This window comes from Canis lupus, chromosome 15 (assembly GCF_048164855.1).
Source record: "Canis lupus baileyi chromosome 15, mCanLup2.hap1, whole genome shotgun sequence".
In the NCBI taxonomy this organism is placed as follows: Eukaryota; Metazoa; Chordata; class Mammalia; order Carnivora; family Canidae; genus Canis; species Canis lupus.
The window spans coordinates 37,453,535-37,597,713 of NC_132852.1; the positions used below are offsets into that span (position 1 = coordinate 37,453,535).

The 144,179-nt window shown below is 44.5% G+C and overlaps 1 protein-coding gene and 1 long non-coding RNA gene across 2 annotated transcripts; one reads left to right on the plus strand and one right to left on the minus strand.

Moving 5' to 3' along the window:
* Positions 1-28,128: 28,128 nt before the first annotated feature.
* On the minus strand, positions 28,129-72,267 carry SFRP1 (secreted frizzled related protein 1). The gene is made up of 3 exons (XM_072776597.1): positions 71,382-72,267; positions 65,838-65,915; positions 28,129-31,714 (listed from the first exon to the last, which is right to left on the minus strand). Exons 1-3 carry the CDS (start codon positions 71,923-71,925, stop codon positions 31,392-31,394), a joined length of 945 nt encoding a protein of 314 aa, XP_072632698.1. The 5' UTR covers positions 71,926-72,267; the 3' UTR covers positions 28,129-31,391.
* A 484-nt stretch (positions 72,268-72,751) lies between these two features.
* LOC140604903 (uncharacterized) lies at positions 72,752-81,358 on the plus strand. The gene is made up of 3 exons (XR_012007725.1): positions 72,752-72,985; positions 79,791-79,937; positions 81,288-81,358. It is a non-coding gene; the product is annotated as an uncharacterized lncRNA (long non-coding RNA).
* Positions 81,359-144,179: the final 62,821 nt, after the last annotated feature.

Sequence of the window (144,179 nt, forward strand, 5' to 3'; positions counted from 1 at the left end):
TCGGGGGACTTTCCCAAGGCTCCCACTACAAAATACCACAAACCAGGAGGCTTAAAACAACAGAAGTATATTGTCTCATAGTTCTGGAGGCCAGAAGTCCAAAATCAAGGTGTCAGCAGGGCCACTCTCCCTCTGTAGGCCCCAAGGAAGAATCCCGCCCTGCCTCTTCCAGCTTCTGGGCACTGCTGGCAGTCTGGTGTTCCTCAGCCCATAGCTGCACCACTGCTCCACTCTCTGCCTCCAGTGGCACGTGGCCTTCTCCCCATGTCTAGGTCTCTGTGTTGCTATACCTGAATCTCCTTTCCTTTCTCATATAAAGACATCAGCCATTGGGGGCACCTGGGTGGCTCAGTGGTTGAGTGCCTGCCTTTGGCTCAGGTTGTGATCCCAAGGTCCTGGAATCGAGTCCAGCATCGGGCTTCCCACAGGGAGTCAGCTTCTCCCTCTGCCTACATCTCTGCCTCTCTCTCTGCATCTCTCATGAATAAATAAATATGTTTTTTTAAAAAAGACATCAGCCATTGGACCTAGGTCACACCCTAATCCTGTATGACATCATCGTAATTTGATTGCATCTACAAAGACCCGATTTCCAAATAAGGTCAAATTCAGGGATAGGATGTGCACCTATCTTTTTGGGGACACAATGCAACCTGCTCTTAGGGGATAATAATGTATGCCTCCCTGAATGGTTTGGAGGAAAAAGCAAAATCACAGATTGTGCAATGATTGGCTGGTATGTGCACAATAATGGAGGATGCATTGAGTCATGGTAAACTTGGCTTTTCCAAGGATGGGTCCTAACAAACCCAGGAAAGTGGGATGAGGATGAGCCCCCCAGCTGGAGTCCCAGGAAGAGGTATGCAAGGAGGCACATGAGTAGCCTCCTGGTGAAAAGGTACCCACCAGCAACTAGAATTATAGACCAACAGGGCCTGCCTCCCAGGGCTGAGGTTGACAGGGTATTTAGGTTCTCAGCATATGAGCTAGACTGAACACTGGAGAATTAAAGCAACAATCTAGTCATACTCACCAACCAAGTATAGTGGCATGGGAGGGAAGAAACCTGCAGAGCACAGAAGTACCTCTAATTTAAGGACAGAAAGACCGCTGCTGGGAGGGACAAAGCATGAGTCATGAGACATGCCTGCCACAGTCAAGACTTGCCCTGGAGTGATGTGGGCCTATTGTTTGGGGAAAATCCAGAAATGAGAGGGGACTCCACAGACACAGCTACCACAGATCTGTTTTCATTTCTCTCTTTGAAGTGGTGAGCTACTGTTGATGCCAGTCAGCTCAGGGATCCTGCTTCACCCTCATAGTCTCCCTCAATGTTCCTCTTGCTACCTGCTGTTCAAGGGCCTGCTTTAGCATCCCACTCCCCTAGAAAACTGCTGCCCCCTCCTACATCCTTGGTCAACCTTACACTTTGCCCACACCATCTACTCCTACCAAACCATTTACTTCCATAGGTTAATCCCTCCTCAAATGGACCATGAGTTCCTTGAGAGCATAGATCATGCCTTATTCTGAGCTGTCCCATGAGGTCAAGCGAGATACTCAGGATGTCATAAGTACACAATAAACACTGGCTTGTTAATTTCTTATTTTTTACCCTTCCTTCTTTACAGAATTTTATAGATTTCAAATGAGGATTAAAAATGCATTTATGGAGGAGGGAAAAGTGGTCAAGACACACGTATTAGCCTCTGCTATTTTTCAGAAATGGATTCTTTAAATATTATAGTAGGTTCCAATAACTAAGAGTAACATGTAATTCTGTGATTAGATTAGAGGCCTCCTATCTGATTAAGGTAAAGTTCTTCTTCATCACCTCCAACTACAAATATTTACTGAGCATTTACTATGTGCTAGAAACTGTATTGATTATAGGAGATATCAATGGGAAGAGCTCCTTGCCTTTAGAAAACCAGAGTGCATATTGGATTTGTTATAAAATGACATTATCCAGCTGAAAACATTCTGCACACTGCTGATCTATTTGGCAGGGGTCAGCCATGAAAGAGCTGAGTCCATCTTCTTGAAAACGAATTAACTAATTTTTCAATTTCACTGAATTCAGAGCATACAGTGATTACATATGTAAACACTACCGTTCTCCTCCAAGATCTGGAATTTGGAGGCCATTTTATTTTAGTGTCTGATTTGGGAGATTAATTTAGTTGCTGGAAATGGAAAAGAATGGGGTAGATAAAGGTAATAGCAGAGGAGGAAGAAGTCCAAAAAACTTGGCCACTTCCCCTTTCCCTTCCTGCACACCTGCAGTACAAGTACATCATCAGTATTTCCATTATAGAAAATGACTATTTCATGGAACAGAGCCAAGACATTCCTTGAGGAGAAACCACTATACCAAGATCAACAAGGCAGGATTTTTCCAGGTCATCTGATTGAATATAGACACAGTTTTGCTGTACAGAGCCCAGAAGGACCTATAAATTATAAGCACCTAGATATACCATCTCCTAAATTAATGTCAACATAAGATTTAAGTCTATTTTTTGAAGTCTTCAACTAATATTTGTGTATCATTATAACTGCATAAGCCCATTCAGCTGGCAAAAGTTATTATTATTAGAATAATTATCTCCAGGCATTATGCTGAGTGTCAAGAATAGAATAATAGCTCATAACTGGAGGAGTGCATATCAAAAACCCACAAAGTACTCTACACCTTCCCACTCTAAATATGTATCTGAAAATATGATAACCTCCCCTTCTAAATATACACATTTTCAAAGATTTCCTTGGATGACCTAACCACTCAAGAGGCTCCTGTGTATCTGTCAAAGCATGATTAATTTCCAAGTAGCTGAAGTGATGAGTAATTAACATGATTGGTTCCCAGTTCTGCACATTTCTATCCACATTGCCAAGATCATTAAAAACAGCATAATGGCTCTTAGCCCTTAAAAAGAAGATTCTCTGACAGTAAAAATGATCCTGAATCCTTGATTCAGGACTCTTGTGCCACCTTGCTTCTTTTGGAGATGACTTAGACAAGCCAAACTTCTCTTGGCTTCAGTTTCTTTCTTTCTTTCTTTCTTTCTTTCTTTCTTTCTTTCTTTCTTTCTTTCTTTCTTTTCTTTGGCTTCAGTTTCTATGAGAATATAATGAGGAAATATTTATGTGCAAAAGAACTTTTCAAAGTTGAAACAAATATCATGGATTTTTGTGTAGGCATCCAGAATCCAAGACAAAGTCCTACAAATACCTTGAGATGGGAAGACATAAAGGAGAGCAGGCCAGTGACCATCCTTAGATCCTGAACCCAAAACTCCCACTCAGATCAGGGGAGGGTCCTACTGTTCAGTATCCAGATGACCACATCAACTCAGGGCAGAGTAATGTGTTTTCATTCTCAGAGACTCCTTCCTTTTCTCTCAACGTGTCTACACATAAAAGAACAGTGGAGTCTCAGGATGAGCATTTCTGAAGCTTTGCAACTACGGGGGATTTGTGTGGTTTCAACTTTGCAAAATTGGAAGGAATGCAGAAGCCACATTCCTATGACACATTAGTCAGGGCAGCATACCAGCTGCTGCCTGTCACAGTGTATGCACCTCATCACTTGCCCACAGCTCACCTCATTGTCATGGGGCAGCAGCCATGCTCTCAGCAACTCCAGATCCTCCCAAATTGCCCTCTTCAACAACTTCAACTCATGGGCTTGGTGTGTTCTAACTGTGTGACAAAGGGTACTAGTTTCTCCTGCAGAACACCCATTGTCAACATTACAGTCATAGATGGTGAGAGACCAATGTGGGTTCTAATCCATCTTCATGGGTTCTAGATCATTTATGCAGGTTCCAGTTTGTCCTTGCTTCCCCCACTTCATGACCATCTTACCGGACTGACTGCCTCAGGATCTAGTACCAGCTTCAGAAGCAACAGATTCTAGTGGAGCATCCACAATAGCCTAAGGTCAATTCTCATGATAAATCCTTATTGTGCAGAGCCTCTTGTGGTTCTCCTTCTCCAATTGAATGTTGTCTGATACAGAATTTAATCCTAGGAGGTTCCAGAGGAACAGACCTTAAGAATGGGTTCTCTGAATTGGGTCTGGCTTTTCTGAAATTAGCTTTCTGATCCAGCTATATTTAAAGGCATTAATGACCCTGTTTCCAGTTGTAAAAGGGGCACAGATATTCTATGGTATCCGGTGTCAAAATAATTACCTAAATTATCACCTTCAGACACTTATCAAGTGCCTATAAGAGACAAGACTTTTGGTAACCAAATATTTGCTGTCACTGAAAACTTCTTTAGTGAAGATAAAAAAACATAGTGGAACTGGTTAACTGTTTCTACACGGACTGGAGAAGTTGGGGGAAGGAAACTATAAGATCAGGGCTTTAAATTTCTCAGCATGTAAGGGACTCAACATTTTCTATTATGACCCTAAATCAACCTCTCTCCTGTAGCCACCAGGTTGAGATTCCTAAAAAAATAAAACTAAACCTGAAGCCTAGTTCTGCAGGGTAGCTAAATTGTAACACAAATTGAATTGTCAATCCCATGAGTTTCTTATGTTACAGCATTAATTTTGAAGGAGTGGGGCTCTAAAAATTGGGACAGAGACATATGGGTAGACTCCAGCCCCTCAATTCTGCCAAACCTCTTTTCCAGCACTTCCACCCATAAATAAGGAGGTTAGTCACCTTGGCCAAAGAAACTACAGTGACTCCCCCTGAGGTAGGTGCCTTGTAAAGGATTGGAGTCCTTGGGATAAGATAGGAATCTGAGGGATGGAAATAACTCCCGGCCCTGCTTTTCCCATTTCCCCATGCTTTTAAATTTTTAGCCAGACTCAAGTCCACAGGCCCCAGAGGGTAAGGTACAGTGTATGATCCATAAGGAAGTATGATGTACACCAAAAGAATTGCATGATTTTGCCAAATTATGTTGATGAGAACCTGGGAAACATGTGGAATGGTTCCTAATGGTATGGGGTCAGACTGGAAGGAAAATAATGTTGGATCAAGCTAAATTTATTGATATGGGCCACTCAGCAGATTTCAGATTCAAGTGTTAGCATAAGGGGCTGGTAGTGGCTTCTCACATTTCACTTGGCTGGTTGACAGAAGTCTGGACCAAAAGGTGACTCACACTAAAAATGGCTGAAATGTCAAAATATCCCTGACATATTATAAAGGAAGGTAACTGGCACAGTTATTGTCATGGACAGCAAAGATCTTTGATCTCTCTAGAACTGATATAGATGGGCAGCTGACTGAAGTCTTCTTTGACCCATTTAAGCGAAAAAAAAACCCTCTGGGTATCACTTTCTCACAAAAGAGAGTCATGGCCACTAGATTCATTCCCCTATGAAAGCAAATTCATATCCTGCAGACCCCTGAATGAAGGGGAGACCAGATCTTCTTAAGGAAGAACCCAATGCAACCAAAATGTTGCACTGTAACTTTTCCTCCTAGTCTCTTCCAAAAGCTCTGCAGACATTTGTCAGGATGACTGTGCTTTGGGGAAAAGGAGATAATCTAATTTGGGGAGAATATGAGACAGTGACTCTGAACTGCCATCAATTCCTACACACCCAAACACCACAGTAGTACAGTAGTCAGTGTAGAGGATTATGATGATCAGAAAATCAAAGGAGTCTTAGTTCAGTTTCACCTCACAGTGTATCCAGTGGGTCGGGTCCCCAAACACCAAGCCCATTCTGCACCTATTTCCTGAGTCTGGGAACACACAACTGGAATATACACACTGAACCACATGCTGACCCATGAAGTGAGGGCTATTATGCTATGGCAGGGTAAGTCAGGTAGAAGTCACCACAACTGCCTCTACTAAAATGTTAAACCAAAAGCAAGACCAATTCCTAGAAGGACTGAAGAGATTAAAAACACAGCCAAGACCTTAGGTGATAATTAGGTGAAAAGGTGATAATTTCCACCACATCCTCTTTCAGCTCACTTATTTAAGCTGTGCATAAGAAAGATGGACCTCGAGAAATGACAGCAGATTACCATAAACTTAATCAGATGGTGGTTCTAATTACAATGAATGTTCTCGGTGTTTTTTAGTTGGTGGGGAAAATCAATATGTCCCACAGAATCTGTATGTAGCTATCGACCCAGTAAATGCTTTTTTCTATACCCTTATATTAGTTTACTAGGACTGCCATAACAGAATACTACAAACTGAGTGGCTTAAAACAGCAGAAATTGGTTCTCCATACTTGTTATTGGAGGCTAGCTGACCAAAATCAGGATGCTCCCTCTGAAGCCCTCAGGGAGGATCTTTCTTTTCCTCTTCCAGCTTCTGGTCTTCCCAGGCACTCCTTGGCTTACGGTAGCATAACTCCAATCTCTACCTCCGTCATCACATTGCTATCTTCCTTCTGTGTCTGTGTCTTTGTGTGTGTCTGAGTCCAGATTTCCCTTTCCTTGTAAAGACATCAGTCATGTTGGTTCAGGGCCCATCCTAATGACCTCATCATAACTTAATGACATCTGGAAAGACCCTATGTCCAAATTGAATCTCATTCACAGGAACTAGTGGTTATTCATGATATCTCTCTTAGGGGACACAATTCAATCTATAACAGCGTGCATTTAGTAGTCCCATACCTTATGTTTATTTTTTTAAAGATTTTATTTATCTATTCATGAGAGGCACAGAGAGAGAGAGAGGCAGACACAGGCAGAGGGAGAAGCAGGCTCCGTGCAGGGAGCCTGACATGAGACTCGATCCTGGGTCTCCAGGATCACACCCTAGGCTGAAGGCGGCGCTAAACCACTGAGCTACCCAGGCTGCCCCATGCCTTATGTTTAAATTTGCTGTAATTAATGTTAATGGAATTATATGAGTATAAATTAATGGAAAACTACAGACAGTCTTGCAAATGGCCCAGATTTTTCAAGAATGAAAGTTTGGGTCACCCCATGAGTAGGGAACTATGACCAGCTAACATGCTTGCTAAGAACAAAAGGAATAAATATGCACCAAGAAAAGCAAGAAGATACTTATAAATCATAGCTGCGACCATGTACACAAGTGCAGAGTAAGAATTATAATAGTTATGAATATTATTTATTTTGATAAGAATATACTTGTGTACATACTGGTAATTCTTTTCCTTCTCCTCTTCCAATTCCCTAGCATCTCGGTAGCATCTAAGTTGTATTAATAGTAGTTAACTTCATATTTCAATAATTAAGTTAGAGGATGTTAATGGGGAAATGTGACTCAGCTCGAAACGGAATAAAACTCATCCACAGGTCGATAAAGGGACTTTATCCTATAGGGAAAGTGTTAGCCTGCTTTCCATTGCATAAAGGTTAGTTGCATTATATTAGGTGAAAGCATAATTTTGAGACTGTCTTTGTTAGGAAATTTAACATGTTAAAAGTGATACATGTGGATAAGAAGTTTGCAAGGGTGGATTGTGATAAACTTGTATCAGGTCAATTCACTAGAAACTGGATCTATGTTTCCCAGAAGTTCTAGATTGGCACTGGCCACAAGACACATTTTATGTGAGATCTGAAAGGCAAAAGCGAAGCTGGAGGCAACATTCTTTTTATGCTCAGAAAGCTGGTGCAGGAGACCAGGCACTCTTGCAGCTCACACACACTGTCACTCATCTGCTGGCTCACCTTCAGAATGCAGGTCTCTCCCTTTAGCTTGTCAATTCCTGGGCCAGATGTGTTTTGTTTTGACGGCATGTGCCAGCTTCCCCTGCCTATTACTACCCATTATCAAAGTTGGAGGCTTAGAGGTGCAGAAGGTGGTCAATGAGGGTTCTTGTCCACACACATGGCTTCTGGATGCTCTGCGTCAGTTACAGGTTTTTGCTTCTCCCGTTTCATGCACATCTTTTCTTCTCAGTCGCCTGCCTGCTGACTACACTCTCCAACAATACCAGACAAAGAAGAAATAATTGCTCGTAAGTCTCTTAGCCACCTCCCACAATCTGCTGCCATAGACCTTAGAAGGCACTGAAATGCTGTGTTAGCCATTGGTCCAGCTAGAAGCTGCCAACTGTGTCAGACCCGCAAAACGTAATAGGCTGCTGAGTGCCTCGTGTTGTGGTGATTATGGTTCACAACTATCTAGGATCCACTTATTAATGTTTTCCCCTGTGGATATCTCCTTTTAATCAGAAAAGTTAAGTAATCTCCCCTGGATTACATATTTTTGTCTGGATTACATATTTTACATAATCCCCCCACCTCCGACCCCCAGCAAGCTAAATCAGTGGGAAAGGAAGGGAGGAGAAAAGAAGGGAGGATGTGATTAGTATCAAGCCAGTTATCGCTAAATACAACTGACTGCTTGGGACCCCATCAGACTGTCCCACCAGAAGCTTCATATGGTGTGATTCATGACTGTCCATCTAGGGGGAGGAGGACGCAATATGCATGACTGTTGAGTAGAGTCCAGGGAGGCCCCACAGCTAAAGGCAAGGGGAACCCAATGTGAGCCTAAGGCCAGGCACTGTCAAGTTGACTGAATGAGGTCAATGGAGTCTGTACATCGTAGAAGCTGGACAAAGATATGGGTGAGTTCAGGAAAACCTGAAGTGGTCCATAATTGGCTATATTACAGATCTAGGAAATGGTGCAGCTCATTGGAGTCCATTCCTCATTCACCATGGGGTAGGGTGGGAGGGGTGTGCATTGCAAATTAATTATTTTCCCAGTGGAATAGGTTTACACAGGTTCATATGCATGTTCTCTTCCAATCCATTATTACATCCTATGTTTAAGGATTGGCTGGCCCAAGTCAGAGACACAGGTGTTGGCCATACACAGGGAAGCACAGACTTCTGCTCAGGACAACCAGCATGCGGAACTTCCACATACAGTGTCTGTGGGATGTTTCCCTGAGGAACCATACCTGGCTTGATAACTGGAGATATCAATGCATCCAAGTGTGCCTAACCATGCCCACCATGGAATAATAAGACTGTTGCCCCCAACTGGCCCATGACCCTAGAGGAGATTCAGGCCATGCTTGTATCTCCAAATCTGGAAAAAATAAGTTTTGTTCTTTGATTATAAAAGTAAAAGCAACACTTCTCCATTAAAAATAAATAAGTAAAAGAGTAACTTATGCTTATTGTAAAAAATTAAGAGGTTAAAGTCTTTTTTACTTCCCCAAGATAACCACTGCTAATATCTTGGTGTATTCCTTTTTAGGTTTTTTTCTGTGGATATATAATATAAACCGTATTTTTAAATAAAATTGAATCATATAAGTGTTTTATTACTTTGCTTTGCTCACTTAACATTTTGTGATAAATATTTTGTTGCCATGGAACACTCTTTAAAAGCACCATAATTACAGCTGAATAACATTTTTAGACAGAGTGTTTATAATTTTTAACTATTATATATAGAAGTATGATGAACATCCTTATATATATATGTAAGTCTTTGATCACATTTTTGATTATTTTCTTTAGGAGATACTTAAAAGTGGGATTATTGTGACAAAGGACATAAACATATTTATGCAAAGTCTTACTGCCAAATTGTTTCCAGAAATGTTGTACCAATTTATAGTCCTATCAACAACATGTTACTGCAAAAGCATTGCAAAAACAAGTCTGTATTTTTAATGGGTTTTTCCAGATTAGTAGGAGGAAATGGTATCTCGTTATTTTGATTCATATTTCTTTGATTAATGGCCATTAATTCTTTGATTATTGACCAATTCTTAGGTTTGTTGACCATTTGGATTTCTTCCACAAAGTGTTTGTTCATTTTCTTTGGTCATTTTTCAATTGGAGTATTAGTATCTTTTTACCGACTTGATAAAGCTGCTCATTCTTTGTCATATTCATTGCAAATACTTTTGCCATTTTTGCATTTCATTTTAAATTTTTATTATGGAGGGATTTTTAAAAATACAGATAGTTATGGGGTTTTGTTTGTCTTATGTAGTTAAATCTAACAACCTTTTTCTTTGTGATTTATCCAATAGTTTCATGCTTATATAGCTCCCCTTATCCCAACATTAGTTAAATGTTTTCCTATATTTTCTTTTAGATAATTAAGAAGATGCATAAGATGTATAAAATCACAACATATAAGAATTGGAGAGGTGCCTGGGTGGCTCAGCAGATTAAGTGTCTGCCTTCTGTTCATGTCATGATCTCAGGATCTCAGGATCTCAGGGATGCAGCCCCGCATTGCATTGCATTGGGCTCCCTGCTCAGTGGGAGTCTGCTTCCTCTCTCCTTCAGTCGCTCCCCCTGTTTGTGCTCTCTCTTGCTCTCTTTTTCTCTCCCAAATAAATGAAAATTAGAATTAGAAAAGCTGTCATAGCCTTCATTTTATAAATAAGATAATTCAAGCTTTGGAGGTAAGGCAACTCAAATACTAGATCATGCAGTCAGTAAGGGGCAAAGCCAAGATTTTATTTTTGAGTAAGTATAATTAGCACACAATTAAATCCATGAATCTAAAGTTTTCAATTTGATAGGTTTTGACAATTGTATGTATTCTTGTAACCACCACCCAAATCAAGACACAGAATATTTCCACCACCATCAGCAACCACTATCTGATATCTTTTACTACAGACTATATTTGCCTATATTTGGATTTTATTAAAATGGAATCATAGAGTAAGTACTTTTTAGTAGCTCCCTTTGTTCACTCAGCATAAATTATTTGAGATTCAAATATAGTGTTGCGTCTATAAGTGGTTTATTCTTTTTTATTGCTGAGTATGAATTGTCTGAATATAATACAGTATGTTAATCCATTCTCCTGTTTATAGGCATTTGGTCTGTTTCCAGTTTGGGGCTATTATGAAAAAGGCTGATATGAATATTCCTGTAGAAGTATTTGTTTAGACATATGATTTCATTTCGCTGGGAAATGGAATTGCTGGGTCATCGGATAGGTGCATGTTTTAAAGCTAAGGTTTGCAATCTGCCTCTGAAAACCATGCCCCAAGCCATTGGACCATATTGTCTCTCACAGATCCAAACATTAGGGGGTCAAGTTCAAATTCTAACTCTTCCATTTCCTTGCTTGGTCAAGTTGCTTCACCTCCCAGCACTTTGTTTCCTCATCTGCACCAACCCCTCAGGGTGCTGTGAAGAGTAAATGAGGTAAAACAAATGAAGCACTTAGGATGGAGCCTGGCACATGGTTTATGTTTAGTATTATTATTATTATGTTAGGGAATGTGTCTACATTTAGTCTGTCAGATACTGGGTTAGAAAAGGATTCTCTTAAAATCAGCCAGGAAAGTCCTCCCTGTGAAGGTGGGGCCACATTGTAAAGATTATTTATGGAAAAAGACTGTCCCTTCCCACAAATTGAGCTGGACCTGCCACCAAAATGCCCCTGTCCAGACAAGGCAGCTTTGAGCCTCGCTGCTGGCTCATCCTCCAGCTCTTGCTCTTACCCTTGTGGGGTTTACCACCCAGAATTTTCTTGCTCAGTGTCCAGCCCCAGCCAGTCCCTGAGGACTCACAGCTTTAAAACACTCTTAAACGGGACACCTGGGTAGCTCGGCGGTTGAGTGTCCGCCTTTGGCCCAGGGCGTGATCCTGGAGACCAGGGATCAAGCCCCACATGGGCTCCCTGCATGGAGCCTGCTTCTCCCTCTGCCTTTGTGTCTCTGCCTCTCTGTGTCTCTCATGAATAAATAAATAAAATATTTAAAAATAAAATAAAATAAAACCCTCTTAAACATCTGAGCAGAATTCCACACCCAGCTCCACCTCTCCTTTTGGGCTTCAACCAGATTACCCAAGACTCCGTTGGCTTTGGCTCATTACTGATGTCCCAGCCTATAGTCAGTATAATGGTAAATGTTCAGGAGGAACACATTAGTGGCCTAGGGTAGTGTTGTTAGGGCTCAACTGAAGAACACCTTTCCAACCTTGAGTACTTCCTAATTCCCTCTAGAAGATCATCTCATTCTGCCTTTCTTCCATGCCACTACCTCTCACTGGATGGTAAGCTCCTAAGGGTGAGAACTAGATTATTTACCACACAATGGCATACTAAGTGCCCAGCAGAGATCCTGGCACATAGTTAGAAAGGCACCCAAGAAGTATTGTTGCTGTATAAGAGAAAAACATTGACATACAGTATGTCTCTCCTCTCATCTTACCTGCTGAGGAGATTTCTACCTTCCTTCATAGTTCAGCTTCTGGACTTTTATCATAAAGATCAGAAAAGAGTTAGCTGAGAAGGAAAGCAGAACCCGGAAAAGTTTCTTAGAATTTTTCAAAAAATAGAAGCAAATTATTCATCCATCAACAAGAATATTTATTTATTTATTTATTTATTTATTTATTTATTTATTTATTTATTATGATAGTCACAGAGAGAGAGAGAGAGAGAGAGAGGCAGAGACACAGGCAGAGGGAGAAGCAGGCTCCATGCACTGGGAGCCCGATGTGGGATTCGATCCCGGGTCTCCAGGATCGCGCCCCGGGCCAAAGGCAGGCGCCAAACCGCTGCGCCACCCAGGGATCCCAACGAGAATATTTATTAATAAGTAATGGCCATGCATGGAATCAAGTATATAGTTTAAATGCACTATCTAATATGCACTAATCCACAGGCTTTATTCATGCACTTATTGACATGGATAATAATCACACAAAGTTCAGTTTCTAAAATTTGGAGAGTGATATATACATATGTGTATTCAAGGTCATTGAAAAAAAACTTGAAAAATGAAAAATTATGCTATTATTGTTATGACACATGGTTACGGATCCATACTGTGTAGAAATAGCCCACAAGCATACATAATAGAATAGTATTAGAGTGGTATACACCCAACTAGTTTAGGACCAAATTTGGGACCAAATTATAAAGTTACATGCACTTTATTCATGAAGAATAACTGAAAATTTTGTTGCTGCAAGTGGCTTGATTAGAGCTGCAGTGTAAGATGTGAATCTTTCGAGGGAAGGAGAGAAAGATCTAGGCATTCACCATTCATGGAGGCACTGTCACAGGCATTTGAGATATATCTTTTTTTAAAGATTTTATTTATCTATTTATGAGAGACACAGAGAGAGAGGCAGAGACATAGGCAGAAGGAGAAGCAGGCTTCCTGAGAGGAGCCTGATGCAGGACTCGATCCCAGGATCCCAGGATCATGACCTGAGCCGAAGGCAGACACTCAACCACTAAGCCACCCAGGTGCCCCAGGCCACTTGGGATATATTAGTGAAATCCCTACTGTCACTTTTATCCATGTTGCTTTCCAGGCCTGAGGCAGAAAAGTCTGTTTCAGGGCCTTCCAGGTGACAGCTGAGGAAGGCCTGGAGGTGCAGGGGAGTGGGTAAAAGATAGGGGTGGGAAGTCAAAGGTCACTGGGGAGAATGCATAGGCAGGTTCAGTGTGCAAGGTCCTGGGAGAAGGTGGGGAGAGGGACTATGCCTAGCTTGAAAAGACAACCCAAACAAGGGGGTGTCCCTGGCAGAAGAAGGGGACGCAGGACAAGAAAGAATGGGCCCCTGCTCTAGGCCTACCCCTGCAGCAGAGCTGGGTTCTGCAGAAATGGATGGCATGTTGCCTGCCCCTGAGGAGCTCACAGATTAGTTGTGACAAACATTTATTCAGCAAATACTCTCTGAGTGAGTGTGCTGAAATCTACACTAGGTAACTTGTCATCCTAGCAACCTAGGGAGAACTTGATCTGCAGCCCCCGAAGGCTACAGTTTGGGGGGCTTCATGCAGAGATATGAGACACCCGGCTCTGAACAGGAATGAACAGGAGAGAGTTACGACATGCACTTGCCCCTCACCCAACTCAAGTACCTGCGCCGCCTCTCCTTTAAACACTGCTAATTCCCAAGGTCCTGGTCTTTGGCTGGCTCAGCCCCCAAAAGCCATGGGCCATGACCATAGACTTTCCAAACTCAAAACATCCACTCAGAGAAGATAAATTTCCGGTTCTGGGAAGACTGTCTGGAAAGGGCTGTTAGAAAGATGCACCCGCGGAGCTGAGGGCTCCAGTGGGCCAAGTGTCAGTCTGGTGAACAGAAGACACCTGGGCTTCAGTGTCAGCTCTGCTGCTCACTTACTAGGAGAACTTGTGCAAAGACTTATGTTTGACCTTCAGTTTCTACACTTCTACACTGTCATGAAGACATGGCTTAGATGTCCTGGAGCCACTCCAGCTAACACCATCAGATTCATTTCCCAGAACGGCAGTAACAAGGTACGACCAACAGGGTGGCTTAAAACAACAGATGCTCATGGTCTCCTGTTCCGGAGGCTGAAGGTCCGAGATCAAGGTGTCACGAGGTTGGTTCCCTCTGAAGGCTTTAAGGGAGAAGCTGCTCCGGGCCTCTCTCCTGGCTTCTGGAAGTTGGCTGGCAATCCAGCTTCCTTGACCTGTAGCCACATCACCCCAATCTCTGCCTCCTTGTTCCATGGTGTTCTCCTTGCATGCATGCCTGTCTTTTCACATGGTTCTTTTTATAGGAAATCAGTCATATTGGATTAGGGGTTCACCCTACTCTAGTATGACCTCAAACTGATCCCATTTCTAAATAAGGTCATATTCCGAGGTACTAGAAGTTAGGAGTTCAACAGGAGTTTTTCAGGGACACCATTCAACCCTTAGCAAAAATCCTGGATGTCTGATTCTTCCTCCTTCCTCACTCTGTGATCACGATGAAAATCATATCTTCTCTCAAAATGGGAAATGGATACAACAGGAGAGAAAGAAAAGGAATGAAGCAGTGCCTGGGAAGTGCAGAGTTCTGGGAGACACTGGTGCTAGCGACGTTGGTACATGGGGAGGATTACAAAACAGCCATCCCAGTTTCAAACAGCAGTTCTTTCCTAAGATTCAAATATGGGCTCAAGCCCAGGTAAGAACTGTAGGGTGTATATGGAACCACATGATGTGTGGAACACGTACCCTCATTGAGTTTTCAATCCATCCGTCCTGGATGACACTGATTCCCATGAATAGTTAAAGGGCATCTCAGTGCTGTGTGAGCCAGGGTTCAGAAAAGGAGGCATCACAGTCCTCTAAAGCAACTGGGAGATTTAGAGGATGGGAAAGGTCGCTGGAGACCAACAGAGCAAAGGCCAAATTATATAAGGGACCGTGACTAGAACTGCCTGAGTAAAAATGGCCTCAAAAAATGACTTGGGAATTGTTCCTCTTCCTCTATTTTCTGAATGTGTGCAAGATTCACTTAATTTTTTCCCTGAAGTTTGATAGAATGTTCTAGCAAAGCCACTTGAGCCTAGAGCAGACTTTGTGGGAATGTTTTAAATTATGAATTCAATTTCTTTCACTGATATGAGTCTATTCAGACTTTTATCTCTTCTGAGTCTGTTTTGGCTATTGGTGATTTTTATTGCACTGTCTCTTCCATCTAGGATGTCAAAGATTGTTGGCATAAAGCTCTAAAAATAATATCCTCTTAGTGATCCTTTCAATGCCTGTGGCATCTCTAGTGATGTCTTCTCTTCCATTCTAAACATTGGTAATTTCTGTCTTTTCTCTTCTTTTCCTCACCAGCAAAGGTTTATCCATTTTATTCCATAGAGAGAAACAGATTGGTGTTCATTCATATTTCACTTTTTTCTTCTTTTTCATCAGTTTATGCTCTTTGCTTGGTTATTTCCTTCCTTGTATTTATTTGGGGGGTAGTTAGCTTCTTTTTTTTTTTTTTTTTTATTCTTAAAACTTAGATCAGGATTTTAGACTGTTCTATCTTCATCTAGCATTTAAAGCTACACCTTTTCCTCTTAAGGACTTCTTTTGTTACATCCACAAATTTTGAAATTTTGTGGTTTTATTTAAAGCCTGCTCAAAAACTTTTCTATTTTCCCTTGTGACCATGTAAAAGTGCGTCTCTTATAGATAGTATATAGCTGAGTTCTTGCTTTTTTTGTCAATTTGAGTGGAGCCCAAACTATTTACATTTGAAATAATTATGGTTAGGTTTAAATCTACCACCTAGGGCAGCCCGGATGGCTCAGCAGTTTAGCGCTGCCTTCAGCCCAGGGCGTGATCCTGGAGACCCAGGATCGAGTCCTGCGTCGGGCTCCCTGCATGGAGCCTCGGCTTCTCCCTCTTCCTGTGTCTCTGCCTCTCTGTGTCTCTCATGAATAAATAAATAAAATCTCTTAAAAAAAATAAATAAATCTACCACCTAGGTTTATTTTCTATCTGTCTGATCTGTTATTTGTACCATTTTTTAGCCTATTTTCATGTCACCTATCCTTTCTCTGCTGTGGGTTGCAGTGACGTGGAGAGAGTGAGGAAGAAGAATTTAACTTGAATAAGAACTTAAAATTTTGTAAATGAGTCTGGACTATCTGGCATGTGAAAATGAGACTGATCCTTAGTACCTCCAAAGAACCAGAAAACTATGGTATCTACATGAGTTTTCAGGTTAGGGATCCAACTGAGCAGGTAGGAAAAGCAATAGTTAGAACATAGAGCAATATTTCATTATTTCAGGCCAAGCCCAGTTCATTCAATAAACCAGTTACAAATCCTACACATGTGAAAATAGTTTATAGGGAAAAAGCTGGGACTCTAGAGGTCAGAGACAAAGAGCAGGCTGCTGCCAGGCCTCTCCTAAGTCCACATTGGTGGTCTTGCAGTGGTGGGCCCAGGTTCAAATCCTCCTCCCTACCTGTGAGTGTGTCCCCACAGAGGTAGGGCCCGAAATACTAGTCCCTGCTCTCACAGACACCTTACACTCATGTCCCTGCCCCACATATGGGACTCTAACACCACAGTGCAGACACAACATGCTTTCTGTGGTCCACCAGGAGGGAGGAAACAGATTAGGCTTCAGACATCAGGCCTCAGCAAACAGTATGAGGTGGGAACACACATTGCCAAGAGAAAGTGGAGCCTTGGGGCACCTGGGTGGCTCAGTGGTTGAGTTTTTGCCCTCAGCTCAGGCTGTGATCTCTGGGTCCTGGAATCGAGTCCTACATCGGGCTCCTTGCATGGAGCCTGCTTCTCTCTCTGCCTGTGTCTCTGCCTCTCTCCCTGCGTCTCTCATGAATAAATAAATAAAAATCAAAAAAAGAAAAAAGAAAAGAAAAGAAAATGAAGCCTTTTTCAGGAAGAATGGCAGGGAGAAGCTAAGGTAGTTGCTACTCAAAGTATGTGATGAAAGACTAGTTTCTTTTTCCAGTCAGTCATGGAACTCTATTTTGTAAAACACAATAAAAACAAATTACCAGGAGAAAAACTGAATAAAAACAGAGCATGCAAAATGCAAGCTCAACATTTGCATTAGATTTGACAGACACAAAACTATTCCATTAAATTGCAATTTCTGCACTCACTTCATTGTGCATCAGTTCGAGCCAGGCCATGTATCATGCTGTGAGTGGCACTCACTGGGGCTCAGTTAGATGGCAGCCATTGCCTTTCCATGTGGCCGTCATGAACAGGTGCAGGATTTTGACAGACCTGGGCTGAGAGATGTTAGTCTCCAGCCTCCTGGAGGCAACTTCTGATCGGGTGAATCTCCAAGCGTCAACCTTCTGGGTCCTGCAGCATTCACTCCATGCCCTAATTCTCTCTCTCCAAGTTCATGCTACCTCTTGTGCCCAGCATACCCCCTTCCTGACTTGGCATATCCTGCCCCGACTGTTCTGTGGGGCCCAGCTTTATCGATCCTCCTGGACAGCACTGCCCCGAGGCCTTTCAAGGGGAGCTGAGCCCCATGTCTCAAGCATACTTCATGTCCTGCCGGCACTGTGGCGATTATGTCCATGTCTCACCTTTCCTGTGAGACTATAAGATACTTGGCGGCAGGACTCATTTCTCCTTTATCTTTGCAAACTTCCTAATAGCTGGCAGCATGGCTACCTTTTAATAAAGTTGGGCTTTTATCAATGATTGAAAACAACCGAACCCTCTCCCTCAGTCCGGATAGAGCCGGCAGGGCAGGGAGAAATAGCTGTTTGTCTGTTCTTCTACTTCGCCCGCCAGGAAGTTCCAGGCCCTGATGGACCCCAGCCAGAGAAATCCCAACAGCGCTGAGGAAAATGGCCGGTTGCTAAGTGGACCCTGTGGAAGGGCTGCGCGCCTCTCTAAGCTCTAAGAAAACGAGGACACCAGCTGTCTTCTGTCTTGGTCAAGCAGGCGCTGCTTTTCATCTCTCCCAGGCCTCTTACCGCCCAGCAGGGTGTCCGAGCCCAGTGCCAGTTGTCCCAAGATGGGGAAGCAGACTTGACAGATGGAAGACAGGTTAGCGTTGTGCGAAGGGAAACCACTTTTGCTTAGAGCCCCGTGTGCATGGCGGGCACAAGGCTTGGTTACCGAGTGAGGAGCTATGGAGGACAGCCGTGGGCACCTTTTGTTCCCCTGCCCCGTGGTGCACCAGGACAGACGGCAGCATGCAGGCTCAAGGCGCCACAGCACCTACCTGCGAGAACCGAAGCCAGGTCCCTCCGACCCTGTGAGAGGCCCAGGCCGGCCATTCCTCCAGAGCGCCCCTGCCATGACGCCCCGCCATAAATCAGGCGCGGCCACCCCCAAGTCACAGGCTGAGCCAGGCGACTGGGAAATGGGGGGGTGGGGGGGACAGGCTTCTGTCTGGCTTTGCCTGCGTGAAGGAGGCCACCTGGACTTTATGGCAGGGACAGGTTCCCTGAGAGCGTCCCTGGGCTAGGCCCTGCCCTGTCACATCTCAAAACAAGACTCCCTGTGCCGAGGGACTGGGATTGTCCGCACCTGGCTGTGAAAGAGAGCCCGGGGGGAAGAGAGACAGGAGGGAGCTAGGAAAACAGACAGGAGGATGGGGGTGTGCGGCTGGAGGAGCCAGAGGGAAAGACGAAGAAAGATGGTTCTTAAAAAAAAAAAAAAAAAGGCAGAGGAAAGACAGAAAAAAAGTGAGCAGGGGAAAAAAAGAAAATAAATCTTAAAAGCTAGGAAGAAGAGATGGCAAATAAGTAACGTAAGTGGTAACAGTTTTGGAGAGCCTTGCTGACTGATAGAAAAGTGTCTTGAATCCACTTCCCCTCCTCGGTGGGGCTCTGGAGCCACGTTTCTCCCAGGGGGCCGGGGAGGAGCAGGGCCACCCAGGTAAACTGCCAGTCTCTCAGGGAAGCCCAGAGGCGCCCCTTCCTCTCTCTCCTCCACAGACAGCCCCAGTCTTGGGAGGCCCTGGAAGGTGAGTTCAGGGCCCCAGGGCAGCACGGAGCCTGGGAAATGGTGTCATCTCACAGAGGTCGTCTGCTGAGCTGGGCTGGCTGGAAAAGCTCGGGTGTACGGGTCTGTTTGCGCCTGCATGCAGGGCGCCTGAGGGAAAGAGAGAGAGACACAGAGAGTTGCCTGCCAGGGGTGGAAAATCTTGCCACCGCGAGAATTCTGATCACTTTTGATTTGGGTGTAGCTGTTTTCTTCTCGTAATCCCCAGTGTGGTGAGCAGAAGGAGGTGGGAAAAAACACTCCATGAAGTCTTTTTCCATTAGGAGGCCACTAAACTGCATAAGTAATTCAGAAATAAGGGTCTGCTGCACGCATAGCTTCCAACTCAGATATTACTGGACTTTGGAGAGCTTTTGTCCCAAAATGCCCAAGAAAGAAGGGACAATATTTTTTTAAATTATTTTTGTGATAAATACACATAACAAAGTTTACCATACTTACCACTTTTAAGTGTACAGTTCATTTGCGTTATGTTCACATTGTTGTGCAACCAGTCTCCAGAACTTTTTTCATTTTGCAGGCTTGAAACTCTATACCTATTAAACAACTCCCCATGCCCCCTCCCCCGGCCCCTGACAACCACCATTCTACTCTCTGTCCCTATGAATCTAACTACTGAAGGCCCTTCATATAAGTGGAATCATATAGTATTAGTTTTTGTGGGACTGGCTTATTTCACTTCACATCATGTCCTCCAGGTTCACACATGTTGTAGCATATGTCAGAATTCCTTTCCTTTTTAAGACTGAATAATACTCCATTGTGTGTATATACTGCATTTTACTTACCCACTCATCTACCTTTTGGCTATTATGAATAATGCTGCTATGAACATGACTGTACAAATATCTCCTCAAGACCCTGACTTTAGTTCTTTTGAGTACATACCCAGACGTGGAATTTCCAGATCATATTGGGAACTCTTTTTAATTTCTGAGGAACTGCCATATTATTTCCCATAGTGGCCATACTGTTTTTCCATTCCCACTAACAGTGCATAAGGGTTGCAATTTCTCCACATCCTGGCCGACACTTGTTCTTTTTCTGGTTGTTTGATAGAAGTCATCCTAATGGGTGTGAGATGGTATCTCTTTGTGGTTTTGATTTGCATTTCCCTGATGATGAGTGATGTTGAGCATCTTTTCCTGAGCTTATTAGCCATTTGCGTATCTCCTTTGGGGAAATGTCTGTTCAAGTCCTTTGCCCATTTATTAATCACGTTGTTTTTTTGTTTTGTTTTTGACTTGTGGGGATTCTTTATGTATTCTGAATAATCTTCCATTGTGCAGGTTGCCTTTCACCACTGATCCTGTCCTGTGATGCACAAAAGTTTTTAATATTGAACTTGTCCAATTTAATCTATTTTTTTTCTTTTCTTGCCTGTAAGAACCAGTATTTTAAGCCACCTTTTATACTATGGCTCTTCTCAGGCTGCCATTAAGAGAAAGAACAGGATAAGACCCTATCCTGATGAATGTGATACACATGCCCCGATAGCTTGGAACTGCCCCAAGGGAGCAAGCATGGACCAGGTTAAGAACTAATCTTACTTTCTGTGTCAGAGTTTTATGTGAGGCTATCAGAAATTCTTTCTCTGCAGATCCATGCTAAATTTGGGATTTTGATTTGGGGTTTTGTTGTTTTGTTGCTGCTGGTTGGGTCCTACGGCAAGGAATTTTAAAGAATTCACTAAGTGTAAAAGATCCAAGAAGAACTGCTTATTTAGGAGAAAATGTCCCAGGTCTTCTGGCCAGCTCAGATCTGCACTATTTGCAGCAGAAGGGAATCATCCTATAAAGTCAATAAATGGTCCCAAAGGAAGTGAGCCAATTGCAGGCATTCTAACTGTTCAGAAAGATAAGGAGTTGAAAGCATCTTATGAAAAGATGCTCAACATTCAGGGTCCTGCCTCTATGCTTTATGAGCCCTAATTTGGATCCAGTGTCAGCTGTTGGGTCCTCTGCCAAAGAAATACTGGAAAATCAGCTTTTCCCTAATTTCATTGATTATGTCAGCAGCTGATGGACACCATCTGTGAACCCAGACCAACCTTAACACATTCAAATCTACTGGCATAAATTCATCATTTTCCTCTCATTATGGAAAAAAAACAAAGCTAGTTCATTGAAGACACTTTCCACCCAGTAGTGCCAATAGGGGACAAGAAAGGGCCTTGCATACAGGGATGGCAGAGCTGTTGGAATGCTGCCAACCTCTTCACCCTCTGGAGTAATGTTCCTTTCTCTTGGAAGGCCCACGTAGGCCATAACCTGCAATGCCATGATGTCCAGTTGTTTCCGGCCATCCCTCTTCTTTCTTAACCAGCCAGTACAAGTTACTTGAGCACAAACCTCTCACAATGCTGAGGGCAATGGCAGTGGTGAAAGGGCAACAGAGACAGGAATTACATATGTATAATACTAGTACAATGTGTTGTAATATATAATGTGTATTCCACTAGTATTAGACTTCATGGTGCCTACGGACAGGTGGAAGTGATTAAAAGACATAGCTGGAACAAGAGTGATCAATATGAGACAGACTTGGCATCACACAGTTAAACATTCCATAGTATATCAAGTCATACAATGAGTGTCGCAGAAGAGGGGTCTGTGAGGAGGGGAAATCCCAGTGGCCTGATACTGAAGCCATATCACCTACAGACACCAACATACTCAAGCACACATAATCCCCAAACCATCACCTGCACGTTCTAACAGTGATGTACACCCACACCCACACATATACGTATACACATACACACCCCAGAAAGAGGTGTGCTCTTCAAACAAAAGTCCAAGGATAAATTATTTTTCAGTTCTTCATGAAAGGAATGAGAAATGGACAAAAGCCCAGGACTCCCCAGAGAGGTTTGGTGACCCCAGAAGGCACTCACAGCTGAATTTATGAATTTATGTCAACCTCTGTTGCCCCATTACAAACAGGCTTCATGTGCAGCCCATAAAAAAATGTACCCCAAGTTCCTGGAAGGGTTGGGTCTGTTGAAAGAGTAAATTAGTGTTCACGGGAGGTGGCTGCTGGAATTTCAGGTAAAGAGAAGAGGCAAGCATGGGTGTTCATTCCAGAATTCCATGTGTTCTCCATAGACATGCATTTATTTATGTAAACAGATGATGGTCCTTTAATGTACTCTGGCTCACTTTCAGCACAAGTCAAGTTCAAGTGTTTTGTACTGCCTGGGCAGTGAGTAGGCCTTGAGGAAGTCCAGGTGGTTCTGACTGAGACTAGAAGCATATGACTTGTCCAGTAGAGAGCCCAGTCAGTTCTAAAGGTCTGTGTTCCTGGACTTCTGACCCAGTTTCATTCCCAGTGGAATGCAGCTTCCTGGTTCAAAGACAAAAATCTTTGATTCTTTCCTCCCACCTACCCTATTCACAAGAAGTCATAAGAAAAAAAAGGCAGCTTGGAATAGAAGCCCTAAAGTTTTGTTTGGCTATCACTGGCCCTTTGTAAATCAACATCTGAGTGAGTTAAGTGTGCATGAATCAGAAACACAAGGGTCACATTCCCTCTGAAATACTTGGGGTGCAAAATGCACTCTGAATTTAGCCTAATCTCAAATTAGGAGGCAGGCCAGGCCCTTGTCGAGTCTCCCTTGCCCTGATGTTTGGTCCAGCAACCAGGACCCCAGCTGCTCAGGACAGAGCTGCAGCTCCCAGCCCTGAATTCCTGTGGCTGGCTCGTGATAGCCACCTGACAGCCTGCTGGAGGGGTCCTGCACCCGGGCTCCATAATCCATACCAACGATACCAAAGCCGCTGTGATGGGTCTTCCCCAGCAGGCAGAATGTGAGGCAAGCGATAATGAGAACAATGAAAGGGTCTGACATGGAAATTTCAGTAGGAAACAAGCAATTACATGAGAACAAACATTCCCAACGCCACTCACAATCATCAGAACACATAACAGTGATTATAAAAACGATAGCAACAAATTTAGACCCAGAGCAGTTTGTGCTTTGGAAAAAAGAGTCCTCCTGGGGCGGAGCTGTGACCTTCCCTGGCACATGTGGACGTGTGTGTGTGTGTGTACGCATGCGCACACGCGCGTGTCGGCCTTTTGGAACACATGAATTTCATTTGACTTGATTTAAAGCTGGATCTCTTTCCCTTGCAGTTGAAACCACTTCTCTTGAACAAACACATTTCCATCCATCAGGCAGGGAGGAAATTGTGAGTCAGAAAAGAGGACAGGATTTTCTCTGGACCTGCTGTATGTTCAGTCTGAGGATTGCTGAAAAATGTTCTGACCTGGAGAAAAGAACAGTCCCGTACTGTAGAGCTGTGCCCTCCAGCCCAGGACTAGAAGGGAGGATCGCAGTGAGGAAGGTCTAGGATGGAAATATCTTGCAAGGAACCAAACTGACTGGGTCACACCAGCTGTCCTTTTTTCATCAAGATTCATGGCGCCATCAATCTAGTGTCTAAGATTTTTAAAGGTGGGTTCTTTCCTTCCATTGAGTGGAAATAAATGCAAGTGTCTGGGTGCTGGTGCACCTCTAAACTATCCCTGCTAATCTCCATCGTGGGATGCCTTTATCACCTAACTCTAGCCCCCATACATAAATAGCCATTGGTCCTGACCCTGCAAAGAGGAGGCCTCCAAACATAACGAGATAGCCTGAGAGAATTATGAGTTTACACATGGTAGCAGGTTGGCAAGTCGGGGGCAGAGCCAGGAAGGCTTCATGCTGACATTAATCGCAGTTTATAGCTGGTGTTTATTTTTTCCTCTAGCCAATTACAAGCTGCCTCCTCCTCCTCCCCTTTCTCACCTGCAGGGCCCTTGGGGCTTTCCCCAGGCCCTGAATTCCCATGCTGGAGGGGCCTTTACAGCTAGAAGTCACTGAGTCACCTGCCAAGGCTAGCAGCCAAATTTGGATTCCTCGTGGCCTCAGCCACCAGCCTTGGGAGGGAGTGCTGACCCCAGAGGAATTCAGTTAATTCGGTGGAACCCACCCTGGCTGTCCATGGGTCACATTGTGAAATAGGCACTTGGGTTTTGGCATGTATCACCTTTATTCTTTCAGATTATAGGCTTAATTTTCTAGGCAAAGAGGCAAAATTACTCAGATCTGCATAAACTCTAGAGAACTGGATAGCCAAACTGGAAACTGAGGTCCTTACCCCGCCCCCACTCATTCCCAGTACAAACAGTGACAGTGGATGCTGGTGAGGATTCTGAAAACGTGCAACAGAGATGAGATCGTGTACAAAGCACTTCAACAGGGTCTCTTCTTCAGAAATCTCTTTTTTGGGATTTTGAGGAAATCTAAGAGGCAGTTCTGGATTTTGATTGCTTTATTTATCTTTAAGCCCTGACATCTAAGGAATCTCTGAGAAGCCCTGGCCTGGGGTCCCACCTGGCCAGCCAATGAAGAAGCTTCCTAAGCACATGTGGTTCTAGGGCCCAGGACTCAGGCATTCCAGGGAAGGAGTTGATGGAAAACTGAATCTCTTTCCCTGGCAGTTGAAATTTTGCTAGGATCCAAACTAACTGGGACTCACCAGCCATCCTTTTTTTCATCACGATTCATAGCACCATCAATCCAGTTTCCAAGATAAGAATTTTTCCTTGGAGCTTACGCTGCCCACGGCATAGCTTAGCTGAAATCCCAAGGACTGGACCATGAGAATTCCAAAGCCTTCACCCCCACCCTCATCCACCAACTCTGGTGCTCAGGTGATGAGAAGGTCATCCTAATTAAAACCACGTGGCAGGGTTTCAGCTGTGGAAAATTGCTGGATCCTTTCTCCTTCCTCCCACCTCCTCTTCCCTCTCCTTAAACACACACATGCCACTTTCCCTCCCTTTATTTAAGCAAACAATTCTCTCCATGATTAAATACAGCTCCTTCTTATCTAAATAGTCCACAGATGTATAAAGACACAGGAGCTTTCTGCTCCTATTTGGAGCTTGTTCTGGTACCCATCTTCTCCAAACCTACAAAAAGGCCCTCGCTGACAGAAATTCCTAACGCCTGTTCCTCAGTAAATCAGCCCGGCTCGGCAGGCTGTCCTCAATTTATCAAAGAGGTGGGATTTCCCCTCCAAATACTTCAGTTTTCCCCTTTTCTTGGCCTCTCCCATAACCTTAGCTTGAAACTGCCCAGATGTGAACAAATGGAACATGAAAAGTCCAAATTCTGTTGTCAGATTCAGATAGGACGGCAGAGTCGAGGTAAATACCACCAGTTGGTCAACTTCAACAATGCCTGGTGGTCCAGGCCTAGGAACTAAGGGAATTCGGTAGAGGGCAGAGGCTGGGAGTGCTCAGTTTGCTGAGGAAGAAAAAAAAAAAAAAAAAAAGAAGGGACCTGTGAGTTTCCAGAATAAGTGAGGTCTGCTGAAGAAGAATCAATTATCAAGACGTGGGATGAAAGTGAAATCAAATGAGTGGAGGGTTGAGAGGATTAGCCACCAGGGTTGGGTTTCTAACTGGGGGTCTCTCACATAGTGATTTTCTTTCCAATCCAAAGCACAGTTAATACTGAGTCCAGAGGAGGTAGGATCTACGTAGGGTGCCCAGATGAGGCATTATTACAGCAGGAAGCAAAGATACCGTTTAGCCCCACAGCCCTTCTCACTTTCCCTTCCAGCCTCACCCTCAAAGTGTGCTCAGCAGACCAAGAGTGCGGCCTCTCCCCACAACCAGGAGCCCATCAGAAATGCAGGACTCCAGCCCCACTGCCTTACCCCCAAACAACCTGCATTTTCCCCCAGTCACCAGTGGCTCTGTGGCTCCTGTGCTTATTAAAGTCTGAGAAGCACTACTTGGGAAGCCAGATGTACCTAGCTAAAGGAAAGAGGCTTCCTGCCCTCGTGTCTCCACACTACCTCTTTTATTAACTAACACCTAGTAAGAATAACTCAGAACTTTAGAAAGGGCTAAAGTAATACGGAGAACATGGGTAGGGATAAGGGAGATACCAAAATAATAGCTCCCAAGCAACTTATGTCCTGCAAAAATGCTTTGCAATGTAAGATCCAACAGACTGCTGGCATCTGAGAAACCCAGAGCACTAGTTCAAAGTTCAAATTCTAGAGACCCATGGCAAACCTTTTGAATCCGAATTACCAGGTATGGAAGTCAGAAAACCACTTGTTAGCAGGCTCTCCTCAATGATCTATGTTAAAAAAATAATTTTCTTTCAATGAAATTTTGAGGTTTATCTGACACTGAAAGTGTGTTATCTTAATTTCCCCCTTACACTGGGAAAGAAGTTGGAAACTTCCTTCTGACTCTTTTCTCTCTGAAGGGAATAGATAATTGTCTGGGGCTTGGAATGGACTAAGATTCTGGGGGAAATAATAAAATGAATCCATACTCATATTTCTTAGAAAGCTCTGGGGATCCATGCTAAAACTTAAGAGTGATTCTATTTCCTTTGATTACTGTTGGGTGATTGGTACAGACTTTTCTTCCTCTGGAGCAAAGGTGAATTGCAGAAATCTCTGTACCAATTGTGGGGAGATAACCTTAGAAGTAAGACCAGCCAAACAGATAACATTGTGACCCTTCATCTCTTTCTGCCCCTGAGTAGGAGAGCACCTGTATAATCCCCTAAAGAAGTGTGGGTGCTATAGAGCTTGAGAGCAAGGCTCCTAACCTTGGTGCTACCAGCAACTCTAAGGCACAATGCTTAAGCAGTCCTGACCCTTGGGGAGCCCAAACTCCAGGAAGACTCCAGCAGCAGAAGCCAAGATGCCTTTGTACATCACTATCCTTTTGTTGATTTGTTAAAAAAAAAAATCAAAACAGCAATGGGAAATTATGGGTCACAGTGATGGGGCTTCAGCAAGGTGACAAAGATATCCACACCCAACCTAAAAGAGATTTTCCTTTTCATTAAACATAGTGGGGAATAAAAAGGAAAAAAATGCCAATATTTGCCTTGACTTGGCTAGCATATCACTAGGAGAGCTAATGTATATCAGCATGGGAAAATCTTTAGATACTAGGGCACAGCTTTCATGGACTGTTCCCAAGTCCTCACACCATGCCTGAGAATGGTCTCTCTGTGCTCCTGTATTTTTCGGTGACCAGAGAGTATTTACTCACTTCTAGGTAAAACTGCCAGTTGTCTGAGGTTTGGAGGTGCCTTGTTAATCAGAGAATGGTGTTCAATGAAGTTGTCCCTGTGAGTGCTCACAGAATTAAAAGTCACACTGAGGAATTCCTTGGGCAAAACATATATCATCTAATATGAAAAGGCTTGGGCTCAGCAAGTGCCACCCTTGGGATCCAAAGAGAAGCTCGGGAGTCACTCAGATGTTGTTCCCATGTGTCTAGCCCCTAGCAGCCCTGGGTTCTGGTTCCAGTGACACCATTGACCTGGGAACCCCAAACTCCTTGTGAAACCCCAGCCATCCCCCATCTCAGCTTCTCCATCTGTAAATTAAAATTTAAATTAAACAGTTGGATGTTGTGTCCTATAAGACCTCATGCGGGTCTAAGACTCTGGGTCCCAGAGAGTTTTCAAATTTTAGTTGGTAATTTTAACATGGAACTGGCTGAAGAGGAGAGAGCATTTGAAACCAAAAACATGGAAAAGAAAGGCAGGGTTGAAAAATACATTCTTAAAAAAAAAAAAAAAAGAAAAAAAAAAAAAAGAAAAATACATTCTTTGCAGAGCAAGTATGTAACCTTTGCTGTGGTCTGAAAGCACACACAGCCAGGAGAAATGCTTCTGGAAGTTATTCACGGGAGCAGATGGTCAATGTGGGATGGAGGTGAAGGGAGCCGATGGTGCCTCCCGGGTGCTCCTCCAGCCCACCCACACCTACTTATCATTTCAAAGCTGTAAAGCTAAGAAGACCAGAAAACATCCCTGAAGAAACTCAAGCAAGGGGGATGCAGAGGGGAAGTAGTCTATCACTCGGGGGGCGGGGAGGGGGGTAGAAAAAGGCACAACTCACATTATCATTGATTAATTGAGTGATTTTAGTCAAGTGAATATTGATACATGGCAGGAAAAGCATGAAAGTAAAATGAACACATACGGGAATTACTATTAATATAAGTGATAACATCAAAACATCTGGTAAAATGCAGTTAAAACAACACAAATGAAATGGAATGTAAAACATTTTCACAGTATTCAAAGCTTTTGTAAAAGATTTAGACTCTAGAAGAGGAGTGCTACGTGAGGGGACTAGAGGAAACAGGAATTTCACCCATGCCCTATGTATCTGCTGGTGACAGATCAGAGTGGCTGCGAAGCTATTGCCTGGGAGTCCCCAAGGTGCGCTTCGGAAACGGATGGCCTGAGCCCGCATCTGCGGACTTATGAGAGAGCAACCAGTTGCTTGGGAGTCTGATGAGAAACACACATTCTAGCTTTGGGCACTGGGCTTTCTGTAATTTACAGATCCAGATGAAAACTGGAACTCTGACCGCATGTTGCCTTCGGGAGCCCTCGGTGCTAACGTACGGACACCCAGAGCCACGCATTCCATGGGACGGTCTAAAAGGAAAGTGTTCTTGGGATTCTCAACTCACTTCTTAAGAGAACTAGTAATCTTCAAAGACTGAGCTGAGTTCTGCCAATGACTTCGCAGGATTCTACCCAGAGTGATTTTCAACCATCACAAATATGACCTTTGAACTGGCAACAACTACTGAATCACATACAGACCTCCTCTTTTGCAAACCGATGACCATGCAGATAGTCTACACATTAGTTTTGCTGTACCCTTGGTTGAGAAAACCAAAGGATTGTGAGAAAAATACAGCTTTGGGCCTGTCACCTCCCTTCATGCCCTAAAATTGCTGATGTGTTATAGACAAAGATAGTGTGTATCTCAGATCCGCAGTGAAACTCACCAGTCCCAGGACTGTCTGATCGGAATAAAACCTGCGGCTGCAATTCCTACTTCCAATATATTTTGAACTCGTGCTGAAAATGTCACTTCCTACCTGAGAATCCCCATTTAGAGAGTCGCACAGCACGGCCACCCATTCTTCCACAGTCTTTAAGCGGTAACTGCGAATACCCCACACAAACCCCTTCCCAAGGCCCTGCTTTGGACAGGGCCTGCTGCGTGTTGCCCTCTGTCAAAATGAGCAGATACATATGAGCACTGAACTCTTGAGTTAACCAACCCAAACAAGGCCCAGATCCATGCATTCATGAAATCGTTCTGAATTTCAGTTAACAATAGGAAAGTAGAATATTTCTAATTAACTAATATATATACACATTTTAAAAAGATCATCCAAAATTATAGGCAAATCACTTAAGATCCCCAACACTTTATGATTAAAGTTCAGAGAGAACCACAAAAAAAAAAAAGTGTTAAAATAACAGGATCACTAATTGTGAGAGGTTAATTATATCAGGATAACCCTCAGGTAGGTAATGAAGTTGGCATGCTGATTTTCAGACTGGAGTCTTCAAAAATTAACAGAATCTTCCGCTGTTTCTGTGTCAGTCCAGGGGCCACGGGGGTGACACCTCCCAGCATCACTGCAGCTTCAGGATTGGGTATAAACATTCACCCAGAGGGACAACCACTAGTTCACCACTTTCAGGTTTTACAGAGGATTAAAAATTGGGCTTGAGGAGCAAATTAGTATTAATTGCTTAGAGTGACTTCCTATACACTGAACAAAAGGAGTAAAGTTGCTTATGTGAGTGAGTTTATGTACATCACTTATTAAACACAAGGGTTTTTAAGAAGTATCTTAGGGCACTCAGGAAAACTTGCAGAGATGTGTTGCCTTTGAAATTCTCTCCTTAGATGGGACACTTTGGGCTTAACTTTCCCTCTGCAGAATTAAAAAAAAATTTTTTTTTTAAGTGCAGAAGGACAGGCAGGCTGGTTGTTCTGAATTTCTTTGATCCACAATCAGGTCAAAAGTAATCCACTTCTTTACAGGAAAGAATAAGCATAGAAAGTACTGTGAGTTTTGCCTGGTACTGTGTGGAGGCCAGGACAATCCAGAACTCCTCAGAAAATAGGGCCACACAGTTATGCTATCAGGTAAACCCAGCTCCCACCCCAAATGTCCAGTGAGAAAGCTGCCCTGCTGGAAAGTAGCTTCAAAGGCACTAAAAGACCCTCAGTCCAGTACCCCTTTCAAGTGTCAATGTAGACTTTTTTTTTAAACGTTGAGAAGTTCATAGGGTTTTGCTGTTCTTCTCCCTCCTCCCCCCAAAAAGAGAAAAAAAGAAAGTGAAATGAATGGACAGCTGAAATTAGAGCACAAAGCTCTTCACCCAATTACAATTCATACTGACTAGCAATTTGTGGGGCTGTTCCTAATATTTTTTCCTTTGTTTTTTTCTCTAGCGATGCTTTCTAGAAACCATTAACCATTGCCTTCTCAGTCTGAAAATCGTCATCTCTCTCCGGCCCAGGGTTTGGCGGCCACAGTGTTTCCTTTTCCTCACACAAAGGCAGGCATGTGCCGCCCTCCACATGTCTGGAGGTCCTATCATGCACGGAGGCTGCTGTTAACTGCCATCCACATGGCATCTGAGGCTAGCTGATTCACATCACAGGACGATCACGTGGAAAGGCAGGGCAGGCCTGACCTCCCTGTGTTGTCGATTACATACTGTCCTTGTGCTTTTTCTCCCTTACACTGACCTTCTGGAACTGATCCTAAGTGGTAGGAGTGGTATGTGTTTCTGTCCAACGCAGGCACAAAGAGAAGCTACTCTGGAATGAAGAGCACATCTTACCAATAGTTGGAATGTTCTAGTCCCAAAGGCATAGATTGGCAGATAGGATCCATAAGCAACTTGTAACAACACAAAGAAAGTTGCAGAACTTTTATTTGTTGCTGTCGCTCACTTTTAGCCCAATCTCGGTTTTGCTTTTGTTTTTGTTTACTGGCCAAATTTTCTTTTTTAGTGGCTGTCTCTGGTTGAAATGGTTTGCACCTGCTTTACTCAGTGATGTGCTGTTCCACAGTCGATCCTAGAAGACTTCCTAATCTACATGGTTTTCCTTACCTGGGCATGCGGCTTTAAATACTGGCTGTCCCGGGTCTGGAGCATGGCTACAGGGGGGAAGGGGTGGGGATGGATGCTGCCAGAGCAAAGCCAACTGGAATTACAAGGTCCTCTACCAACCGAAGGAGCACTGAGCGTGAACGTCCAGGTTCTAGGGTGGCCTGCTCAGCCCCACCCCTCACCCCAGCCCACGGCTCCCTCCCCAACCTGCCCCCCTGGGGGAGAATCACTTAAAGACTGACTGGAAAGTGGGACATTCGTGGTTTTTCATCTTCTTCATGAAGTTTTTGAATTCCTTGTTTTTCTTGTCCCACTTGTGGATTGCCGTCAACAAGTACTGGCTCTTCACCTTCCGGCCCATGATGAGGAAATGGTGGCTGAGGTTGTCCAGTTGGTGGCATGGGCAGTCAGCCCCATTCTTCAGGTACAGGACCAGCTTCTTCAGTTCCTTCTTCTTGATGGGTCCCAACTTCAGGGGCTTCTTCTTCTTGGGGACAATCTTTTTGTCACCGTTTTCTTTTTTCACTTCTTTGATTTTCATCCTCAATGCTAGAGATGGTGCAGGCAAGGAGGGGAAGAGGAGAGAAGGAGGAAGAAAGCATGTTAGAATGAAAGTTTTGCATCTAAAGCAATAACCTAAACTGAAGGCTCCAGGTGAGGCCGAAAGGAAAGGCCACTGGCAAGTCAAAGAAAGAGGCCGTTTTATAGATGAGCACCAAGGTCTCGGTTCTTCTCTATATTCGGATTCTGCCCCCTACTTTCATGGTGTTTAATGGTAACTCGATAATTGCCTTGGGACACTATGAGATTCTCGAATACAGTTTCAGAACCCAATCATATTTCTCTTTTTTAAAAAAAATTCAGTGACTCAAAACATCACACAAGGCTTTAAGAGAAGGGGATCACATAACTGAATATTATCTATATAATCTAATGCTACAGACCTCAGGATTCAAAGAAAAAACTCACCCCGAGTTTTGTTTTGTTTTTAAAGAGAAAGCCATTGGTTTGGATTTTCAACATCCAAAGGACCTAAAAGTCCTTGAAAGTTGGGTCTGGCAAACCAGACTGGCAATCTATGTGTGCAAGGCGCAGCAATGGGGAAATGTAAATGGTGCATCCAATGGTGATGCTTGACCGCATCAATAATCAGTGCCCAACTTCTGCACCAGAGAAATCATGATCCCTACCACTGTGCCTCTAGGGAGTTCTGACAGCAGGTACTGCTAATGTTCTGTCAACCACAAGGCAACCACTAACGGGTGCCACAAATGTTCTTTCCACTGGGTAGATCCACACAGAACCAAACTCTGCTTTGAGCTTTTGACAGATCAGAGCAACTCTTGGTGAAGTCCTCACAGAGAAATCCAAGTGATGACCCCTGGAGTCTAACAGAAGATGTGGGCACAAGCTTCTGCACCCATCTACCAAGTCCATCTATCTCTTCTTTGTCTCTACAGAGCCTGAGTTCACATTATTTTAATGTGCATGTATGGACAGGAAATTTAGTGATGGCTCTGCAAGGTCTGGTTGGTGAAGATAATTAAATTCATGTGGAGGCCTTCTATAAGAGGTAAATGTACTTAAAATACAGCATCGTCGCTGTGACAGTCAACTCCCCTCTCAAGCTGGCCAGCCCAGATAGCTCCAAAGGAGAGGAAAATCATTCTCCAGATGCCAGCCACCAGATAATTTGTGCATCCTCTGAATTCTTCTAAATTCAAAATTAGCAAGCTCCTTCTTTTTAATAACTCAAAGCTCCTACCCACACTCCACAAGAACAGGCTTGAATCTGAACAGAATAGCACTAGCTAACAATTAGGAGAGCATATCACATGCCAGGAAGTGTGCTAAGTATTTTCCATGAATTTCCTCAATTAAACCTAACAACTTCACGAGGAAGGTATAATTATTTTTCCCATTTAATAGATGAGAAAGCTGTGGTACAGGGGGTTAAATTTACTTGGCCAAAGTCACTAATCCCCAACTTCAACCCATGTCTTAAATGTTCACTTTGAATCATTGTATAGCCCATGCTGACTCTATGGCTGCAAAATTCTTCATAATGAACCTGATATTTATATGACTGGCTATATGGATCAAGGAAATAAGGGGGAGAAGCTCAGACTCATTTCCTGGTTTCATCCACATTTCAAAATGATTTCATTTATAAAATGATAGAAGGCATTCTCCTGCTTGAAAAAAAAAAACTGCTCTGGCAAAGGAAACACTATATTTATTGTTTAGTGTTTAGTTTATTAGAAAAAACACCCTTGGCTAACCAGAGAATAAGGAGGGGAGATCATCCTAGGAACGAACCTTTAATGAATGTGTCAAAGTCAGTAAATTAAATGCTCCCACTGCTTTCTTTTTCTTACAAAAAGAGTTCCGGATTTTGCAGTCTACTTAATCTCATATAATACCCTGGGCCTGGTATCCCTTAAGAAATGCCTCACTCCCAAGGGCAGCAGAAGGTTCAGGAACTGGGCACTGAGCAGCAAAAGGCTCTCTCTGAGGATTAATCTTGACCTTAAAGGCTGGCCCAGGCTTCCCAGCATACACAGGAGTGAGCTGAACATAGCCTCCCAACAAGTTCCTTTCTTTAAGCTCTTCCGGACCCAAACCAGCCACTGCCCAGTGCTTCTGATTATATCTGATTCCTAACCCCACTCTGGACAGAGTGTAGTGGGGATCAGCAGGCAGGAGTGTGGCAAACAGAAAGCAACAGAAACCACCCATCCAGGGCTTCACCCCAGACATGCCTACACAGGCTGACACCCAGCTTAGCTTCCCTTATTGGCTGATGAACTTTGTGCCTGGTGGTTCACTTGGGAAAAGACTTCAACTGTTCTGGTCTGTGGCTCACTGAATGAGGAAAGTTCTCAATGGGGTTGAATAAGAGACCAGCAAGAGAGGAGACTCACTGCCTCAGCCCAGGCAAAGTCAAGTCTCCATCTCTGCCTCCTCTCTGCAAAACAGAGAAAACAGGACTGGGAGAAAAGAAAGGGAGAAAAGAAAGAAGGAAAAGAAAGAAAAGAGAAAGAAAAGAAAGAAAGAAAGAAAAGAAAGAAAGAAAGAAAGAAAGAAAGAGAAAGAAGAAAGAAAGAAAGAAAGAAAGAAAGAAAGAAAGAAAGAAAGAAAGAAAGAAAAGAGAAAGAAAAGAAAGAAAGAAAGAAAAGAAAGAAAGAAAGAAAGAAAGAAAGAAAGAAAGAAAGAGAAAGAAAGAAAGAAAGAAAGAAAGAAAGAAAGAAAGAAAGGGCAGCAAGGAATACTGCAGGAAGGTAAGAGATAAGAACAATTCTGCTCCTTTCATAAGACCCTCTAAATAAAGTGGCCCCATAGTGTTAGATGAACTCTAAGCTACTTCCCAAAGTCTAAGGCTGAGAACCATTCTCTTATAGAAGCAATCATTTATATCACCAGGCGAGATGAGTGCATGCCCCAACTGGCAATGTGGGCACCCTCTTTTATTTTTCTTATTTTTATCTATTTATTTATTTGAAAGAGAGAGAGTAAGAGAGCACATGGGGGAGGGGCAGAGTCATGAGCAGACTCCACATGGAGCACAGAGCACGAACCCGACACGGGGCTCAATCTCACGACCCTGAGATGGAGACCCGAGCCAAAATCAAAAACCAGATAACTTAACCGACTGTGCCATGCAGGCACCCTGCAGGCACCCTCTTTTCTGCAGAGAAATGAGTCATCGGTTTTTGGGTGCTGGACTCTACAGATGAGCATAGGCTAGGCTGTGCTGTGCACGGCTCCATACTTTGTGCTCGCAGCAATCATGTTAAGAGGGAGCCGTTATTATTTATTACAATCAAGGAGAAGGACTCAGGTTAAGTAATGACAACCCAAAGCCACAGTATGTAAGAGATAGAATCAGAATTAAAACCCACACTTAACCCCAAAGACCACACTCTTTCCTACTACACCATGACTGGGTTTAAAATGATATTGCTTCAGTGGAAACTATTTCACTCTTTTGATTGTGTTGCTTTTAATCACAACTCAAATCAAAAATTAATGTTCCTTTGCCATGACCGTGTAAAGGAATTCAGTTTACATAGGTGGGGGGACAGCGAGGGGAGAGGGGAATCAAATGATGGAAATGTGTTATGCATTAGGCTCTTTATTTCTTGCCATTTGGCTCAGTTTCTTTTTTGAGGTGGGGAGAGTAAGGAAGGAGGAGGCACATATGGCCAGAAATTACTAACATCTTTCCATCTTTTAAGGGTTTATTTTAGGGATGCAGATTACCAACAATGTTTGGATAGGCGATTAGCAGTCCAAGGTTGATTTCTCTGGGCCTTGTGGATATGTGCACAGCCCCCCACCATACCACATCCAGGGGCTTCTGGGACAGGGATGGGTGCTGGCCCAGGAGCAGCCTGGAACCGATCACCACTTCCTCCCATCCCAGCCGGCCTCCACCCTGCAGACAGTGCCTGGACCCCCAGAGATCTATCCATAGACTGGGTTCACCGTTTACAATGCAAATGATGGTGTGAGGCAGGCAAAAGGCAACAGCTGGTGCACTGCACAGAGTACCGGGTCCCAGGTTCTAACTGTGTGACCACAAGATCTGGTTCTGAGCTCCCTGTGTCTCCGTTTTCCACCTGTGAAGTGCAGAGCGTAGCCTGCCTGCTGGCCTGGCAGCACTGCCATCAAGAAGGCCCATGTGGGGCAATCCTGGGGAGCCTGGAGATCTCCTCTCTGGCACCACCCCACCCCAGGCTTGGTCTTCTCTTTCTTACGGTGCCCTTCTCACCCTGGAGGGAAATGCTTCTACAACCTCAGGCCCGTGATCTCAGCTACTTAGACCACACCTGGACCCTGAACTAAAACAAAAGAAACAAACAAAACACTTAACAGGTGTTTGTTTGTTTGTTTTTAGCAACAACTTAACATCTTCTGAGTCTAGAATATTACTCCCACCTCTCACCTTACTGGTCACTGCCAGCAAGAATTCAGAGACCCAGAAACTTTGAAAGCCCAAGTTAAGGTTGAGGTTAGGGGCTTTCTAGGTCTTTCTCATTAATCTTAAAACAAATAACCTCTTATATTCAGGTAGACTCTTAAAATTTCATTTCATTTTTAGTCACCTAAAACCACTTCTTTGCTCAGAAATGATACTTCCTTGGTAGCCTCCCCATGAGGCAAACCACTTTTTTGCTCAGAAATGATACTTCCTTGGTAGCCTCCCCATGAGGCTTGGGTATCTTTCTGAGGCTGAAATGAGAACAGGAAACTCATTATACCCAATTCAAACCCAGACTCTCTTCAAAACCATCTTTTCTTCTTGACCCTCCCCTTGACCCTAACAGTGCCACCATTTGTCCAAGTACCTAGACAGGGTGCTTGAATGTATGGCAACCCTTGGCCAAGAACCAGCCATTCATACTACCAATAATGTGGAATTGCTGCCGGAGTGCAAGAAGGATCCAATGCAAAAGGTGGGAAAGGAGCTAAGTCAGTGATCAGATTTGTGACTTGGCTGATTACAAGTGAAAGTGAAGTACAAGTGAAAAGTCAAGTACAGGGAAAAGAGAGAATGCGGGCCCTTGGGGAGCACCATCACTGGGGAGAGAGGGAGTTTTATTGTAAAAAGTCATCAGAGGCACAGATGGAAAACCAGGCAGCCAAGTGTCTCAGAAAGCACAGGGGGAGGGTATTTCAAATAGAGGAAATGCTCCTCCATCCCAAATGCTGCTAAGCTCAAGCATGAGTATGAGACAAGATCATTCAACTTGGTGATTTGGGGGCACTGATGGCCTGTGGGAGGGGTGGGGGTGAATCCTGGGGAGCTAAAAACCTCTGGGAAGAAAAAATAAAAGGTATACTATACCACTAAGCTTCTGGAATGTCTGTGAGGAGTTACCATTGGCTACTTCTAGTCAAACACATTAGATTGAGCACACACAATCATTTGCACTCCATTCTGCAGTCAGTTTAAAATCACAGTAAAAAAAAAAAGTTATAAACACATGTGAGAAAACAAGAACATATCAGCAGGCAGGATAATAGAAAGCAAATGGATGGTGAACCCTGGCTTGACAAGAAGAAAAGCTGAAACCTAGCAGCTTATGGATAGAGATGTCTGTAAGAAACAAGCCAATCCACACTGCAGGACCCAGAAATGTTCATGATTCGGGGCCACTGGGGACTTCTGAGCTCTATTACAGAGGTTGTACTAAATCTAAGAAGTGGCTAAAAATCTCTAGAAAGATACTCAGAACCACTAGCCTTGGGCCATAAATCTGGTAACAGCCTCTCACCAACCTCAGCAACAACCAAGAGGTTTATCCTATACAGAAGGTTTGAACCAGATTCTGGGCTTAGGCACCCTAGACGCAAAGGAGAGCAGGGTGGTAATGGGCTGTATTCACTCCATAGGATTAAGTGACAGTCTGCACAATAAGCAGTGACTCCCTCAGGTCTTGGAACACTGCATTTACAGCCCCCAAAGAGAAGTGATGAGTTTCTATCTAAAGAAATTAGTAGTCCTAAAGAAAAGACCTGCAGCTCCTCCACCAGCAAAACTCTAAAACAAGGCCCTAACAAGTTACAGGCCACGCATTCACACACAGAGCTTTCAATGTACTGCCTCACTCTTCAATTCCAATGGCCAGCTAGGGATCAGCAAGCGTTTACACAAAGCCTCAAAGTGTGAACCACAGAGACCAAAACATACAAAACAAACAAAAAGAGAATCCAGAGATAAGAGAAACCATGCAGGGAACACAAGGAAACTTTTTACAAAGATAATATTAGATAAAGCATTGTGTTCGTGTTCCTAAAACCAGAATGGAAAGCTATTAGAAGAGATGCTCAGAGAACAAAAAGAGTATTTGGATATTTAAAATGTGAGAATGCTAGACAAGTACTTTAAGATAAGGTTGAACAGTTTCCTGGGAAGCTGAAAAAAAAAATGACAAAGAAAGGGGAAATAGGCGACAGAAGAAGACACAACAGGCTCAGCCAGGAGCTTCTGCATCTGAACAAGAGAGAACCAGGGAAGTGAGCAGGAGAAATACCAAAGAAATCATACAAGAAAATTCCCAGAAATAAACATGAATTCTCAGATTAAACGGACCCAGCTCAACAAATCATGACATTGGAAACACCAACATAAAGAGAACTTTTAAAATCGTCTAGAGGGATCCCTGGGTGGCGCAGCGGTTTGGCGCCTGCCTTTGGCCCAGGGCGCGATCCTGGAGACCCGGGATCGAATCCCACATCGGGCTCCCGGTGCATGGAGCCTGCTTCTCCCTCTGCCTGTGTCTCTGCCTCTCTCTCTCTCTCTGTGACTATCATAAATAAATAAAAAAAAAATAAAAAATAAAAAATAAAATCGTCTAGAGAAAAAGAGATTATACCTCTAGTGCAGAGGATCAGGCAAGCAGAATAACATTGGATTTATCAATAGCAACACTAGACGCTGGAGGGTAATGGATCAATGCCTTTAAAATTCCCAAGTTCAACCTGAACCAAGCTATCAATCAGTGTCTGAGTGTAGAATAAAGACATCTTCAGAAGTTCAATGGTTAGAAGAAAGCTGTCTTCCATTCATTTTTTTTTTCTTAGGAAACTACTCCATGAGGTGCTCTACAAAAGCACAAAATTAAGACAGACACAGGATTGAGGACATCAAAGATCTAACATGTGACAAAAGTAATGGAAGTCCTAAAAAAAAAAAAAAAGAAAAGTAATGGAAGTCTTAAAATGAATTTTCCAGAACAACCACGTGGCAGGCCTGAAGTTCAATCAGTCCACACCGAAACCAGAGGAAGAGGGCTCAGGCAGATGACCTGCTGTATACCTGCAGAAAAGTTTAGGGCTGAATTCTTATTGTAAACATAAGGAACAGGGAACAGAAAATGAGACAACTGCTATCTCAAAGGAAAACAAAAAGGCACACAGGAAAGGGAATGTAGATGCATTAGACTACATGCCTCAGCTGCAAGTCACATTTATTTATTGTGGTACCTTAAATATTGAGTAGTCATTTAACCCAAAGTGTGGTATAATTTTATTGTAAATGGAGAGGAGTGGACATGTAAGATGTATCAATCTTCATCTTCAGCAATGCAAAATCAATAAGTAATAACTAAAGATTAAAATTAAAAATCGATGTTATTTGGGGCACCTGGGTGGCTCAGTTGGCTAAGCATCTGCCTTCAGCTCAGGTCATGATCTCGGGGTCCTGGGATCGAGCCCTCTGTCAGGCTCCCTGCTCAGGGAGGAGTCTGCTTCTCCCTCTCCCTCTGCAGGCCCCCCTGCTCATGCTCTCTATCTCAAATAAATAAAATCTTTAAAAAAATTAGTGTTATTTTAGTTAGTCTATAAATAGACTCCATTTGGCTAAATATCAAAAGAAATAATTAGTTAGAAATATTTAGTTAGAAATAAATAGTTGGAAAATATTACCTATGGGTTGTGGGAATTAGTGGCAGGAAAGCATCACACAGGGGACTGCAGTTTTTTGTTCAAACTGCAGTTTTTAACTACAATTAGAAAAATTTTAACACTATGACTTTTTATACTGCATTTACTTTGACTCAAAAACCTTACATTTTAAGAAAGTTTATAGCCTAGTAAAGAACTTAAATGTATATAAACTACAAATAAATCACAAAATGTGAGATCTTAAAAGAAGCACAAAGATTACATTTCCAGGTCCTCTACTCTTCATTCAAGTGAAGTTTAGTGTTAGGGCTTCCTAAGGGCTTTCAGTAAGAATTCTCCTCCCTGCCCCTCCATCCAGAGCTCTCTGCTTTGTTCCATAGCTCCTCCAAGCAGGGAGCAAGAAAGCAAGGGGATGAATGGGGTCTTGGTAGATTCTGGGGACAATCGGGCAATGAAAAATCATCCTAGAGCAGAAAACAGATCACACCCTGATTGCTAGTAACTTGCCTTTTGTCCTTTCTCCTGCAGAGAGGACTGGAGATCTCAAACAGATGATTTGAGGAACAGGAGGATAAGACTGGAAAACTCGTTACAAAGTGACCTGTTCCCAGTCCCTTGGATCAGGAAGGCCCACAGATGGGCACACCAGGCATCAGCCCCGTGAGCTTGGCTGACACCCCTCCTCCAGGTGAAATAGCCTTGCTATTCAAAAATAGCAAAACCTCACTCAGCACTAATAACAGAGAGGACCTGATTTCTACATCCTGGCCCCATTTCCACAACTTCCTTGGGTGGGCAACCCTGAGGCAGCAAGTGCCATCCCCAAATCCAACAGTGCAAATGAGCTTTGGTAACAGTTCAGGTCAGGGTTTGGCTGTGAGAAACCACAGCCTCCTTCCAACATGCAGCAGAGGGTCTGGGCACCAGGGCAAGCTGGCTTTGAGGCATCAGAGCCCAGATGAATCCTACTGACAAAGGCCCTGCAGAGGCAGCTTAACAGACCTTTCTGCTCCCAGCAGGAGCCAGTGTTTGGCATCATTAATTCGTTTACCAAAGAAAGAAGCCTGCATTTGGTCACAACAAGTCAGACTCTATCCCCTGACCACAAACCACATGCTGAATACTTACATGCGTTTACTAACTACAGGACATACGTTACAAAAAAACAAAGAACAAAAAACGATTGAAAGCAGCTTGCTTTTTCTCTCACTTACAAAATACAGCAGATGTAGAATATGCTCCTGAGTGACTTATTTGGGGCAAATTATTTCATTGAAGTCATCCTGTTTATCGGACCCCAGACATCTTGGGGAGGTTGGGGTAGAGATGTCAGGGAGCAGAGGGGAATCTCCAACTTTACAGATACTCCCCAACACCCCCACAGAAATTCACACACACACAGCACAGCAGCATCCGTGTCAGCCATCCGGAATCCTGCTGCCTAATTGCTTGATTTCATGGATTGCGTTAAATCCCCACTGATTTAAGCTAATGGTGCAAAATGAAAACCCCACTTTGAGAGCAAAGAGCTGCCTGGTGTGGTTTTATTTGGGAAGACGTGTGCACTGGCAGCCCTGGCAGCAGGGCCGAGGTCCTCAGAGTGGGACAAAGAAAAGAGTTGGCCCTCTCCTTCCCAGTAAGCACCGTATTCCTGCTCCCCCCGCCCCCCAGCAGGAGGTAGAGGAGAATAGGAGAATTGCTTAAATGCAGTCAATCATTAGGATTGATTGAATCTTGGCTCCAAATCCAGGCAAACCCGCCAAGGCAAACAGTGTTTCCTGCCTCAGGGTCACTAGGTTTCCTCCATTCCTCTCCATTCCACCCCCACAGTGTTCGCCCAAATGGCAAGCTGGGATATGTAGTGGTCTCTTGGAAGGAAAAAGATGGGGAGTAGGTCTGAAATGCCATGAGCTCTCCATGTCTCTGAGAGAAGTCCTCAAACTTTGTGTCATCTGAATCATCTGGAGGACTTGTTAAAAATGCAGATCGCTGAGCCAGTCTCTGATTGAGTAGCAATAGGAAGGGGCCCAAGAATTTGTATTCACGAAAAGTTTCCAAGTGAGGGACGCTTGGGTGGTTCATTTGGTTAGGTGGCCGACTCTTGATTTCAGCTCAACTCATGATCTCAGAGTCATGAGATCAATCCCTAAGTTGGGCTCCACACTCAGCGGGGAGTCTGCTTGAGATTCTCTCTCCTTCTCCCTCTGTCCCTCCCCCAGCTCATGTGAAAGAAAGAAAGAAAGAAGGAAAGAAAGAAAGAAAGAAAGAAAGAAAGAAAGAAAGAAAGAAAGCAAGCTAGCTAGCTAGCTGTTGGGCTGGTCTGGAGACCACATTAAGAACCAACAGTTCAAAGGATTTGAGGGCAAGTAAGGATAGGGTGGGCTTTTTGATTTGTCATCTTGGTTATTCACGGTGGTGAATTCTGAGAACTCTTCCTCAGATGGTATTTAAACATCTGGGAGACCCAACACACTGTGCACCCTCCAAACTCACTGAAGTTCCAGCTGAAGTCAGCAAGTTCAACATGGACATGTCCCAGACCCAGCTGACCTTGAGCAAGCACGTCTAGCACCATTTTCAGAATCACCAAGGTCTAGGGGACCCCCATCTTCAGAGGCAGATCTTGCAACAACAGGAAAAGAAAAAATGTGTTGCCTTTGGTAGCAAAAGGCAATACATTTCAGTGCAGAGGACTCCAGCTTCCGGTTCAGACTCCAACACTTTCTTTTTTTTTTTTCCAACACTAACTTTTTGTATAAATTTGGATAAATCACTTTACTTCTCTGGGTCACCATGAGGCCCACTTGGACACGTTAATCTCAATTCCATTTCATTTGTGTCATCCGAATCACCTGGAGGACTTGTTAAAAATGCAGGACAAGTTCATCTCAATTTCCATTTCAATCTTTCTAAATCATCATACTTCCTTTCTCTGTTTTGGAATCCAGTATAGAAACACTAATCATCCAAGGGCTTTCCCTGAGATCGCCCATCTCAGATGGCAACTGCTACCCTCACCTGCTTACATTGCCTGGGGACCTTGCTTAAATCAACCGTAGCCGAAGCCCACAGTGAACACAGCAGCACAAGAGTCCAGTCCTGGTAGTGAAGTCATCTAAACTCAGAAAGATAGCCCCAAAACACAACATAGAGAATATAATCGATGAGAGTGTAGTAGTGTTGGATGGTGACAGATGGTAGCTACACTTGTTGTGAGGATATCATAACATACAGAGAGGCTGCATCGCTATGTTGTAAGCCTGAAACTGACATAACAGTATGTGTCAACTCTACTCAAAGGAATTTTTTAAAAAGATACCCCCGAAAATGTGACACCCTCCAAGCCCAGTGGCCAGCAGGTCTTCATGCTATCCCATTTGGCAGATGGGAGGGGAGCCCTCGGGTGTACGGTGATCCTCAGCTGGCCCTGGGCCCATCGCCGAGATATCCCTGAAGAGCTGTGAGCCCAAAGCCTCTGGGAACTGGTGGCAGGCACACCTTAGCTCTTATCTCTTTATTCTTTTCTTAGCTGATCTCTCTAAAGGCAGCTGATCTCACTTCAGGCAAAATTGATGCTTTTTCTACCCATCCTTCTGGCCAAGCTATAGCCCATCTTCTCCCTGAAGCACCCCAGCCCAGTCTGGCTTTGACCTTCATAAGCCTCCCTCCCTGTCTGAACCATGGCTGAGCAGAGCATGATAATAATCCATGAGTGTGCCCCACCTCCCCACTCCCCACTGTGAGCCCGTGCAGAGCACAGATCACGTTCATCTCTGCTCACTGACTAGTGTGGCACCTAACACATCACAGAGCTCAATCTAACACTTAGCAGATACACAAACGAATAAAGAGACATAAGCAGCAAACTCACTGCCTTGAACTCCACAGCCTCATGAGTGAGACGAATTAGTTGCATGCACCTCCGCTTTTGCACTGACAACAACAACCAGCACAAGAGTCACGGAAGGCTTGCCTGGGCCCTGAGCTCCAAGCCAGGCACTGGTCTCCATGCTTTTACACGCACGAACTCCACAAATCTTCCAACAACTCTATGAAGGAAATACTCTAATTATAACTAGTTTGCTGATCAGGAAGCAGAACAGTTCAAGTAATGCACCAACAAACGGGTCAACGGCAGAGCTGGAATTTGGTCCCAGGGAGTCTAGCTCACAAGATGTGAATAGTATCAGAGGGGAAACTAACTCAGCCAGAGGGAATCCAGGCAAGGTCATCATCGTCGACGCCTCCAGCACAGATGGTGCTCCCAAAAGGTCCGGGTGAAAGAGCAAACCCTGTGTGAGGCCTGAGCAGGCAACTGCTGCTCTCTGGGTCTCACTGTTTCTTCTCTTTAGTGTGCAGAGAATGTTCTCCAAGTTCACCCCAAACACTGTCTCTGAGAAGTACTACCATAGAAGTGCCATTGAAACTCTTGAATGGTACCAATAAGGAAGATGATACTAATTTCATGTGGTGAAACAGTAAGTAAAAATCTCTGCTCTTAAAAGGCTCAGGATGAAGAAAACTGCAAAACAATCTCAGGGATAGAAAGTGCCTACAATACAATGTTAACTGGGAAGAAATCATTCTGCAAAATTGTGCCTCTCGATGATACAGAAAGAGAGAAATCTACCAAAATGTTAGCAGCAGCTGTCTCCAGGTGCTGAAGGATGGGCGACAGAAGTCTACCCTCTGCACCTGCTTTACACAATTTCCCAAGTTTCATGCAATAAATACGCACTTTACAATGGGGGGGGGGTCTCCACAAAATAAGTAAGTCATTTCAGGAAAAGATTTGGTTAAATGACATGTTTAAAACCTACCGATCACGACTCGTTGGCTCATTGACAGTATTCTGAGGTTATTCTATGTTCCTTGTAAGGGGTCCTGCTGTCTCAGGAGGGGAAGCAGGCTTTCTTCTTTTTTTTTTTTCTTTTTTCTTTTATTTAAATTCAATTAGCCAACACATAGTTCTTTATTCGTTTCTGAGGTAGAGACCAGTGACTCATCAGTTATGCATAACAGCCAGTGCTCATTACATCAAGTGGCCCCCCTTAATGCCCATCACCTAGTTACCCCATCCTCCCACCCACCTCCCCTCTAGTGACCCTCTGTTTTTCCCATGGTTTATCACCTTCTCTGATTTGGGAAGCAGATTTTCACAGAAACCCAGGAGACACAAAAATAAGTATCTACTAACCCTGCATTGTATGCATTTGGCCAGGATTTCCCATCCAAAAAAAAATTTAATTGCTTGCTACCCCATAAAGTTTCCAGGGGTGGTCACCACAGAGACACCCTGGTCATGGAGTCGGGGGCCAACTGTGTAACTGAGCTTCCAAACTAGGACACTTTTGAGACGGAAAGAATATCACTGATTATTATGCCAGGACAATAGGAATAAACCAGGACGGTCCCAGGCCAACTAAAATATTCAGTCATCCTAATAAGAAACTGTCCCATAATGTAAAGAGTACATGCCTGTTTTAAAGATGTGATTGGTGTAGAGCTGGTGGTGAGGAGCCAGGCAACAGAGCCCTACCTGCTCCCTCTCCAGGCCCCCAAAGCTGCCTGGCAGGTACACAGATCAGAGAACAAGGCACACTTGGTCTAACTCAGGAGGTCCCACCCTTCAGAAGCAGTGAAACAGACGGCCCTGGCTGGGGGCAAGCAGAGTCCAGGAGTCACAAACACAGCCCAAAGTTCTAAGCTGTCCCCTCAGCTAAGTGAAGAAACCGATGCCCAGTCAGTGATCTGAGGCACAAGCTATCTGGGGTATGATAAGCAGAACAGAAGACTGTCGTGGGGTGTCCTCTTTCCACTGTGGCAAGCTGCTTCTCAGGTCTGAGGTGAGGGAATGCTCTCACTCAGGACTCACTGTCCTCTTTCCCTGCCAAAGGCATTCTAGGTGTAAAAGGACTCAGCAGAGGGAAGCACCTCTCTGACTCATCATAAACTTCTCCAAAGTATCAAGCTAAGAAAGGTCCAAAAAAACCCAAAAAGTCCAAATGCTCAAATACTTCCTTCTGGGATTTGCTCTGAGATAAAAACAGAAGCCTCATCTCAAGACCTGATCCCATCCCTCCTCTCATCATAGGTGCTTCTTAGTCACTCATATTTCTGATCCTATGTATCTACCCAACTTCCTGCACTTAAATTTTTTCTGTTGCTTCCCCTCAACCCCCTGCCATTGTAGGCTTTGTGTCAACAGCAGGGAGGCTCAGAAGACCCAGTTGCCCTGGGGACCTGACCACCTGTGGCCCTTTGCAGGCTCCAAGGTCCAGCCTGAGCCCGGGCACGTGGTGCATACCTTCTCCACCCATCAGCTCTGCAAGCCTCAGGGGAGCACGTGGTACAGGGGAAATGAAGGCAGTGGGAACACATATGGTGCCCGCCCCCCAACCATGCTCCTTTCTGTTTCTTCAGAAATGCCACTTACTAAAAAGAGATAAGAACAAAAATAAACAAACTTCTCCATGACTATGGAGGCGGTGGCCCCCTAGGGCCCCAGAGAAGGGACAAATGGTCCCAGGCCAAAGGAGACCCACCAGAAGTCTGACGGAAGGGCAAAGAGTTGGGGTACTGCAGGGACAGAATACAGCAAGAAACGGGTGTCTGGACCACATTCTCGGGCCATGCCCCCAACTCCCAAACATACTCCTACCATTCGGGTAGCAAATGCGTGCTGGGTATTTGTCAAGTCCTGGGCAGGTTTCCTTTCCATGTGCCCCAATACTCTCCACACAGAGGCATCCCTGCCTACTGAAGACAGCCAAAGCCCCAGGGGTCAGGAGCAATGGCTCTGGCTCAGAGCCCCACAGGACAGTCCTGTGAGTACGCAGCTCCCCCAACAGGTATGCCCATTACAGAGGGTCAGTAGAGCTGACCCGACACATTCACTGTGCCTAGTGCCTTTCCCCAGCTCTGATGCACCACCCAAGGAGCCAGGAGGGAGGCCTCTCCTACAGCTCCCCCAGACCCCCTCGGGGACTGTGTGGGAGGGCACTCATCACACCACCACCACCACCACCACCACACAGGCCTCACCAGCAAGCAGCAAGCCTTGCCCTGGTACAAAGCTGGAAAAATCCAGGAAGACGGGCCCATCTTTCCTGGGTTTGTTGGAGAAAGGAGGTCACGGCAGAGGGGGATAGATGTGGCAGCACAGACAGGAAAAGATGGAAGACAAAATGTCACTTTGCACACAGGCACAGCCAGAGCACTTGCACAGTCACCTCGGAATACAAAATGTTTAAGTTGATGGCTCCCATCCAAAGATTTCAGATAAGTCGGTAAGTGGGACTGCATCTTGTCAACTGTCGGGTGCTGTAAAAACACCAGTAGCAGTTTACATATTTTGTGGACGGATGTGCACGGAGAGACACCATATAAATTGCACCCACAGTGCCAATCTGTAAAAAGCTGAGCGTGTGCTCTGAAACCATCCTTAATATGGTGCACACGCCATAGCTAGTTCTGATCGGCAGCCTGAGGAGCTGTGGGCAGTGGTCACAGGAACCCACACAGTGATGCAGTCTTGAGATCTAGGATCCCTGTGCAAAGCTGCTGACTGTTCTTTTGTGTTCAAGTCTAGCCTGATCATGAGTCCTCCACAAAAAAGCAGAGATTGTGCCTAATGTTCAACAAATACAGTTCAAGGGTCTCTATTTTTCTGAAGAGCTTAAACTGAGCTGCTGGAGCGATTCATGAGAGAGCTCAGTGCCAGGGGCATGGCTTCCCAAGCACCTTCTGGAGAGCTGACTGCCCTCCGTGTCTGCATGTGCCTCTCCCAGATTTGGCTGCATAGCAAATATCATCCCACCTCAGGTGCTCCATGTAGTATAGCTCGTGGCTCTCAGTTTTCTGTGGCTCCATTGACAAACATATCCATGATGTTAGAGAATAGATCTTACGACACCCCGTCTCCAGCAGCTACGCATCAGAGCCACTGGCTATATTCCAAATCGCTCCCTGCCCCCCAGTGGCTACCAGGAACCAGGCCCTGCCGCATGGGATACAGCATCTCTTGGGTTCCCATCTCATGCCTAGAATTTCCTTGCCAAGACAGGCACTCCAGACTGACGGTGCTTTCTTCAGTGTAAACCCCTCCCAAGATTCACACATCGGTACCCACTGCATGAAGCGCTTTGCTTCATGGAGTTGTGAGTCCGTAATGCCTCTGATGACCACCCCCTGCTGTCACCGAGTCTTCCTTAAGGATCCCTGGTACTGATTGTCAAGTGCCAAGCGCTGGATCTGAGGGGCAGGGGGAACCGTGGCTCTAGGTATAAAGCAGGGGCTCTTGTGTGGATCAGGCACGCGGTGGGGAAAATGTGCTATGTAAATATATCTAAGAGCTGCTCCACAAGAGGCTGTGACACATTAGGGCCCAAGCACCCTGGCTGTAGGGCTTTCGCCAGAGAACCCCCTTGGGCTGAGGGGAACACACCTTGGCTCTACAAGATCTGGGAGCCTTAGCCTGACATGGAGCTGCAGCTCAGCAGAGGCTGGACGGGCAAAGGCCTGGGATCTCCAGATCTCTAGCTCGGACAGTGGCAGCAGGGACAAGTGGCTTCTGCCTGCAGCCTGGCGGGCTAACATAGTTTGGATGGAATTGCCATCGTTTGTACCCAGAGGCTGCCAGGCCAGAGGACATTTGGTAAAGTCCCTGATGGTCTATCTAGGAGGAAAGAAGAGCACGAGTGCCCCTTTGGATAATCTCAGCCCTTCTTCCCTGAGGTCAGACATCCTGCCCCAGGGCCTGGTATCTCCATAACAGAGTGCATGTCAGATGTGCCCCAGGACCTTATAGTGGTCATACCAGTCCCCTCCAGGTCTTCTCCTCTTCTAGCCCAGCAGTCTGTGTTGACCCATTTTTTGTAATGGAGTTCAGAGTGAGGCTTTCTTTGCAGGAAAGGTTCTGCTTCATGGCCTGCGTGCGTTCAAAAAATACTAACTTGAGACACAGAAGCACAGATTCTTAGAGTGGAAGGGGACTAAAGAGGCCATCCAGCCAGAGTCTCATTGTAGAGGCTGGGAGCGATGAGAGCCACAGTCCCCGCTGTCAGCAGCTGGTCGGGTACTGAAACCCGGATGTGGTGTCCCCTGGAACATGGACAACGCGTCTCCCCTCATTTCCCAGGCACCTGCCCTCGTCTCTGTCCTTTCATATACCCTGTCTCAGAAAGACAACCTCCAGCCCTCCAGTTCCAGCCCACGGGATCATGCAGCCTCCCTTCCTGCCTCCAAATGCAAGCAACCCTCCTCTCAAGATTTGAATGCCAGTACTGAGTGCCAAAAACCTGAAAGCTGAGCTCCCTCCAGGCTGAAGAAGTACACCCCCAGCTCACTATCAGATAAGTCATTTCCTGCAAGAGAAGTGGCTGTGGTGAAGGAGGGAAGCGGGGACCAGAGAGCCCTCTGCCAGTGCCCCACGGCCTTCAGGGAGATTCAAGGAAGCACTGCCTGGTCCTCATTCTGGCCCAGGGCTGCCAATCGGGTCAAACAGCAGGCTGCAGCTCAGCAAGTCATCCCCTCAATTCGGGAAACTTACTGAGCAATCGGGGGCAGGGCCTGCCCAGGTGAGCCCCTGACCCGCCTGCCTCCGATAGGAGGCACTCTGCACTCGGACTGGAGGCCGGCACTAAGACAGATGGACATGAGCGCACACGTTAGCAAGCATGCCCCCAGGTCCCACCCCTGGACACTTCCGAGGCAGCTGTCCGGTGCCACAGTTTCTCAGGACGAGGCCCCACAGGACCATCCATGCAGAGGGCCCCACGGGAAGATGAGACAGCTTCTCAGTGCCATCCTGGGCTTCTCATTCTAAGAAACCTGGAGGGTGAGAAGGAGCACGGAGACTTTTCAGCTGGTCTGAATGAGATTCTGCTCACCGACGGACTCCTGAAGAACATCAGGCAAGGGGGATGGGGTGGGGATGATGCGCAAAATGAAAAGTGCCGACTTCTTTGCGAGGCTTGCCTGCTCTCTACTTGGAGTAATCATTCAAAACAAGGAAATCTGCCAGAAGACACATTAAGTCTGTAAGAAAAGAAGGCTTGAGGCAAAGAGCTGTCAGTCACAGAGAAAAATCAACACAATCTATTGATTCTCCTTCCAGTGAAGGGGCAGCTTCATGCTCAACCTTCTCACTGCCCTCCCCCATCACACGCAGTTACACAACTGTGAAGGCAGAAAAGGATTTTTTTCAAAAGTCACCAGGAAAACTGATACCCAGGAGTGGGGGTGGACCAGATGGCTCTGCTCCTATGAAGGAAAGGGCAGGAGAGGGAGGCAGGAGAAGGGGGAGGCCCAGTCCAGGGCCTGCACTCCATTCCAGCTCCGTTGGGCCTCTCTTCTGGCAACTGGAGGACTGTTCCCTAAGAGTCATGGCCACCCAACTGCTCCAGCCCTCTGGGCCTCCCTGCAGACACACAAGTCAGAATGACTTCAAGGTTGAGCTCACACACCTAGAAGCTATTCCTTTCCTTGCTGAAAAGGGGGTCTACTGAATGGAAACACGTTTCCAGATGAGCATTCCATGTTGCTGGGTGATCTCGTGAGGGGGGCCCAGGTCATTCCTCCACCTTGTGCAGGAAAATCATCCAACATCCTCATGAGAAAGGAAGTCCATTCACTACAGCAAAAGGCCATTCAGCCTCTGAACAGCTCCTGTGGCTGAGACCTCACTACCTTGTTGATCAGCAAGCTACCTTCTACCAGACCCATGAGGAACACGTCTTTCCTTTGCTGGGCCACACAATCTCAGCTCTCTCACCTTCTGTCCTCCTGACACTTGTAGTCCTAAGAGGCAGACATCTTTAAACACGTAGACTTGTCCATGTGAAGGAGGCTATGGGAAGAGAACTGCCAGGCCCCTTGCAGAGTGGGAAACATCCAACCTGACCCCACATCACCTAGGTGCAGTGGCCCAGCTGCTCATTTTCCCCCACTTCACAGCTCCTGCCTACACGAAATAGCTGCCATTGGCCATTCTGGGCCAAAGGGATGCTGAACATGCAGTCTCTGTGCTGGCATCGGTGCAGAGGAATGGCAGAGAGAAGGCCAATAAAAGTCATTCTCAACAGAGGGTCAGAGGCTCCCAGATGTGCTACATCTGACCCACAGCCTGCTGTGGCCACTGTCCCCTCTTTGGGGACAAGGCTGGCATAAATTCTCAGGCCTAGATTTTCCAAGGATCCTCTCCCATCCAATGCCTTGGACTTCAGCCTTCTGTTAACATATGCCCCCCGTCGTGAGCCTAGAGATTATTAGGGGTTACATCAGCCTATATTTTAAAAACCTCCAAAAATCCTTTCTACAATTCTCTGAGAAAAATATTACCATTACTGTCTTGGTTCAGATTCGATATGCCTGTAAACTGGATTCACCCTTTATTTTTTTTTCTTTTATAAGGAACGCCAAATGTGTGGCTTTGTGTTATGAGCGCTTTCAGGAAAATTCAGCCATGCTGAGCATGCTGACAGCCCCCACTTGAGCAGAAAGCCTTTCCTAGGGCTGCCACACTGAACCATAAGATGGCACCAGGGACCAGCTGCCACAGGGTGAGTAACTCATTAGATGTGAATTTGCACTTGTCATCTCCAGGACTTTTCAATACAATCTCTGAGGTCTATACACTTTCTGACAAGTATGCACAATTATCTCTGTTCAGCAGGTAAGAAAATAGCAGGATTTGGCTGAAGTCTCATAGCTGATAAATCGCAGAAATGGCATTACAATGTGATGCCAAGGTCTAGAAATCACATGCTCCATGCTTCCAAGTGGCTTTCTCATCATGCTCGCCTTCCCCATGCGGGCAAAGAGTTTCCTGTGCCCTCTCCACCCCATTCCTGGGTTTCTGGGTCTGCACAGGGAAGGAGAGCCCTGAGAACATGGTCAGGAGAGGGATCCCAAAATAAGACTGGTCCAAGGCTGAGGTCCGGATGCTGATCTACGGGGCATCAATGCCCTTTGCAGTAGGCCTGCAACCCCAGCTCAACTCTTCAGCTGGAACATCCAACGCACTTTTTGCCTGCTGCATGCTCTTAGGCACAGGCTTCTCTTCTGCACGTGCCCAAGCTGAAGGTCTAGTGTTCCCAGTGAATACGCATGGGGAATGAAGAGGTGCCAATAGAGATATTCAATCAAGAAACCCAAGTCACAGTTTTTGAGGAATAAAATAGTACAATTTCAGAGCTGGAAGAAGCGTTAGAGATCTCCTCAGGCAATCCCTTCAATTTGCTTCTGGAAATAGGCTCAGAGACTTTAAGGAACTGGTGACTCACAAAGCTATTGTTAGTGTCGGGATTAGATCCTGGGGCTCCAGAAATTGTGTTATTTTCTATCACATCATATATTGTCTCCCTGCACAGAGTTTTTAGTTTAGTTTTTTTTTTTAAGATTTTTTTTTATTTACTTATTCATAGACACAGAGAGAGAGGCAGAGACACAGGCAGAGGGAGAAGCAGGCTCCATGCAGGGAGCCCGATGTGGGACTCGATCCCGGGTCCCCAGGATCACACCCCAGGCAGCAGGCGGCGCCAAACCGCTGCGCCACCAGGGCTTCCCTATTTTTGTTTTTTGACGGATAAGTAGACAGTCTCAGGTTAAGTGGCTTCCTTGGGCTGACACTGTAGGTGGTAAAATCAAGCCTGGAACTCAGGTCTGCATGACTCCTAAGGGTATGTGTCCTTTCCAATATGCTTTACAATCCTTGAGATTACACCCTGTCCTTTATGACAATCCCGGCTAACCACTTGAATCTGCTAAGGACGTCACTTCTGCCCAAAGAACCAGCGGTTCTAAAGGGACTTGTGGCAAACACTAAAACCTGAACAAAACAGGCCTAATTGGCATTTGAGGTAATAAACAAAACACCAAGACTATATATAGGAGCGTTCCCCAAACTTACAAAGATGGCCCTGGGTTTGCACAAGGACATGCTGTGGAGAAAGCTCTTAGAGATGTCCCTAGAGCCTTCCTGAGGCGGGGGAAGTCAGTGGCATGTTCTTAAGGCCTGTCTCTGAGGTGCTGGCAGGGAGGGGAAGCCTCTGACCTCACCCATGGAGGCTAAGCACCTGGAGACGCCAGAGCAGCTGCACGAGCCAGGCTCCTCCTAGCTGTGCAAGCAGCTGACCGGCACGGCCGTGCTCGCTGGGGCGATCCGCTGTGCACACGCACACCCGCATCTGCACCCACGCCTCAGACCTAGCCAGACACACAGAGACGTGAACATGCGGGCGCACCACACACGCACCCCATCTGTGGCCTCTCCGCGTGTCCCTTGTAGCTATGGTCCCTCTCACCTCCCTCCTCTAGAAAGGCCCAGATGCCTGAGCTGACCCAACCCCTCGGGCTCCGGCTAACGCCATTACCAGGCCAGCGATTACGGGGCTGGCTCCAGCAGCACTGCATTTGCTGCCGGCCTGGGCCACTAACAAGGTCTGGAGAGAACAGTCAGGGCAGTTTATGACAGCTCCTAATGATGACGGCTCTCGGTAATGACCAGCTCCACCGCGACCCGAGTCCGAGCTGATTACAGGCTCTGGCTCCCGCTCCGCGCGCCCAGAACAAAGTTCTCCCCGGGGGCCCTGACCGCAGCAGATGGCCCCCTCCCTGGCCGCCCGGGCCGCCGGCTGACCTCATCAGGCCGGCCTTCAGGGGCCCCTTCAAGTGGGTGGCCCGGAGCTGGCCGCGGTCCGGCCGCGCTGCCCGGAGCCCCTCCTCTGGGACGGGGCCTGAGGCCTCCTCTCGCCCTCCTCACCCTCACCCACACACTGCCCCATCCAAAAAGTCCTCCCTGAAATTCTGCCCTCGGCCCTTCATGGCTTCGGATTAGTGAGCACCTTTGCCTTCCGGTCTCCTTCCCCACCCCTGCTCTTCTCTTAAGATACAAGTAAAAGTAACATTTCAAAAGAGGCCCCTGGGGCCCCTCCATCGCCAACAAGACAAATGTTCTCTTCCTTCGCAGCCTTCAAGGCCCTTCGTGACCTGGCTTTGCCTACTTTGTGGATCTCATTTCTAAACGTTTGCCCCCATATACCTTATAAACTAACCGAAACGGCTCACTGCTCCCCAGCATGCAGATAACGTCATACTTCCACGTCTAGATGTCTGCCTGGCCCTCCACATAAGACTGCTCTTCCCACGTCCGTCTTTCCAGCCTGACAAACTCCTCCAATCCCTTGTAGAACAACACAAGGCATCTCCTCTCCTCTGGGGAGCTTTAGCCAACCCCGCCCCAGGACGAACGGCCCCACCCGGTGCTCCCAGCCTCCACTTCCCAGCTATTCCACCACACACCATGACGCGGTGGTTACGTGTATCTGCTCTCCCCTCCGTATCCCTCCGAAGGAAGCCCTCTGAGGGCACCAACCGAATCCCGGCCATCCCGCCCCGTCATTCTTATGTGCACCAACCCGTGCTGAGGCCGGATGGTGCCTGATGCGTCCTCACTCCGGGCATTTATTAAACCTCTAACGCTAACGTGCGTTTAGTTCATGGAGCCCCTTCCACCACAAAGGCAGGAAACCGAAGGCGGAGTAGCACAAAAGTGCTGGGTATTAGGCTTCTGGGAGGCAGAACAGAAACCCCTCTGGGAAGCCCAGGACAAACCCGAAGCTTTGGCCTCCAGATGGCCCCAGGAATGGGGGGTGCCCCAGTCCTTCATGAGCTCCCCTCCAGATACACCCCCACCTCCACTTCCACACCTCACCAGCTCCTATTCAACAGATAGAAGTGTGATAAGGTGGGTGGCTCTCACCTCATGCGGTGGCCCTGAGAACCGTGTAAAAGGCACTACAGGATAGAACCTACAGAAACCTCCCCTTGTCTGTACTTATCTGCCCAGGTATGAGCGATCTTCTGGCCAACTAACATTTTAGTACAGAAGGGCTCAGGGCTCACCTGGCCAAGGGCTCACCTCCGAGTACAGAAGACCTGTGAGGAGGAAGGGATTGTCTCTTTGGCTTTGACTATGGGCCTCCCCTCTTCCCAGGTCCTGTGTGTGCACAATTGGAATCTCCTTGGGTGTGGATCCCAAAGTCAGCATATATAGAGCTAAGTATTAGCAAGGCTGTTATACTCTGTCTAAGTTCAACCACAGTCTGTTGAATTGTATCTGTGCAAGAGCGCATACGTCCTACAGATAGTCGGATTTGCAAAAGAAAGTACACACACGTACATGCGTCATACACCTGTTTCTAAATGAATATGGTTAAGAATAAAGACGCTATAGTCTGAGAGGCTGACACAGACCTGCACGTGGCACCTTACAGGCATCTGAGCCCCGGCACCTCTACATCTCAGCACAAAGACAGTAACTCTTCCCAGTTAGCCTTGCTCCCTCTTGGGGGAAGCAGTCATGGCTTTTGTGTGGGTGCCAGGCTGCCCTCATCTGCTGCCTCGCCCTTCTACTTTCACCACCTTGCCCAGAGCAGACGGCAATACTTAGTGACTGACCCCCCCTTCTTCCTGGAGCCAGGCCCCGCCTGGGAGGCATCTTAGGTCTATGGCCATGCTGAATGGGTAACCACTGTAACACACCTGCTCATTCCAACTGCTGCTTCAAGGAACAGATCCAGAGCTGGGGAGCCCCCCCTCCACCCTCCCAGCAAGGTCCACAGACATCACAAAAGCCAACCCCTTCCATCACACCTTGGATCAGCCTTTGTGGCCCCAAGTCTTAGCCGAGGCAAAGCCCTAACACGGGATGCTGACTCAGTTGCTAGAGGTGACCAATGATATTCTCTACCCACATTCGTTTGCTTGAATTGGCTTTGTCATTTAAGAATTACCATTCTTAATGGTTGGGGATCTTAATTCCTTTCCCAGCCCTTGTCTCCTGATTCCAGGAACGCCCATCTTGACTTTCTCCATTAATCTGAAGTCTAAAGTTAGAATCCTCAACCCCTCTGGTCAGCGACCCTGAATTTCTCCATCTCCCACAGAAGACCCTCCTTCCTCAAGCCTGAGAGCATCTGAAGTTGCCAGAGGACAGAGACAAACAAGCATGGCTGAGGCCTGCCTCATCCACCAGACTCTGAAATTTATTGAGGATGAGAAACAGGTCCTTGGCTCAAAGCTGAGACCAAAGGAAGCCTAGAAGGAGCACAGGCAAGTCCCTGATGTCCAGGAGGTATGCATGGCAGGCTGGCGCCACCGCAACCCCCCACCCCAGGCAGCGCTGCAGGAGGGCACTCGTCTCTTCTGGTCCAAGTGTTAATTCCAGGCCCCTATTTCTAGCTCTGCTGCCACAGACACAGAGATAGGGATTTCCTTCAACTCTCAAGCCATTTCCAGAAGCTGAATGGATCTGTTGTGGAAGACACAACAGCATTAACTAATAATTTTCAATGGGCTCACAAAGAGAACAGAAGACATCTGAGGTTCTTCCAGAAGCATATGTCCCGGAGAACACTCTGAAGAAGGGCGAGAGAACCAGAGAAAGCTACTCTGGTAATCCTGCCTGAGTGAGCGAGAACACAGTGTAGGAAAGCTGGTTCCTCATTTTTCTCCACTGCCAAAGCACTATTTTGGCATCTCTTTACAACTCACAGACATCCTTTCAGAATTTGTAAATGATTTCCCTTAATTCCTACCCTAAAGAAATACTCCTTTATTCCCTAAATATCTTCAAGCCAGTAAGCATCTGCTATCTGCACGCCAATCCCTAAAGAGCCATCAGAAGAGCCTGGCTCCACACACTCGCAGCCCCTCCCACTTGGGAAGACCGGCACCAATTACTCTCAAGACTTAACAGGAACACAGATGCTCTCTGCACTTAAGCTCAGACCTCCATACCAGAAGCCCTCACAAAGACACAAATGTCACCTCTTCTGGGCCCTTGCTTCCTCTCCGTGACCTGCTAAAGAAGTCAGGATGAGAGGGACCCAGGGTGGGGCCTAAGTTACAGGAAGTCCCTAGGAACACCTTTGAACTCAGTCCTGCATTAAAGACCCCACCCAAGGCCAGGGTGATCTAGAAACTCCAGACTACGGGACCGAGGCTGTCAGAGAACATGCTGTTTATAAATCAGCAGTGCCTCCCAAAAAGCCACCATGCATGATGACCACAGTATCTTCCTTTGAAAGTCCTAGAAGGCTTTATTTCATCTCTTTTCCCTTCTACCACCATTCACTTGTTCATTCGGTCCTTCACTCAAACCTGTGGTGCGGGTTATAGTGCTGCAGCACTTATAGCATCAGGTCTGCCCTCTCCGTTCCAGATGGATCTCTCACCAGTGAGCCAAGCCAAGGGCCCCGGGGACGCGTCTGCAGCACTTTTTGCTACTACGATCCGAGCTCAGCAGAATTCACAAGGTGATTCTGCCCCCTCCCACCATGGCCCGGCCCCAGGGCCCCATCATTCAACAGGCACCAGCCCCCCTGCCAATTTGGTCCAACAAATGTCTATTTTCTAAGAAACCTAAGCTGGCTGCTTCGGGTTCACTTCCCTCCTGACACATCACAGGCTGTTTGTGTGATGCTGATGGAAGCCGTCCTGAGGCCTGGCCCCTCTGAACCAGGAAGGCCCCAGTGCCAGCACTAAGTGGCATTCGAGCCCAGGGAGGGAGGCCTACGCAGCACAGGGGGCTCCTCACACCCAGGGCCCGCCAGTTTTTGCTCCAGGCCAGGCTGCGGGGCCAGGTCCCCAGGGGCTCAGGAGGAGTGACAGTGCTAGTGACAGGCTAGGCCACTTACACAGCAAAGCTATCGCTCAAATATTTATCGTATGTGTCTGGCTTTCACACGGAATTTGCAACCTGCCAGTTACCAGTGTTTACCTTGGTAGAAATTCACGGGAAATTTTAGTCTGAACAAGCCCAGAGTTTATTTTACTGCCAGATAAACAACTTTCTTTGATAAATCATCCGTGTGACAGTGTTCCTGAAAGACTAAACAAAGATTTCAAACGTAATCTATAGGCCTTTGAGAAGTCTTCCAAAGCTAATGCATGTTTAATTGGCTGCTCTGAGCAGGCTAGGGCAGGGCAAGGGCCTGACATTTCTTTGGCCATTTGTTCTCCTTAAAAAAAAAAAGAAAAAAAAAATTAGAGCTTCTGGCTCATTTCTGCAAAACTGGATGGAATTTACCAATATATAAATGCTCACTACTCTGAAAACAGTCTGTTTTTTGGACAAAGGGAGTGCATCTCACAAATATCACAAGGTGATTGTTGGAAAAGAGGCAAAAACTGCCCTGGATAAAGAGGGCGGAGGTCAGTCTAACACAGAAGTGCTTTAAAACCTTTCCTAAATGGAACCCAATTAACTAGGAGTAGAACAATGCATATCAGGAGCAAGATTTCTGAAATTAGAAATACACAAACAGAACAAATACCTTGAGGAGGCATGTTCTAGAGCTGTACATGGTCAGTCCAAGCTCCTTGCACCGCCATCAGGATGGTCTGCTGACTCCCACTTTGATGGCGCCTCAAGGGTGCCAGCAAACTAAACCCTGATCGTGTTTTCTGTTTGGTTTGGGTTGCGTTGCGTTTATTTTGGTTTTGTTAACTAGAACACCTTGAAGCTGCGTAAAGCTTTGCAAGTTTTTCCAAATGGGCTTTTAAAAAGCCTTCTTCAGTTTAATCCTCTGCTAACCAGAGAATTAATCAGAACATTCCATTCAATTTCCTAAAAATTTTGGCCAAACATACTGATTTCATTCATGCCAGAATCCTCCTACCTAGGCTAATTTCCATCCTGAAACAATTCTTTCCAACATGAGGAGATAATAATTATGGACTGAGCAGCAGCCATATCCCAGGAACTCCACACACTTAATTCAATTCTCCCCACAACACAGTAATATGGGAATCACCACTCACATTTTGAAAGTGAGGAGACAAGCTCAGGGACATTCAGAGACTTTCTCATGGTCACTCAGTTTATAGGGCTGGGATTTACTCCAAGTCTCCCTGGCCCAAAGCCTATGTTCTTTCTACCCTACTCCACTGCCTGCCTCTCCACAAAGAAAGAATCCAATGACTGCCAAGCAGTTTTCAGGTGGCGGGCGCACCTATCAGTCCTTTTACATCCCGCAAGCACTGGAATCAGTGAAGGAACACCCTCCCCGGGAGCTTCCCCACCACTCCTGGAAGGATGGGAGCTTGGTGACACGGGAGCATGTGAAGGAGGGTGGGTATGGAATCTGGACTGGCTGCCCAGGTAAGTGCGAGTGGGAGCAGAAACTTTAATGGATGCCAGGCAGAGCAGCCTCGGGCAATCAAATGACTAACTCCTTTCTCTGAGTCGTATTTTTCTCCATCCATAAGATGAGAGCCCTGGACTGGTTGATCTTTGAGGTTCCATCCAGCTCAGCATATCTTTAAAATGACAAAGGGATACAAATGAGCAACGCAGCCCCCCAAAAAATGGGCCGCTTGGGCAGGCTGTGAACAGCCCTCTTACCCCAAAGCACCCCTTCCCCTCCACTTCCTCCCCCCAGGTCCAGAAAAGCTTCAGGGAACAGAGATGAGGTTGATGGTCAGTCCTTCTTGCTCCCCTTTCTCCATGACGGTTCATCCATACATCAAATGATAAGGGGGACATTTTGCTAAGTGAAATAAGCCAGACGCAAAAGAACTAATATTGCAGGACACACTTAGAATCATCAAATTCATAGAGACAGAAATGAGATGGTGATTTCTGGGGGCTGGGAGGAGGGGGAATGGGGAGTTAGTGCTTTATGGGGACAGAGCTTCAGTTTGGGAGGACAAAACATCCAAAAGATGGATGGTGAGGAGGGCTGCATGACAATGTGCATGTACTTAATGACACTGAACTTACACCTAACAGAGATGGCAAATATCATGCTATGTACATTTTATCACAATACATTTACAAAAAAAGAAAAAGAAAAAAAAGATAAGAAGGCTTAAGAAATGGGGCAGGGCCACTCATAATCAGAGAATCAGCAGCTGGAGAGTACCTCACAGGACACCCAACCACACCATCTGGCAACTGACTGTCCCAAGGAGTAACCGAGGACTTAGCCACAAGGGGGGAATGTCGTGTGTTGGCCAATCCTGAACTAATCGTGCCCACAGTGGAATCAGTCTTAGGACAGAGAAAAGCAATCACTCCAGCGGAACGCAAGGAGGGGACAGGGTTGAAAATAGAATTAGGTTGGGGAAAGATTTCAATAAATATGCTGAGAGCAGAGGACAGGGAGCTCCTGAGATGCACCTCTCGCTTCTCTAGGGAGAACCCGAGGGAGGCCTCATTGCCCAGGACAGCTGGCTGGGCTACTTCCGTCCCTGGAAGGATCCCCACGATGAGTGTTTAGTGAGTCCGGCTGGCGTGCTGGGCCCAGGGCTGGGTTCCTGACCCGTCTCATCTGCTCCTCACCGAAACCTATTCCTGGATATGAAATAGAGGGAGACTGAGTCCTGCAGAGGGTAAGGGATTTGCCTGGTGCTGCAGGCCATGCAATGGAAGAACTAAAGTAGCAGAGGAAGAACTGAACTCAGTTTCAGGGAAGGCCGTGCCCCATCCATGAAGCCTCCCTTCTTTGTCCTTTCTCATACCTCACTCTACTTCTTTGTCCTTTCTCATACCTCACTCTACTTTCACATGCTAAAGAAGAGTGATCCTCACTGAAATTTGCTTTACTTAAGTATCTTCCTACCAGCTGGAGCCAAGAGAGAATTACACATGGAGACAGGGAGCACCGGGCTCACCAGAGGGGTAAATGCGGCTCTTTCCCACCTTTGCCCAGAGGTTCCTTGGCATGGCTTCAGAGTGCAAAGTGGTCCCCATGTGACCCCAGCCCAAACTGCCCAGGGCCTGATTCTCTGGCCAGGACCCTAGGTTGGGGACGTGCTCAGACAGTCTCCAATCGGAGACCACGGGCGAGCAGGCAATGGACATCATCACCAGCCCAGCCAACCAAAGGTTTCCAGGCTTCTGGTTCAGCCACAGCCTCTGTGCCGGCCAGCACACCACCACCCCCTTCCCATCCCTATACCCCCCAGCACAGGAAGGCTACTCAGATCAGGACACGGGCTGTGAGCTGTGAGCTATGCTTCCCGTGGACTTACAGCATCCACCCCATGTTTTCCCCTCACATGAAATGCTGTAACAATCCCTTCCAAGTATTTACAGATCTGCGGATGGGAATGTATTTCAGAGGTCTTCAATGACAATAAAAACCAGTTGTTTTCAGCCTGCCAACTCCACCCCGGGAGCTGTGTGCCTTCTCCTCTATTTAATTTTACTTTGACCGAACTGGATTTCTGGATGTGAGTGCTTTTGTTCTTTCTTTTTTTTTTTTTAACATACACACATCTACACTCAGTCACCCAAAACAGGGCATGAAGTTTTCCTTGAAATTAATAACCATGTTGTACATAGTCACTTGGAAAGGAGCTTTCTCCTTTTATTAAAAAAAAAAAAAAAAAGGAAGTCCAATTACCATATCCCCTACCTTCCCATCATTCCAATACTCATCGGACAAACTTTCATTTCATGTCTACCATGGGGAAGACACAGTTCCAGGGACTGTTTAAGTACAAACAGGCCTTGTTTTGTTCATTCTAAGACACAGATTATCTTCACATTTGTAAAGTGAAGTATGCTTCCTTTGTCAGGGTACAAAACAGCACATCTCATAATTAATGGGCGTCTTGCATTAGGTAAAATAGGGCACAGGACACAGACCCTGCTCTCCAGCAGCTTACAGATGTTGCAATTACTGTGCTGGCAGCCGGTTTTCCTCACCTGCGGGAGGAAACCCAAGGTTTACTTTGGAAAAGGCTGAATCTACTTTTTGCAAGAGATCGAACAGCCCTTCAGAGTAAAGCACTCTGCCTCCAAACAGCAGCACAGCCAAGATACCTTGAAAAAAGAGTCCGGCAGAGTGAGAACAAATTAGTGAAGGTTCAGGAACTTCTGGAAAGATTTCTTTTAGGAAATACTCCCAAATGCTAACAGCGAGACCTGATTTCTGTCCTTTCCTATTTGACTCAGTTTGGTGTTACAAAGTACGGTTTTACTCTTTATGAGGAAACATATAAAAGGGAAAAAAAATCCTTCCAGAAGGCAGGGAAAATTTCTGGAGGCAAAGAAATCTTTTTTTCCACAGCAAAAAAATACTGGGGTAAAGGAGTTGCCACCTGAACTCGGAAGCTCAAAATACTGGAGTAGCCAGGACGAGAGGAAGCTCTGAACTATCTTAGCAGAAGTACATCATCATACACACTTCTAGCAGAAAAAGCTTAAGGGTGTTTACAAATAGGAGAAGCTACAGAGCCTGGCCGGAGGTGGGGTCCTAGGCTCCCAGCAATTATAAACCAGATCTTCACATCCCTGGGATAAGCTAACGTGAGGGAAAGATGCGGATGGGCACCGAGTTGTTAACAGCAGGATTACTAGTGTGGCAGCCTGCAAATGCGATACTGCCCTGTTTAAGAGAAAGGAGTGGCACCCTGTTGTCACCTAGCAGGAAAAGCAGAGATAACAAAAAGCAGAGCAGTGCATCCCAATTTCAACACAGCAGGCAGGCTGGCCACCATGTTGAATTCAGAGCCTTTGCACCATCTAACTGTTGGCTTTCCCACATCTGGTACTTGATCCAGGCTGATCCAGCTGCATTCCTGAGTATCAGCACACAGGTGTTTCTACTGACACTTTTCCCTGTTGGGGGAAAAAATGTGCTCTGAACTGAGGGGGTACAGTGCGAGGTGGAGAGCCTAGTGGCCAAATAGACCTGCCAGAGATTTAAAAATGCACCGCCTGGGAAGGAGGTGACGGGCTGGCACGCCCAGCTCCACCGAGGCTGCAGGAGTCTGAGGATGCATTGGCAGAAGGGCGAGTGTGTGTGCTGACCCAGAAGGAATGCACCCCCTTATTCCTAGAGCTCAGAGAAAGCCTTCCAACAACCTGATGTCTTCCCACCGGGGATGTCAGGGCCACTTAATGCAAAGTTTGATCCGTGGAGTAGGGAGTAAAACATTCTCTTTCTTTTCTGTTGTGTGTCAGCTTGCATTGCTGAATTTCTTTGTTTCCTAACTGAATCCCATCAGCCTGGCTGACTGCCTCACTTACTTGAAATGAACTGAGCTAAGAAACAAGTTTCTCAACAAGGCTGCATTCTCCAGGATGCTGAGAAGGGCAGAGTTAAGCTCAGCCCCTGCAGAGTGAAAAAAAAAAAAATCCTATTTATTGCCTTATAAGAACATTACAAACAAAAAAAACCAAAAAGTATCTCCTGCACCCAGTTCAAAAGGCTTGGCAACACCATACCCATGCTGAGGGGATAAATGCCTCCATGCCAGAGCCCAGTGGCCGTTCATCTTCTCTGAAATGAGGAGGGCAGCATACCAGATAGTAAAAGAACTCCAGGTGGGAAAGTCAGATTCCTATCTATGAAATAAGTGGATTTGATAGGATGACCTGGAGGGTCCAGGAGGACCTCCAAAATTCTCTGAACCCAAGAAGAAAATCACCTCAGGGTGAAAGGAACACAGTCCCAAGCCACTAATTACTCAGATCGCCAAAACCTGACTGGTCATTAAAATAAGATCTACCCCTCCCTCCTATAAGCAGTAAGCAGGTGGCTGGCCAACTTAGCAGGTAGCTACTACAGTGAGGAAAGGAAGTACCTCTCAGGGGAGTAACCTGAGCACCCTCTAGACCCCCACCCTACACCATAAGGCCAACCTTCCACATTCAAATTCCCTCCCAAAGCTTGCCTCTTCAGCCCACTTCTAGAGAATGTCTCTAATTTAGCTAGTTGCCACAAAATCCCCAATTACCAGAATTTTGGTAAGTAAGTGGGAATGGAGGGAGGAGATGTGATGACAAGTTCAGGTTGGTAAGTTCCAGACAAAGACTCTGAGCATAAAGACACAGATTCTCTTCTCACAGTTCCCTAACATTAATCTGGCCTTGGGTTCCCACAGCCTCCTCCTCTGCTGGTGAGTTATATCATGACTCTGTGACTCTCTAGAAAAATCACTGATTAGTGTTTGGTCAGCGTTTAAGAAAAAAAATAAATTAATTAATATGTACTTTATTCTAGGTAAGTATTTAGGAGTCAGGTATCTAGCACAGTGCTTTGCACTCAAGAAATGTTGAATGAGAGGAGCCTGGGTGGCTCAGTCCGTTAAGCGTCTGGGTCACAATCCCAGAGTCCCAGATCAAGTCCTGTGCTGGGTTCCCTGTTGAGCAGGGGGTCTGATTCTCCGATTCTCCCTCTCCCCCTGCTCCTTCTCTCTCTCTCTCTTACATAAATAAAAAATCTTTTTAAAATGTTGAATGAATGGATGCATGAATCAATGAATGATCAAATACATTGAATTTGAGTTCCTGATTAGGAAGGCACAGTTGGTCAATCACCGCCACACACTGAGTTCCAGAATTTTCCATCACTCTTCCCTCAGGAGCTGAGCCTAATAGAAGTCATATGAGCATAAAACTTCAGCTAATATATTACCTTTCAGAGTTTACTTTAATATGGTTCCCTAGATTTGCACAATATCAAGGGACCCACTTCTAAAAGTGAGTGTGTTCATTTGTAGTATCTGAAAAGGTTCAGTGAAATCTAAATGTGGCTCCTTGGTTAGCTCCTGTAAGAATTCTTTGGGATCATAGCCATATCTTAAAAGATTCTTTCTGCCCCAGCCATGCCACAAAAGGCTTCTAATCAGGATTTCTGAGAGATTGTTTTTCCTCTGTCCAAATTCATCTTTGGGAAGGAATCTCAACCCCACCTGTAAAAGAAAAACTTGTCGCTAACACAGTGTGGGGCTGTGTACCCACAGACTCTACGGCAGGAAACCTGCTGGGCTCAGCTGGGCTCTCGGCACCTCTGATGAAGCAAAGCGGTGAGCATCAAGAAGCAAATGTGACTACTGGTCAATGGAAGGGTCAGCAGAATCTGCACACATCACCTCAGGGGCCCTCTACCATTTCCTTTAACTTCATTTAAAACAGCAACCTAAGAAAAGGATGTGACTCAAAGACAAGCAGGAAAATGCATACTGGACCAATCTTCCTAGATGTCCTCAGTCCTCCACCAAGAACAAAGGAGGCAGAGATGCCTAGCACACAAACAAAACACACAAGGCATATCCATCCTCACGAAGTTTTCCATGGCAAAGGGTCTGAGTTCTCCCCCTTCCATCTTCAGTCACCATGACAATCCTGAGAATATGTGTGTCACATGTACAATTTACTCCAACTTGCATGTTCAGGTCACATTTGTGTGACTCAGATATGCCCTCTGCCAGTTCTAGGCCCTTCCACATGCCTCACTATGTGTGGTTAATGAAAACATGGAGCAGGTAGCCCTGAATGGACAGACACATTACCTACCGTTCTGCTTTTCCTGGTAAGAGTTCTGCATGAAATCCAGCCTCAGGGACACAATACAGGAATCGCAGGAAATACACTGTTCATTGTCAGACTGTACCTTCCTTCAGCAAAGTGGGCCTGGCCTAAGCAGAGCCACTTCTCGGCACCCTGATAAAATAGAAGGAGCCAACCCTCCAAACAGATGTGGTTGACATCTACCTCTCCCAGAGAAGATGGGGTCAGGGTTTCTGGAGCTGTTCAGGTCTTCCATGAGGCTGACTAGAAGGAGCCATCCTTGAAAGGTCCCCTGAGTTCTGCTCCCCAGGCCACATCCAGCCCTTCTCCTGGGGCTATAAGGGCTGATTTGGAATTCCTTTTTAACCCAGAGTGATTTGGAAAGGAGGAAGAGAACTCTCACTACAGGGAGGAGGTCAATTTTCTGTGCCAATAGGACCTGACAGGGGCCCCTCTAAATGCCCACAGCACTGGACTCCCCCTCCCTGGGAGGGCACCCTGTGCCATCATTTCAGAGCCTGGATGGAGTGGTGCTGACACCTAGGGGATGGAGAAAGACTAGTATGGAGGGACAGCCAGCTAAGCAGCCCGCAGGACCTCCTAGGTGTCCCCCCGCCACCACCCCGGGAGCATCCAAGGAGTGGTGTTATTTCCTAGCTCCTCCACCTGTCCTCAAGTCTGCCACCCTCTTCTCCTGGAGAAGGTCCCCCCAAACCCATCCAGTGATCCCTCACAGAAGGGCAGAGGCCAAGTTTAATAAAAACGAGCCAGTTCTCCACCCTATCTACATCTCATGGACCTGAGAAAAGCAGCCATTCGGGCAGAATAAAGGGAGAGACCATGAAGCTCCAAAGAGATGCATCCACAGGCTCCGTGTTGACCAGGGATGCAAACTAGGAAGACCAGGGAATATGCCGAACCTCCCAGAGGTGGCCAGGGATGCTTTCTTACCAAACTCGCTGGCGCAGAGATGTTCAATTATGGCTTCAGATTTCAACTCGTTGTCACACGGAGGACACACGGTTGTGCCTGGGAAGGGAAAGCAGGAGAAAGAGGAGCTGTGAGTAATAGGGGTTAGGGGTTCTAGAAGGAGCTCCCCCTGGGGAAGAGGTCAGGACCAGGCTGAAAGCAGTTAAAGGTCTTCCGGAATTTCTGAAGGGCAACTAGAGAATCAAAGAGTCCTGGAGCCCTGGCCCTAAAGCCAAATGCACATAGTTTCTTGAAACCATGGGGGATAAAACTATTGACTATGGCATGACCATGTATTTACTTATTAAAGATTTTATTTATTTATTCATGAGAGACACAGAGAGGCAGAGACACAGGCAGAGGGAGAAGTAGGCTCCCTGTGGGGAGCCCGATGCAGGACTTGATCCCAGAACCCCAGAATCACAACCAGAGCCTAAGGCAGATGCTCAACCGCTGAGCCGCCAGGTGCCCCTGGCACAACTATTTCAACCCAATTTACCTGGGGCTGGGCAGGGGCAGGTCTATGAACTGTGGCTTGAGGGGAGTCGTCATCTATTCCAGTTGTTTGTTTCTTGTTCTTCCTCCCCTCTCCTTTAAGTGTCTCTCTCTGATCCATGCCCCGTTCCCATGCCCAAACTCCCAACAGGACAGCAGATCAATCTGACCCCCTCTCTAGGAGCCAAGGGAAGGAAACTCAGTCAGAATCACAAAGTCTATGATGGGATGAGCACTGGGTGTTACTCTATATGTTGGCAAATTGAACACCAATAAAAAATAAATTTATAAAAAAAAAAAAAAAAAAAAGAATCACAAAGTCTAGCCACAGGCCCCAAAGTCCTGTTTCCAAAAGGGCTATTGCAGTGCAAGTCCCTGCCTGCCTGCCTGCCTGGGTGGGAGGCAGGGGCACCTGGGTGGGGGCTGGGGGTAGCATTAGCAAGGGCTGCCAAATGGGAGAGCTGGGAGGGCGGAGCTACAGGGGACCCTCTGAAGGCCTTTGCACGGCATTGTGAAGTACTTTGAAGAGGAGTGTGTGTGGCAAGCATGAGGGCCATTGCCAGGCACTAGGCACAGCAGCGGGGGTGGGGGGTGAGGGGGGTGTACTTCTGAGGCCAGAGGCCTCCTCCAAGCCAAAATGCTGGGGAGGGGATCCCTGGGAGGTGAAATGCCTCTGTGGGAGGACAGGGAGAAAGTGCAATCCCCAGAAGGGTGAGGTGGCCTATCAACCCCACCACCAACCCCACCATTATCCATTGACCACTGGGAGTTTAATCCATGATCTAGGGAAGCCTTAGCACGTTCTAAGGGCACCTCACCTCTGGCAAAGCACTGGAGGCCAAGCTGGAGCAGAGGAGCACAGGAAAGTCACCCCAAGGCAAATTGTAAGATGTAAGGCCCTCTGTCTTCTTCTCCCCCACTGCCCTCTGCAGTGGCCTCAGTGGCAGCATCCCCTGCCTGTGAGTTGCCCTGTGGCTCAGTGAAACGGACCAAGCCCCCACCATGGTGATGCTATGGGGGAAGCGACACAGCCCTGCTAGGCCAGTGCTGCTCCCAGGACATACCTAGTCCCCAGCCCATCACCCCCACTTCCAAGCAGGGTCCCCTCTTGGCCCAGCAGAGACCACAACCCTTCATCTTCCGAAACATTCCTCTCCCCCACTTCACTTTGTGCCCAGGGCCAAACACCATCCAGATTCTGAGGGCAGCATGAACCACAGCCAGTCTTCTTCTAAGCAGAAGACCGTGTGACTGTCTTTTGGCCCAGAATTTGGAAATTTGCTTTTCAACCAGAACTTGAAATTAGGTTCTGGAGGTAGTGTTTCTGACAAAGGGAAAAACTAACCCAGGATTTTGCATTATAGTTGTTGCTTCCGTGGGGAGAAAAACAGGAAAAAGAGGTCCTGAAATACGGGAAGGACCATGTAACCCATCCCGGGAGAGTAAAATGTGCCTTGGGGTTTTCTTTCTTTCTTTCTTTCTTTCTTTCTTTCTTTCTTTCTTTCTTTCTTTCTTTCTTTCTTTCTTTCTTTCTTTCTTTCTTTCTTTCTTTCTTTCTTTTTCTTTCTTTCTTTCTTTCTTTCTTTCTTCTTTCTTTTTCTTTTCTTTTCTTTTCTTTTCTTTTCTTTTCTTTTCTTTCAGTGGAAGTTATCACACTGCAAGTTTCTATTAATATAATCTCAACCAAACAAGTAGCAGGGCTGGGGCAGTGAGAATATAAAACACTGTCCCCCTGGCACACTCACATCATTCCCTCCCCTCTGGATCCTCTGGGTTCCCTGATGGGCTCTGTAGGCCACAGGGGCATTTCTCTCAGGTCCATCAATTAATGTTTGACCTTCAGTGCCTCTCAAGGTAGAAAGAGCATGTTGGGGTGAGCTCTGTGTGCTCTCAACATGGCTAACCCCCATCGTGACTTTTCTCGTGGCCAACTGTGGCGCAGCTTGCTCCAAGGAAAGGAGGAATGTGTAATGCAATATTAATCTGTGCCCCCTCTGGTGTGTCCTTGGGGCCCTGCAGGCAGCCTCAGCGGGAGAAATCCACCATCCATCTGAGAGGTAGAACTAAACTGCTGTTTTAAGGTATATTGAAAATAATGTTTAAAGCAAAGGAACCAAAAACAGAAAGGTTTTGTGTTTCATTAATATCTTAAGGGGAGGAGAGGAGACAGTCCAACACTAGAGTTACAATTAAGTGATTTTTTAAAAAAATCAGTACCCATATGTGCTGTCTCTCTCTCTCTCTCTCTCTCATGCACACACACATACACACAATTACACAAAACTCTCTGGCGCACACACAGCAGGTCTTCCCTGGCCAGGGCCTTGATACCCCGAGACAAAACCCTCGAGAGGCTCTCAGGAGACCTAAGGGCACCATGGCCTCTGCAATCTGCCACCAGAATGGCCACGCTGATCTAACACACAACACATCTGGACAACAAAAAAATAAAACCCCAAATATGTGCCGATTCATACAATTTCACTCAGTGAAACCTGGCTGGAAGGGGAAGCAACAATTTATCGGCCTGGGAATGGATAGGTCTCCTGTAAGTGCAAGATTTAGAAATAACTGTCCTGGAAGTTCATAAAGTTATGCCTCTCCCGTAACAGATGCTGACAGAGCCAGGGCGTCAGCCTTTTGGAGGGAAAAGTAGCTTTGGACTGATCTCTCATTATCAAGTTGATCTTTACTAACACGTGGCCCCTAAGGCTGCCCAATACCCCCCCAAAACATGCCCAATTACATGAACAGCATGCAGAGATATGTGTTGCTTTGAAAATTTGGTTTTAATTTCAAAGAATAAAGAGAGAGGAGGCTAACAGTAGTACACGTGTATGTATTTGCCCAAAAGCACCAGTCCCCATTCTGGAGCTACTAGCCAGAAGGGTATGAGGACTGGCAGTGTGGTCTGTCTCACCCTGCTCCTACACACACACACACACACACACACACATGCACACACGCACACGCGTGCACACACAGCCCTTCTGACCCCTACGCTCAGCTGACAATGGCCATGCAGCCTCAGAGGACCTCATGTGGGGCTCCCTCCCACCAGAGCGGCAGTGCTGGGGAGGAGTTGGTGCTCTCTCGGGGCAGAACCTCTCACCAAAAACAATGAGAGAACCAGTTCACAAGCCCCACACCTGACTGGTCCCCTCCGGGCTTGTCTCTTTTGGGCAGCCGGCCTTGGGAGGATGCCTGCCTAGGCACTCCTGGGCTAGAGGGGAGGAGAGGGGACAGCGGTAACAAGGCCCAGACTCAGGAGGTGGCAGTCAGGTGAAAGGGCGGCCAAGGAGTCAAAGATGAGAAAGCAACGATCTCTTATTCCCCCACTCCTCCCCCACTCCGTGCCAGCCGTTGGGACAATTCTCCCCTCTTTATAGGTAGGCATCTCGGTCAGTCCCCCATTGTCCCCTCAAAAGGGATTTGCCCAAAGGTCTTCACTTCATGTGCACAGGCTGTCCCCCAAAGAGACAACTGGGAGTGCAGCAGAGGCCTCTGGGGCAGAGCCGGACTAACCTCCCCCTGCCAGGCCAGGAGGAAGGGGAGAAGGGAAATCTGTGGGCTGCAGGGGATCGCCCCACAACGCAGACCACAAAGTGCTTTGTTTGCTCTAGGTAATTGCTAAGCTCCAGCTCCCAAAGGGCCGCACTTCCCCCAAAGGTTAACCTTGTGCAGACACCCAGGAAGTGGCCAACAGAGGTGCCCTGGCCACTTCAGCCAGGCTGCTGCCTCTCCCACCTGGCAGGGGCCCAGGCCACCCAACCTCGGTCACAGCTGACCAGTGTCTTCACCCCCTAGAATAAGCAGGAGCATGGAGAGTCCAGGACTCCTTTTCCCCATCCTAGCACCACCCTCACGCTGGAAGACTAGACCCTTCGGAGGACATTTCTCTTTTAGGCATCATTTCAAGGCGAGCTAAGTCCCCCACCCCAAACACCCTCCTCACACCCCCTGGGGACACGTGCCCTGCGCTAAGCGCACCTTCGAACTGCTCGCCATCCCCGGACTAAACGTACATCTTTCAGCCTCGACCCTACTACTTCTGAAGAATTCGCTCCCGTAAGAGTCAGGCCAGCTGGTTTTTTTGCCTGTTTGTTTTGATTTGTGTCTTAGAGTCTCCCAGATTTTTTTCCCTCCCACTCAAGAGCTACCCTTTAAGTGGGAGGGGTTCGGAGAGGAAGCACAGGCCCGGCGGCGGGGCAGTTGGGAAAGTGCGATTTTCCGAGCCCCACTCCCCAAGGAGAGAGGAACAATGAGCTAATTACATTTTTATCTTTCTAATTACCTGAGGATTTGTGTGAATGGGAGAAGCAGGGGGTATGCAGGAAGGAGGGAACGCACTTTCTAGCCCCCAGCCCTCCCCGAGCTGTGGCCTGAGAAGGTGGAGAAACAGAAATCCTGTTTCTAAACTTTTTTCTCAGCCAGTTCGGTAGCCCTGCCGGAGCTCCTTGGCTGAATGACTAGCTAGGAAAGTCGGGGCGTGGAGGGGGGGGGAGTGCGGGTTAATCCTCATCGAACCTATGAAAATGAACAAAGCTGCGCCTTAGCTTTTTCTCGGCGTTTCTGGGCTTTCTACGCTTTGGATTTGGGTGTTTTCCTCTGGGGCATCTTGTCTCGGGTGTTAAAAACGTCCACGGGGACCCGTTCCCTCCCAGAGGGAGAAGGGCTGTCCCTTCACAGGGAGAATGAGGCTTTGTCTCAGGTATGGAAAGAGCGAGCCGAGGTCCCAGGAGGAGCCGCTCGGGGCACCGCGTGGAGCTCGCTGGGGGCCTCGGCGCCGCCGCCGCCGCCGCCGCCGCCGGGAAGCCCGCGGCGCACCTGGGTGGGGAGCGGTGCTGAGCGACACCTCGGACCGACCCGAGGCTTTTTAAAAACTCGCTCCGCACGGCTCGGGAGCAGCCCGCAGGGAGCACGTCCCAACGCCCGGGAGGAGCGGCGGGCCGGGCGGGGGTGCGCGGTGGCCCCCGGACCCCCGCCCGCCCCGGCTGGGGGGCTCGCGCGCGTGGGGGGGGGCGGCCTGACCTTGGGGCTTGGAGGCCTCGGTGGCATTGGGCGGGGTCATGGCGATGCAGACATCCCCCTCGGGGAACTTGTCACACTTGAGCATCTCGGGCCAGTAGAAGCCGAAGAACTGCATGACGGGCTCGCAAGAGTCGCGCACGGCCTCGCAGAGCCAGCGGCACGGGTAGATGGGCCGGTCGAGGCACACGGGCGCGAAGAGCGAGCAGAGGAAGACCTGGGTGCCGATGTGGCAGTTCTTGTTGAGCAGGGGCACCCAGCTGCTGGCCTGCTGCTTCACCTCGGCCATGGTCTCGTGCTCCAGCAGGTTGGGCAGCACCATCTTCTTGTAGCCCACGTTGTGGCACAGCCGGAGGTCGGCCGGGATGTCCACGCACTGCGGCGGCTTGGTGTAGAAGCGCCCGCTCTGGTAGGAGCCGATGTCCGACTGGAAGCTCACGTAGTCGTACTCGCTGGCCGAGCTGGCGGCCAGGAGCCCGGCGGCCAGCGCCAGCAGCACGCCCCGGGCGGCCCAGCGCCGGCCCCCCGCGCCGCGCCCGCTGCCCATGCCGGCTCGGCGCACCCGCTCCCGCGACGTCGGGGCTGCAGCGGCCGCCTCCCCGCGCGCGTCCCGCCGCAAACTTGCAGGGAGGGACCTCCGGGGACAAAAGGCGGCGTCCCCGGCGCCGCCCGGTGCTCGGCGGCCGCGCGCTCCTGCCCGGTGCTCGGCGGGTGGCGGCCCTCGGCCTGCGGCGGGAGCTGGCGCGGGGAGGGCGCGCGGCGAGGAGGGGCGCGGGGAGGGGGGCGCGCGGCGGCCCGAGTGCAGCCCCGGCTCCGCGCGGCAGGGCGGCCAGCGGGCGGCAGGGCGGGCGAGGCGGCTGCAGGGCGCGCGGGCGGCACCGACCCCCGAGGCCGCGCGACTCGAGTGCCCGGCGCTCCCGCTGCAGAGCCCTCGGAGCCTCCCCGCGCAACCAATCAGCTCGCGGCCGCCGCGAGCCGCACTCGGAGCACGTCAGTCACCCGCGCAATTAGCCAATCGCTTCCCTCGCAAGAGGGTTCGGTTTGCTAGAAGTAAACCCAGGTCAACACCCCTTAAAAAACAAAACCAAAAATAAATAAATAAATAACGGGAGAAGAGCGGGGGTGGGGGGGGGGGAGGGAGGAGAGAGGACCGAGAGGAAAAGAAGACGAAACGGACGGGAGGAGGAGGAGGGGGCAGACCCGAGTGTGGGGCGGGTGGAGAGTTGGCGCTGGCCCGCTGGAGCGGCTGGCAGAAAGCAGGAACCCTTCACCGGACTCCCAAATCCGCGCGATAGTGAACGCTTTCCTTTTTTTCTTTTCTTTTTTTTTTTTTTTTTTTTTTTTGACGCTTTTTCCTAATTCCAAGCAGCAGCCCACCAGACAAGCGGCCCACCTCTCGCTGCTGTCCTCCGGGGCCGCAGTACAAAGGCAGACGGGATCGGACAAACCCGGACCCGGGCCCAGCGAGGCGGAACCCACCGAGGTCGGCTTGCGAAGCCCCCGCCGGTCCCTCCCGCTCACGCAGGGGAAGCTGCAGTGGGGGCTGCTCGCTGGTTTAAAAGGCCGCACCTTCCCAGGTGGGGACAGCCGGACACCCGAGGCACTTGGTAATTATTGCAACGCGACTCGGCGTGGGAGGAAATATTACTCACAAGCCTGTTAGCTTTGGGAGGACAGGAAAAGAAAAGACCTACTCAAGTCCCAGCCTGACAGCTCGCCCGCGTGTGCACACATATACACATTGACATGTTTGTAGTGTAGAAAGCCCGAACATTAAAAACACATGTGCACTTATCAGTGTGGCTTGTGTAAATACCAAGCCCATCACTCAGGCACACATGCTACATTCAGAGCTGGTCCAGGAACCTCAAGTCAAAACCAAGGGTCCCCCTTAAGGCAGAAGGCCAATAGAATGTATTAGCAGAAATACAGCCAGGCCTTCTCATGTAGGCAATGCCCTCCTCCAAAGAAACAGAAGTCTCCCCATCCTCATTGTTCCTGGAAATTTTTTTGTATATTCAAACATTGAATTGCCCTAAAAGGAAGGGTCAAGCTCCAGAGAGCTGAGACTATGAGCATGACTGACCCCAGGGACAGGTGGCAACAGCGAGCAGCTCATGAAGTTCACTAGGTCTCCACACCACTTGTGTCTTGAACTGTGGGTGGAGGGAGGCCAAGGATGTTGAAAACCAGCATCTGAGCAGTGTGATACCAACCACCCCACGTGGCAAATGGGCCACAGAGCTCAGAGCTCAAGGCAGGCACTGTAGGAGGTGCTGCCTCCCTGGGCCAGCTTGTTTGGAAAGCTCTAGAGAAGCTTGCTTTGGACTCTGCAGACCTAATTTCTCAATGGACAGATTCCAAGTAAAACTACTAGAGTTTGCAAAGATGTGAGGCTCCTTTCTTAGAGCACTCATGCCTGTACAGCAATTGGGATTCCACTCTCCACCCTGGAAGCGTCTGCGATTGGCCAGCCCCAATGTTGCTTCTTGGCTAATGAAAGGTGCACCAAAGCAAGAGGGGCAGAATGTAGGGAAGGAGATGAGACAGATAGAGCAAGGCTTTGGATGGCCAAGGGTTAATCCCTAAACAATTGGTAATGTTCAGCCTGGCTTCTCTGGGGAAGACATTCCTCACAGAGAATAGACTGCAGGAGACCAGGCAACTGTGTCTCTATTCAAGGGGCATTTAGAGAAAAATGCTGTTGGTAGGGGGTCTTTTTCTTTCCTCTAGCCAGGCCCTCAGTCCCAAGCCAAATATATCTGTTTACTCACTCACTGGAAAGAGTTGTGTTTGTAGATAACATCCTCTCACCTCTGAAATCCAGGCCTAGCTGACCTCTCACTCACGTTTGCAGTCTCCCCAGATGGTGGGGAGACTTGGGTCTGTCCGCCATTAACATTCTGGAAAGTAGCTCAGGTGAACTGCACCTCCCCCGGTCTCGGAGGTCTCAAGCCAGGAGGAAATTGCACAGTCCCACTCACGAGAGGACCTAGCGCACACCTGGTTGTTCCTTGTGGTCTTTGATCAACCTCACCTCCCAGTTACCCACCCTATCTTACTGTGAGAGAGAGAGAAACAGAGAGAGAGAGTGAGAGAGAGACTTTCATTTTTCTTTTTTAAGATTGTATTTATTTATTCACAAGAGACACACAGAGAGAGGCAGAGACACAGGCAGAGGGGGAAGCAGGCTCTCTGCAGGAAGCCCGATGTGGAACTCCATCCTGGGATGCTCAAGCACTGAGCCACCCAGGTGTCCTGAGAGGGGCCTCTTGAGCCCCACTAGGGACACAATTGTCTGGAGGACAGACAGGGAGTGTGGTATAACTAAGAACTCAGAATCCTAAACCCAGTATAGTCCTGGCTCCTCCTAAAGGCCCAGTTGGAAAGAAGGACTGACTCGGTCCAAGTACCACTGATAGACTTGAGCCCACACCTGAGATTCTGGACAATGACTGCCTCCTGCTAATCAGTGCACATACTGTATAACAGCACCAGGCAGACCAGCCTGAAGACTGCATTTTAGAGGAGCCTCCAGGGGTTTTTGTTGGGGTGTTTTTTGCCCTTTTTCATATTATCAAAACTTTGTGCTTCGAAGTCAAGTCTCCCTTTCCCTAATGGCAAGAATGCATGTATATAGAGGAGAACGTTCTAGGACAAAGTTTCTTTAAACATGCAATTGACGTAACAGAGCTCCCAGAAACCAGGGTTCTATAGTATGAGAGTTGTGAGCCAGGAGGCACGTCTCTCCTTCTTGGACGGTTTGAATGAGCAGGGGGAAAATACAACTCTAAACTTGAGTTTTCCATTTCAAAAGAGTTCTGATTTTCCCCCACTGCCAGATGCCCATACATGAAAATTGGAAGTGCATTCCCTGTTGCTTCATAACACCAGCTAAGGAGGCATTCTTCCTCTTCCCATTGCCCAAAGCTGAATGTTGGGGCCAAGCAGGGCCACGGAGGGGCCTGCCAGGTGCCTACCTGGTGGCCTCTTCCCACACACAAAGCTAGCTCCTTCTGGCCTGTTCCTAGAAAAAGGCTGGGGTGGGATGGGGGTAGAGCTTTTCAGCCTCTTCCTCATATTCTGTCCTATTATCATATCATCAGTGATTTTTTTCTGACACTCCAGAGATGCACCCAGCATCCTCTGCATCAACCAGGAGCCATGCAGTAGCAAGAGGGTGTCCCACTTGTGGCTGGGTGGTGGCGGGTCTGGTGCAATGCAGAGAAAAGCATTCTGGCCCAGACTCAGGAAATAGTGAGTAGTGCTTTACTTCTGCTACTCACAAGTTGGGTGCCTTGCACTTTCTCCCTCTGGTCCTAGAGTTCTCATCTGGAAAACGAACTATTGATGCCTGTCCTGCTACTGCAAAAAGTAAACTATGGTACTTGCTTTTTAATATTTTTAGTATAAGTATGCCCCAAACATTGGATGGGACATACACATAAGATCAATTATTCCTGTTTATGTGAAGTTTAAACTGAACTCCATGTCCTGTGTTTAATCTGGCAAGCCTACCACCCATCCTTCCAGCTGCCTTGCCTGACTCCGCACGGTCCGTCATCTCCCTTCTCTACCTGGCATTGGATTAACCACTCTCTCCTCCCCTTGCTCAGAACACTTCATTACAGCACTCGCCTGGACGTTTTAAAACCGTTTTGGGGTATCTACAGACTGTGTGACTGTGAGCCCATGGAAGGCCAGGATCTTGTCACATGTTGTCTCACATGGGCGTCCTCAGCATCTCTCACTGTCCAGGCAGCCAGCCAGTGCTCTGTAAGGCCCTCCAACACACAAAGAGTGTTGATATGTAGTGGAGGGAGGCAGAAAGTGAAGTAGCCAGGCTGAGAGAGGCATTACACCTGAGCGGCGATTATGCACTGGGTTTCCTAAGAACCAAGGTAAAAAGTAAGCGTGAACAACTCACATAGCTCTCTTTGTCTGCAGGAGAGAAAAATCTTTCCTAGATCTGAATTCTAAGGGAAATGATCCTAAGCACCTTACACAAGGATTGGAAAGAGGGCCTGGGGCTTTTGTATTGGCTTTCGTCTCATCCAAGTCCAGAGGGACCTGGTTGGTGCACAGATGCCACTATAGGCAGACTCCACTCTCTCTCCCCAGTGCACACACACAGTAGGCTGCTCTAGAGGCTGGGTAGGATGTGGGTGGTGAACATAGCGGCCAGCTCCAATAAGCGAGCAGAATTTCCTGTAAATCCTGCTTGGACACTACTGTGAATACTAATGCAATCTTGCTAAAAACAGGGGCTGGTGGAGCACCAGGGTGGCTCAGTCCATTAGGTGTCTGACTCTTGGTTTTGGCTCAGGTCATGATCTCAGGGTGGTTAGATCGAGCCCCACATCAGGCTCTGTGCTCATCGGGGAGACTGCTTGAGATCCTCTCCCTCTGCCTCTCCCGTTGCTTCTGCATGATTTCTCTCTTTCTTTCTCTCTCTCTCAAATAAATAAATTAATCTGTATTTTTAAAAATTTTATTAAATCCAATTATTTAACATACAATATATTGTTGGTTTCAGAGGTAGAGTCAGTGACTCATCCATCTTATATAACACCCAGTGCTCATTATATCATGTGCCCTCCTTAATGTGCATCACCCAGTTACCCCATCTCCTCATCCCCCTCCCCTCCAGCAACCCTCAGTTGTTTCCTATGATTAAGAGTCTCTTATGGTCTGTCTCCCTCTCTGATTTCATCTTGTTTTATTTTTCCTCTCTTCCCCTGTGATCCTGTTTTGTGTCTTAAATTCCATATATGAGTGAGATCATATGATAATTGTCTTTCTCTGACTGACTTATTTTACTTAGCATAATATCTTCTAGTTCCATCCATGTTGTTGCAAAGGGCAAGATTTTGGGTTTTTTGATGGCTGAGTAGTATTCCATTGTATATATAGACCACATCTTCTTTATCCATTCATCTGTTGAAGGACATCTGGGTTCTTCCTTTAGTTTGGCTATTGTGGACACTGCTGCTATAGACATTGGGGTGCAGGTGTCCCATCATTTCACCTCATTTGTATCTTTGGGGTAAATACCCAGCAGTATAATTGCTGGGTCATAGGGCAGCTCTGTTTTCAACTTCTTGAGGAACCTCCATACTGTTTTCCAGAGTGGCTGCGCCAGCTTTCATTCCCACCAACAGTGCAAGACGGTTCCCCTTCCTCCACATCTCCGCCAACATCTGTTGTTCCTGACTTGTTCATTTTAGCCATTCTCACTGGTGTGAGGTGGCATCTCATTGTGGTTTTGATTTGTATTTCCCTGATACCAAGTGATGTTGAGCATTTTTTCATGTCTGTTGTCCATTTGTATGTCTCCTTTGAAGAAGTAACTGTTCATGTCTTCTGCCCATTTCTTGATTGGATTATTTGTTCTTTGAGTGAATAAATAAATCTTTAAAAACAGGTGCTGGTATCCAGAAGGCCAGGTTTCCAGAAGCCTCTGACAACACCTGGGTGTGGGGTGAGGCAAGAGAAGCTGGTAGGGGCTCTAGCCCTGTGACACCTGATGCCAGGTCCTGGCTTCAGAGCTCAAGGCTTTACTGGGACACCACGGAGTAGGAAAAACAGGCCTTTAGGGAAGGCCTTCGCTTCACCTCTCCCCGGGAAGCGAAGTGGCACATGCTTCCCTGAAGGCAGGCCCCGTAAATCTGCCAGGATCACCCCAGGGAGGGCAGTGGCCCAGCAGCAGGACACATTCCCCAAGAAGCCCTGTGTTTATTTACATAACCCTTCATTGCAGAACACCAGACAGCTCCACCACCTTTCTCAAGAAGAGCTCAGATACAAATGAGGTGCCACAGGAGGAGTGGGAGAGTGCATCATCGCACTCCTGCTCCCCTCCAGAGAGCATTCAAACTGTGTCCGGAGCTGTCTGGGAAAGTGATCATGTGGGGCCCTCCACAGGAGCAGAGAGGGCTGCCTTCTGTGCCCAGCACCCCACCTTCCCCCAGCTGGCTCAGGCACGGTGTGGGCCCAGTACAGTGAGCTGTCTTCCTGGTATCTTCCCCATGTGCACCCTTCCTGCCTTATCACCTCAGAGCTGGCAGAGAAATTCATTATCCTCACTTTACAGAAGACCCAGAGGCTCAGAGTGGTAGGCCCCTCGCCACGAGTCCAGCCGCCACCACTCTGTGCAAGGCCGACTCAGATCAGGATCTTTGTATTTCAATCCCATTGACGCTGCACTAGGCTGAACTGCCTTTGCTAAATGCTCAGCCCTGGGAAGAGAAACCTGGAGAGCCTTCAGCTGTCCTTAACATCTTATCATGAATTCATTTATCAGACACTTCCAAGGGACCAGCTAGAAGGAAAAGATGGTTTTGAAAGAGGGAGAGGATGGAGAGATAGGTCTGGACAAGAGCATGAGGTGTTTTCCTATGGGATCCCAGGGCAGAAAAATAATAAGATGGAGTAGTGAGTACATACAGGTGCCAGAAGTCGGGGGTTGGCGCCGGTTGCAAGGACGGGTGGCCTGGCCTGGCCTGGCTGGGGTTACTGAGGGGACCCCAGTGCTCTGTGCAGGCAACTGCCCATAAAGCATATACAGCTGGTCTGCCATCATATCAATGCCCAAAAGAAAGGCTCCAGGGGAGAAAAGACTGTGAGCCATGCCAAGAGAGGGGGCTCACTATACACCCATGAGAGAACGGGAGGAGGGAACTATACAAGCGCTGATCCAGGGTGCAAAAGATAAGAGGTCTATCTATGGTCCTCTCTAGAGTCTGAACATTTCCAGAGTTCCGTGATCATTCCAGGAGCGATATTTAAAATATTTAAAACCTGGTGTGGCATCATCAATAGGATTGTAGGTCACATGAAGATCACCTGTGCAGCCCTACGAGTGTGTATCAGCTGGACCCCCGTACTGGGACAATTCCAGCAGAGGTGTGAGTGGATATGCAGTTCCAAGGAGATACCACGCTGCCTCGTTCCTCTGTGCCTAAAACTCATACTGCCCTGGCAGGCCTGGCTGTCCCCTCAGCCCCTGTCCAATACTCAGCTCTCCACCTTCTCTTGGTGGACCCTTCTCCAGAGCATCCCAGCAAGAAGGGGCCAGGGCAGTCCTGTGTCTGCTCCTGGGCACCACAGCTCTCTGAGCACCTCTCCTTAAATACTCTTCTTGTTTACACATCTGGAGCTCCTCTAGAAGCTCTCTGAGGACAGAAACTATATCTTTTTTTGTCCTCCTATCTCCAATACTTATTGGCCCAGTGCCTGCCACATAGAAGGCACACAGTGGCCATGCCAAATGAGATTGGTCCTATAACCCAGCTCTAAGCATTGAGAATGAAGTGCAGGTTGGTAAGTGGGGCATCCTGGAAAGCATTCTAAAACAGACAACCTTAGAAGGCATGCACCTTGACCTTTCCCTCTTTTTCCTGCTTAATTCAGATGTGACACCAAGAGGTACAACAGTGATCTTGCAATCATGAGACCACCTGAGGATAAATGCCCACAGTGAGGGTGGAGGAACAGAAAGATGGAAAGAACCTCGTTTGTAAGAAATGAACTGATGGCCTACCCTGGAATTCTTGTTAGGTAAGGACTCTCTCTCTCTCTCTCTCTCTCTCTCTCTCGTTTTGAAATCCAAAGTTAATTGGGTTTTCTCTTGCATGCCACTAGCAACAAACCTCACTGACATAGATCTGTAGTCTAGGGACTTTCCAAGCAGACAGAAAATTCAAAAGCTTAAAGTTCTAATTTTTATGTCACCTAGGATTTTACTACCCAAAGTTTGGTCCCCAGACCAGCAGCATTGAAATCTTCTGAGAACTTGTCAGAAATATGAAATTTCAGGCCCTACCCCAGACATGTCCAATCAGAATTTATATTCTAGCAGGACTCCTAGGTGAATTTTATACATATTTAAGACTGAGAAGCACCAGCCTCAGAAACTCTAACATGTGCCTGCTATTTTTTTTATTTCAATAGCTGCAAAATACTCTAGTTTAAAGTGTCAAGATTTGTCACTCACATGCACTGCATTCCTCTATACCCCTCGATTTAGCATCCTACTGGAAGGACCCACTTTTCTGAACAGGAGACTAAGTCACAGACAAGCTCCTCAGCCACCCTAAATATAAACAATCCTTTAATAATAAAACCAAGTTTTCCGGCAGAAAGGGTGGACAGGCAACTTTCTTTTTTAAGGAAGCCACGCTGTAGGGGCATCAGAGAGTCAAGGGCAGGCAGCAAAGAGGTGCTGCCCCTTGGCCCCTCAGAAGCTGACTGCAGCTGCCAGGAGTGAACAGACCTTGCTTTCTTCCCCACGCACTGTAATTGAAGCAGCTGTGTATCTGGAGGCTTCTGTGATCTCCCAGCAGCTCCACACTCTATCACATTTAATATCTGTCACTATGCAAACATCACCCGTTATCAATCCCTCTAACACTTAGAGTGTTACAAAAAAGCCATAGCCCCCACCCCTCAGAAAAGTATAATTTGTCCATCCAACTCTTTTGTTCTTTATTTTTAACTGTAGTCTAGACCACCAAATTACTTAATACACGGTTTAAAGCTCCATAAATAACAACTCCCCAAGTAGAACCACTCAGCCTTGGAGCGCTTCCCAAGTTGCACATTAACTCCTCGGGTGTGAAGGGTTTCCAGCCATTTCGGTCCATAAATATATAACTGGCTCCTTCCTAAATTGCCACATAATCCCACTGCTTATATTTTCTTTTATTGCCATTATCACTGACGCCTTGACAGGGGAATAAATTATTCTTTCTGGAGAATGAAATGTTCTGCATCCTACATCATTTTAACTCACCCACTTTCCCAGATTTTTATTTTATTTCCATCCCCTCCCCAAGGAAATCTCCTCTTTGCAATTAGCCAAGATTTCTGATTGGAGTTTATTCCATTCTCTCTTTTCTCCTGATACAGCCTTTGCCCGAGCTGAGTCACATGAGAGAGGCCATCTAAGATGTATTCCCAAACCCCTAAAAGTGTACAGGTAGGAAAGAGAAAGACCCACATCAAAGCAACCAAGGGAGGAGTTTGTGCAGAGCAGAAGGATGGGGAGAGGGGAAGGGTGAAGAGCCCAGGCTGAGGAGATGTCACAGTTGGTCAGGACAGCGTGCTTCATCCCCAAGCATTCTTCTGCCCATCCTCCAGAAACTCAGAGAAGCCAAAGGGTGTGCAGGAGCCATGGCCCCAGAACAAGCCCACCAGGAACCTCCCTCACTGTGGCGTTGGGCACAGGTCCCCATAGCATACAAGTCTAACAATTCTGTCAGATTGAAAGACAATTCTCTCTCCCCATCATTCTGTTCCCCTCCTCAGCTCTGGCCTCACCCAAACTGTCCTAAACAAGGCTCTCGGCCCTCTGAGAGCTTTCCAAAGGTTAGGTAGTTGCTGTCATTGAGAATAAATGCACTTGCAGCTGATTTCCTGGGGTGGCAGGTAGGAAGAGCCAGGCAGTACTCAAGTCCAAAAAAGGGGAGAGAACTCTGAAGAATGAGTTCAGCTAGCCCCAGAGCCAAGAAAGTCAAACTTCCAAACCTCTGTCTGGTTAGGAATGACACCTAAACCAGCTGGCCACACCCTGCCTGCCTTCCCTCTTGCCTCCTCTGGTGGAGGTCCCCTTCAGGTCTCTAAGGTGAAGGGAAGTCCTGGATGGAGGCCCAGCTTTGCAAAACACAAGGAACCAGAAGTAATGTCCTCAGACTCACACGAGCCTCTCCTTTGTGCTTAGAAGGACGTATATGATAAATGTGTGAGCCCAGGCTCTCTGTCTCCAAAACCTCTCCCCTTATCTGCCACACATCATATTTCTCCTGGTTTAGGCATAACTGACCCTGGAATGAAAGATCTGTAGGCTGCTCGAAACAAATGCCATGACCCCTCTTGTTCTTTAGAGAAGAGACGTTCGTGGTGGGCAATGGGCTGCAGAGGGGAAGGAGCGACAGACACAGGTTGCATGATCTGCGATGTGGATGTGGCAGAAGCAGGAGCTCCTCGCCTGCTCCTCTCAGCAGCCAGGACTGCCTTTCCAAGCCCATTCCTGGATCAACACCCCTTCCTCCCACTGCAGGGGTACCAGATGGAGTGCCTTCCCCACAGCTGGTTACCAAGGGCCCTGCCTGGGAGGTGAGATACCCATGGCCCCTGGCCTGGCTGAGCAGCTCCTCCCTGGGGCCAGTGTGGGGCTAGAGAGCAGAGTGCAGGGGAGGGAGCGTCTGTGGAATGCAGCCCTCTCCCCAACACTCAGAGGCCAGCCTGCGGGGGCATAATAGAATACATTAGTCCGCAGCCCTTTCAGCGCTGCCTCTTTAAGAACAATGGTGGCAACTGAGCTGATTTTTGCCAAATGACTGGCTTTAGTCCATTGGGAACACAGAGGAGCTCACCAGACAAAGTCTATATTCAGGACTTCATACGGGGGTGGCTAATGGGCACTAGGGCACCAGCACCAGGTGACTTCCTGGGCCCCCCATTCAAAGCAATCCAGGAGATATCCTTGAGGCCAACCCCAGCCACTGAGCCCATCCCTAGACAGAGCCCACAGGGCTAAGAAATTGCTACTTGAAACAGGTAAGACAGATTTCATTTTTAATTTGAGGGCCCTGGTACCAGTGGCTGACTTCAGAACAATCTTTACCATTTGGAGTTTTATATTGGAAAACCCACCATGGCTGCTGGAAGAGAATGATGCTGTGATAACCTCAACCCTATGTGGGCGGAGCACGGAGCTAAGGAGTCTAGTTTTCCAGCTCGAGGTCCTGAGTGACATTTGTGATCTCTTCACTTCTCTCGGAGCCTCAGGTCCTTAAATCATGAGGAAGTGGGCCAGACAGGCTGTAGACCTTCAAACTTTGAAATTTCATGTAGAAAGAAAATTCTGACCACCACACTTCCTTTACTTTATCCCATACTGCATTAGGAACGTGGGGAACACCAGAACTTGAAAATTGAAGAGCCCAGTGCAAATGTTAGCAACAATCATGACCTCGGCAAAGATCAGTGTGAAAAAAGCAAAGCCAACACCAAAAATGGAGTTGCTCTGATGTGATTTTTTTTTTTTTTTTTTTTTTTTTAGTCTTAAACAGGTTTGTCCAAGTGAAGAGATGAAAAAGCCACCCTGTTGGCATAGCTGTGACAAGCAGGTGCCAGCGATGTACCCCCCCACACACAACCAATGCTGCCTTCCCTCATGGCATGCTCTTTCCTGCTGTGGATCACCTGAGGGGGAAGACCCAGGACTTGATCATAGGCTTCCAGCACTCTTCTTTGCATTTTGCTTCTTAGCTATTGCATTATCAGTATGGCTGATACAAGACTTTTGCCTAAATTTTTTGTGCACCTGACTAAGAAAGCCATGCCGAAGTCTAGATACAGAAAATGGGGGATCTCGGGAGAGAATATTGCCCTGCTGGTTCAGACTCAGACATCGTCCACTCAGGGAGGTCTTTCCGATTTAAATTGCACCCAGCATCTCCCTATCCCCTTTTCCTGCTTTGTTTCCCTACCTACTTTTTATGATCTTCTAACACACTACATGTTTTGCTCATTTATTTTCTTGTCTGTTTCATCACCACCACCACCAAAATGTAAGCTTCCCGAGGGCAGAGATTTGCATCAGTTTTGTTCACAACTGTATCTCATAGAACAGTGCCCTGATACCTGGTAAGCACTCCACACATAAAGGCTTGCTGAATGATAAATGAATGAATGAGTGAATGAATGAATGAATGAATGAATAACATACAGAGAATATAGGACACAAAAATATATACAGCATGATTCAGATTTTGCAGAAATAATAGTGGGAAAATAAGGAGACAGGGAGAGAGGCAAGCAACAAAGGAAGGAAAAAAGATAAAAAGCCTGGAAATAGGTACACTGAAATGTTAACTATCTCTGGTCATTGGGATCCTAGGTAGTTTAAACTGTCTTCTTTTTGTTTTTCTTCATTTTTCAAAATTTCTACAATGACCATAATTTTTTGTGAAAAAAAAGAAAGATGGTGAAAGGATTAAATATTAATTTTAAAGAAGAGAAGATGGGTGAAGAGCATCAATGTCTTTCTCAGGCAGAAGGAACAATGTGAGTCTCTAACCCTAGCTTCAATTACATAGGTCCTTAAAAATCCTGCCTCATTTGAAATGTCAGGTAATTATTGCAAAAGACTCAGTGTGGGAAGTGGGGTGAACGATGGCTCACATTTCTGGATAATTGCCCCCATTGTCCAGGTTGGATGAATTTGGAGGCATATTCTACATCTTTCTTCCAGACCACACAGAAACAAAGCAAGGAGTCAGAACTCTTGGGCCAGCAATCAATCAACAAATATTTAATGAGCTCCTACTATGTGCAAAGGTCTGTACTTGACGTGCGTTCTCTCTCTCTCCCTTTTACACATCCCCTCCTCAACTGCTCCCTGTGACCTTGCCCCATCTGAGTTAGCTTTGCTTGGGCCTCCCGTACTCCCAGGGTACCACAGACCCAGTCTGGGCATCTGATCACTGCCCCATGCATCCCCCTAAGAGAAGAGATTCCTCTGCTTGCTCTAACTCTGAATGGGGAGCATAAGAAGGTGAGAAACAGGCTCAGAGAAGTTAAAGAGCCTGCATGGGGTCACACAGTGGGGGTATTGGTGGATGCCAGGCCACTCGCCTAGGACCCCTCTACCCTCCCGACAATAATGGGTGTGGCACAAGTCCTGCCCCGGGGTAATCCACCCTAAGCTGTGCCAAGAGGGAGACTTGGAAGGTCATATACCTGTCATACCAGGGAAGCGCTTGGCAGCCTCCCTTTCCGGACTGCTGGAATTCATCCTGTAATAACTTGCCACACAAAACACACCTTTCCCGTTTGGACTGGACCCAGTCCCAGGACAGGAGGGATAGTGAACTTGCTCCCCTGGGTGCCGCAGAGAGCACCCGAGTATGCAGAGGCCTGGGGGTGTTTGTTCTGAGGAAATGCTGGACAAACCATGTGTCATCCCATGAGAGAGGGGAGGCAGACAGCCTGGTGGTTTGGACATCAGGGAGCATGTCTGGGCATGTGGCAGGATCCAGCAAGGTTTGCAAGGATTTCCCGCCAAACTAATGAGGGTCCTGGCAGAGGGCCACATTCACTGGCAGGAATTCTCGCTCTAATTGGGATCCAGCCTCAGCTCCACTGGAGGGCATCCGCATGTGAGTGGAGAGCCTTGTTCTCCTCAGAAGCTTTCCTGCCCTGTCTCCGGGCCCCAGCAGAGGGTGCAGACCTGGGACACCCTGTATGGCACAGCACTAGCCTCACCAACAGCTCCTCTGCCCTCCACTTGCCCCACATCAAAATGCTTGACATGCTCCCACAGGATAACCCCCACGAAGCCTCAACCTAAGCATAGGCGGCCGCCAGAGACCAGCTCCTCTCCTGCTTTGCAGTCCCTAGCTGTGTGCTTTGGTGCTCCAGCCCAATCGCTGTGGGCTCACCTCTTGGGGTTCTTTTTTTTTGGGGGGGGGGGTTCTGATTAGACCTCAGGCTACGTGTGGTGTGTCCCTCCTTCTTGCCCCCACCCCCTTAGGCAGGTGCAGACCAGCTGGAAGTGCAGCAGTGTGCCCGTGCTCCCAGTGGGGCCTTGCAACCCGGGAACTCCAGGCTGGTGGGGCTTCCACCTCAGGGAGCAACTCCAGCACAAAGGACAATCACCCACCTTTCAGGGTCTGACCAACACTTAATCAGCCTCTCATCTTGATAAAGTCATTCTAGTTCCTGCCTCTCGATCACTCAGTCAGCTACTCCGTGCCGGGCCCTGGGCTAAGCTGAAGTATACAGGATACAGAACCACCCTCAAGATGTTTCTAGCCTCCCGGAGAAGACCTCATTTGCCTGACCACAAGCTGAAATAAGATTCAGATTCTGATGCAATTAAGATCTACTGAATGCCTTCTTTGTGTCAGACATTTCGACAATCATTTGTACATAGATTAGCACAACAAAATCTTCTCAGCCAGTCTTGGAGGTAGGCTCGCCCGAAGAAACCGAGGGTGAAGAGTTAAAGCTATTTGCCCAAAGCCACACAGCTGGCAAGGGCAAGACTGAAATCCAGGGCTCAGAAAATCTTTGGCGTCAGGGGATGGAGGAGGGGCGCGGAGCACTGAAAAGGTGAATGAATGAGTCTCTTTGAGCCCCAGCGAATGCATCAGGTCCTGTGTCCCCAGGCTAGAGATCTCCTCTTTCCCTCCCGGCCCCACTGCACCCAGGAAGCAAAGGCTCTTGCTGGGATGGGTACCACCCCCCACCGTGCACCCGCCCCACCCACTGCAGGGCCGCTGAGGACCACCACGCCCTCTGCATTCTTTCAAGTCGCTGTGGTTGCGGAGCAGGTGACACCTTCTGCGAAGTGCATGGAGGTGGACGTTTGGAACTGCTTTCTGCACAGCTTTCTCCTTTCTGTCTCTCTTTCTTTCCTCTTTTTAAAAAAGAAAGCAGGGTCTCTATTGTGTCCCATTGTGTACTGGCTGCCCGGCCGCTGATTTTTTCCGCCCTGTCTCATTAAGATGGATGGGGTTGCTGCCTTATTAATAATTGGGAAGGTTGCCCTTTGTTCTCTTTTCCTCTCCTCACTAACGAGGCCTGCACCAGGGGCTCCATAAAGAGCCTTGCAGCCGCGGGCACTTGAGCGCTCCCTGAGTGCAGGCCTGGGCTGCCACGGCAGGTCTGGTGGCCAAGCCAGAGTATACAAACCTTCTCACCTCTGGAGCTCTAGAGCATAGGAAGAAGAAGGGCCAGGAGTGTCATCCAGCTACCAGCCCAGAGTCACCTACCGGGTGGATTTCAGAACCTCGACCCCGAATCCTGGCTCTGTTCCTGGGACCCCTCTGCTTGGCTGCATCGTTTTTCTCTCCTCACAATGCGTCATTAGCTTTGTCCCGTGAGCTATTTATCCCTTCCGCTAGCAAACATGCACTGCTCACCATGCCAGGGAGAGAGAGGATTCATTCATTCTTTCATTTATTCAGTGTGTGGTTTGTTTGTTTGTTTGTTTGTTTGTTTGTTTGAAGGTCTACAATGCGCCCTGGGGGAGCGGGGGGGGGGGGGGGAGGAGAGGGCACAGTAGTGAACAAGGCAGAAAAGTGCCTTCTTGCTGTACTTTCTAGCGAGTTAGACAAGGAAAAACAAACACACAAAAACAAGATTTCCAGAAAGTGTGAAGTGCTGTGGAGAAAATCAAACAGGCTGGTTATATCTGGAAGGCTTAAATCAGGGAAGGCCTCTTGGAGGAAGTGACACTTCCCTTGAGACCTGAATGGCAGACTAAAGGGCAGTTCCAGCTCCCCTACGAGAGGGTAACTACACCCCCAGAGGCCAGAGCCTCACAGGTGAAGCCACTAGGGAAGAGGTAGGCGTTAAGTTCTGTGGGGGTGACTCTTACCTGGACTCGGCTGGAGGTTTCAGGAAAAAGGCACAACCTACGTCGGGTCACGTGAAGGTCAGCTGGAGGGGAGGTTGCAGAGTGTTCCAGGTGGGGGAAGGCCAGAGCCAGGGCAAGAGGCATGGAGTATGCGGCCTGCTCCTGAGACAGTGAGCCATGCGGGAAGGGCACGGAACAGTCACCTGCGCCTTTGTCCTAAGTCTCTGTGACAATGTGTCTGGGCACCTGAGCACCTTCACCTTTCCTCACTCCAGATGCAGGGGACCTGATGCCAGAGGAGCAACCCCTGTGGGCCTGTGGAGCCTCCGGATTCCTCTCGGTTAACCCCGGCTCTGTGGCAGTAAAGCCCCGCTTAACGCAGAGGAATCGCACAGGACACACGTCCTGGTAAAGAGGACTCCCAGAGGGAGGTAGAGGCCCCCCACAGCTGGCCAGGAGTCTGAAAAGGCTTTGGCTGTCCAAATTATGTTCTGCTCACAAGTTTAAACTTCACCAGACCTGTCCTCTCTGCAGCATGAATTCCCCCTCGCCCTGCCCCCTCTGCCACCTCCTGCCGAGAACATGCGTGTGTATTCCCAGAAAACACTTCCAAGTTCCTCTGTGGGCACAGAGTCCCTCTACCTCTGCCCGCCTTCCAGAAAAAGCAGCAAGAAGAAAAAGGAGAAATGATATTTGCCTTTTATAATACTACTTGATTTTCTTCAAGCCCTTCTGACTTTTTAATGCCCTGGGCTTACAAATTAAAACACATTCACACAGCCAAGGACAAGGATCTGCGCTCACGGGGATGTCCTGGTTTGAGGAATTCCAGCCCCCAATGCCCCTCCCCCTCCCACTGCCATGTCAAGAAGATTAATGCCCCCTCTCCAACCTGTGAATGGAAGCCTGGGCTGTCACAGGCTTTCCAAGGAAAGGAAGCCTCCCGTGTTTGCACGGGGTTGAGAAAGCTTGGTGCATGAGCACCCACACACACACACACACACACGCACGCGTACCCTTTTATGGTGGCATCCTGCTGGAATCCACCAGGAAAGGCATTTTTCTCAACCCCCTAGTTTTAAGGCTGCATCAAAATTTATCATGACATTCAAGTGGAAGAATTAGATTGATCCTCGATTATACCTGGGAGCTGGCAGGTCCCGTGTGGGAGGGGCCTTGGGCTCCATCTGATTCAGTTACTCCTACACATTTAGTAGGCCTCCGTGGTTGCTCCTTCTCCTCCTGCCCCTTGAATTTACTGAAGAGAAAAGAGCAAATTGAGCATGCATGGACTGAGTGCTTCTCGTGCCAAGCACCGTGCTAGCTTGAGGATGCTCGGTAAGTAAGACACAGTCCCTCCTATGGCTAACCACCCTACCCTGACTCCACACCCAGAATCTGCCCTCACTCCCATTTGCTCTGCTCTCTTTCTCCCTAGCCCTCTCTCACTTGATTCTTAACATTATTCATGTTTCTGAGCATGTTTCCTCAGCCTTCCATGGTAATGATCCTACTGATTATCTTATAGGGATGTATTAATACATTTAAATGAGATAGTAAACTTAAAAGCATAATAATGAAATACCTATTCCCTGCAGAATGTTAGTGAGGCTTATTCTTTGCTCACTCACAGGACCCTCTGAGTGCCTACAGCACCGTGACTGACGCGTGTTCATCGTCAGTCCTCCAGCCCTAGCTCCAGCTTAGACCTTTGCATGTAGTAGATGTTTGTTAAATGTTTGTTTAAAAATACTCCATATTGGGCAGCCTGGGTGGCTTGGTGGCTTAGCACTGCCTTCAGCCCAGGACATGATCCTGGAGTCCTGGGATTGAGTCCCACATCGGGCTTCCTGCATGGAGCCTGCTTCTCCCTCTCCCTCTGCCTGTGTCTGCCTCTCTCTCTCTTTCTCTCTCTCATAAATAAATAAATAAATATTTTTTTAATTACTCCATTTTTACTCCAATTACTCCTGGGGTGCCTGGGTGGCTCAGTTGGCTAAACATCAGATTCTTGGTTTCAGCTCAGGTTATACTACCGGGGTCATGGGATCCAGCTCTGCAAACAGCTCCACGCTTAGTGCAGGGTCTGCTTGAGACTCTTTCTCTCTCCTTCCGCTTCTACTCATCCCTCTGTTTGTATTCTCTCTCTAACTAATAAATAAATAAATAAATAAATAAATAAATAAATAAATAAATAAAATCTTTAAAAAAAATACTCCATGTCCATTCAGTTCTGGGTGCTGATCTCTCAGAAGCTGGTAGCGTCTGGATTTGCTAACTTCAGGAATCCATTTGCATCGAGGCAGTAAGGCTCAACAGTTCTCAACGTGTGAACCTTCCCAGATACAGAATTTGTATGCTGGGAGCCTTGTATTCCTTAAACCAAAAGAATGCTTCATGGTGCCCATTTAAAGTATTGGAGGGGAGGGATTACTATTGTGGACAATTATTTAACACTCATTGAAGTGCACCATAAGAGGTACGCTAACCTCTCATTAAAAAAGACAGACATGACTGGGACAGTCACACCCACCAAGAGGTGCCTCTCTTTGTCGCTGACCCAAATTAATTGCCTCAAACTCTGCCTCCCAGAGACTTTGAAAACTTTTTCTGGCTGATGTTTCTCTTCCATTATGGCTGTACATCCCTCAATCATCTGGTCATGCCTGGCAATGCTTTCTTGTTGGATTCACATCCTTTTAAAAAAAAAGAGAGAGAGAGAGAGAGGAGAAATTGTATTTACATATTTGACAGAGAGAATCTGCGTGTGAGTACATGAGCAGGGGAGAGGCAGAAGGAAGAGGGGGAAGCAGACTCCCTGCTGAGCAGGGAGCCTGATGCAGGACTCCATCCCAGGACCCTGAGATCATGACCTGAACTGAAGGCAGACGCTTAACGGACTGAGCCACCCAGGCGCCTTCATTGGATCACATCTTCAGGTATGTGGCACTGACCTGCCACTGCCAAGTGCTGGGGCAGGACGAGAGGATGCCAACTGTGAAGGGAAGTGGCTGACTAGCCTAACCTGGCTAGCAGAGACTCCTCCAAGGTCAAGGAGCAAGAGTAGATATGGTCCACTCAGTGTGCATCTCAGGAGAGTCATGAAGAATCTTTCCTGGTGCCGTTGTCTCTGCCAGCTTTGCTGTTCCAAAGCATAGCTCTAGACACGGCACACTTGTCTACAAGCCTGGAGCAGACCCTGACTGCCTACTGCACCAAGCCTAACTTAGAGGCCCTCTGCCCTGTCTCACAACTCTCCCTCAGGCTTTACCTCCCACTGGCTCCTGCTCTGTGACCAAACTAAACAGCTCACCTTTCCCTGGATATCACACGGCTTCTTGCCTTCCAAACTTTACCTTTTCTGTTCCTGTTTCTTAAGAATCTAATCCTGTCACCTCCCTCATTTGAAATCCCCTCATCTATTCCCACTCCGGGGTCAGCTCCATCTCCCTCCTTGCTGACCCACATCAGCTGAGTCTCTTTCTCATGCTTATGGCAGTTGATGCTCTGCTCTCTGGCCCTGCTATTTTTCTACTTTGCTTTATGTGTGTATTTGTTCATCTTTCTGGATTGGAGGCTCTTAAAGAATAGAAGCCTAATCTTATCTTTTTCCCCCACAACTCTTGCACAAAAGCATAGATGGTTGGGTGGATGGATGGACAGATGGATGTACAGAGGAACGGAGGGAAGGAAGGCAAGAAGGAGGTAGAGGAGGAAAGGAAGAAACACAGAAAGAATGAATAAATTAAACTTATTCATTTTGACTTTGCCTTGGAGATCCACCATACCCTGGTTAGTAACCTATGGCCTGGCTACTGAAGATGGGAGGGTAAAAGTGTAGGCTTCCTCCTGCCCCTCCTCCCCTGCCTGGGGCTCCCTTCTATGGCATTCATCACACAGGCCTGGGCTCATTGAGGAAAAAATATGCAAAGGCAGAGCAGGGGTGGCCCTGCCCCGTGAAATCCTCTTCTTCAAGGGCCACTGCCCCCACAGGAAATCACTGAGGGACAGACCAAGCTGCTGGGCCTCTTTATTCCATGGCCCGGACACCCCGGAAGCTAGCTGTGACCACACACAGCAGGAGACACACACAATTGCCTCCTCCAGCAAGCCACTGGTTGTCACTGGCAGTGACAAATTCTTCATTCCACACAGACACACAAAAGCCAATGCCCAGTACCAACAAGAAAAGCCACATGCAACAGTGATGCTTCCGTTAACCAAAACTATAGGCCCCGAGATTCTTACTTCTCTTGCGTTTGCGATCGCTTATTTTGCTTTTTGTTTGTTTGTTTAGATCCTTGTCTCCGTTCTGAAGGAAAAAGAGAAATAATCTGAGAAAACAGACTGACATTAGGATTGTGATCAAGAAGACTTCTAGGAAAAAAAGAAAGGAGGGGTGCTTTAGCATCTGGAATTTTCTTGGCAATTTTCCTGAAGGCAGTGCCAGTGACTGCCCCAAATCAGCACACGCAGCAGCTCCCATTTCCAGCTGCCCATGGCCTGTTTTGCAAGTTGGAGGTAGCCTGTATCTGTTGATTGACAAAACCGCACCCCACAGGATCCCAGGCAACCAAGTCCTGTACCACCTATCTTCCTCTCCCTCATCCCCTACGGCAGCCACCCCCAGACCATGGCCCAACCACTAGCCCCAGGAGAGGACTCCCGCTGCCACGGTGGATGCAGCCTGCGCCCCGGTGTCCCTATCTCCCTCTACTGCCTCTGAGCTGCATGACCTCAGCAAGTCAGGGTTCCTCATGTGTCCAGCAGGGATGAGACCTCCAGCACGTGGCTCGGAGGATACGTGAAGATCTTGTGTATCAAAGCAGCTGCCCGCACCCAGGAGGGGCCAAGCAACTGTTGGGTTGGTTTCCTTGCCTTCCTCTATATTCCACACCTCTCTCTACCTGGAGAAGTGTCCTGGCAGCTCTCAGGCCTCAGGTTAGCACTCTGGCTCCTGGGATGAGCTGTTTGGACCCATCAGACCCTGAGACCACCCCAGAGCTGAAACATGTGGGGCGGGCCCCCAGTTCCTTCCCTGTGAACTTGGGAAGGATGGAGGCAAATAGTCAAGCCCTAAGTCCTTGTCCCACCCCCAAGTGTCTGTCTTCTCTGAGCATCCTCTTACCCTGGGTGCAGTGCCAGCTCCATCACACACCTGAAATATCTCATTTAATTCCCATGACACAGGGACTGCCACCACCCCTTACAGATAAGGACATCAGGGCCCTGAAAAGTATCTTTCTCGGTAGAACATCTAGTGACTGGTGGATTTCACCCCACGAGGTCTGGCTCCAGAGCCTGGTCTGCAACCTTCTTCTCTGAGGTGCTCTTTAAATAAGAGGAGCCCTCCCCCATCCCAGCACTACCTCTAGGAGGTCCCCTGTGGATAAACATGTTTCACATATTCTCCCTAATTCCTGCAGCCAGCCCATCCACACAGTAGGTGTCATCCTCCCACTTTCAAGCTGAGAAATCCTGAGGTCCAGAGATATCCTGTCGAGTCACAGAGCTTATGAGAGGCCACGTCAGATTCGTCCGCCCCCAAGCCTGGTACTTTTCAGCTGCACCAGGTCAGACTGCCACCACAGGCCAGCGCCAGACAGAGGAGGCCGGACCTGTCACCTGGGGTGATCATGTGAGACGTAGTGAGACTCCATCCGTTCAGGTGCTCCACCCTGAACCCCAGGCACAAATTCAATTCCAGCCCAACCTTGCTGCCTCGGGACAGCAAGAGCCCTGCAAAGTATCCAGGGCAATGAGTCCTGTTATCTGGGACGGGTGACGTGTGCACCGACAGATTAGCTGGGCGCCTTTATCTGGACTTGACTGTCTGTTGGTAGAGAACAGAGCCCAGAGAGGATGGGGACACTGATTTGGAGAGGGGGGCAGGAGATGCTCACAGGGCTGTCGGGGTGACCGGGGGGTGACTGAGGATGGAAGCGGGAGAACCCAGAGGCAGGAGCTGAACATAAGTTCTACACTTTCCTGATCGGGGCTGGCCCCGGCGGGATGCGTGCAAACCCAGCTTTGACGTGCTGGGAGCTCCACCACATCCTCTAATAGAGCCGGTAACGTTCTAAGTCCAGGTGTGGCTCCTATCATCTTGGTCTCACTAAAACCATCATCAAAACCGTTTATCTAGATATCAACATCACTTCCTTACCTTGTTTACATTCTCTGTGGCGTCAAGCATAGGGTTGACTCTCTCCTGCCCCTGTAATTCTCTCCTCCACTAATGCATGGACCACTGAGTCACAGAGCACTTCACAAGCAGGCTGCGGCCTGACCCTCTGGAGCCAATCTCTCTGTATAGCAAACACAGACTCCTCAGGTGGGCCCTCATGCCCTGGAAGCTGAGCCCAGTGAAGACTCCCGAAGACTCCAGTATCTCTGCAAACAGAGATATTGCCTCTGGGAGTCTTTAGCCCAACAGCTGCCTCTGGCCCTTTGAGGACGCAAGATCCTAGGGGTGGGGGATGACTGAGGTGCCCTGAACTGGCCAGAATGAAGTCTTGTCTGCAAAGTTCTTGTTGAAGCAACAGGTCTCCAGTGTTCCCTGAGGGAGTCTTAGAATGTGCTCCCTCAAATACTCACTCATGCCTCTGGTGTATCCACTTCCATCAGATCTGGGAATCTGGTGATGACTGCTCATACCTTGCATCTTGTCTTTATGGTGACTGGGAATCCAATAAATATTCATTGTTGATTTCATGCCCAGAGATCGTAAGAGAGCAAGTGCCTTTCAGGAAAGTATGAACATAATTTTTAAAAAGGAGAAAGGGGGACCTGAGTGGCTCAGTCAGTTGGGTGTCTGCCTTCCGCTCAGGTCATAATCTCCGGGTCCTGGATTCGAACTCTACATCAGGCTCCCTGCATCAGTCTGCTTCTCCCTCTGCCTCTTCCCCCAACTCATGCTCTCTCTCTCAAACAAATAAATAAAATCTTTTTTTTTTTAAAGGAAAATATCTGTAGCTAGCTGTGCCCTGCAGAATTATTTAGGGGTTGTTATTAAAGCACATCTTGGTGCAAGAATGAATATTTGGCTGGACAGACACTTAATTACAGTCTCTTCAAGGATAAAGAGATGTGTTTTCTCAGTTAGCTGTGGCCATAAAACAAATGATTCCAAAACTTAAGGGTATCGCTCAAATGTCTGGTTGTAGGTAGGTTATTGAGGGGATGACAGAGGCAACTGGGTCATGTGTCTCTCATCACCAGAAGCCGGCTCAGGGTTCTTCAAATGAGCGGCAGGCACAGGGTTCCGAAAACAGCAAGAGAAGACAAGTCTCACTGCACATGTGCTTTTCAGCCTCTGTTTTTACACAGGAGACAAAGCAGCAGGTGAAAAGCTCAGTCTCTGAGTAGAAGGAGAGTCAGAGTTAAGAGTGCAAGAGGGTATAAACCCAGGGAGGGGGATAAACTCCTAACGGTTGTAGCAATCTACCTCGAGGGTTAAAGGAACCCGTTTCAAGCTATCTTTTACTAATTCCTTCGTCTCACAAGAACATCAAGAATATCTCCCCTTTACCTGATTTATAGATGGCCAATAACTATTGAAAGACTATGTAAAAAAAAAAAATATATATATATACATATAAAACCAGTTACTAAGTACACAATGAAAGAAAGGAAGGAGAGAATGAACAAAAAGTGAGTGAGTGAGTAGATACAGGCCTAACATTCAAAGTACCTAAACATATTGAGGTCCTCAGGCCTCAGAAAAAATTCTAGAACTTTGAGAAGAAGCCCAAGACATACATCCCTTTAAGGCACAAAAATCATTAGAGAACATTCTATTTAAAGAGAAAAGTCTTAGGCATACTGTGAGAGGAAACTGAACTGAAAAACCAAAAGCCCTAATTCCTCAGATTTTCTTTCTTTCTAATCATAATGTAATTAATGAATTTCCTCACTTTTTAAAATTTCAACAAATATCTGTTGAGCTTCTACTCTGTTCTAGGCAAGGGCCCTAAACTTACGACATGGTCAGTTGGAGGATGCCCCAAATGAGTGGCTCTGGACCTTTTTCGAGACAGGCTTCCCTGCTCCTCTGAAGGAGGAGCACCACCACCTGCTCTAGAGAGAAGCAGCACCAGACAAGTTGTACCACCCTGATCCCTCCCTAAACCTGGAGGGCTTCCCTGGCTGGGCACTGCAGGGAAACTAAACCCAGATCTGGTTTTCTGAATTTCAGGTTAGGGACGCCTGGCCATTGTGACCTCTAAGCTCCTGTGTAGTTCTGAGGCTGTAGAATAAGGATGGGAACCATGAGAAGTACCCGAGTGATCTATCCATCACAACCAAAAATCCTATGCCATGAAGAAAACAGGTGTTCACTGGTAGTCAACACAGGAAAGCCACTCAGAAAAACAGAAAAGCAAGACAGGATCTTTAGAGCAATCCCAGACAGAGCTTCTTGGCCATACACAAGCCTGTCTTCCTTAATATTTAGTCATCATCCTATCACAAAGCCCTGCCTCCCTGGTAAAGACAATTCAATCACCTGATTCAGAGCTCCATACTGCAGGGGACAAACCGCAGAGGCGCAGCCCCAGTTGAGCCTGTTGCTCTCACATACAGAATAAAAGCAGCGACAAAACAAAGCACAGGTTTTGACCCCCCACTCCCAGTCAACCTGTGTGTAGCATCCACCACTTTCCAAGATCTCAGTGTAGCCCTCTCTGCCCACAGGTTCATCAGGATGAGGACAGGAACTTTCTCAACTTCCCTCTCTCCCTGTGTAAATCTTTATTGGAATTCACTCATCATATCTCATTTCTTCCTTCTGCAGGCTACATATTCCTTTTCTTACACCTCAACTATGTGTAGAATCCCCTCCCTTATATTCAGTCTCTCTCCCCACTGGCTCCTTCCCCTTCACCTGCAAACATTCTAACACATTTCCTGTCCCCATTTGTCAGAAGCTTAAGACATTGTTGATTATCCTTCATGATACCATCCCACAAGCAGGTACTTCTTCCTAACTTCCCTACTTTCCCTCAACCCCTAGCATGCAGGCCCAAATTGTGAGTTGTCTTTAATAGCATCACATACTCAAGACAGAAAATGATCTTAACATTATTGCTTGGGGAGTCCTTCATCTTCCTTCCTACTCCCAACACCCACACAATTAGTTGCCAATTTCTATTACCCTCCCTAATAGCTGTGGATCATCCCTTTCTCTCTCTTCCCATGAATACAATCTTCCTTACATCTTATAAGCACTATCATCAGTCTTCCAGACCTATATTCTCTTCCACCCCCTGGTCTACCACCACCTTTTTAAATTCATAGCCTATCTGGGGCCAAGCCTGTGCATCAAATATAGATTTGATCCCCTCACATTCCCTTCAGCCTGGAAGGATTCACCTCTGCCCTACCAAATCCTACCCAGCCTTCAAGATTCTGCTCAGTGGGGCCTCCTCCCGAAATCCCCTCCTCTCCTCTCCTCTCCTCTCCTCTCCTCTCCTCTCCTCTCCTCTCCTCTCCTCTCCTGCCCCCTCTTACCATTCTACCTGTCATGAGCTGGAAGTTATCTCTCTGCCCTCTAAATTTCTATAGCTTTGTCTCTATCCCTATCCTAAAATGTTTATCACTTTCTACATTGTATCTTAGGTGTTCACATATTTTCTTGCCTCCTCGCTAATAAAGATTCCTTGAAATATGTAACTTAAGTCCTTTATATCTTTATAACCCCCACAGAATTAGCACAATGCCTTTGGATAGATTTGTCGAATGAATGAATGAATGAATGAATGACGCCCACAGCTTTCATAGAAGGCAGTCACAAGCATCTATAACTATTAGGGTAGGGACTTTGGGATTCTTGCCCAGAAACAATTTGGTGATTGTAAAAGTATCACTTGAATTATTTACCAGAGCTATGTCTCTTGACAGCCGTCTACAGCCACCTCTGTGTAGAAGCAATGAAATTAAAATCTGCTGTATTGAACCAAATTCCTTAAACAGCCCTATCTCCCCCGCACCCCAACCCCCATGTATGAAAGATGGAAATCTGCAGCTTCTCCTTGTTCCTTCCTGGAACTGTGAACAGTCACCCCACAACCCTGGCCACCCCACCCCCACGCCACTCAGCCACTGAACTTGTGTCTTCTACCCTAATTCATTTTCTAGATAAATGAAGCAAATACCTAGCAAATATTATTTATGACTGTGTGATAAATAAGCCTTTTACAGAAGTTATTCAAGGAGTTCTGGGGAATTTCAAGGATAACTTTCAGCAAGTTTCAAAGGTCGGGTCAGCCTGGGATACTGAGCCCATAGTATTTGCTCTACCATTCATCTGTTTTGAATTATTAGTCTTACCCAGCTTCAGTCGGCTCTCAATGGACTGGCTGTGCTTTTAGGTCTCTGGCTGTATTTTATTTCGATAGTGGGCAAGAGACTTTAATAATTATTTTTTGTGCTATACTGACAGTAGGGAGAGAAAAAGGGGGATCTTAATGAAATTCAAGCACTAGCAGATGTGCTGGAAAAGATAGGTTATACCTGACCAGCCACCACTGCCCCTCACAACTGTGCACACAGAGCAGTGGCATCCCCCTCCATGCAGAGATGAGAAGGCACCATGCTGAACCTGGCAGCTCAGAGGTGGGGTCATAAGGGCAGGGCTTTCCCAGAAGGCCAGGAAGTAGTGGGCTAGCCAGGGCCATTTTCTAATGTATGAATGCATGTCTGGTGCTCTGCAGATGCTGCAAGCTGAACTTCTTGGGAGCAAAGACTATGTCTCACTCAACTCCAAATCTGCAGAATCTAACACTCTGCCAGCACATACTAGGCACTCAATAAATATTTATTGTATTGTATTGGATTAGATTTGATTGAATGGAACTGGGTTAGGTTGGGTGGATTGGATTGGGTTGGGTTGGGTTGGGTTGGGTTGGGTTGGGTTGGGTTGGACTGGGTTGGGTTGGGTTGACATAAATGGAATCGAGTTGAATTGGGCTTCCATTTCCCCTTCACTCTAACTATAGTCTCTTTACACAAAGTCTTTCATTTTTTAAAAAAATTTTGACTATTGTTTTGTTCTTAGTGGGTTTGGGGTTTTGTTCTTTTTCTGGTTAGTTTGTTTATCTTGGTTGTTTGGTTTTATTTTGATTTACCCTGAGAATGAATTTGCCTGAGGCAGGAGTTTAACTTAGAATGTAAAGGTCTTTCCAGATCCAAGCATTTCTCCCTAGATAACTTGGCAAATTTCATTTTTCATTCCTGAGACCTAAGATTTTTGGCCTGTTATTCTAGAAATGGTGTGGAATAAAGAATTAAAGAATGCTGTCTCATCTTACACCCTTTCAAAATAGTAAAATTCACATCACCCTGTTAATGGTTTTGAAGATGGCTTTCCGCCTAGCTTGCTCTAATAATTTGAAACTCTATTTGGCAAATTCCGCTGGGCACATATGGGTTCTTTAAAAAGTATTTGTTGAAGTGAATTGACTGCAGAAAGCTTGGACTTGCTCACCTCTTTGTTTGTTTTTAACTTCAGAAGGTAGAAAGATGTCCCCCCCTGTGAGAACTCAATCAAGGACTCCCTTTGTCTTTAGACTGAGGCACATTCTACTAGATCCCTTTCTTATAAACATCTGTCCCTCTCACTTTACATGGTAAATATGGCCTAAAGAAATGCTGTCTTGGTAATTTTTTTTAAATAAAATTATACTTAAATGCGCTAGTGGACATTTAAAGGAAAATCTCCTGCAACATGAATAACACTCCAGTTTACCTACAATCAAATCTTCTTTGTTCTTCTTTCAGAAGACAATTAGGGGTGAGTGGGTAGTATTTAGTCTCCTTCCTCAGACAAAGAGACCGGGGCTGAGGCCCCAAGAGGACATGCAAGCCTGTTAGCCAGAGTTGCATATGGGTGCATATGGGAGCCGAACTCCACAAGGAAGGTTTAGTAAAAGAGAAAAGGCTGAGATCATCATCAGTCTTCAAAAAAAGGTTTTATTTTATTTTATTTTATTTTATTTTATTTTATTTTATTTTATTTATTTGAGAGAGAGAGTGAGAGCGCGAGCATATGAGCAGGGGGAGGGGCAGAGAGGGGAAGACAAGCAGACTCCCTGTCAGGACCTGAGTCAAAGACAGATGCTTAGCAGACAGACCCACACTTTAAATACTTGGTTGTCAAGGGCCATTTCTATCACTGCAGAAAGTTCTATCAAACAGTGCTATATGAGATCTGACAGGAAGGGGAATTCAGTACCTCACAAATCAGAACACAAGAGCAGCTCAGCTGAAAGCTCTCACATTCATTACTAAACCAACCTACTGGTATAGTGGCATAGTAAAAGAGAAAATAATTTCCTTGATAAGATATGTCAATTGGCCAGGTAGGAAGGATGTTTCCATATTGATAGGATAGGAACATGTGATCTCCATGCAGCATAAATATGTGTGCCAATTATGTTTACTATCTCCTGATGTTTGATGCCTCCTCATAGACCCAGCTTGGTTCTTTTCCAGTGCCTCCTCTTGAAGTTGTACCTGATTTTATTACCAGTTTTTATCCAAATCCCTTGGGGAATGGAACGATTCTGCTTTTGTTTCTTGGCCAGGAATCACTTGATTCTGACAGTCTTGTGAGAAGACATGGTGAGTAACAGTCAACCACACAAAATCAGGATGGCGGCGAAAAGGAGAGAGTTCAAAAAAGGTGTTTAAATCATGAGGGAGGGTCTATGCCAGAGGATGCAATGGGATGCCAGAATAGCAGGGAAAAGAAAACAGGAGTAAGTCCATTGAGCAGGAGAGATAGAAATCCCAAGACAAGGGCTTTTGATATCGCTGAGTAGTACTTGTTCCTGTACCCAGCTCTGTGTTGGGCCAGGGACTTTCAAAGGCCCAGGAATAGAGTTGATGGGGTTCCCAGCTTGTATCTCCAATGACCTTGGATTTCTGTGGTTCTCTCCAGCTCCTGGATGCCAACCCTCATTCACAACATTTAGTCCTGAAGACACCCTCAGTTTCTACTTACCACCCCCCACACACACCTCTGAGCACTCCATAAATTACATCCCTTCCTTTCAAGTCTGTTAATATTCATTTCCATGGGTAATGAGAGGTGGGGCTTCCCACTATAATGAATCCTTCATAGCTATTTCATGAAGAAAAGTATCCTTTTAGTAGGAAGGGGAGGAAAGTAAAGACTTTTCCCTAGTACTTCAAAACATTTGGGGCCAGCTACACATGCTGTACCTATTGCTGGGTGAAATCCTTCAGCCCCCTGGAACTCTTGTGTCACCTTCTCCTAGGTCTTTGTTAGTATATTGTGTTCTTTTTTCTCCTATCTCTTCTGGAGAGCTCCTCCTCTCTTTAGCATCTTCCCAGAGACAAGGCTTTAGGGACAAAACCCTCATTGTTTGTTCTGACTGACTTGCTACTAAACTTAGTAGTTTAAAACAACAATTTATCATTATTAGTAGTAGTAGTAGTAGTAGTATCTCGTGCATCTGTTGACTGGAACATCTGGGCAGTTCTCATTTAGGTTCTCTCATGGAGTTGTAATAAGACAGGAGCCAGGGTTATAGTCATCTGAAGGCTAGAGTCACTGAACATCCAAGATGGATGCTGACTAATGATGCTGACTGTCCCCTGGAGATCAGCTATAGTTATCAACCAGACACCTTCGTGTGGCTTCTCCATTTGGCTTCTCCCAGGGCAGTAATTGGGTCCCAGGAAGGTGTGTCTCAAGAAGCTAGCTTTCTAAGAAACCTAGGGGACCTAGAAGTCCCTGAAAGTCACTTCCACCATACCCTATCATCAGGCAAAGCCTCAATGTCAGTCTAGATTCGGGAGAAGAATTCCATTCTACCTCTTGATGAGGTGAGAACTATCCAAGTACAGGGAAAGAGGGAATTGATGGCAGCCATGTTCATAAACTCTCTACGACAGAGTTGTATCATATTCTTCTCTTATTCCAAGAGTCTAAAACCATTTTATTCAGTTCTGACCCAATGCTGCCTCTATCTCCTTCCTCTCAAACTCATGGTCCCTCTAATTAATGCCTTCTCTTAGGAACACATCTTCAGTAAGTCAATAAAAGAAGTTTGACAGCTTTCTTTATAAAGTCAGTCCTGAATTGAGCAGGGTAAGTTTTGGCTCAGAGAATGCCTGCCTTAAAACCACTGAAGAACTCTTTTTTTTTTTTTTTTAAGTTATTGGATATTTTGTGCTCGCTTCGGCAGCACATATGCTAAGTTACTGGGTTTTTAAAATAAGTGCATGGGTTTTAACTATATCACACACATTGCAGAGATTTTCAGGTGTTCCCACCACTTTTTTTAAGAAACCAAATAACAAACCACCTTCTGAAGTCCTCTTCTGGACCAAGTACTTAAGAATGAAAAGCCAAGGGCACCTGGGTGGTTCAATCAGTTAAGCATCTGCCTTCAGCTCTGCAGTGATCTCAGGCTCCTGGGATCAAGTTCTGCATTGGGCTCCCTGCTCAGTGGGGAGTCTCTTTCAACCTCTCCCTCTGCTCCTTCTCCCCTGCTCGTGCTCACAAATAAATAAAATCTTAAAAAAAAAAAAAAAGAAAGAAAGAAAGAAAAGTCAAAAGAGTAATGGGGTGGGGCAGTGAAAATTTAACTGAAAATAGTGAATTTTTTGAGAGTTTACATAATTCTTAAATCCTGCTCTCTGGAAGGAAAGTGAATCTTCTGAAGCATCAATACTCTGTAAAAAACAAATGAGATTGATACTGAAAACCTTCACACCCCAAACTCACTACTGTCTCCCTCTCCCACCAAAGGCTGTAGTGCCAGCAGCAGAAAGCCTGGTGTTCACTTTGCCCCAGAAGAGGACATAGGAGACTCCTTACCCAACTCCTCTGATCTGCTCTGGGCTCCCCACTGAATCATCTAGGGACATCTCTATTCTGAGGGTCTCCTCTCCACCCCCAAGAACATAAGCCCTGGGGGTCTGGTGGGGGAAGCTGATGTGACACAGGGCAAATCCCGCCACCCCATGCCACCCATTCATGAGGCTAAATAATGTTTGTGTGAAACTGCTTCCCATCTCTTGGAGGATAATACAGCAGAAAATGAAGTTAGGAAAGCAGAGGTGGACATTGTGATTGGTAGTTCACTCTCAGACATTTTCAAAATTACCTCCCAGTTGGCAAGGTGGCTCACAGAAAAGAGCACTCGACAGGGAGTTCCACAATCTAAGGTTGGCCCCCTTTCTCCACTCACAGTGTGGCCCTCTTGAGGCACAACTGGGAAATGAGATGCTTGCACCACCTAGTAATCTTTAGGTCTCTCCTGCTCCCAGATTTTCCTCCAGGAAAACTAAGGTCAGGAAGAAGTAATGACCCAGAAAACTCCATGTGACCAGCTGCACATAGAAATGGTTCTGCTCCCCTTATCCTGCCATACGATGCTGCCCCAGCCCTCCAGCCATCTGAAGTGATTCCTGTGTCCCCCTTCCCTCCAGGAGCTGCCAGCCCCCTTCCAGGCTGCTGTGGGCAACCCAGAAAAGGAAGAGTTTGCAAACTTGCTGCCATGGATAAAATCCACAAGCTGTTTCCCTGAAAGGCAAGGAGTTGGGGTGGGTGGGGTGGGGGTGAGAGCAGGCCCTGTTCCCTCAGCTCTGGAGGTCTCTGTATTCTTTAGCTCTTAATCATTAGATCCGAAAAGGGGGAAGGGGCAGGGACTGGAGGTGGAGGGGGAGGTAAAAGGGAAGAAAAAACTCAACACCAACAAAAAGAGAGACAGCCTCACACTCAGGTCCTCTGGGACCGAGAACTCCATTCAGAGTTTTCAGAAAATAGGGTCAGGCATGTCTTGTGACCTGAGACCCCAGAGCTCCTCTGTTCCCCATAATTATCTAATACAGCACTCTCCCTGCCAAATACAATGAAACAATTTGTCACTTCAATTATCTGTCAGTCAACACTGAGGCCTTTTCAACAGGCCTGCACATGTGTTTGGAGAGCTTGTCAGTGAGGGCTGTCTAGCCAGACCCATAACCATGGAAAATGGAACCTTTGTTAATTCTGGTTCTTAGAAAAGTAAATCCATTCAATTTCTCTCCTCTTGCTCGCTCTTCTTTTCTAAATGCCTTCAGTTTGGAATTTGCACAAGGAGCTGAATTGGTCCTGCTCTGAACTTTAAGTGACTGGCCAAAGGATTTGCATGAGGAAGCAGAAATTAATTATTCCTTTCGGGGCTTTTCCCCCTGGTCTCTGTAATTCTGTGTTTAGAGGCAAGATTACACCCTGCGTAACCAGCAGGATGGGGGCGGTGCAAGGGACAGGAAGTGGGAGCACAGGAAGGGGGGGGACAGGCAGGGAGATGTTTGCATCTTGTTAGCGCTTCCTGAGTTCAAGCCAACCAGCCAGCTTCCCTGCTTCTCCTTTCCCTTCCTCAGGTTTGTGCAGACAGAAGGCAGCTCCACAGGCAACCACCAAGTGGAAGCTCCTAGGGGATGTTCCCTTCTGGGTTCTTTCAGATTCCTTACTTGGAGAAATAAAGGGAAAGGAAATCTGTTCTGAGGACCCATGGTCCCTTGGGGTCAACCCTGGGCTTCCATTTTTACATACATCAGAAGACTCTTAGCTCCTATGAGGGAACCAGACCTCCTCTCTGTAAGGGGACCTGTATCTCCTTCCTGTGAGGAGGAAGTAGGTCTGTGGTTGAATCACTGAGGCCTAAATGGAGAAGTCTATACATTCCTTGATTTCCCAGAATAGTCTAACTTCAAATGCTCCATCCCAGTGTCAGACCGTGTATGAAGTTGCATATTTTCATTTGGGGTTGAGAATATAAGGTTGTTATGAGACAGTGTGCTGGCAACAAACAAAGCCAAAGGACACTTCATGTGCGAGGTCCATGTGCACAGAGTGGCTTCTATGTTTTAAAGGTGGAAGCTGGGGGTAGACACACATGGATCCATCATAGTGGTATAAGGTTGGTATTTCTGTCTTGATTGTTTATATAGGGATTTTTAATACATTGTACTATAGCAAGTAAAATTAATGTGTTTTAAAAGTTATATGTATGTGTGTGTGTATATATACATAATAATTATATTATATATATATAAATAATTTCATGCACACTGGAGTTTTATCTCATTGTAGACAATTACAAATTCTCCCCTGACCTAAAGTCTGTCCCTCCCCACCCAGCCCCAGGTTTTGTGTTCCCATAGGAAGCCATAGGCTGGAATCCATTACTTCTGCATCTGCGGAGAGTTTCCTTCGCCTCCTTCTAGTCCCAGGACCCAGCACCAAAAAAGAACATACACTACTGTCTTCCAGGCATTCGGACTTTGTCCCAGGACAGCTTAGAAAACAGATCCTTGAAGATTTTCAAACCAAGTCCCACTCTGTCTACCTCAGTGCATGAGACACCTTCAGGCTGATTCTTACCTCCCATCTGGTGAGAATCCTCCTTTTCATTGCTCCTTCTTTCTGCTTCCACCCCTTCTTTTCACTTTCTTCCTCTCCTCTTTCTTCTCTACTTTCCTCTTCCCACCTGTTTCCCTTCCCACCTTTTTCTTACCTGCCCTTTCTCTATATTGTTTTTCCCTCTTATCCTTCATTATGATTTTCCACTTGTTTCTTTCTTTTTCCTCTTTGAGCCCAAAGGCTCTCACAGCCATCTCCACAGCACTGGGTTAAACACAGAGAGAAATTTTCCTTTTTTTTTTTTTCCTACTTTAGAGTAAGAAAATATAACCCAAAGTGAGGAGGTTAAATTCGATTAGGAAGTTGACACTCCCAACTACATAAATCAGTAAGTGGTCACCAGGTAGATTCAAGTCCAGCCAGGTCCCCCAATGGGCACCCCTGCCTCCATCTCACCACCAGAACACAGTGTACTTTTCACCACTTGACATAGGTGGCAGATCTCCCTGAGAAAGAATTCTGGCAACCAAGCTGAATACAGTCCAAGAGGTAACTGGGGTTTTTTTCTCAAATTCGGAGTAGAGCCCTTTTCAGCTCTGAAGGAAGAGTCCATGGTGGGGGATATGACATAAGGAGAAGTAAATAGCCTTTCTTTCTAAAAAAAAAAAAAATACTCTGGAAATTAACTGGTCTCTACAGAACGACCATTCACTTATAGAAGCTATATACTTACCCCATTATACTAATAATCAGCAAAATTACTTTGGAATGTTTTCAGAAAAAAAATACATATATATGAGAAGCACAAAACATACATGTTCCTTTCTAGTAACCCCACGTTTACAAGAAGACAGTTCATTTTCAATAAGCTACAGCTTCTTTCTCAACTTTTTTCAGATTTTTTACTGATCATTTTGGGGTTTCTTCCAAAAATCAATGCTATCTTTAATATAGGAAAATTAGCAACTACTAGGGCAATATGAAAAACCAAGCCCTGGGTTGCCTGGGTGGCTCAGTGGTTGAGCATCTGCCTCTGGCTCAAGTCATGATCCCAGAGTCCCAGGATCAAGTCCCACATGGGGCTCCCCTGAGGAAGCCTACTTCTCCCTCTACCTATGTCTCTGCCTCTCTCTCTGTGTGTCTCTCAAGAATAAATAAATAAAATCTTTTTTTTTTTTTTTAAGAAAAACTAAGCCTTAGTACTGAAAGCAATTCCAAAAGCAGATTTCTAGAGGATCCAAAGTCTAGGCAGGATCAGGATAATTTAACAAGTGTCTCTATGAACATCCTGGGTAAAACGCTATAGCGTTGAGACAATGTCAAACCATAAAGCTGTAGGAGGGGAGATGCAGATGGAATCACAACCATTAGTGCACAAAAGTAGGGACTAAGGTTAGAGGGGAGGGAGGGGCGATCAGTCTGTTTTCTCTCAACTCTGGGACAGGCATGCCAAGGCCCTCACCTCCCCCTACCTTTTTTTCAACCTCCCTGCCTACCTCCTCCCTCCCACAAAAATCCCCTTCACTTTATTGACACCAGTGTTTAACCTTTCACCCCTGGCAACCTCCAGTGTTTGCTCCTTGGGAAATGTGGTGACACAGTTGCCCTCTCTCCTGGTCACTCCCCAGAGAAAAATGGCAGAAAGAACCCTGAGTTGAATGAGCATTCTGAGTGGCCACAGGCCAAAGCTGTGTCTAATCCCATCTCTGGCCCTACCAGTTTAGAAGCATTTCTCAAGGAGTTATTGCAGGCCTGGTGGATTCTCTGTCTCTTAGGAAACTAGTCTTTCCAGCACATTGTTTGGCTCTCTTATCCTGCCTTTAGATAGTCCCAACTTTTCCTTCCCACAGCCAACCTCCCTGTAAGCCTGGAGAAAAACTTGCCATCCAGAAGGAAAAGTAAATGGACACCCAGAGGAAATTACGTCAAGCTCTGAATATGTGCACTAGTGTCCCTCTGGTCATCCCAAGTCCCAGAGATGCCAGGGAAAGGGGGATCACCAGCTCCAATGCCTGATTGCCACACTCATTTGGGTAGTAGAGTTTTTTAAACTTTTCCTTAGACTCTACTCCATTTCACTTTCTCTGGTTATAATCACAAAATGTCTAAAAACGGTAATTTGTACCATTTCTCTTGGGTGACTCCATAGAGTAAATATTTTACATACAATTTATCCAGAAACCCAAAAATGATTTGCTGAAACCAGCTCAAATACAAATTTGCCACCCTTCTGAGAAAGAGAGAATAAAGCTTCTTGTGAATAAAAGTGAATAAAGCTCCTCTACTTGGGTGGTAAAGCAAAATCATTTAAAAAGCAGCAATGTAAAATCTTAAAGCACATGTAAGTTCACTGAACTCAATGAGTATAAGCCATTTTAAACTATTTTTACATCTAAGTAAACATTATCTACATTATCTAAATTTTATCATTTGCTATTAATTGTTATTAAAATTCTAATTCAATAAAAGTGACATACATCACATAAAATGATTGCAGTTCTAGGGGGTGTTGGTACCAAGCTGGAAACAAGGAGAAAAGGGCAGGAAAGGCCAGAAGACACAAAGCCTGGGTCTGCTTCCAAGTACTTAAATGATAGAGAAGTTATTAATGATAAAAATAATAATTCATTCATAACATGGAAATAGAAATAGTGAGTTGACTCACTCTCAGTTCTGAAGTATCAAATTCACGTATGCAGAAGCACTTTGTAGATCTACAGACCAGATGACCTAAGTACAGATTTTAAAGAACAAAACAAATCAAAGATATATATTTTTTGGTCTTCAATGCATATAAGTAATCATGAATGTGCATGTGTTCAAATATATATGCATACTTATAACATGGGCAATGTATGTATGTATACACATAGACACATATATCACATATATATAACCACACAAGTCAGAACAAACATACCTACTCAGATTGGATCTTCCTCAACATTTTTGTAAGTGGGTTCATTGGACTTGCCAAAATGTGGAATAAGTAGTTGCAGTAGATTATAATTCATCTCCTTAAATCTGATGATGCTTTATGGTCTGAGCTGAAAGCTTGGTTGCCAGTGTTAATAATATAATCACTTGTTGACTTTAGGGAAATTTTAAATTAATAAAGAGAAAGAGAGCAAGAAACGAGTATTTTTCATTCTCCCAACCACATAGCAATCCAGCTTTTCTTTCCTAATGTAGTAGAAAGGACTACTAAGTCAAACAACATCATCTAAAACTTGAGGTAGCTTCCGTTGACTCTGCCAAGAGGAAAATTCAAGCATTTCCCCTACAAAAAGCCATTTCAGCAAGTAGTGAAGGTAAAAACTCCTATAGGTACAAAGGAAAGGCTTCAGGAGTCCATGAAAACTAACAGGTGTTTCAATCACACTTGAAGTAGCAAGAGGAGAAGGAAGCTGGAAGTCCTGATTGTGGTGGTTCTGAAGAACAAAGCTGCCATTGGCAAATACTTGTTGGGGGCTGTGGACTGTGAGACACCAATGATAGACATGCAAATGTGAAGGGGCCTGAATCCACTCTGCAGAGTAAGTTTCCGCAAGCTGGGAGGGGAAGCTTTGGGGAGATAGCTGAAAGCATATACCCTGAGCCAAAAATAACATTTGTGCTGTAAGGATGTTTAGGTAGAGCTGAAATGAGCCATTGAATGTTTTTTTTTTTTTTAAGTGCCACTGGATTCTGAAAGAGCAGCAGTAATGCAAATTTGAAGTTTGCCTTAGTTAATTGGGGAGAGGATTCACCAATTAATCATAGGCAGAAAACTATTATTCCATTACCACTCTTTTAAAAAGACTCTTACTGATGAAATGCTTTTTAAAACAAAATAGTATACTCAAACATCCGAATCTAACAACCTGAAAAAGAGTAGGAAGGTTTTTAAGTAATCTCTCTAATTCACCAAGGTTAGATAAACAGCTAAGATCAGTAATTTAAGGTTCCTTACACTCAGCAATGGTTAGGGAGCCCTCCAGTGCCTGGAACAGCCATTTCTTGGCTTCACCTCTGATAGTGCTAGCAAAGAGCAGCGGTAGTGCCCCCAGTCCCTTCACAGGCACAGCCCTGAGAAACATCAGTGAAAGGAGCTCACTGAAGGTCCCTATCTCTGTCTGGAAGTTCAAGGAAGCAGAACGAGGAAAACCTTTCTCTAGTCGGTTTCCAAGTATACGTTAAACTGATCATCCAGAATTTTGGCTTCCTGCTCTACAAAATGAAAATGTACAAACTGCTAAGGTCTTATTAATAATTACATTTTTATTAATAATTACATTTTTATTGATTCAGAAAATACACTGGTATATTTCTTCTTGACTTTGGTGTTGACATTTGTTGAAATTGTTTCAGTGCTGTGTATTAGTTTCTGTCTCAAATGAAGGTGTAAAGAGAGTTTTCAATAGAAATAATAATGTGTGGATGAGGGAAGCAGAATGTGAGTTGGAAATGTGCAAAATGAATTCAGTTTTTCAACATTTTTTCCATGAATTTCACATGCTGTGAAATAATTCTTTCTAAAAAGAACAAATTATCAGTTGAAATGTTTAAATAAATATTTTGATTAAAAATGTATTTCAGACACACACACACACAGATAATGGTCCATATTTTTGCAAAGAACTTCTGACAACCTTACCCTAAATATTGCTTTATAAAATAAAGACCTCCTGAAAAAAAAGTTTGGAAGACCTCATATCAACCCCATTGTCTTCCTCCTGATTCTCTAACATCCAGGAAATGAAATAGTAATTCCTCTAACTTTCAAATGAGGTCTACTTTGGTTGCCTTTTGGATGGATCCTGTTCTCATTCATCCCAACCCTCCTTCCCAATATTCTATATGCCATTCAGAGGGACGTCAAGACCTAGAAAGTCAACAGCCTGGGAACTTGGGAAGTGCTCTATTGCATCTTGGGATAAGTAATTTGCTATAGGCTTATGAGAAAATGGGAGATTCCCAACTAGAAAGGCTTGCAGGAGATTGTTCCTCTCCAATTATTCTGTTGGTCTAGTCTACCCAAAAACCAGATAGTGAGGTAGGAGACAATCATACTTTAGGAGAGTCAAACTACCTCCTGGAGAAACATGCTAAATTGTGTGGTTATATTATTTAGCATCTTTAGTTATTGCTATAGTGAAGTTCACCAGAAATCCATCTACTTATATGCTGGATAATTTAAAAGATACTATTTATAGTATCATATCTTCAGGAGAAGAAAGAGAGAGCTATTTACAAGGAGCAGGTGGCTCTCATAATGTAATCCAGGCTCAGAAAAATGTCACACCTTACTTTTACAAAAATATGTATTTACTTTCTTTGAAAATAGGGCCTTAGAAAAATCTAATGAAATATTTACAATGAGTGAAAAATGTTTCACAATAATAAAATAACCTTAATTCTTAATCTGTGCCACAGAGTTACCACTTGGCTCACTGAGCTCCTGGCCTCTCTCAGAAAAAAATCATACAATGGTGGCAATGGTCAACCTTGTTCAAATGCTGCCTTCTTACATTGTGTTTAAACTTGTACATAAGCACAGTCTTTCTCTATGGAAGGGGCTATGAACTAGAGACTGCAGATATTTAAAGACTTCTGGTTAAAAATGGAGGAATAAACATATACATTATTCTCCTCTTCCTCCCCAATGAGACAAAGAGATCTGGACAGGAATAGAACAAAATGTTGGAAGCTGGAGAGCAAATGGATGAATGTGTAACTGACTAAGTCTGCAAAAAATTGAATACTAAGATAAAAACGGAGAAATAAGAGAAACAACCCAGTGGACATCATAGAATACCTAATAGAACCAGTTACCTCTGGAAGTTGGGGTAAAGGTGGAGCTAAAAGTAAGAGAAAAGTCGGAGACCCTGAGATCTCTAGATACCACTAATAATTTCCCCTTCCTTTACCCTGGCAGGAAATTAAAGATTTGTTCCTTGAAGAAAGTAAAATTTAGGATCTCTGGAACATAGAAAACCACAGCACAGACTAGGGGGTCAGAGAGTTCCAAAAAAATAGGGCTTAAAGTAGAAATTTAGGTTCTTAATATTGAGACTTTTGCACTTCTTCTCCCACTTAGCATCCAGATCACTGATAAGCAGGCATGTGACTCTTCAGGAAGAAAATTAAAAAGATTTCACTGGGAAATCCAATCAGAACAAGAAATAGGACCTAGCTATACTGGCTTTGGGAGCTCCCTAATGAAGCAACACAACCAAAACACCTTAGAGTAAAATTTACTGTAAACTAATTCTGCACTCTCACCCTGGGCTTCCATGCCCTCTAGTGACCTGCTCTCAAGTATGATGGGATAGCGAAGTATGAGAAGCTCTTAAAGGAAGATCTATAATATGAAAGATAGGTGCCAAAACAAACAGCTGCAAGCAATTTGAAGAAAATAGTTGCAGGGCAAAAACTTCAGAAGAAATAAGAGAAAATGCTTCATCCATAAAATAAGGACAAGTAATCTTAAAAATCAACATTCAAAGAATAAAAAGGCAGATATTGGAAATTAAAAAATATGATGCCAGAATGAAAAACTCAACATAAGAATTGAAATATAAACTTGAGGACTTTTCCCCACAAGTAGACCAAAAAGACAAAGAGACCATGTAGAAGAATTCCAAATAATTTATGTAGATACTCCAACCTTAAGAAAGTGGAGCATAATTCCCACTCCTTAAATATGGGTTCTGCATTAGAAACTTCCTTCCAAAAATAGAGTAAGAAAAGGGAGAGGGGACAGTAACTTTACAGTGCAGAAACCTCTCAAACACTACCTCAGCTAGGTGATCAACAAACAGTGATAAATCGTGTGGATAAATAGTATGTCTTCTCAAGATGATATAAGAAGAGCGCTTTACTTCTGTAGTCTTCCTCCCAAAAATACATAACCCCAGTCTAATCATGAGAAAAACATCAGACAAATCCTAAATGAGAGACATTTAAAACTGTCAGGCCATTAAAAACAAGAAAATTGTTTGAGAAACTATAACTATAACAACCAAGAGGGACGTAAGGACATACAACAACTAAGTGCAGTGTTGAAATCCTGGTTAAGGTCCTGGAACAGGAAAAGGATATTAAGTGAAAACCAAAGAAATCTGAATAAGTTACAGACCTTCATTAATCACAACGTATCAATATCATTCATTAATTGTGACAAGTTTCCATGCAGATGTCCCTAACAGGGTAAAAATGTGGACCGTATGGGATTCTCTGCACAATTGTTATTTTTCTGTAAATATAAAAATATTCTGGTATCAAACGTTTATTACTTTAATGTAAGCTTTATTGAGGTATAAGCAACAAAATTGTGAGATAGTCCAAGTGTCGATCATGGTGATTTGATACACATACATATTGTGAAAGGAGTCCCTCCATGTGGTTAATTAACACGCTGTGTCTCTCCATAGATAAATAACATCTTTTAAAAAAGATTGCATATATAAGTGATACCATACAGCATTTATCTTTGGTTATTTCACTTACCATAATGCCCTCAAGATTCATCCATGTTGCTACAGATGGCATAATTTCCTCATTTCTCATGGCTGAATAAATTTCCATTGTATATATGTACCACATCTTTACCCATTCATCCATTGATAGACACTTAGATTGTTTCTATATCTTGGCTATCATGAACAATGCTGTAGTGAACATGGAAGTACAGTTATTTATCTCATTGATAACCTATTTTTATCTCCTTCAATGTTTACTCTGAAGTATCATACAGTAGTTCTATTTTTAATTTTTTGAGGAACTTCCATACTGTTTTCCATAGTGATATACCAATTTACATTCTACTAATAGTGCATAAGGATCCCCTTTTCTCCATGTCCTTGCCAACACTTGTTATCTCTTGTCTTTTAAATGATAACAGATGTAAGGCACATAACAGATGTCGTTATATTCATGATTTGCATTTTCCTGATGGTTAATGTTATTGAGTACCTTTACATGTATCTGTGGCCATTTGTAAGCGGGAAAATGTAGATTCAGTTCCTCTGCCCATTTTTAAATTAAATTATTTGTTTTGCTATTGAGTTGCATGAGTTCTTTATATATTTTGGATACTAACCTCTTATCAGATGAATGACATGCAAATATTTTCTCCCATTTGGTAGGTTGCCTTTTCATTTTGTTGAGGGTTTCCTCTGCTATGCAGAGAAGGTTTTAGTTTGATGTCATTCCACATGTTTATTTTCGCTTTTGTTTTCTTTGCCTTTGGTGTCAAATCCACAAAAAACGTACAACAAAAAACGTCACCAAGGCAAATGTCAAGGACTTACTCCTATGTTTTGTTCCAGCAGTTCTATGGTTTCAGGTCTTATGCTCAAGTATGTAATCCATTTTGAGTTGATTTTCTATATGGTGTAAGATAGGGATCCAGTTTCATGCTTTTGCCTGTAGTTATCCAGTTTTCCCAACATCATTTATTGAAGAGACTATCTTTCCCCATAATATATTCTTAGTTCCTTTATTGTAAATTAACTGACCATATATACATGAGCTTATTTCTGGGGTCTGTATTCTGTTCCATTAATTAATGAATCTGCTTTTATGCCAGTACTATACTGTTTTGCTTACAATAATTTATAATATAGTTTAAAATAAGAAGGTATGATGCCTCCAGCTTCATTCTTCTTTCTCAAGATTTCCTTGGCTATTCTGTGTCATTGTGGTTCCATACAAATTTTAGGACTCCTTATTCTATTTCTGTAAAAATGCCATTGAAATTTTGATGGAGCTTGCACTAAAGTTCTTTGCTGCTGGTTACAACATACTGAGTTAAAAAAGAACCCACAAGTCCATGCTAGTATCGGAAAGTAATAATAATATTTTATCCACATATATATGTATGTATATGGATATATATATATATTGAGCATGAACTCACGGATATATATATATATATATATATCCGTGAGTTCATGCTGGTACTTCCAAATTCCAATATAACACCTCGGTGTTCTTTTAGATCCCCCTTTTCCTACTTATAAGTCCCTTCTCATCTCTTTTTCTCCCTGTTTATCTGCTTTATTCATCTCTTTTTCTCTCTCTTCATCAGCTTTTTCCACATCTCCAGTCTACATGATAGAAAAAAATATATATATATGGTTGCAAAGTTTCTAACTTTTGAGTTACAACTTCAGTGAACCAGAGAAAAGTAGAACTTTCCTTGTCTTTCTCATTTCCAAATTCCTATGAAAGCGTGAATGGCCTGGTCTCAGCCAGGTGCCCCAAAAGTGGCTTAGAAATGGGGTAATATGGTGCAAACCTGGCATTGTGGATAGAGTAGGGGAGACTCAGCTCCCAGAAGAGAGGTGGGCAGTTCCTAAAAGAAGTGAGGCAGTGAAAAGGGAAAATAATAGACGTTTACCACAGAACTGAACACATCAAGAATAAACCTGAAGAGGGAATGTGGTAAATGCTAGAAGCATTTCTCAAAATCTTTTGGCAAGCTCAAGTCAACACAGCTATTATTCATAGAGATTCCAGAGTAAAAAAAAAATAAAATAAACCATATGAGGTCTATGAAAAAAAATACAGCCGAATGAGAGGAGAGTTAAACTTGATCCCAAGATTCAGGGATAGAACATACTTTTGAAAATTATTTAATACAAGATTCAGGAAACTAATTCATAAAACTTTTTGATATTCTCAAAATAATGCAAAACTAGAATGCAAGTACTCTTAAAAATAAAACATGAAAGGATAACAAGATGAGGTAAAAAGAAATATGGTTAAGATTTTTAAAAAATTGTAAAGAAACTAAAACTATAGGGACGCTTGGGCGGCTCAGCAGTTGAGTGTCTGCCTTCAGCTCAGGGTGTGATCCTGGAGTCCCAGGATTGAGTCCCACATGGGGCTCCCTGCATAGAGCCTGCTTCTTCCTCTACCTGTGTCTCTGCCTCTCTCTGTGTGTGTCTCTCTCATGAATAAAAATAAACAAACTAACTAACTAACTAACTAAAAGTATATATCAGCAAATCAAATCAGACTATAGAGGGAAAATCGAGGGAAGAAATTTAAAAAAGAAATTTTGTATATGTACCTAGATCAGAGCCTGTTACAATGTAAGTTCTCAAATATCTATAATACAAATAATCAAGCCTACAGGTTATTCTTCATAAAAAGAGAGAGAGAGAGAACTAGAACTAAAGCAACAGCTTTACGTGTATGTAAAATGTGTAAGTAAAGTACATTAAAAAGCAAAAAAATAAAAAGTGTGGGAATGCATATTGAAGCAGTAAACTATATTCAAAACAAAAACCAATAAGCAATGACCCAAGTCTAATCATATCTTAGAATTTTTAAATTATTAGATACAAATAAAAATTCCTTAAAATCCAGGAATAATATTTTTGAAAAAATGAGTTATCTTCAAAAGAATAAACACTAGACTATTTTAGAATTCTATACCACTGTACTAAATGTCAGGTGAAAGTCTACATGCTTTTGAGAAGAAAAGATTGTGGCCCAAGAATCACTCCCAGGAAAACTATCTTTCATGTATGAATGTTATATGAATAAGGAACCTGAATATACATAATCATCCTTAAAGAGTCTTAAAATATCACTTAGCTAAATGAGAACTTAAGAATGAAGCAGTTGTGGTATAAATTGACAGTGAGTAATTATACCAAACAAACAATTAAGTATGAATACCTGTTGCAAATCTGGTTAAATAATTAATCACAAATGTTAAAAAATCACTTCTGAAACAGAGGATATATCATGTAAAAATTACAATTTAGAAACAATAATCTGATGGTTTCACAGACGAGTTATTGCAAACTTTCAAGGAACAGATAATTCTCATGCTATTTAAACTTGCTCAGAGCATAAGAAAAGATGCAAGCCATCTCAGTTAATTTTACAAAGTCTTCATAACTCTCAAATAAAAACCTAAGGAAATACAAAAAGGAAAACTACAGGCTAATCTCACTTGCTATTTTAATCTAAAAGTCTAACTAAAATATTAGCAATGGAATCCGGCAGTATATTATAAAAAGAGTACTCCAGTATATTAAAAGAGAACACTTCCCTGAGTGGCTCAGTCAGTTAAACATCTGCCTTTGGCTCAGGTCATGATGTCAGGATCAAAATAAAAAAGAATACTACTCCATGTCCAAATAAGATTTATTCCAGGAATGAAGAATGAATAAAAATTTTAAATCAATGTACATTACCACAATAATAATTCAAAACATATGAGTCTCTTGGGGGAAAGTAAAAGGTATTTAAAAGAATTTTATAGCCATTTCTGATTCATTTTAAAGACAGTAAAACTGACATTAAAAGGATGCTCCCTTAACCTAATCAAGAATATTTATTTTGGATTAAATTCCACTATTACACTTGATGATGAAACATTAGATAAAGCTTTTTTTACGTTTGTTTTTTTAATTTACTTATTCATGAAAGGCAGAGAGAGAGAGAGAGAGGCAAAGACACAGGCAGAGGAGCAGACTCTATGCAGGGAGCCCAACGCGGGACTTGATCCTGAGACTCCAGGATCATGCCCTGGGCCAAAGGCAGGAACTAAACCACTGAGCCACCCAGGGATCCCCTAGATAAATCTTCTTTAAAGTTAGAGACAAGACATGGACATTAGCTATCACCACCATTAACTAACAAGGCAGTTCTAACCCATGCAATAAAATAAGAAAAAAAATCATATTAATTCATATAAACAGAGGAAGGTAAAATAAATTATTTTCAAATTATGTTACCTTTACCTAACAAAATCAACAAAAAAATAAGCAGAACAATTAGAAAGTAAGGTGTGTAATTATAAATATGTGTACAGAAATTAGTATCTTTCCTGTATACCATGAAAGAAAAATTTAATTCATAAAGGAAAAGATACCACAAGTGCAATCAGATAATCAATACCTAAGATTCCACTTTAACAAAGTTGTTGCTATCTGAACAAGATAGTTCTATCAGCTTATGCTTTGACACACACCTTGTCAATGATAGATAAAATGTAAAACAGAATATTACAAAATCGTAGCTAATTCAAAAGTAGGCTACACATCATCACAGATCAGAAACTGAAGAGAAATGCAAACGGATGAATAAAGTTGAAGCTATGGACCTGCTAGGCTTTCATCTAGAAGAAAGCAGATGGGTCCAGGATTCAGTTTCTTAATGACAAAGGGCGCTAAAAATATTTTATAAAGGCAGGGGAAAATAGCAAGCTCACTGTCTTGAGCCAGGTGACAATGGAATGCTATCTTTAAAACTCTAAGGAAAGATGATTGTCAACATAGTGTTAGAACCAGCTAAACCATTACTCAAGAGCGAGGACAATATAAAACATTTTAGATCTACAAACATTAAAAAAATTTTTGTCTAACAGTCCCTCACTAAAACAACTATAAATGATGTGATTCAACAGAAAGAAAAGCAAATCCAGGGGGGAAGATATGGTATGTAAGAAATAATAGTAAACACTAAAAATGGATAGATATGTTGGTAAAATTAATATACACCTATACTATATGTATAATGTATACCATATAATATATACATATATACACTAAAATTAGTAATCATAGGTAATTTCATGTTTGGAATAAGATAAAAACAAAAACTCTAGACCTGAGCTGCCCAATATGGTAGCTACTAGCTATATGTAAGCACTGTGTACCTGAAATGTGGCCTATCTGAAGTATGACAAGTATAAAATATACACTAGATTTCAAAGACAGTATAAAAATTAAAGTAAAATATCTCATTAATGATTTTTATTTTAATTGCATATGAAAATGATAATATTTGGGATATGAATTAGTGAAAATATTTTACTAAAATTATTTTCACTATTTACTTTTTAAAAATTGCTACAGAATTTTTAATTACATTTAATTTTTTACATTACATTTAAGTGAGCATTCAGTAAGAATGCTCTAGACAACAATTTCAAATGATGGAGTAGTAAGGCAAAAGACAGTTTTTCTAAAGAGTTGTCAACAACTGATAAATTATCTGTCATGTTTAAGGAAAGAGAAGGAACACTAAGTAACTATAGGCTTTTTTACTTAAAAATTTTTACTGAAGTACAAACACTTCAAAATAAAAGAAAAATCACCCAGAGCTTCCATACCATCTGAGGAAAAAGGGGAATGTAGGAATTTTTATCAATACATCAAAAGAAGGAAATATGGGGCAAAAAAAAAGGCAAAGGAAAAAGATGACAAAAAGATAAGATGGTAGAAGTAAGTCCCAATTTTCAGTAATTAAAAAATTGTAATCTCAACTACTAAATTCAACTTTCTTTGAAACACAGTACAAGAGGGACTTTTTACTCCAGAAATGGGGCACATAATTTTTAAATTACACATGAAATTTCTACAAAAATTGAACATATCTTAGATTTCAAATAAAGTTTCAAATGATTTCAAAGAATTAATGACATGTTATTTAATCTTGGTCAAATTAAACTAGAAAGCAATAATAAGATGATGTTTAAGAAATGTATGTTTGGAAAGTTTCTTTAAAACCTTTATTTATTTGACACAGAGAGAGAGCAGAAGTAGGAGGAACAGCAGAGGGAGAGGGAGAAGTAGGCTCCTGCTGAGCAGGGAGCCCAACTCCAGGCTCAATCCCAGGACCCCAGGATCATGACCTGAGCTGAAGGCAGACACTTAACCAACTGAGCCATCCAGGTGCTCCTGTTTGGAAATTTCTAAGTGAATTCTGAAATGACTCATGGAATAAATTCTGAAATGACTCATGGAATAAAGACAAAATCAAAAGGAAAATGTTAGATATTAGAACTGAATAACAATAGAATGGTACATAGGAAAACTAGTGGGATGCAGTACTATAGCTCTAAAGTCACTCAGTAAAAAAAAAAAAAAATTAAAGATAATGATTAAATACTCAACACACAAAGCAAAACAAGACACAATATCTTAAGGAAACTAGAAGAGGGAAAAGTTAACAGTTAAAATTAATTAAATAGAACTCAAAGAAAACATATTGAATATCCATAATGATGAAATATGGGCTTATAAATATTAACAAAACAAACCTACAGTAAGACTGCCAAAATAAAAGAGAAAAGGCACAAATCAACAATATTTGAAACAGAAAGAGGGAGATAATCTCAGAACAGTAGAATTTTAAAAATCATAAGATAATAATATGAATGAAATGCTAATAGATTTGAAAATGTGATGAACTGGATAAATTTCTAGAAACAAAATTAAATGCCAAAATTGGCTTAAGAAAAAATAGAAATCCTCAATAAACAAACAGCTTAAAGCAGTTGTATTAATAATCAAAATCCTTTCCCTACAAAAGGCATAAGGCCAAAGTATTTTATAGGTAAATTTTCCAAAACATTCAAGGAACTCTTTTACAAACGTGAAAAGAAAAAGAAGATTACCTAATACATTTATACTCTGGTATAGTATAACATTAATACTAAATGGAATGAAAGTACGATTTGATATCAAAATACTTATAGTGTAATAAATCACATTAATAGATTAAAACAAAAAATACATAATCATTTCAATAGATGCTGAAAACATATTTGATAAAAGTCAATACCATTTATTAAAAACAACTCAAGATATTGGGACTAGGATCTGATTTCCTTAATCTCAAACCTATATTATTAAATATGATATAAAAAACCTATTAAACATCATAATTAATGGTACAACTTGAGCAGCATTAACAATAAAGTCAGGAGTGAGACAAAGATACCCACCATCATTGCTTATATTCCACATTACAGAGGAGGTCCTGGCCAATACAATAAGATACAAGAATAAAACAAATAATAATTGGAAAATAAAATGTAATCTGTCTTTATCCCCAGATGATATTTTTCTACATGGAGAGCCAGTCTGGAATACTATAAACTATTATAACTGATGAGAGACTTCAGTAACATTCCAAAATTAATAATTTACATATCCACTGGAAATTATAAACAAAAACTTCAAGAGACTGTTCCTCTAAAGAAGGAAAACATGAAATCAAGGAAGAATATACTGGAAGCTTCCACTGCATCAGAAATGTTTCATGTTTTTTAAAACCTGAAGTAAACATAACAAAACATTAAGATTGGATGAGGCTGGGTGATGAGCAGAAGTATGTTTGTATAATAGTCTCTACCACAGTCAGGATGACTTCAGTCCTGGGACTTTGATCCAAACAGGAAGTATATACCAAAGTGAACAAGGTATAATGAACAGCTACAAAAGTGTGGCCAGGGCAAAAAGGATCTCAAAAAGAATATGGAATGGAATTAGGCAGAAAACAGATTTATTGGACATAAAAATGTAGTGAAGTAAACTGGGTGGGAGGTTGCAGACTTGACATCCAAAAGCAGAGTTAAGTAATGGTATATCATCAACTCAAAAAAGATCAATCCCTTCCAAAAAGTAGGGACTCAGCCCCTGTTTTTTAGTGGCTGTTAAGAATTGAGTCAATATGTCGCTGAGTGGCTCCAGGAGAATCAGATCTCCTGTCTGGCCAAAAATCTCTGGCCTATAAGCAATTTATTCTGTTAAAATCTCTCCCTCAATTGGACTAGGGTAATAACTTTTGTTATTTATTCATTCTGTGATGTTTCTTTAATCCTAAGAAGGTTTAGAATGAAATATAAAGATGAATAAATAACTCAGTTGTATTAATACTTAGGTGTTACATTCATGAACAGGTTTTCATAATCATTGAAACATTCTGTCTGTGTTTGGTATTTACAGTAATTGCAGGGTTTAGGGGTTTGGGGCATATGAAAGAATCTAACAGATTAAAGCTGTGATTCCACTTTACAACATGCAATTAGGTAATTGATTTTATAGTTGCAAGTTGAAAGGTATAAGAGACTTTAACTGTTTTTAAACAGCACTGGAATGTTTTTAAAGATTTGCCATATTTATCAGTTTGTTCTATCAGACTTAATAGAGCTGTTCAGCAAGGCTGCTTAAAGGCATTTGAAGTGTTGAAAAGAAAATCAGCTATGTTAACCTTAATAAATACAGCTTTCATGACTGAAGGAATTTAATTAACAGAGTTGTAAATGGGACTGATTGTTTAAGGGGATATGTTCTATTCATCTTACATTAATTAAAATTTAATAAAAGGAAAACTTTAATTTTTTATATTTCACTAATTTTATGAATAGAATAATGTTTGTAATGTGAACCAAAATGATTATGGAAAATCTTGTTTTTTTTCATTTATAATTGTAATAAATCAAATATTAACATTCTGCACATAACCTTTTTCTCTGCATAAAAGCTACCCTGAGGAGCAATCAAATCTCTACTGTAAATATGCTCATAATGAAAAATATAAAATCTCTCTCAATTTTTAAATATTTATTTATTTATTTTTTAAATTTTTATTTATTTTTTAAGTAATTTCTACACCCAACATGGGGATTAAACTTACAACCCTAAGATTAAGAGTCACATGGTCTACTGACTGAGCCAGCCAGATGCCCCTTTCTCAATTTTTTAAAATGGAAAATATATAGACTCCATCTCTGCCTTCAGCAGGGAGTCTGCTTGCAATTCTCTTTCTCTCTCCCTCTGCCCCTCCCCCCACTCTCCCTCTCTCTTTCTCTCTAAAATAAATTAATATTTTTAAAATATATATATATATATATATAGAGAGAGAGAGTATCTATAAGTAAAACTACAATATTTTATTGGAAATTTTTTAAAATCTTAAAGCTCAAGAGAAAAACACTTTCCTAAATGAGAAACTCAGTATTAAAAATACGCCAACATTACTTCAACTAATAGAACACATTTTCAATTTAAAAAGTAACAAGATGGGGCACCTGGGTGGCTCATTTGGTTGAGCATCTGCCTTTAGCTCAGGTCATGATCCTAGTGTCTTGGGATCAAGCTCCACATGGGACTCCCTGCTCAGTGAGGAGTCTGCTTCTCCCTCTCTCTCTGCCTCTCCCCCTACTTGTGCTCTCTTACTCTCTCTCTCAAATAAATAAATAAAATCTTTATTTAAAAAAAAAAAAAACAAGATCTTTCACTTAATAAAATTATTCCAAAAACTAATTCGAAAAAATAATCAAGAATTACCAAAAGTATTTGAAAAATGAAAATAATAGTGATTCACTTTGTCGAATATTAATAAACATTATAAAGCTCTAAGACTTTAAAAGAGTGGTTCTGACTCAATAACACATGAACAACAAAACCTAAAAGAAAGCTCAGAAATAAATCTGTATATCTGTGCCTCAAACACTTTAATTTGTAAATACAGAATAAAATAAAGGTTATGCTTGAGGGATTGCTTCTTCTACTTCTACTGTTTCCTTACAGGTAGAAGACGCTGCATTGTAGTTTCCTCTCTGGTGTCTAGTCACCCCTTTACTCACTCTTTTACTGGGGAGGTTACATGACATGTATCTATTGGTACATTTGGAAAAGTACTGTATATAATCAGCCTGACTCTGTTCTTCTTCCACTTGAGAGTGAACTGTCCACAGGGATCAGACATTCTCCCCCTTTTCCAGGCACAGGCTCTTTCCTCATGCAAGGATGGCTGCTGTGGTCTAATACTTCCATTCATTGGGTGAGTCCATCTGCCTGACCCAAGGTTTAGTCAACTGGCACATTTGGCTCTCATATTAAACTATATCCCCCAACCTAGCCTTTATCAGAAATAAATATCTTTTCTGATAGATGGCTTCTATCATCTCAATTTCTTCAGAGCCCCTGTAGAGAAGAGAAATGCCCTTCAGAAATCCCCATGATAGATGAATAGGCCAAAAACATTTAGAGTAGAAAGATTGTTCCCTGTGAGCACCTTGATTCCAACAGAAAAGACAAAACCAAATTAAATATGCTTGATTGTGTTTTGCAAATTCACTAAATAGAGAAGTCACTCAACTTCCTCAGGAGTGGAGTGAGGAGAAAGCTAGAAAGATATCAGAAGTATCATATCAATAGACTTCCTCCACTTGAAGGTAAAAATATTTAAAATGGGGAAGAACCGTTCCCCATCATGCAATATTTTACCTCAATGGGAGGAGGACACATTAATCTATAAAATAGTGTTGGAAAAACTATCGAAAGAAGAACCAAGTCCTACCTCATGCCATACACTCGAATAAATTATGTGTTGATTTAAGTGTTTTTTTTTATTTAAGTGTTAAATGGAAAGATATTATGCCAAAAATTGATGAATATATAGGTAAATACTCATCCAACCTGAGGTTTAAGAAGGAAGAAAACAAAACAAAAAAAAAAAGATCAAGAATTACAATATCAAAATGTAAGACTTCTTTATCTGAAGAAATATCATTTTTAAAATGAAACATTAAGTCACTGAGTACTCAGCAGGGACTGAAGAGAGAAAGAGGAGATTTGGAGGCAGATCATGGGGTAGGCTCTGGCGAGTCCTTTTATGCCACAGAAAAACTTTTAAAGTAATGGAAAAGCCAGGAAAACTATTAGAAAACCTGTACTACCACTATATAAGCCTGCTTCCAATAACGATGAAGTGAAGTAGTTGGTGGATCCTTTCCTAGATGGTAAAAATAAAACGTGGACATATTATTTTTTAAATAATCAATTCTTTGAAGAAACTAGTACATCAGAGAAGAGCTTACTCTTGAAAGACTACAACTGTTTCAGGTAAGAATTGTAAGTTTATGGGTTTTGGTCTTTGGGGTCTTTGTTTATTGTTTTTTGTTTTGCCTCAGAGTACTCCCCAGTCCTCATGACTATGAAAAAAATTTTTAATGAGTTTTGCAAATCCAAAGTGTCAGAAAAAAAGAGTTTAGGGATAGCAGAGAAGCAGAAATTTAGGGTTAAAATCCTGGAAGCAAGAGAACTATAGAAAGTGTAGTACTAAAAATTTGTATGCAAACTATGCCCCAAAGCCCTAAGGAGCACAAAACTATGCATGTGTGGGGAAGAGGGCAAGGCACATGTGAAAAAGACCCCATTCCAGGAGGCCAGGTTAAAAAACACGGTAACTGGAAACTGAAGGAACTGAGCAGTTATATTAGCTACTGCACACCATGGAAACTCAAGCAGAGTTTCCAGTCTGAATCAAGACAATTGACTATCTACCAGAACAACAACAGCAATATCAATAAAACTCTTAGAAGAATGTAGTACAACCTAGCACCACTGTAACATTGTATTTATCCTACTCACTTTTCAACCAGAAATTACTAGATACAAAGAAATAGGAAAGTAAGATAGTCAATAGAAATTGACTCTGAGTGTCACAAGATGTTAGATTTGGCAGACAAAGATTTCAAATTATTTTTATAAATATATTTAAAATATTCAAAGAAAATAACACTAATAATTAAGGGAAAATATAGTTCTAACAAGCAAACAGAATCTAAATAGAGAAATGGAAGTCATGAGATGTTCTAGAGCCAAAAGGTATAATAACTGAAATGAAAAATTTACTAGATGAATTCAACAATAGAATTAAGATGGGGGAAGAATCCATGAACTTGTAAATAAATCACTAGAAATTATTCATTTCAAATAATAGATTTAAATATTAAAGGAACCTACAAGATACGTAGAACAACACCAAACAGTCTAACATATGTGTAATTGGTGTCCTAGAAAGAAAAGAATATAAAAATAGTTAAAGAAAGAGTGGCAAACTTTTCCAAATTATGAGAAAAGCATTACCTTGCAAGTCCAAGAAGCTCGATGATCCCAAACATGATAAATACAAAGAAAACCACACCAAGATGCATCACTGTCAACTACTGATAGCCAAAGAGATAAAAGTTACAAACACTTTAAGAAAGAGTCTGGTAGTTTCTTAGATAATGTAGAAGCCTACGCTCACCATATAACCCAAAAATTCTATTTCTAGGTATTTACCCTACAGAAATAGAGCACATTTCACATACCAATTATACATGAATGCTTATAGCTGCTTCATTCATAATAACCAAAATCTAGAAGCAACACAAATGTACAATAATAGATAAATGGGAAAACAAATTTTGGCATATCCATACAATGGAATATTAATCAATAAAAATGAACCAATACCTAATATATACAACATGGATAGATCACAAAAATACATGCTACATTATCTGAAATTCTAGAAGAGAAAGAAAAATCTATAGTGATAGATAAAACTGACCAGTGTACACCTGACTTCAGGGTTGAGAGGGATTGACTTGCAAAAGATGAGGAGGTATATTCGTTATCTATTGCTTTATAATAAATTACATTCAAACTAAGTTTTTAACACAACATTTATTGTCCCTCAGTTTCTGTGGGTCAGAAATCTGTGCATGACTTAACTGGTTCCTCTGGCTCTGGGTGTCTCACAGGTCACAATCAGGGTGCCAGCTGGGTTTCTTAAGGCTCAAGCTGGAGTGAATCTACTTCTCAACTCATTTAAGTAGTTCTTTGCAGAATTCAGTTCCTTGCCAGTTGTTGGATTGAGAGCCTCAATTCTTCATAAGCTGTTGGCCATAGGATGCCCCCAGTTCTTTTACATGCTGGCCTCCTCACAATAAAGCTGACAATATTAAAGCTGGCTTTGTTAGAGAAAGCTAGCAGGAGGGCAAAGAGCAAGAGAATGCCAGCAAGGTGGAAGTCACCATCTTTTGTTACCTAATCTCAGAAACAATATCTCATCACCTTTACCATATTCTAGTCATTGGAATCAAGTCACCAGGTAAGGAAGGGAATTAATTACACAAGGGAAAGAATACTAGGAGGTAGGAATCAATACAAGCCATTTCAGAAGTTGCCTGCCATGGAAAAGAAATTTATAAGTTGATGGAAATGTTGTATATCGTGTTTGAGAATAAAAATTTGTCAATGTTCAAAATGGGTGTATTTTATTGTATCTGTGTTGATTTGTTTAGCGTCAAGTTACTTTTAAAAAAAGAGAAATTAGAGCAGAATCTCAAAAAATTTCCGTTAAACATGGAAGAATCTTCTTTTTCTCCCATGCTCACCTAAATAGTCACTAATGGAATACAAATCTTCAAGTACAAAAAGGACAAACACAATAATAGTGCTTGAGAGAATTTAGGAGAATTTTAGAAAATAGTAAAGTGGATAAAGAAGTATTACATCTCCTCCAAAAAGCAGAGTTAGGTACCATCCTGGAGACTGGTACCTCTGAGAAATAAGCCAATATATCCTTCTCTATGTGGAAGCACCACAGACTATGAGGTATGGGGCTGAGGGTAAGGAGAATGATAAATAGAACAACGGGACCTTCAGATTCTTTCCCCCACCAAACAATATCCACACTCATCTCATTCAAGAAACTAGAAGTTTATTTTCAAGGGAGAGTTAAGAGTGTGCAAAATAATGCCCAGATGGCAGGGCTGAGGCATGCTGCTAAAAGCAGAGAGATAAGTAAAGACTAAATATTGAGCTTAGGAGACAGCAGCCATCCTCTATCTGCTCCCAGAATACTGGCTGCCAGGTATATGCCTCACTCTCCCAGACAAGAAACTGGGGAATTTTTCACTGGAAAATTTTAGTTGTCACAGGTTAAGACTTTTACAGATAAAAGTCTTCAAAATGCAAATATGGCCATAGTAATCCCTGCACAGAACTCTCTTAAAGATACTTTTCAAACTTTGAGGTGTGGGATCTTTTTAAAGTGTGGTTTCTGATTCAGTACGTCTGGAGTGAGGCCCAAGAGTTTATGTGTCTGATAAACTCCCAGGTTTTGGAGATGCTGTTTATCCCTGAGCCACACTTTGAGTGCCCAGGCTCCCCTGTCCTCTGTCCACAGCATACAAACTGAACTCACCTGCAGGCTTTCCAGTCTCTTTTTGGTATAAGCATCCTCTTCTAACCTACCCAAACTCACTTGCCAGCATGATCTCCCCACACCACACCTCTAACCGCACTCCATTTTGGCAAGCACTCTCTCCTCCGGTCTAAAGTGCACCATTCCCTCCACTGCTGGAACAAACACTTTCTCCTCCTTTGAGAATCAGCCCAAGATGCCATCACTTCCTCTCTGAAGTTATTCCTGACCCCTTCAAGCAGACTTAATTCTACTGCTTCTGTGTTTCATTATACCCTGGGCTAACCTCCGTTATCTACCTGTGTGTGTATGTGTGTCCATATACACTAATATATAAATATTTGTGCGTTTGTTCCTTCCTTCAGTCAGTCATTTATTAAGTGACAAAGACTCTCCACCTTGACCAAACTTGGGCTCCCCTGAGTCATCTTTCTGACTAAGCTTTGATCTTGGGCTCTTGTCCTTGACCCCCTTACTCTAGTTTTAGTAAGAATCCCACCGAGTCACTTAAATGAAAATACCCCACCTTGGTTGGATCACCCTTGATATCTTATCAAATTTCTCATTCACCACTTTGCATATCATCATCCTGGCCTGTCCTCCATCAAAATCCTGCTAGGTCAATTTAGCTAAGAATAACCCTATCTCTTAGTAATTTTCCACCTACCACCCTGCTTCTTGGCTATGAATCCCTATTTTTCCTTGCCACATTCATATTTGAGCCCAATCTCTTTCTCTTACTACAAAACCCCATTGTATTAGCTCCCTCTGAATAAAATCTCAGATTTTACAAATATCACAAATAATTTTTTTTCTTTAGCAGTTATAATGCCATCACTCAGATTTGATTTATCTATCATTCAGGACCCAAGTGAGCACCTTTAAGGCCTAGTCTTTATTACTGGCTAACTCATCAGGGATCCTTTGGTGAGTCTCCGTATTGACGCAGTGCTCCAGATGATACTCCTTGAAGCACAATAGAAACAGATTTTTGTTCTTGAAATTCTAAGTATTCCCTCTGAAGCTGGCTTAGATTCCCAGGCCAAAGAAGTTGGGTTTTTATGTCTCAAAGGTAACTGTAAGGCTGGAAATCTTTCTTCCTGGCTCTCTATCTCCCTGATGCCCAACTGATTTGAAAACATGTCCACTCAGAAATCTGCACATGAATGTTTTAGAAGCTTTACTCATAATCTCTAAAAACTGAAAGCAACCAAGATGTCTTTAGTATATGAATGGATGAACTATGGTACATCAATATAATGAAATATTATCCTGTGATTTTTTTTAAATGAGCAATCAAGCCACAAAAAGTCATGGGTGAACCTTAAATGCATATCACTAAGTGAAAGAAAGCAGTCTGAAAAAGCTGCATGCTACACAATTCAATTATGTATTCAATTATTTACATTCTGTAAAAGGCAAAACTATAGAGACAGTAAAAAGATCAGTGGCTGCTAGGGGCTCAGAGAGATGGGGGCAGGGTTGAATAGGTGAAGCACAGAGGACTTTTAGGGCAATAAAAATATTCTGTATGATACTGTATGGTGGATACATGACATGCATTTGTCAAAACGCATAGAATTTTATTGCACAAAAAGTCAACCTGAATATATGCAAAATTTTTTAAATTAAATAATTTAGGAAGGTCAAAGGATCCTAAGTATTAAAAATGTGCAAAACATTTGCAACAGTATGGATGGAGCTAGAGTATATTATGCTAAGGAAAAGAAGTCAGTCAGAGAAACACAAATACTGTATGATTTCAGTCATATGTGGAATTTAAGAAACAAAACAGATGAATACAGGGGGAGGGTGAAAAAAAGAGAGAGAGGGAAGCAAACCATAAGAGACTCTTAACTATAGAGAACAAACTAAGGGTTGATGGAGGGAAGTGGGTAGGGGTATGGGCTAAATGGCTGATGGATATTAAGGAGAGCACTGTGATGAGCACTGTGTGTTACATGTAAGTGATGAATCACTAAATTTTACACCTGGAGTTAATTTTACCATATATGTTAACTAACTAGAATTTAAATGAAAACCTGAATTTTTTTAAAAAAAATGTACAAAATAATCTTACCAAAGGGGAGAGATATAATTGACCGAACTTTGGAAATAAATGGAGTCTGTAAACCTAAAGGCAAAAGGAAGTATACATACACCCTGTATTCTAGTTGATAAAGTTGTTTTCCACAGGGGTATCGGTTAAGAATTCTGATACTGCTACACATGTGTACTGGAATTGAATAAGTAAGTAAATGAATGGTGGGTGATGGAAGCCATGTTTTTCATTATAGGAGAAGGAATTACAGATAAGCAAGGGGAGGAAGCTAAAATGATCCATGTGGTGATGGGCTGGAGTTGGAGACACCAGTATATGCTCTTGTTTACTTTAATGTAGACATATATTATGTCATACATAACCATAACATGGTTACATATAGAAATATTTATAGAAACTGTATATAAAATTGTTAGTATATACGTACATATTTCCTTGCTTTTTTAATTGAGGTGGCCTAGAAGTAACAATACTGCACTAGCAGTGAACACACCTACTTCTCAAATCTTAATTCCTAATTCCATTCTCCAGTGGAAGAAACCAGCATTCCTTGGAAAATAGGCACTCAACAGGATAAATGGAAAGACTAACATGACAAGGAATGAGTCATCAATAAAGAAGACCCTAATAAATTATCCATGTCTGAAACCAAAAGGCCAAAAACTATCAGCAACATTATTTTCCCAAAGTCCATGTATTAATTGTTTGGAACTAGGTATGCGTTTTACCATGTATTAAATTATAAAATATTCATTTAATGAATATATTTTCATTGTTACTCTGCGCAAAGCACTATATTATAAGATGAAACTATGAATGTGGGGAGGTAAATTGGAGGCAAATCAAAGCCCTTTCTTAGGGGTTTGGCTTAATAAACAGTAAACACAGTAACAGCAAATTTTAAGAATTTCACCTCTTAATCAATAATTTCACTTTATCTAAGCTACATTTGAGGTACTTACTGTTCTAATAGAGTCATCAAGCAAGCAGTAGAATATAAACCTGATGCTTTAAAAAGTCATTAGAAAGAAAAATGAAAAAGCATTAAATAGGTCATTATTAAAGTCATAGGGGGCATGTGGGTAGATCAATGGTTGAGCATCTGCCTTTGCCATTCATTCATTTATTCATTCTTTCATCTATCTATCCTTATGCCAACCTCTGGAGCCAGAGCTCGGGATTCACTGATAAATAAAGCTTCTTTCTCTAGATGCTCCCAGGCTGATAGTAGTGACCACAGGTATATGTATAACTGCAACAAGATGTTGTGGCCGCAGAAAGAAGGGACTAATTATTGTAACATGGGTCATCAAAGTTGGTACTGAGGCTTGAATTTGAGGTACTTTGGAGGCTTGAATTTGAGGTACTTTGGAGGCCTCCAAAGTAGGCATTTCAATCTATGGCTCTGAGGGTCCAAAGAGATATCTGGGTTGGATATATTAATCTGCCTACGGATAGCACTTGTGTGGAGGAGACTGCCTAATGAAAGAGTATTTGTCCAGAAGAGTTGCAAGCCTACAGGAAATCTTTGAAGATCTCAGATATTTCAGGACAGTGTAGAGGGCTTTGGGCCTGCAAAGGAAGAGAAACCATTAAATTTTATACTGCTAAGGAATTAAGTCAAATGAAGATGTGAAAATGTTAAACGGATTTGGCAAATGGAATCATTATGAAAATTAAAAGCAACCCTTACTTTCCTGCACAAAATCTTCCAATTTACTACCTACCTCTTCCCCCATCTTCTCATACCATCCTTCCCATTATTAAGGGCCATATTTTGAGCCTCCATTGAAACCTAAAAAACGGATTGCCTCTATAATATGAATGGGCCTCATCTAATCAGTTGAAGGACTGACTAGAACAGCAGACTGACTTTTCCTGAGGAAGAAGGAATTCTCCAACAGATGGCCTTCAGACCTGAATCACAGCATCAGCTCTTCCCTGGGTCTCCAGCCTACTGCCTCACTACTGCTGATTTGTACTTCCCAGTCTCCATATTCATGTGTGCCAATTCCTTAAAATAAATCACTTTCTATAGATATATACACATCCCACATCCCATTGATTCTGTTCCTCTGGAAAGCTCTAACTAACATAGATAAGGTCACAAGGGATCCTTACTAAATCCAATGAATTCTCAGCACTCATCTTATTGCAACTTTCACCAGTGTTTAACACAACTGAATCACATCCTTTCTTCAAAAATATTCTGAGATTCTGATGTATAGTATAGCTGAAAGTTGCTAAGAAGGTATACCCAAAAAAGTTTTCATCACAAGGAAAGAAACTGGGTTTTTTTTTTTTTCATTTGGTTTGGGTTTTTTGGTTATATGAAGTGATGGATATTATTAACTAAACTTCTGTGATGCTCATTTGGCAAGTCAGGTCATTATACCTTAAATGCTGTATGTTAATTATATCCCAGTGAAACCGAAAGAAAAAAAATATTCTGTGCTTATTTACAGGTATTAGTCTTTCCTGCCTTTCCTCTGTCACAGGCCACTTCTAAGTCTCTTTGTGGGATCTTCCTCATCTGCAGAGCTCAGGCTCAGACCTCTTCTCTACTTCACCTACACTTTATTTCTTTTTGTAGCACTAGAACCTAGTGCTGATTCTTCTCCCACCAATATAATTGGAAAAAAGATCAGTAGGGGAAATAAAACATTGTATCACAGGGCAAATGTTATCAGTGCCTATAAACTCAATTCTAAGGGGCTGCAGAGGAACTTGAGATGAGAGGCTTTCAGAATTTTAAAAGACGGCCCTCGCAGTTGGGATTTCAAGTGCAGTGTGGCCACCCACTCAAAACATTTCAATTAACATCACATCCTGTTCCAGGAAAAGAAGAAAGATTTGTTTAGCAACTGGGACATGGAAACAACTTGTAGGTTAATGTCTAAAAAAACTCATTCATCCTCTTACTTTAAAGTATCATGGTTCCTGAGTTTACCATTCATATAATGATGTCCAGAAGTCATCTTAAAAACCAGCATAAGCACAGGTCATATCTAACACCACCCTTCCTGGAAAAAAAGTGAAGCAGCCTCCCCTGGAATCTCTCTCTCCCCTCCTTCTACAGCCTTCCAGAAGGAGCATTTTATGGAATGCAGTGGTCCCTTCTTTCTGATGTTCTATGAACAAGTCTGGAGAGCCATGGGAAGAAAGCAAAAGGAGCCAGAAATGTTTGGCTTTTCCCCTGGGAAAAGCCTGCTTGTTGCAAAAGAGTAACTTTTGACCAATGATGTTTCAAGAGCATTCTTTCATGGAGTCTCAAACAGAAAAAGAAAAAAAAATCTGGTTATATGATTTTTCTCTGGAGCTTTAGGGGGAGGCAGCTGGGATTCCTAGAAGTTTGTGTCTCTAAGTTAGATCCAAATGAGAAGGAGTCAGAATGTGAATTCTGTTAGACTTATCATTACTAGTTCTAGCAAAGCCTTTCACTAGGTACAACATCCACCAAATACCCTGCCTCATTCTCCATTCTGTACTTCCATCTGTTCTGTACAGTGGTGTGCTGGAGCTGGCTCATAGTGCCTCAGGAGAGTCAACCATTAAAATATTCGGGGATTTTGTGATCTCATTGTTAAGCCCAACCATCATTAAAAAGTAAAGTTATATAATTTTAAAGTTATACAAATGAAATTAAAAGCAAAGTTAATTAGTGCTCAAAATCCATGAATTCCTAATTATTTTACTGCATTTTATTCACATTATGATTTACTTTTATTGTCTCTGTCTGGTAAAAATGCTACTCAATGGTGCTCCACTATGCATCTTTTCCTGATCATTGTTCGGTGACTTCACATTAATACCCTAAAACTGACCATGAAATTACCCGTGGTGGGTATATTTACACCATGGAAATTGACCTACACTGTGAATTAGGTCTTTTTATGCAGGGTTGGGGGGAGCTAGTTGTTGAACTTTTACTACATGTTTCTCCCCCCTCCCTACTCCATTTTCCACATCCTTTCATTATAAGTATTGAGTCACTCGTTTGGGTCCTGCCTTTTCCATGAAGCCTTCCTTGATCACTTCCGACCTGCTATGGCTCCCTGCACCAAACTCACACTGAATTATCTGCCTGTAAGCTTCAACTGGCCCTTGGTTAATAGTACAAGGGAATATAACAAATCTTTTTACATAGCTATATAGTTTTCTTCTACTTTTTACATTGAGTGTTCCTTGACAGCAGAAGCTGAGGACATAGTAGGTATTCAAAAAATACTTGCTGAATGGAAATCTGCATATGGAACTTCCTAGATAACAAGACCATGTCCCAGTTCCCAAGAAACTTGGATCCAAAGAAGGAAAGGATGGATACTGACCAACTTATATGCAAAGGTTTCTTTTTGTATGGCAATTTAAATATTACCAATTGGAAATGCAGTTGTCCCTAAAAACATATAAACTCACTGAAGCTCTCTCTAGGAAGTAATAAATTAGGCCAAGAATTTCTTTCTTTCTTTTTTTCTTCCCAAAGTGATTCTTAGCTTAGAACTTCATGGATATAACCTTCAAGTTGATTTCTAAAACATGGAGGGGAAAGAAAGACTCTGGAGAGTATTTAGTCTAATCCAGCCCAAAACCCCACTTCCACCCCAGCTCAGCAGACTTGCAAAAGGTGCTGGAAGTCCTGAGCTGGAGAATTCTCTCAGGAGCCAGGCTGGGGGCGGTGCACAGGTTGACCCCACAAAATGACACCTTGCAGGGGAGCAGCTGGTGGAGGAAGAGGCACAGGAAGAAAGCTGGCTACATGAGGGGAAAACAACTCTCTGGGAAGAAAAGTGTCTCCAACCACAAGTGACATTTGGCATTTGCAAAGGAAGCAACCACAGACAGGAGATCACAGCTGGTTTGACTTACAAATAACAAATCCAATCCTGTTTCTTGCAGCTTGTCTTCTATCTGTAAACATAGACGAAGCTATCCACAGATGCAGGTTCAAATTACCCTAGTGTTCCAGAGCTCAGCGTGGGGGCTCTGGGGGTGGGCTTCAGAACAGTTGATGGAGTGAGAGAGAGAGAAGAGAAAGATGCCTCTGCATTTTCATCACCCCCACCCCACCCCTGCAAACTATAGGGTGATGCACAGTAAGGAGGGAATAGCAGTGAGAAGAAGGAAGACTCAGGTGGGGGTGATGGTTGTAAGTTAGGAATGGGGCCTAAATCTGATCAAGAGAGTAAGAAAGAGCATCTGGAGCAGGGAGCTTTCCTCTCCCAGAACATCATCTGAAAAAAAATCCTGGTCAATTGCTCTAGCCCCAACAGGATCTGCACTGTTCCACGAAGACACTTGTTATGACAGCTCCTTGAGATGCTGGCCACTGCCCAAATGCATCCTGTAAATCTACTTAACCACATTTGTTTTGGCTTTTTCTTTCTTTCTTTTCCTTTTTTTTTTTTTCAGGGTGCAAAGAAGGATAGGACAAAAACTGATCCATTTGGACAAAATTGACCCATTCTAGATAGGAGAAGTGAATCAGAAGAGTGAGTGCCGCAGTGGCCAGAATTTGTTTTCTAAAATTACTGAGCAGTCCAACATGGACTTCCTATCTTTGCTTCTAGAGAGCAGATGGACAATTTTGCCAAGTTCTGCTCCTAGGACAGCTGAATTAGAGGCTCCACATGTATAGCTTCAGAGGGTGGAACTCTCTCCATCTTTCTTCTTCCCACTGGTCTCATAACAAGACCAGGTGGGGTAATTCCACAGACTTCTAATAAATTGTGTCACCTCACTGGAAATTTTTTTAGGAAATCCTGGATTCCTGGTGTGGAAGTTGGGAAATTTTTAATTTCCCAAAGAGGGTAAGCAAATCTCCTGCACGAGGTTAGTCCTGGCTAACTTCTGTGCTTCCTCAGGTTCTAACAGAGACTTCTCATTGCATGTGTTTCTTTTCCAGGTCTCCACATTTTGCTTTGCCACTTCCTACCCATGCCCAAGGCCATGACTGTTGGCCTTGTGAATGTACTAAAAGCCCTGTATCTCTGAAGGAAGCTGGGCTGGAGCCCAGCGACCCTCCCGAATTGTCTGGAGCACCATCTGGTTGGGAGGTTTATCGCCCACTGTTATCTCTGCATTCCTGGATGCAGCTTAAACCTATTAATTCCTTATCTTGTCATCACAGACTAAATAAAAGCATCCTCCACTAGGCTTCCTCCCTTTGGAGCAAAAATCTCTTACCTCTTGCTCACCCCCATGTCAGTTGGCCTCTGTACGTTTCCAAGAACTCCTTTTCTAGCTTCCTGTGAAGCATTTTGAAGATCCCCCAGGGAGACTGCCTGGGAGACAAAAAGGCCTGAAGAAAATGAAGTGGCTTGCTTGAGGCCCCATGGATGAACCTGTCAGCTCCAGAATGAATCTCCTGGGGCCACCCTGAGCCTAAGAACCTTCCATTCTAGTCTCCATGTTGAGGTCAGATTTTTCCAACTTCAGGAATCCCTTCTTAAACTGCGAAGAAGTTCTGAGGAGTAACTCCTACAGAAGCAGGAATGGAATGTCTGAACTAGGACATGAAATGGCTGGGTGCTCAAGCCTGGAGGAGACTAGGAAGACAGACACCAGAAGGGAAGCTGCAGTCAAGCTGGGAAGATAGCCTAGCAGTGATCCCTAAAACCTAGGAGATAAAATTGTCAGGCCTGGGTCACCCACAGCTCTGGCTCCTTCCTCAGAGTAGTTTGGGAAGTGAAAAGAGAAAGCTTGGTCAGCCCCTCTGTGCTCAGAAGAAAAAAGAACCTTCTCTGCAGGGCTGCGTTCAGCTCATCCATTTGTCATCTCCACAGATCAAGAAAGAAAAAGAACATCTGTCTTCTGGCTTCTCCTTTCTAAACATGAGTACACATTTTCACTCAATCCTCTCAGCCAACTGCCCCTCTGATCTCCTTGCATAGCATTAGGTCACATGGTCCCTAAAGTTGTCACTGGCAAGTGTAGTGAGATTGCTGACTGGCTAGGTACCTCCCATCCACCCCTGGAGTCGAAGAGGAGGATTCCATCGCAGTAATTTTCCACCTGATCCAGAGGTTGAATGCAGTCACTCAGTCATGCTTTTATCCTCATCACAACCTCTCTCATCAAGGTCACAAGGACCCCACTTACCTAGGCCTCATCCTCTTTGACCTCTCAGCCAATCTTGATACAGGTGATGACTCTTCCTCCACTGGGCTTCGAGAACACTGCTCTCTCTTGTTCTCTTCCTCTCTCACTGGCCACTTCATCTCTTTCCTTTGCTGGATCTTCATCTCTCCAACTTCAAAATGATGCATAGTTCTAACACACTATCCTTAGATCTCTTTTTCCTTTATCTTCATTCTGATCCTCAGGTGAGCTCTTCTGGTGACATGGTTTTAAATACTATCTAATGCTGTGACTCCCAAATATTTATTTCTAATGCATACTTCTCCCCTTAATTCCAGACTTATAAATCCAACTGCTTAATCAACATCTCCATTTGAATATCTATAGGCATCTCAAGCTTTAATGACCAAAACTCTAACTCTACCTTCAAAATATATTCAAAATCCAATTACATCCTACGTTTCCACCATTTCCCACTCTAAGCATCTTTCTCCTAATCTACAGAGAAGCCATGTCACTCTTTCCTTTTACCCTAACCTCCCATAGCCAATTTTCCAACTGAAATGATGCTACAAAATGTGTCAGATCACAGGACGCTTTTGCTCAAAATCCTCTAAGGACTTCTCATATCACGTAGAACGAAAGCTAATAAAATTGTTACAAGTGACCTTTCAGACCCCACAACATCAGGAAGGCTTAAATGAAGTGAGGAAGGGGATGATCTGAAGGTAGTAAGGGAGCATGCCACACTGATGTCTGTGGAAAGACATCTAGAACAAAAGCTATGAGGAGAGAATCACTTGGCATGTCTCAGGAATAGCTAGGACCCTGATCCTCTCTCTCATTCCCTTTAGTGGAAATGAGAGAGAACCACCTCATTGAATAGTGTTCCCCTAAATTCCTATTGACCCAGAACCTCAGAAGGTGAACCTGTTGGAAATAGGCTGATACGGGGTGCCTGGGTGGCTCAGCGGTTGAGCGTCTGCCTTCGGCTCAGGGCATGATCCTGGAGTCCCAGGATCGAGTCCCACATTGGGCTCTCTGCATGGAGCCTGCTTATCCCTCTGCCTGTGCCTCTGCCTCTCTCTCTCTCTCTCTCTCTCTCTCTGTCTCTGTGTGTGTGTGTGTGTGTCTCATGAATACATAAATAAATAAAATCTTTTTAAAAAAAGAGAAATAGGCTGATATGATGAGTTAAGCATCAAAATGGGATTATACCGGATTAAATCCAATGGTTTGTGTACTTATAAGAAAAAGGAATGGGGGATCCCTGGGTGGCTCAGCAGTTTGGCACCTGCCTTTGGCCCAGGGTGTGATCCTGGGGTCCCGGGATCGGGTCCTGCATTGGGGTCCCTGCATTGAGCCTGTTTCTCCCTCTGCTTGTGTCTCTGCCTCTGTGTGTGTGTGTGTGTGTGTGTGTCTCGTAAATGAATGAATAGAATCTTGAAGAAGAAGAAGAAGAAGAAAAGAAGAAGAAGGAAAAGAAAAAGAAGAAGAAGAAGAAAGGAATGTCCACACAGAGAAAGAGAAGGCCATGTGGAAACGGAGTTGAGCAGAGATTGCGTTATACAGGCTAAGCCAGAGAATACTTGGGGCCATGCTTGCTGGAAGAGATAAGGAAGGATTCCTTCCTAGAGCCTCCAGAGGGAGCATGGCCTTGCTGATACCTTGATTTCAGACTTTTGGCCTCCAGAACTGTGAGAGAATAAATTTTCATTGTTTTAAGCCACTGGGGTTATGGCAATTTCTTATGGCAGCCCTGTGAAACACACATTCTCCCTCCCTCATTTAGTTCCAGCTACATAGGGTTTCTCAAATTCCCCATAAGGATATGAAAGATGCCAAGAGGATTATATCAAAATGGCAGGAGTCTTGAGAGCCTGTGTGATTTTGCCCAAGTCCTTTGACCTCTCTGAACTGCACACATATTCTTTATGTACAAGGCAAGACATTCTCTAGATTTCTTTCTGTGAGCTGCAATAATTATTAATCATCGATACAGATTCAAATCCGTACAGTGAGAGCAAGTCTCATTAGATGACATTGGTTTTCTGCAGACCTAGGGGACCTGCCCCAGATGTGTGCAGTGGAAAAATTCTCACCCTTGTAAGGCACCTGAATGCCACAGGGAAGCTGCTGGAGCCTGACCAGTCTCTGGAACAAAATCGGGTCCACATTTGCTCAACAAAACTATTCTTTACAATTCTTTGCATGCTCTCACTATGGTATCAAGAGCTTTTCCTAATCAACATCTCAGAATGGGAACAGTCTGGTTACATTATGAACAGTTACATATGGAACCAGAAAATACAGCAAGCAAATGGACTCAGACACAGGACTGTGATACAACTGTATTTTCCAAGAACCAAGCCTTCTGATTGGGACTCAGTTTTGGACATCCTTTAATTTAATGGACACCTCCTCCAGACATGTTGCTGGGGATTGTCTCATGTATCCCAACAGCTTGTAATTAGTTTGGGGAGGGGGTGGGGTGGTAAGTAATCACAGCACTTTAGAGCTAGAAGAGAGATCTTCAAACTCAGCCTTCTCTTTTTACAAGCAAGGTGTCAAGGCTCAGATTGCTAGTTATTTGCCCAGGTACAGTGACAATGAGACGGAAAGAGCCTGTCTCCATTCCCAGGAGCATCCCCTTACACTTCATCCTCAAGTGTAAGCTTTCTGCACGATCTGCCAACTCTAGAGTTCACGATGAAAGGTGGGGTCTTCTGATCCGTGCTTTTTGCTCTGGAGCTGTTACTTCTGCCCCACGAATGGGGAAGCTGCCTGATTTTGCACGGAGCCACCTTATATTTTCTAAACCACAGAAGTTAAGTTTGTAAGATTCTTTTCCTTTTTTTTTTTTTTTTTAACGGCTCTTCAAAGACAGAAAACAACAACCATTTCCAATCTGATCCAAGACCACAGGATTGTTTTTAATTCCATTCATCAGTATCTCATTCACCCCAAGAGACTATGGGATGTTTCCATATTTACATAATGGGCTCATCATTTTAAGCTCCATAGGGCCCTCTCTGACATGGTGGCAATTATGTTTCCCTGCAAGCTTCCAAGTTTACTGTAAAGGCCAAAAGGGTCTCAGACACCCAGAAAACATACTTTTTATGTTTTTATAAACTCTATAAAATTGTAATTGGATCAAACTTTGCATTCAAAAGCACATTCTTCAGGAATATTTTATATGCACATAAAACATCGAGAAAATGTTAACATTATGATCTTAACTGTTTGCACATTGGAACCAGCTAAAAGTTAGGAAAATTCAATCCATCTGTTTTCTTCTTTGAAACTCGATTATTCTGAGAGCACAAAAGAGCGCCTCGGGGGAGTCTGACACTGCCCTCTCCCAACTCTTGTTATCAGGTGACTCAGGGCTGGGCGGGGAAGGTGGTCTTACTGGGGGCAGCTGTTTTACTGACTCTCTCCAAACTAAGGTCTGGCCAACACAGGGGCCATGGGTATATTGGCAAATCCTTTAAGGCTGAGCAAAGAAGGGATGGTCATTTGGTTCCCATGGCCCAGACTCTGGCCTCGGGTGTCTGAGAAGCTTTTGAGTCATTTCACCTGTCCTGGCTCCCAGTAGGGGCCTAATTCCCAAGAGGCACAGAAAAGGGGAGCCCAGGTTTTACTCTAGCCCTTAAGGCTTGTTTGTTCAAGACTGTCCATTAGGCATTTATTAGCCTTCATTACGAAGTGCTGATGGCCCGATTAGTTCAAGCTGAGGGTTGGGTAGTAGAGGCAGGGGAAAATGAAGGAGCAATATGAGCAATAGGCTGATATTTGCTTTCCCAGGGAACCCTGCCGCTCAGCAACCCTGTTTTATCTGTTAGCATAGCAAATAGGACCCCCGTTATCACATTTACGCAGTGCTTAGCACACACAGGGAGAAATAACTGGAGAGGGAGAGTCAAGGATGTTGGCAGAGAGACTGGCTGTCACCAAGGGAGGCCCTCCCCCTAGAAGAACAAAGCCCATTACTCCACGGTCACGCCCATACCTGATGGGAACTATCCCACCAGGACCAGGCCAAATACAAGAGGATTTCTCCTTGGAGAATGGGGTCTCTGGTGCAGAGGGTCAGACAGAATGCAGGAATTGTCCTGGGAAGGGCACCAGCTCACATGCACCCTCTGATGAAGGAGATTCATAGTCTGAAAGATTATTAGACAAGGACTTTGACTGTGTTGGTGGCAACAGAGGATTTTCTCCATCATTAATAAAACTAAAGCAGTAGTTCTCACTTTTCAATGTGCATAAGAGCCACCTAGAAATCTGTTAAAATGCAAACTCTTGGGCCCCACCCCAGATCTAACAGAATCTCTGAGAGTGTTGTCTGGGGATCCTCATCATAACACGGTCCATAGGTCTTTCATGAGTTACACATTTAGAGAGAGATGTCGAACAAAATGTTTAGTAAACATTTAACTCACCAAATAGTCTCAGGGGAATTCCTCCTGTGCAGAAGGTACAGGGCAAAAAGCCATAAGGGACAGATGTGGGAGTGAGCTGCAGAAATAAGATAAAGCACTGGAGAAGAGGAGGTCAAGGAACTTGAAGACCAGTGGAGGGATCAGTGAGGGACCCCCATGATTATTACACAGTAGCTTGAATACTACACCTGGGCAAGGCAGGAGTGGGAACACGTGAGAAGGGCCCATCATCCCATCAGAGGGGAGGAAGAGGTTGTCCAGACAATATAACATCTGGCCTGGGAGCTGACAAGAAGTTAGCCCAATGAAAGGTGTCCAGGAGACAGAGATTCTAGGCAGAAAATATAACTTGTGCATAGCTCCAGAAGACACAGCCCAGTGAATTCCGGTCTTCTTCTTTTTTTTTTTTTTTTTTTTTTTTACTTATTCATAGAGACACAGAGAGAAAGAGAGAGAGAGAGAGGCAGAGACACAGGCAGAGAGAGAAGCAGGCTCCATGCAGGGAGCTCGACATGGGACTCAATCCCAGGTCTCCAGGATCAGGCCCTGGGCCGCAGGCGGCGCTAACCCGCTGTGCCACTGGGGCTGCCCCTGAATTCTGGTCTTGAAAATGGCTCAGAATTGTTGGACCATAACGCGTGAAGATGGGGGCTGTAAGAAATGGGGCTGGTAGGGGAGCCTAGGTGGCTCAGTTTGTTAAGTGTCTGCTTTTGGTTCAGGTCATGATCCCAGGGACCTGGGATGGAGCCCCACATTAGGCTCCTTGCTCAGTGAGGAGCCTGTTCTCCCTCTCCTGCCTGCTTATGCTCTCTCTAACTCTGTAGCTATCTCTCTCTCTTTCAAACAAATAAATAAAATATTTAAAAAGAGAGTGAGAGCTGGAAATGTTTGTAAAGAACCATTGGATTTTATCCAATGGAAAGTGAGAAGACACCCAAGTAGACCAAGATAATTCTAGCCATGGTTTGGAGAATGAGTTTGAGAGAGCAAAACTGAACACAGAGATCAGAGAGGAGGTTGCTGTAGTAATTTCTCTCTTCAAACCCCGGTTAGATCTATGCCCAAAGACTATATCACATTGCTGACCTTCATGACACTGACAGTGTTCATGAAGTAACTCCTCTTTGATTCAAGGGTCATGTCAACCACTGGATGGTTTGCCAACTGGAGGAGTGCCCTTTACTAGTGTGGGGCTTCACACATCACACAACTTGAAGGCAAGTGGGCAAGAAGACACATTCTTTGCTCTTCCCTGGTGGAGGGACTCTTGATGAGAGTAATGATAATACTGTGCAAACTGAGAATAAACACCCCATTTTCCAGCTTCAAGATGTCTCTGAAAAGTTTCCAGAGATCACTAATCCACAGGAAGATCCTTAGACCTGCTACTTGTTGGGGGTTTCTATAATCATGAATATCAGATTGACATGGATCTTCATGAAGGCTCAGACTCATAGTATTATCTCACTGATGATTTAAATGTACTAAGTTTCTCCCTAGGGTTTCCCATTCTAGAACTATGGACACTTCCACCATTATTAGCATTCAAAAACAATAAATAAAAAAGCATTCCAGAATATTCTGGAGCTGACCCATCACCCCAGGTGAATACCCAAAGAGCCAAGGCAACTATTTACCCTCTGCCATTAAAAACCATCTCTAGCTTGTGGCAATGGGTACTCCACACTCTGCCCACAGCCTGGCTGAATAAGCAAAACTATTTCCTGCTAGGGGTTAGCATGGCAAGGATGGGTCTTCTACCCCTCAATACACCCCACACAGACACACTGCTCCCTCCACAGCAGCTCCCCACAGCCCCAGTATGCCATATACTTACCTTCTCATTTTCTGGGACACAAGAGCAGGAGTCAGAATTCACTTCCTTCTGCTCCTCTGTCCACACTGCCCCAGACTTCAGCAAATACCAGGTAGATGGTGGAGGATGAGCCTTGGGCTTTGGAGTCAGAGAGACTTGCATCTAAGTCCCCCCTCTCCATTTGCAGTTCTGTGCAAGCAAGACAAGCAAGACACTTTGTGTCTCTGGCCCCAGTTTCTCCAAAAACTAGTATGAGGATAATAATTCTACCCACCCTTTGGCCTCTTATGGCAATGAATTTTTTTTTTTAAAGTATGGAAGTCCATAGGTCATTGACTTCTGGTAAACCTCAGCTTTGTCATCCAATAAATGGAGAAATATGTCCATCTCTTCTGTTTCACTGGCTTATGAAAAACAAATGGGCAATGTGTGTGGAAGCACACTGTGGATGATATATATGTAATTGTTATCCATCAAACTCCTATCTGTATATAGTGCCATGCCATACAAAGAAAATGAGAGTCTCTAAATTATAGGAGCATTTAATTCTAAACAAAACACATTGAGAGTGTAAGCAAGCTTTAAAGTGGTAACACTAAATAGCATTTTCCAGATTTTAAAGAACTTTTCCCTCGTGTTCCATAGGATGATACAGTGGCTTCAAGTCACACAGAACTGGGTATAAATTATTATTCTACTGCTTATTAGTTTTGTAACTTGGGGCAAGTTAGCTAACATCCCTGGGCTGAAATTTCCTTTTCTGTAACATGATTAGGATAATATCTACCCTACAGGATTATAGACAGAGCTAAGATCAGGACAAGGTAAGTGAGGCATTTGCCTTGGGCACAAAATTTAATTTAAAAAAAATATTTTATTTATTTGAGAGAGAGAGAGAGAGCACACGAGCAGGGGGTCAGGAGCCCAACATTGGACTCAGTCCCAGGATCCTGAGATCATGACCTAAGCCCAAGGCAGATGCTTAAATGATTGAGCCACCCAAGCGCCCCTTCAGGCACAGAATGTTAAGGGGTACCAAAAAAAACATAATAATCAAGAAAAATAACATTTTAATGCCAATTTTAAAAAATAAAATTAATGCAAAGAGATCCATGATGAACAAAACAAGATAGGTATTACTCATTTTTCCTTTTGCTTAAGGTTCCAGTATGGCTCAGTATAGCACTGAGTGTGAGTTAATCATAAACTAAATGAGATAATTAATGTAAACACCTAGAATAGGGCATGTCACATAGTAAGGGCTCCATGAATTCTTGGCAAAGGAAGGAATTACTCAAGGAATGATCATTTCATCTCTCTGAGGATAGTATAGTACCGTATAGTAGAAAATAGTATAGTATTGAATAATATACTATGGTATAGCCCAATCCAGAATAGTATAGTATACTTCAATATATAGACATTTTAAATAAAGTTACAAATTGTGGTAAAGGCCATGAAGGAAAACAACGGTCCTTATAAGAAACTCCCTCTTAAATGGGAGTTTCATAAAGTTAATGGACACATTTTTTTAAGCTCTGAGAATTACATACCTCAGGGATATTTCATCCTTTGAAAGTCTGGAAGAACTCATCCTTCCAAAGTAATCAAGGTGATTTATACATCCATCAGCCCCTTCCATGCACTCCCATATCTCTGAATATCATAACCATTTTAATCATTACCAACTAGAGACACAAAAATAATGGTAGTCACAATTTTATTTTTCATTTTCTTCAACAATATTTATCCAACATATAACAAATACCAACATCATGCTACATGTTGGGGATAAAATGATCATCAAAATTGACCTGGTACCTGCCTTTATGACTCATACAGTCCAGTGGCCTTTCTAAAGAACAACAA

Excerpts from the sequence above, each read along its gene's own strand:
- SFRP1 (XM_072776597.1), bottom strand. The coding sequence starts at position 71,925 with ATGGGCAGCGGGCGCGGCGCGGGGGGCCGGCGCTGGGCCGCCCGGGGC. Across the intron at positions 65,916-71,381 it reads CGAGGCCTCCAAGCCCCAAG|GCACAACCGTGTGTCCTCCG; the intron begins GTCAGGCCGCCC and ends TTCCCTTCCCAG. Across the intron at positions 31,715-65,837 it reads TCTCTGCGCCAGCGAGTTTG|CATTGAGGATGAAAATCAAA; the intron begins GTAAGAAAGCAT and ends CACCATCTCTAG.